This window comes from Pezoporus flaviventris, unplaced genomic scaffold, assembly GCF_033815535.1.
Source record: "Pezoporus flaviventris isolate CSIRO_AGI_PZ_B2104156 unplaced genomic scaffold, CSIRO_AGI_Pfla_v1 ptg000007l, whole genome shotgun sequence".
NCBI lineage: Eukaryota > Metazoa > Chordata > Aves > Psittaciformes > Psittacidae > Pezoporus > Pezoporus flaviventris.
The window spans coordinates 92,531,937-92,676,115 of record NW_026892555.1 but is presented as its reverse complement, the minus strand read 5'-3'; the positions used below and the strand labels follow the sequence as shown (position 1 = coordinate 92,676,115).

The 144,179-nt window shown below is 42.3% G+C and overlaps 1 protein-coding gene and 1 long non-coding RNA gene across 4 annotated transcripts; one reads left to right on the top strand and one right to left on the bottom strand.

Moving 5' to 3' along the window:
* Window positions 1-61,885: 61,885 nt before the first annotated feature.
* RNF144B (ring finger protein 144B) lies at window positions 61,886-143,384 on the bottom strand. 3 transcript variants are annotated; one of them, XM_061449567.1, is made up of 8 exons: window positions 143,122-143,384; window positions 91,567-91,734; window positions 78,201-78,305; window positions 70,664-70,724; window positions 65,415-65,616; window positions 64,102-64,246; window positions 62,331-62,420; window positions 61,886-62,133 (listed from the first exon to the last, which is right to left on the bottom strand). In XM_061449567.1, exons 2-8 carry the CDS (start codon window positions 91,729-91,731, stop codon window positions 61,993-61,995), a joined length of 909 nt encoding a protein of 302 aa, XP_061305551.1. In that variant the 5' UTR covers window positions 91,732-91,734; window positions 143,122-143,384; the 3' UTR covers window positions 61,886-61,992. The 3 variants fall into 3 exon arrangements, with proteins under 3 accessions (XP_061305551.1, XP_061305552.1, XP_061305550.1); XM_061449568.1 differs by lacking the exon at window positions 143,122-143,384 and adding an exon at window positions 128,533-128,609 and having other exon boundaries at window positions 91,567-91,749; XM_061449566.1 differs by lacking the exon at window positions 143,122-143,384 and adding an exon at window positions 108,222-108,913 and having other exon boundaries at window positions 91,567-91,755.
* Window positions 101,700-102,404, top strand: LOC133266431 (uncharacterized). The gene is made up of 2 exons (XR_009742405.1): window positions 101,700-101,893; window positions 102,265-102,404. It is a non-coding gene; the product is annotated as an uncharacterized LOC133266431 (long non-coding RNA).
* Window positions 143,385-144,179: the final 795 nt, after the last annotated feature.

The following is a 144,179-nucleotide window of genomic DNA, read 5'->3' as shown; positions in this document are numbered from 1 at the left end:
TATCATTATGCTTAGGTTTATGCCCTGTATTGAAGCACAGCTCCACAGCTAACTACAATGCCCAGCTCACAAGGACTGAGAATTGAACTCATTTCTGTTTCCGTGTATCTTCAGCTGAAGTGGTTATATAGGAATGGAGGTGCTTTCACTGAAAAAATATTTAGCATAGTCTTTTTCAGACTCAGGGACTTGCAAAGTACTTGGACTACCATACTTGGAGATTAAAAATACACAAGAGAAGCATAGGAGTCATCTACTGTGACTGTGCAAATATCTGGCCTATATAAACCCAAGTCCTTATTGCTGATTTCATTGTCTTCTTTCCAAGTGTTATTACATCTTTTCAGATTTGAACTCTAAAATAGAGAGTGGAACATTTCCTACTTTGGTATTACACAGGATCTAGTACCATGAGGCCCGAGTCCCTGTGCTACCAAAACATAAATATCGTCTTGAACACTGCTGTTGGGTACATGTTGTGTTGCTCTTCTCATTCAGGCTGACGCAGAGGACACTCAGTCTAAAACAAGATGATAGATCTAAAGACCTGAATCTCTTGATGATCCACAGATTGACACCCACCCCACCCCACACACTGCCTCACACAGCCCCATTCCCACCTAGCAGGATGCAGTGCAAGGGCTGAACCTCTCCATCCCACCACACTCTGCTGTTCATGAGCATTTCCTCTCCTCACAGGATAACATCTTCAGTATTTAGCAAAACTACATGTGTACAATGCTTGCCATGCTGTTCACACAAGAAATCAAAACTGTTTATTTTTGCAACAGGCAAATTGTGGGCTAATTTATACAGATGTATTTATTCAGTGACTCATTAACAATAAGTATCAGCAACTTCATTTACTGCAACATCAGCCCACAGATTGTGGTAAATTATGTTACACAGAGAAGACGACCCAGGTCTGTCAGAACTGACATTTAGAGCTGAGGTTTATTTTTAGCATCCATTTCACAGCCAGCTTTACATCAGCAGAATGGATTCTGTTGGTACTCTCAGCAAATGCTTACCCTCCTATCTTCAAGTCTTTTTTATTTTTTTTTTTTCTTAATTCTGATGACAGGTTTGGGGTGGTTTGGGTGTTGGGTTTTTTTATATGGCAAAACATAATGTTCTTGAGGATTAAACAGGAAAGCATGTAGGGTCTGAGTGCTTTAAAAAGCACCTTAATAAAATGATGTCAATAATCAATTCCTTGTTCCTCTCAAACCAAAGAAATATTGTTGGGATGTTATAAGAAAAGGAAATATTTAGCTTGATCTAGAACAGCTTTTAAAAATTAGATTTACTTTGCCTAGTAAACAAGTGCAAGCCAATCCTTTTCTTCAGCTCCAATTTGAAAAAGTTTGTATTTAAGGTACTTATAATGAAAGAACATAAGTAAGGAACACACAGTCTGCAAAAGGAAAGTATTCTCCTTGCCTGCAATGGTCTGGTGGCCAGACTATTCACCCTAGAGGCAAAAATGGAGCTTTTTTCTTCCCTCCATCTGATTCAAAGATATTAAGCCATGGTCTCTAACCATCAGGAGAAAGTTCTAACCATCAGGTAGGCTGCAGGGTATTCAGAGATAAAGTTTTTCTTTGAGTGTCTCCAATTATAGTTGTTCTACTTCTCAATGAATATCTATAGATACATTAAGAGTCAGGGAAAAAGAGACTACACTTAGCTGGGAAGGCTGGTTACCCAGTCCCTGTACTAGTGAATATCTTATTATCTGTATAAAGATGAACCAGGGGCAAAAGACAAGTTATAAACATTCCCCTTTCCAAGCCAGAGCATCCTATCACTTGGGAGGCAGAGAAGAAGCCTCATGTGCATGGCCACATCATGGTTGAGTGCCCTGAGAATCAGGCTATGCAGTAAAAGGCAATCCATAATAATTTAACCTGTAAAAACCTTCCCCTTCCCATCTGTAAGGGGGACAAAAGAAGCGGAAATGCAAAAGTCCCATTCTCATTTCAGAACGCACATTCACAAACTGAAAGTCCCTAAAACTAGCAGTGCCTCCCAAAAGCTTTAAGACCACAAGCCCCCTCCTTCACTACTCAGATCAACACGTGTTAGCTTGGTCAGATGCTCCGAGAGTTTTAAAATGTAAACAATGCATATATTTTGAATGCTTGGTTTTTCATCTCACCGTGCTTTTCCCAGCTTGACACGTGCAAGCTTTAGTGTAAGCACTCATTTATTGCTTGCATTTAAATTTATACACAACCCATAAATGATTAATACGTATCCATGAAGAGACTTTTATATCCGTCAGATCAAAATTAATGAAACCAGTCAAGTAAGTAGGTAGCTGTTCTACATGTTTTTATTCCAACATTATCCTATCACATGTTATATTACCCTGGAAGTGTTTTAATATATTTTGTATGTGTTGTGAAATGCTTTTGTGGTCTCTTGCCACTGCACCCTGGTGAAAACGCCCCCTGGTTAGAAGTGTTTGAATAAATTACTAAATCCAGCACAAAGAAAGGAAGCCAGTACAGAAAATGGGGAGGAGGAGAAATCAGTGCAAGAATGTATTCTTAGACACAAACTCCCTTGCATAACACTTTGTTCAATAGATCGTATTTTTCTTTAGCACTGAGGGAAAAAGGCTTTTTGCAGATTATAACATTTTGAGCATTTGATGGAAGGCGGGCTAAGTTTATCTATAAACAGAACCACAAAGGAACAATAGGCACTAACATCTGTAGTCACTTGTGAGTTATGCTTCTGAGCGTCAGCCTGAGAATATGAATAATTTCTTTGCAGACCATCCAGTTCCTCACCCAGCTCAGGTCAATGAAAGTAAGAGCCCCTGTTCTACCTTTATTTGTCTTCAAGACTAACCTCATACAAGACGATTACTCTTTTATTTTTTTTTGTAGAGCAGACTATTTCTGAAGAGCTTTTAAATCATGGGGAAAAAAAACCAAAACCAAACATTTCCTCTAACCCTTCTTTTTCTCTCCACTGAAAATACAAAGATCAGTGGTCTACCTGCTAACACTCACAGACCAATAACTTACATTTTTGGCACTTATTTATAGACTCAGTAGATCCATCCACACCTGCTTTTCCCTTAATTAGCTGGCTATCCAAAGGCTGCAGACTAGCTGCTGCCAGCTTCCTGTACTAATAGGAAGATCACTTACGGCTGATATAAAAGCACTAAATAAATAAATAAAAATATCTCATTCAGAAACACTTACAAGGAAAATATTAACACAAAAGGGAAAATATAAATGAAAACTGAGAGGGGCATGCATTGTTGGGGAGGGTTGTTTCTTGGTTTTGATGGATTTTTTTTAAGTCTGCGAAACCTAAGCCTGCAAAGGTCTATAGGTTGATACATAAGCAGTGAAGGGCCCTGATTCAGTACCATTACAGTACTTTCAGGGAGTTCCGGATCACCATGGAGGAGATGAAATCTTCAGCCTCCTCCAACTACACATCTTATAAAGAGAGCTATTGTGGTGGTAAGAGTCAAACTATTATTAGATTAGCTATTAGCCTGAGGGAGGAAAATGCTTGAGAGAGATTTACTTTTCAGAGTGCTATCAGCTGAGTCGCTAGAATAGTAGGCGGCTGAAGACTAAAATGACAGGAACATTGTAAGCACCTAAACGGTCATGGAATGGGTTGGGATATTTTTTTTAAGTAAACACTTGGGTCTTATTTTTCCAAGCTAGTAACACAGGGACAGCATTCACTACACTTAGCCAGCATACAGCCTCTCAAAAAAGTTGGTCTCTCATCCCCAGGTAGGGACCACGTCAAGGCAGCACCCTGTTGCAGCTTGCACCCAACCCATTTCAAAGGATGGGATTAGTTTCGATCAAGGGCTGCAAGTTGCACAGGAGATAATGGTTTTCTTCAGTGCTCTGCTGCTTTTAAGTTCCTGCCTGAACACATAGCAAACAGCACCCCGCACAAGGGCATCTTCATCAATCTTATATCCTCCAGACAGCGCTGTAATTACAAAGTCTGGTCCTACCACTGCTCAGACCTTTCAGAGTTTTATTTTTAGGAGAGTAGCTCCAATAAAGCACCCAAGTCTTACCGTTTCCAAGGCTCAAAGAAAAAAATTGCCTTGTGGTGCATGTTAGGACAGGAGGAAAGGAAGACTGTGCAATTAAATACCTAACTATGAAATAGAACAAGTCGGATAGTAAGAACTAATTACTCATCTGAGGGTTTGCTTTGACCTGCTATTCTGCAGTCACACCTATTTTACTATTATGTTTCAATAACCCATTTTTGTTCTGCTCCAAAGCTTAGACCTATGATATTACATTAGATGAATTTCCCACTTTGTTCTTTTCTGTTTGGGTAGTGGTATAATTATAGAGACTGATTTAGAGAGCAACAGTTTGAAAATGTTGCCTGAGGCATTCCGAAGTCCCATGACTTGTTAATAAGTCACTTCTCTCCCAGAGGCTTTTTTTTAGCTACTTCTTGAAACAACATTAGGCTTCATCGCGACATTTTCCTCATATTCGGGTATGCCAAAAAACAAGGGTAAGAGCAGCTGTTTGGGTTTATCTATTGCAGTGGAGAGCCAGCTTAGCTCTTACACAGGCTGAGAAGCCTTTCCTGTTGAAAGGTTGAGTCTCCAAAGGGGTGTGAAATCTCTGCTGACTGAAACTACCTATGAATTTGCCATGCCTCAGAAGGGTCTGTTTGCCACCCAAAGTCAGGGGCTTTTAAGAAAAGGACACAAGACACCTCTGTGAGACACACAGCCTGAAGGTTAAATATCCCAGCTCCAGCCCTACCCATTGGAGAGGGCTGTGCCAGCATCGCTGTCAGGACCTCACTCCAGCCCTCACCTGCCTAAAGGCTGCCCAGTACAGCCTTTAAGCAAAGGCATCATGAATTCTAGTGCACCCAGGACAGTCCAGACTCCTCTTGCCTGCCAGAAATGTGTATAACATGTCTTGCACCCATCTGCATGTACCCTTAGCTTGCTCCAAGCTTGAACTCCAGCAGGATAGTGGATATGTGCCGAGACCTGGAACCCTAGCTCTTCAATGTGTGCTGGAGGACTCAAAGGCCAGGACTCAAGCTGGGTCAGCTCCAGAAACTCAGTTTAGAAGAGACAATCACATGGGAGCTCAGTATACAACTTTTGAGGTATTAATATTTTAAGAGCCTGGGAAAGGGACTGGACCAAAAATGCATGTGAGGTTTTATAACTTGCCTGAAACACAGGGGAATGGAGATGCATCAGGCTGCTCTTGCAAGCTTCTAGGTGTTACAGCCATTTCTTGAGAAAACACTGAAGACTGGAGAGACAGATCACAGGTTTGTTTTCTCTTCCTCTTCTGCTAGCCCATAAGCATTTCAAAACATGACTATAACTTCAAATCCACAGTAGCAAAATTGATATTGTTACACATAAAAGAATAAAACCACTTAATCATAAGACATCCTATTTCCTCTTTAGATATATATATCAAGTAAAAACCTGTATGTTAACTTCAACTGCCTAAGTCACCACTATTTTCAACAACAACAAGAAAATTCTGTTACAATTGGTTAAGCCTAGGAAATTCACTGACAAATGTCTTTGTTACCAGAAAGTCTGGGCTGCTCAGTAATATGCACTGCTCTGAATGAGCAGCCCTTTGGAAATAAGAAAATTCACCTGTACAATTGTCGCCTGACCTCAGTTCCCTTATAAGACACTTTGTAGATGCAAGGAAAGGGAGATGACCACTGGTGACCACAGTGGGACAGTGTCCAACACTTTTTGCTAATGCCAGCTGCACTGCGTGCTGTACCAAATGCAAGCTGCACACACCTACCCCAAACCCAGCTTCGTAGCCTACAGCAGCACCCTCAACCCAGCACTAAACCTGTAAGTCAATATTATCTTATGCCTTGCTGCCATCAAATCTGCATTTCTTGATATTTGTCTCCTTGCTGCATCTCAATGCTGAAGTGGAATTCCAGAACATAGGTGCTGTTTTCCTTTATGCACGCATATACACACAGAGGTACGTGCATTCAGCTTTTCATCTCACCCTCCCTGAAATTTTTTCCTGTTATCCTCCAAGTTCTGCCAAACTCCAGCTAATCCTCCCACCATTCAGCTAATACAGTGACTGCAGCTGGAGTAGTTGCAAATAATTCCCAGTGAGCACTACCAGCTCCAGGGAGGCAGAGTTAATGTTGGCAGAGTTAATGTTGCAGAGTTAATGTTGGCATGTACCTTGATTCTGTATTTCCTGGATTTGAATTTTCCACTTGGAAAGGTCTCTGCTACAACCGGGTCATCTTAACTCCGCATTAACAGCAATTTTTTTTGTTTCTTTTTTTTCTTCATCACCCTCAGAGCTTCTTTGTGGTAAGGTAGCTGTAATTATCTTCAAAGACTTTCTGTCAGAGTTTTTAGCAAGTTATGATGCATATCATCTACAGAATTAAACAGATTTGTAAAGCAAATTACAAATCCCAAATCCAGCCGTATCCTGGGCTGCATCAAAAGGAGCGTGACCAGCAGGTCTAAGGAGGTGATCCTGCCCCTCTACTCTGCTCTTCTGAGACCTCACCTGAGTATTGTGTGCAGTTCTGGTGTCCTCAGCATAAAAAGGACATGGAACTGTTGGAACAAGTCCAGAGGAGGGCCATGAGGAGGATCAGGGGGCTGGAGCACCTCCCATATGAAGACAGGCTGAGAAAGTTGGGGCTGTTCAGCCTGGAGAAGAGAAGGCTGCGTGGAGACCTCATAGCAGCCTTCCAGGGGGCCTATAGGAATGCTGGGTAGGGGCTCTTCATCAGGGACTGTAGTGGCAGGACGAGAGGTAATGGGTTCAAACTTAAACAGGGGAAGTTTAGGCTGGATATAAGAAGGAAATTCTTTACTGTTAAGGTGGTGAGGCACTGGAATGGGTAGTCCGGGGAGGCTGTGAATGCTCCATCCCTGGCAGTGTTCAAGGCCAGGTTGGACAAGGCGATATGATTTAGCGTAACGTGTCCCTGCCCACGGCAGGGGGGGTGGAACTAGATGATCTTAAGGTCCTTTCCAACCCTAACAATTCTATGATTCTATGATTCTATGAATGCAGAAAGCTATAAATGCAATTTGACCAATGAAGACATCCATTTACAAAAGTCCACATCTCTGCAGCATCACAGAGCAAGAAATCCCTGTAGTAGGTGTGGGAGAAGGGGCTCTGCAGGTGCTGGGACAACCAGGAGCCTGTTGTTGTATACAGGCAAACATTTAAGTTCTAGGAGGCATATCCCAATCACTTAAAGAAAGGGTGATCACTGCAGCAGGTTTGAAAGCCCTGATGATTTTCAGCCAATCACCATCCCTAGGTACAAGGGATGAGCATCACCCTTATTTTCTGTCCTTGTGGCCAGCCTTACTGATGCAGTCCAGAGGGAGGAATTGGTGACCTCCCTCCTACCAACTAAGCAGCACCTTATCCCAGAGCAGCTGAGCAGGGCAGGCATCCCCAGTGCCACACACATCACTGGTCCCCAGCACCACACACATCACTGGTCCCTAGCGCCACACACATCACTGGTCCCCAGCACCACACACATCACTGGTCCCCAGCACATGGCCAACCAGAAGCCAAGCAGAGCCTGCAAGGGCTGCTCAGCATTGTACAAGCCCTATTAGGCCAGCAGTACTGGCACTTCATGCTTTCAGCCTAGGGACAAGCCAGACACCATCCAGAATAAACATCTGCAAGGCCTCCTTGACCACCCCTTTCAATCCTACATGCACCCCATGTGCCCACGGGGAGCATTCTTCAACCTGATGCCAAACTAGAGAATTATGACTTTATTCTGGTGGTTTGGCACAACTTCAGGATTCTCACTCAATCCCCCAAACCTTGTATAAATGTAAACTTCCCTCTGAGACTGAAAAGAGGGTGAACCACCCTGATGAACCACCCAGCTTTTCCTTTTCATTGTTGCTGAGCTGTAAAACATTATATGGCAAGCAAGGCAAGAAAACTTGCAGTCCTATGGTTGCCACAGAGATGAGCGGGCAGTGCCAGATCCCCTAGCTGACCCTGTAACAGGTACCTGCCCTCATAAAAGGAACAACCGTCTTAGAGGGCTTGCAGTATGCAAGGTACCAGCAGGGCAAGAGATGCAATTTCCTCCTTCAGCCTCCATGAGTACCTCTTTTCCTCCCTTTTCTGAAAATTGACCAACTCTTCAGCCATGTAGCAAATGTTTCTCCCCATGTACCCTATGCGTGTGCCCTCCCACCCAGTGTCTAGAAGGATGTCTAACCTGATATGGAAGCAACTTGAACCAGCCCAGAGCATCTCATCTCAACATATGACAGCCTCACTGGCACTATTATATATGAAACACTCCCACCCATACATGAATAGTCACTCGCAGGTGACTGCTTCTGGGATGGCTTAAAAGCAATCCTAGGTTCAAGCCAGCTATACTATATATTAAAGCTTACAGTTAGATTTTTCCTTTATCATCACTTAAGAGCATAGCAGCCTTCACTAGACCAAGCTAAGTGATGTGGACAGAGTACTTTATACTGACCTTGATCAGAGCTTGCTCATTCAGCAGTATGGGACATGTCAAAATTTGACCAAGCAGACGTTTCTCCAGAAAGACACAGTTGTTTCAACAGTGACAACCTTTGGGTAATTACCACTTTTTCCTCCCCTCCTCCAACCCCAATGCCACTAGAGAAAAAAAATCCTTTATTAAATAAACTGATTTGACTCACCCTTTTGAATAAACAGGCTTGAGCAAAGCCTATTTCTTAGGAAAATTCTCCCATGTCCTCTATGTCCTACTCTATCCTGCGGCAGTACAACTTGGATTTTAATCCCTCAGCTGAAGTGTTTGGCTTCTGCATTCCACATAAAAGTTTTTAAGTAGAGACCTCTTTTTATCTATTCCTACAGCTGCTTTCTTACAATTACTTTAGCTATCTATTTATTTTCCTGCTTGGAAAAAAAAAAAAAAAACAGTCAAACCAAGCAACTTACCATTATTTCTCAAAATATATATGCACTTTTCTATAAAGCTCTGCAAATTCTACAGAGCTTCATCCCCTTCTTCTCTTAATAAGACTCATTTTAAAGGGCAGCAATATTCCCAAGGAAATGGTGCCTCCTTCTCTTACTGCACCAGAAAACGCATTTCAAACATAAACAAGCTAGCAGCAACCATATCTTTGTTTAGCAAATGGAGTAGTCTCATCACTTAGTCCTGTTCATAGCAACACACAAAGGAGTACTCTGTAGCCAGGGGTAATAGCTGATCCCATAATCTGGCACTAACACTTAGAAAGATTAATTACCCTATTAAGATCTTAGACACTACTAAGAAAATCTTTGTATAAACCTTTTAACTCACAACAAATGCAGCATATTTGGTGCCATCAGTTTGTTGCACAATAAAGGTTCTCACCCTCCCACACTTGTTCAGTTTTGTCTCTGTCTCCCATACTATAAAAACACACACACACGTGCTCACACACACAGCACTTTTTTTCCTTTTTTTTTTCTTTTTCTTTCTCTTTTTTTTTTTTCCTGTTTTCCCAATACAAAGGAATAAAATACAAGTGTGTTTGGAGCAGATAAAGTAAAAACTCCTTCTGTCCCCAAATTGGCTGCCTCAGAGATTAAGCAGCAAGAGCAGACGCTTGCCGATTCAAAGGCTGCTGCTGTGTCAGAAACCAGAGGCACCTAAGCAGATTCAGGTTGTAATCCCCACGCAAATTATAAATCCAAAAATATGAGGAGGGTTAAATTATTAAAGCGTGTTATCAAAGACACCTTCTAAAGTACATCGTTACTGATTAGCACCATCAGATGCCAATGCAAAATAGCTCATCACCTTGGCACGGCCTCCCACTTCCAAGCTATCTCACTCTCTCACTCTGTCCTTCTCTGCCACATCGTCACCAGCAAGAAAAGCTGCAACAGTGTGAACAGACTTAGATAAAGCAAATGTGAGTCATCCAGTAATGTTTAAGATCACCATTACTGCCCCGGCTATCCGTAAGGCAATTGCATGTGATTGAAGTCTGGCGCAAGACAAAAATGTGTGCTTCAGTTGCAGCCTGCAAGCAAGTGGCTGTGGAGCTCTCCCCTGCTGGGAAGCAAGAGGGAAGAGGCAGGGAATAACGTTTTACCTGTACCCCACTTCCCTTATTCACATCTGGGGCTAAGGGCCAGATTTTCCTTTCAGGAAACACTTGGGCTGCAAGTCAAAGAGGCAGTTTAACATTTCAAAGTTCTTTTCTGAGGGAGCACTTCCAAAAAGATCATTGCAAAATCTGTGATGCTTCTTTCTTGCAAATGAAATGGTGGGAGCACCTCCTACCCTAGATCCTAAATGCAACAGGCATCAGCAGTAACTTCAGATTGCCAGCAAGCCGCCCATACTACAAAGATCACATCTGCTTTAATGCATCATCTATGAATACTTGTCCCTGAGGTTACCATTTTGATTTCAAAATATATATGAAGCTGACCTTCATGGGAACATACCAGGAATCAAAAAAAAAATAACATTCACACGCTAAAACATAGTTTTCTTATTGCTCATCACAGTTTTCTTGATAATTTCAGGGCCCAAGCTTTGTCAAGGATGATTTCATCAGTCAGCAGCTGGTGCGGGTGGGTGAGTGGCCATCATTACTGGTACACAGGGAACATCTGACACAGCTACAGTCCTTCACCAGGAGTTGCCTGAACAGCTTTTATTATTCACATCAGACATCAGCCACACAAGTAGCTGCTGCTTTGCAAATCAGACCCCAAAGCCCAAGCAGACTCGCCTTGTTGCCAACTCTTTCCCCATGAACACCCTCAGTAGTGCATAACCCAGCCTCGCTATGCAATCACGTTGCTCATATGAGCAGTTGATAACATTATTTGCACAAGCCTACACCAAGGATGACCCATTTCTTCCTCCCTGACATCTGGTAGGTTTTTTGCGACTCAGTGGCCAGGACAGAGCGCAGTAACTCTAATAATCTTCCACTGCCACATCCAGGTCCCTTTCAGTGCCTTATGGCCCACACTGCTCCTGCCGCAGCCATTATGGAGACAGCAGTTGTGCTGTAATTAGGATCCTTCTGGGCCAGCCAATCTGAATTAGCAGCGGAGGCCAGCTGCTCTGTGCCAGACAGATCTTTTTGGCACACCCTCCTCTCAGGCACTCGTCCCCTCCTGGAACCCATCCTCTCTTCCCAACCACTGGCAACACTCAGGCAGGCTTTTGATGAAGAAAATTTCCTCCTTCCCACCACTGCTGGCTCCATCCAATGCTGCAGCCAGCTGAGGCTTTCCCCCAGGAAAGACTGAGCCTGAAGCACAACATAACATCCCCATGTCCTGTGCCACAGGGATTTACTGCTACTTCAGCCCCTCCATGTTGTTTTCACTGCCAGAAGACGTTTTGCACATAGTGGATGTACCCATTTCTTTTAGCATCAAATGATAAAGGTGGAGTATGTTCAATATTGCTTTACCCTGTCCTTTTGCCCTCCTGATAAGGACCAAGGCAGTTACAAGCATAGCCACCTCTTAGTCACATATTAAGGAACTCTCAGCATGGTATGATCTCACATTTAATTTTTTCCCAGATTGAGAGTCCTGCACCTTCCTTCATGTTTCCTTTCATTAATAAAGTTTGCTTGGAGGGGGAATGAAATGTGGACATTTTTTGTTTGTTTCCTACTGCTATCACAATATATAACAGCCGATACTTAAATAAATAAATATGAAAGCCAAACACAAACCCAGGTATGTGCTTTTTCACTTCTAATCTGTTAATATCTCTGGTTTTCCACTGTTCAGTCTTGAGCAACAGTCATGATCACATTCATTCTTAGTCAGTTTTACTTCATTTTGAAATTATTATTATTTGCACATTTCAATAAATTATTTCTCTTAACTTTTTTTTCATTTTAAACCTATTTTTTGAAAAATATCAGTCTACTGCCATCCCTCAAAGGCAACAACCTCCCAAGATATGACAACACCCTTGCGTGCAGTGCTATACAGCACAGTGCTATGACCATGGCCATCACAAAATCTAGAAGAGAGATGTGCCCTTGGTTTTATTACAGAGCCAGTAGCTCATTCTGACATGCCTGCTTCTACTCTTCCACATCTTGTAGGAGAAAAAAAAACACAGCTAGTTGATGCCACTCTGGTGAAGAAAGCTGACCTTAACTACTTCTCATAATCCCAAATCTAGAGGAGACTGATAGAGCTACCAGGTTTCACGAAATAGGTTCTGAAAGTAGGGAAGTTGTCTTCTAGTACTTCCCATGGGAGCAGGTTGACTTTACAACAGTGTTCCTATTCCTAGGTTGAAACTGTCATCATCTGCCTCTTAAATGAATTTCAAAATTGCTATGCTTTCAAACGAAAAAGAAGTGTCGATGGTGCACTGCTTCAAGAATCTATCACCTAACAATGGCATTTGTTCAAAGTTGCGGGGTTTGGTTGGGTTTGGGGTTTGGTTTTTTGTTGTTGTTGTTTTTAAATTAGCTTTCTTAATACATATGTTAGATAGAGAACAGTCATCCCTTAAGCTTTTTTGAATGGTTTGATTTGTTCAGCCACACTAAACCAGCCACATCACAGCTTCAGAAGCTAGAAAATATACAAGAGCTGATAAGTTTTTTGAAGGAGAATATTTCTGGGGAGATATGCACATATTCCCCCTCAGCTAAGAAGGGTGCAAGGACACACCATATGGTGTTCAGCACATACCTTCACCTTATGGTGTGCGTTAAGTTCTCTCAGCCCTTCGCCCACCCTTTTAGTTACCACGGGTGGAATGTGACTTCTTCGCCACTGCACTGCAATTTCACTTCCCACAGAAATTACTCCAGGGAGTATGGCCAGAACTTGCTGACAGCTCTGGATATGTCTGCAGCCTGCTTTGCTCTCAGGGTCCTCCTCCTTCAGCAGGTACCCAGGGCTACACAGAGCTTCCCTGAACCCTGCTGGCAGCAACCTGGGAGGATGCACACATCCTCGGTACCCTGCTTTGGTACCATCGAAAGAAAGAGCCCACCTACCACGGTTTTACCTGTTCCTCATACAAAAAGTGCTAGAAGAGCATCTGCTGCCCTGCCTGGAGCGGTTGGACGGAGGGGGAGACCGGAGATGAGTGAGGGGGGTGATAATTCCGTGTAGTTTTTCTCCCTCTAGCGATGGAAACCGAGATTGCGGGTCACTCCTCCCGCACTGAAATGGGACGGGAGGCTACGAGGAAATCCCCCAGTCAGGCATCTCGCATTACACTGGAGGAGCGGGCTGGCTGCTCGGACCAGCTCCCAGACCCCAACGCTGGTGGGTGCCAGGAGATCACCGTGTCCCAGACTGGGGACTCGAGAGCCCAGTTGTTAAATCTCTGCCGGCAAAGAAACCCCTTCTGCCAAGCATTAGGGGAAGGATTTTCAGCTGTGAGTCAAGAGGCACCCGAGCATGCTTTTTTTACACAGATGAGAACAAAACAGGGTGGTAACTGTGAACTGCTGTGGCTCTTTCGTTGCATTTTGCCTGGGTTTAACGATTGCGGGGCTCATAAAAGAACATGTGTCTTCCCAACACCACTTGGTGAGGCTTTTCAAATATTTACAAAATGTATTTGGTATCCTTGGCTAATAATAGCCCAATAGGTCCCCAGATAGAGAGCGAGAGACTGAGGCTCTCTTGTTCTGGTTGCTATTTCGCAGCCTTGCTTCACAATGCTGAAAGACTTCTCAGTTCTTGTAAAAGGGTAAGAGACAGGGAAACAGATTGCAGAGGTTCCCGAGGCTGTTATTTTAGGAAACACTGCCTCAGTGGTGGAACTGCACACTTTCTCCAACCAGAGTTGTGTAAGGCCTCTGGTCCTTCCTTACTTTTTGTTCAACTTACTCCAACCAGAGAATAAAAACCTGTAGAAGCAAACAAGCTTGCTGGAAAGCTTTCTTGGGTTTCCCCCTTTGTAGGGAAAATTAGCAGTTTTGACCACACTGCATTTCTGATACCAGATGCCAAAACCAAAACAAATACCGTTTCAAAACCCCCTGTCTTTGGCAATGAGCTATAAAACTAAAGCCCACCTATACAATGGGCAAAGCCGGACACTTGCCGTTTGCGATACGGTCAACCCTAAACCACCAGGAGCTACTCAAACTGCAGGAAATCAAAGCTGTCTTATGCTCTGGGCTGACAAGAGAGCCAAACAGACCTTGTTGGGAGTGCTTCCCAGCAGCGACCTATAGGAGAAACCATGTTTCCCACACCCTTCCTTTGATCTCTGGTCGCACACACAGTCCCCAGGGGCCTGAAGCTCCCAGTGCACTAGGAGAAGGAAGTCAACAGCATAAATCCCCTATGAAATCTCTGTGGGAAGAGGAACAAGGAAGAAGGGTTACTTTGTATTGTCCCATCCTGCAGGAGCCCTCATGCAGTCCTTGTGCAGGGATCCCATCCCATTCTATATACTCCCCATCCAAAAACCACAGCTCTGGCCCCTCTCTGAGGGCCACTCATCATGACGTCTGAAGGTCCAGAGCCAGCCCTTCAGCTGAGTTCCAGGGACAGACCTGTGCATCTGGAATGGGAACAGTCCCTCCTGCCTGTACCACACTGGTGGCATTGGGGTGCAGGACATTCAGGATCAACAAAATTCAAACTTCTGGCCTGCCAGGGGTGGTCATCCACATTTTCATTCCTTGTACCCATGCACAGACATCAGAGAGGGATCAGGCCTGCCTCAGCTGCGGGTCTTTCTTGGTGCAGCAAGAGCTGTTACAGCCTGCAAATGAGATCCAGGTCTCAGCTGTATATTCCCTCTCTTTAAGCATCACTCAAGTCCCACTCAATCTCAGTTTAATTCCAACATGCAATTAAATGCTGTCCTAAGTGGAAACACTCCTGTGAACCGGGCTCAGAAATGCAGTTTTCCCAAAGTACATTTTAGCAGCAGCAAACTAAAGAGAGTGGCTGCTGTCAGGAATGGTGCTGAAGGCATCACCACCAAAAACAACTCCATTTGGGCAGTTGGGTGGCAAGCAGGCAGGTCCCAGATCAAGCTGGTAAGAGGAAGTTTCTCCTTCAAGGCATGTGTTTTGGGTTTTTTTTTTTCTTCTTTTCCTCCTCCCCCTCTTCTTCCCCCTTCATGGTGCAATGTAAAGGAAGAAGCAGGAGTCACCAGCTGTATTTTAGTGCCAGAAGCATTAACAGCAGTGCTCAGTGGCAGTGAGAAGGCTCTGTGGGGCACATTTGGGGCTCCAGGAAAACTGGAGTGGGGCCAGCCCTAAAGGAGTCGCGTCTCCCTCCTGTTTTCAAGAGCCCCACAGCACGCACACCAAGGACAAGCATATTTTGCATGAAAGCCTTGCATAGGATAGCAGTGCAGCACAAGCAAGGAGATTTGATGCATGTGGATACACATGTGCCTTTCTCTCATGGCTTTATGCACAGTCTTCCTATCAGGCTGTGAAATGGTATCCCAAAACCAAGATGGTTCTTTTCTACTTAGAGTGCCCCACATACCACATGCTTCAAGAACTGCACCAAAACCCTTGGCAATGCATTTGTTATCCCCTGCGTTGCGATGCTGTCCTGGGCTGAGCACAGGTTTTTGGTATGACAGGAGCATGTAAGTTGAAAGCCTCTGATGTGAAACACTCAATAGCCATGGGTTTGCACCTTTCCCTAGTGCACAGGAAGCAGCACGCATGGAAGTGGGAGAAAAATTCTTTCAAACAAGTCTAAAAACTCCCCTTAGCAGCCAAAAGACTTGTTAACATTGGCAAAAAGAAGCAAGGATGAGTCCGTCAGTTAAGGGAAGAGATATGACTGCAGTGGGATTTCTAGGAATAGCTTCACTTCTTGTCTCCCCCAAGAACTCATGTGAAGAGCTGGAAATAGAATGAAGCTAGGCACATGCAGATGTCCTGAGGATGCAATACAGCACGTGCTAGGGCAGTTTCTCCAGGCACAGTTCACTGCAGATGGGTGTTGAGTACATTCACATTTAGTCCAAGAATGTCTCTGCATACTATCTGAATTCAAAGGGATGGAGCAAGGTTGCACGAGCACAGGCTGTAAAGTGAGGCCCCAAGGCTCACCTATCCCAAATTCCTCCCATTTTTCCCACCTAGGCCAGCACTGGCAGCCCCACATGCAGTATGTAGGGTCAGGTCTGGCCATCAGCACAGTAGTACTCATGTTGACTGAGCTGGACTTTGTTGGATTTGATTCACAAGCAATGATCTGCCGTAAGGCTTATTTCACTACACCCTACAGTGACCACTATTTACATTGGGCTGCTGGTGGCTCATCCTGGCTGGCAGGTCCCTTTGCGTAACCTTTATCATCAAGTTGGTCACCTTTATCCTTAGCCATACCCTAGATCTTGGGCTCCCCAATGATTCTGCTGGCAGCCTCCACCATCTGAGAGCACTCACCCACTAGCATCCCATAGGATCTCTGAGACCTGCAGTATTAGCAGGAACAAAACAAAAAAAAACATGCAAAAGATGAGCATCTGAGTCTGAACTGCATCTGCCTCTAAACCAGCCAAATCAGGACTCCAAGGACAATACCACAAAGCAAACCTGACTGTGCCATTGCAGCTCAAAAGCCCTCCAGACCATAGTCATTTAGGTGCTGGACCCAATATTCTGGTCACTCTCATCTGAGCTGTTGACAGCCTGTACCAACATTGGGCCATGTGTTTTTGGGGGATTCAACCTTCTCCATTCCCAAATCTAAAAGAAAGCCTTGGAAGAGTGCAGGAACAGGCTTATGCTCCATTTCAGCTCAGCTTTTCTGGAGGCAACAAGCATACACGAGTGTGAAAGTGAATGCATGAGGAAGATCGAAGCTGCAAAACATACATGACTGCATGTGCAGTTTCTATATATGTGATCCACAATGGTTAAAGCATCACCCAACAACATTATCACAGCAGCGCTTGGCAAACCAAGAGCCACTCCCAGTTACTAGATACAGTAATTTTCTACACAGGTACTGTGGTTTGTCCTTCAGAAAACTTCATAGCCTTACCATGAATCTCTATGATTTACAGTACCTGCTGCTAGCTGGAGCTCACAGATGGAGCACCAGTACTCCAGACTGACAATATGCAGCCAGTAACGCTAAGCAGGGATGTGTCACCTCTATAAAGGTTGAAAATAGGACAAAAATATCAGAGAACAGAATAAACTTCTGGGAGAGGTTATTTTAGTCTTCTAATGTGAATATTCAGGCTTAATTTGGTATTTTACACCAGGCCTATTAGACACCCACAAAATGACACAACACTAGTTTGCCACTGATGAGTGTTCGGGCTTTGTAATTCTTCTGTCAGTACACTTAGTCACTTGTTATTTCATGGTCAACTTACGGGTACCTTTCCAGGGGGGTAGGGAGGTAGGGAACATAGTATTTTAAAAAGATACTGATTAAAATGCCATCAAGAGGCCATCCGTCCCCACTGACATTCCCAAATTTGCTTAACTATGTTACTTGCTATTTTCAAACACTAGAATTTCAAGTCATCTACCAAAATGAAGCAATTGTACACTAGGGAAATGGTAGGGGGAAGGGACAAAAAGGAGGAAAACAAGTACACACAGACAGACACTTCCCTGGCTTTTAGAAATCAGAAAATTTCTATCAGCATCAGATGATTTAGGGGAAAAAAATGAGTGAAAATATAGCAAGCTAGCTGTGGGATTAGCCAGCTATATTTAGCTGTTAAGCAAGGGCATAGGGTGCTCAAAAAGGAACATGCAAGTGGGTATCAGTGGAAGTCTCTGCCACAGCAGTACTGTGAGCCAATGCTTCTCCACTTGTGGCACAGTCTGGAAGGGACTGCTCTCCTGTCTATCATGAGCAGATCATTTAAAGTGATAAGAAACATTTCTAAAGGAATGATGAAAAGTGTCAAAATGTTTTAAGCGTTAAAAGCAACAAAGACTTGATTCTGTGTTTTTTCTCCTCTCCCAGCCAGAACTATTGTCATCAGGGATGCCTGAATCTTCTCAGATTTTTTTTTTTTGTCCTTATCCAACCCTCCCTCCCAACTTTCATCTACTAAATTTAAAAATAATCCTATAAATTGTAGGTCTATGACATGTTTAATGAAAGAAACTGAGCCCTCCTAGCAGCCAAACCAACTTCTAGCAGACTTGTTGATACATATTAGGAGATGGGGATGCTATGGACATTAGGTGATGGAAAGTTTTCAGCAGCCTTTCACAGACTCAAGAAGAAGGATGATGCACCAGATGACCTGTGCATGTCATGCACATGGTCACTTTACATGCTGCAAATCGCAGAAGAGGCTAAAAGAAAATCAGTCCCACCTCATCAATGTGACCAAAGCCATAGCCAAATTCTATCATTAATAAACTGAACTCTGGAGAGGACATCCTCACCTAAGTTGGTTGAGGCCATACAGGAAAGACCACGCCTGCTCAGCATGGCTCTGAGCCTGATGAGCCATGCTTTGTGGATGGGGAACTTTAGAGCTCAGTCTCTGTTGCAGCATGCACATGGGCATACGCTGGCACAGACGTGGCAACCATTCAGCCATTCTATGTTAAGAAAGACAATTTAAAAGCATAACAGATGGTCAGGTAGATAGACCTTTATCAGAAGGTATTTAATAAGCAAAACTACCAAGCCTACACCAATACTAGCCTTAACTGCATTTGACCTTCAGCTTTCTCTCAAACACTACCTTCCTAAAGGGCAGAGCTTTTCCCAGTTGAGATCACAAACAAGACAAGCTTTCCCTATGGCAAGCCTGGTGCTGGTTTGGGAGCATACTGCCAAGCTCTCACTGAAGGAACAAGTGGTGCTTGTGCCAAATTTGGCTCCTGGGGCACTCCAGTCCCAAAGGAGTTTGGAAATGCAGCAAACATCAATCACAATCTGATGGGCTGAGGAAAAGGTTCAGAGCATGAAAGGGGTCTCAGCTGGAGAGGGATCTTAGAAGAGATCTACCTCCTCCAGAGAGCATAGGAGAGCATAATTTTCCTAGGAAGAAGGCAGCTTTTTGGTGACCTATTTCCAAAAAATAAGAGCCCAAAGTAAGTTATGCAGTAAGTCACTGTTTTCTGTTACCTTTACACATTTGACTTCCCATTTTCCCCTCACAAAGCAGAAGGCAGCCTAGGAGCTAGTATCACATGTTTCCAAGACAGGCTGAAGCTTTTTTCAGGATACCAACAGACCAGTCAAACATGGGGCTAGTCATTTTTGTGACTCCCAGAAGGAACCTTCTTGCCCTGAAAAGCCTTCATTGTGCTCCCTGTGGGCAGCAGCCAATGCAGACCTCCAGCATCTGATGAATCCAAAAGGATCGGTGGCTGGAGGGGAAAGGGGACAAGAAGGATGACCCTCCTAAATAACTTTTGCAAAGTGACTCATCCTTTCACTGACAGCATTAACATCTCTGCTCCTGCCAGCTGGGCAGCTGCTGGCGGCACTCTGAGCTGTGAGGGAATGTTTTGTTCCAGAGATGAAAAAAGGGGGGATCAAGGGGGGAAAACAGCCCTTGTGCGTGCATGTGAGCATGCATGTGTAATTGCCACATGATTTCAGCTATTTTGACCTAATAAGAGTTACTGCATTAGTCACCAGCCTTGGTACAAACAGATGGATTTGCAAGAGTTTAAAACAGAAAGCGAAGAAAATAAGAGAGATGAGAGATACCACCAACCCCAGGGCAAAAGGGTGTCCTGGTCATGGGCAGTGGGGAAGCCCCACTGTGAGCAGCAGACCCACAGCACCCTGGGCTCACCCCAAGTGGTGGCTTTCCATCTCTGTGCACTAATGCACTGTGCCAGAATCCCCTACCCTTCCAAACCACTGGACTTGACTGCTCTACCTGTGCTGAAGAAGTTTCTCATGAGAGAGAAAAAACACAGCTGACACTGTGTAATGGCTTCTTTAAAAGCCTCATTATTTTTGTCACATTATAGGATCACATCTTTCAGCTATTTGTCATAAAGCTGCAGTAAGGCTCGCTTGGGGCACAGGCTGCCTGGTTTTGCTAATCAGAAAAGGCATGGCAAGGCATCAGAGCAGCATTCCTGCCCTCTGAAGCCTCTAGATTGACCTAGACATGAGCTTCAGGCCCACAGGGTTGAGCCCACCAACATTAGGAAAGAAAATCCAACGCACCAGGAGCACTGTTCCCCCAGCCAATATTTACTTTTCCAAGCTGAAGCAGGCAGGCTTTGCCATCATGCATGGAAATATGGGCAGTTCTCTACTAAAAATACTTCTTAGCCTTCCCCCTTTCCTCCTCTCTACAGGAGGTCCCACTCTCCCTCCAAAAGCATCTTTTTTGCATAGGTCTCTGCTGACTCCTCTGCCAGATGGGGAGGGGAAGGAACAAAGAGTGTTTCTCTTGTGCACATTCCTGGCTTCAGTATAACCCATCCCACCCACACATCCCCCCCCCCCGCCAAAAAAAAGTCATCTCCACCTGAGAGCTCCATCCTCCAAAGCCACTAACTATCCCCACTCTTCCTCTGTCTATATTCATTCTTTCCCTCCTTGTCTTTCATGCAGCCAGTGCCAGCAGTGCAACATCCCACATATCTGTACCACAGCATTTACCAAACTATAGATACGGCCTTTCCTGCAAGGGGCCGACTGTGGGGCAAGACAGCACAGAAGAGGACTCAGTTAAAGCACAAGCTACACACGGACCACAACGCTTACTGTTTGTAGGATGCCTGTTCCCAAAAAACGGGGGAGCTGGGAACACAGACATCAGCCCTGAATGTTGACCTGAGCCCCATCATACAGGAAAAGGGACGGAGAAGCTTCTGGCCCTAAATTACAGGTCTGAACTTCAGCAACAACAACCCCACTCAATAAAAACTTGTAAGGACCAACCCAAGCACGTACATTTTCATTTCGAAATATAAAGAACAAATTTGGGGACATAAAGGTTTTAAACTGTTGATTGGAAGATTTGCATGTAGACAGAGTATTGTTTTCTTCTCCTGGCTCCCTGGGTAGCAAAACAGAAAAATTATGTGTAATTAAAATGGAAACAGTATCAATTAGCTGTGATTCTCTGAGCTGTGGAAAGAGTAAACCAATGAGGAAAGACTGTTCTTGTCCTCTGGCAGCCTCTTCACAACAAGATTATTCTGAAGATATCTTAAATCTACTTAAGCATAAACTATGCAAACAAAATTTAAAAGGAGTTGGTGCAGGTGGAGGAGTATTTACTAGCCAGTGTAATATTTGATCAAACAAATCCTGAGGAATTAACTTGATTGCCAGTACTCGAGCTCAATTCATTAACATGGCATCCTTGTCCTCTTTGAGTTATGCCCCTGAAGTTTAACCTAGATAGGGCCAGGCTTATCTTTTTCTTCTATAGAAAGTTCCTCTTGTGTCAACACTTTTAAATACTCCTAGAAAAAGGACACACACAAGAACAGAAAAAGTTAACGAGTTACTGTACCTAGTCACACACAAAATCAGGAGCTTGAAAATCTACAAAGATGTTGCCTGTAAGTCCCGTTAAGAAGAAAACATACTATAGCGTGATGAGAATCATAATTCTGATATGAAGGAGTGTGTTACTCCTTCTAATAGAGAAAAAAAAAAAAAGATCACTTTTGGATTTGATACAGACTTATTTTCTCCTCTGAGGTATTGCCAAGTCAGAGATTGCATCAGTTAAATCTATTAATTCACTATAAAAACAACTTTCTTGTCATTCATTATTTGAGTAGTACACTGAGCACACAGATCAGCAAATATTAATGTTCCTGTTTTATATTAGTGTTTCATATGAGGAAAGAGTTGGACCTGAACGTGATATAGATAGATATTCCCGATAGTTCTCTTTTACGAGAAGAATTGCCAGCATGCTCAAAGTAAAGGAGATATGTAACACTTTGTTGTGCAAATACTGCATCTCGATTCAGCCTTCCACAAACCAGCCCTTCACTAAACCACCACCAGCATGTCGTTCTTCCATCTTCTTCATGCATATTCTTTGGGTCAGCTCCAAAGGGGCTGAAGTACATAGAGAACACATTTGAGAATAAATCAATAAATAGAAACACAGCTGTACTGAGTCACCATTTGAGGCAATTTCGTGAGCACTGTGAATAAGGACAACTTTTTCCTGCCACAGGGACAGTTTTGGTTTTCTGGTCATTTTGTCTTGATAGCTTGACATTAAAACACCTCACAAAATTATTTCTCGTGAGCAAACAGCAACTTACATTCTCTAAACCCCCAAGTCTAGCCTGTTGCTGCCAGCCTGGGGATTTCTGGTGGTATCAAAAGCACACCTTGAAAGGAAGGCCAACTGTGTGTGACCAAGAAAAGCCTCTGCTCTGCACCAAGGTTAGCCCAATACCATGCATCCTGCCCACTCTCTGCCACGGCGTGACCTTGCTGGTCTTCCTCCAGGCAGGGAACACGCCATCTCCATACCACCTGCCAGCACCCTTTCAAACTGTTTGTCAAGTAGTTGTTTGTGAATAATTGTTTTAGTGCTGACACATTTCATAAGTTGGCTTCAGATAACTGACAAATAATGAAAAACTACAATTGCATAGTAGAAAAATTCAGTGTTAATTATTCTCTTAGGTCTAAGAGAGTTGCTGACCTTCTTTTGGACATTTCTTTTAGTTAAATGAGTACAAACAGATGCTGACTTTCATTATAACAGCTCTGACATATTTCCTGAGGAAACACAAATGAGAGTGTAAAGACATGACCAAACATATCCCAGCCAGTCACACGTTAAGTCATCAGGAGCATTTTCCAAAGTGCCTACTAAGTTCTGATGCTTTATATTTTGGAGGGGCGTAAAGGGCACATCACACCTCTGACAAGTCAAGTACAATGGTCTTGGAGTTGAGCAACTGGAAAACCCAAGGACGTAAACCAAGTAGGTGTTTCAGATCATTTCAGCCATTGTTTTGCACATGTTTTCTATCAAGACAGCTTCTGGACCATCGTTACTCATCATTTCATTTGCATGAAGTTTTAAACTAAGGACAGCAAGAACTGCAGGTTTGAAATGTGACACAACACATCACAATTTAATGAGGCCTCTAGGGCTATGTGCAACACAGCCTCATTCCCCCTACACGTACAAGCACACTCACACAGTGAATCAGATCCAAGAGCATCTTGCAAAGCACCCCAGGGCTTTAAATAAAGAAAAAAATAAAGTAAAAAAGTGCGATTTGTCAAAGACACTACAGCTCTCTGGAAGGAATGAGATAGTCTTTCCTGAGTATTTGTGCTCATGGAGACTTAGAGATCCTTGTCAGCAGTGGAAAATGGAATCATTCTGGGTTTTAATCCTGAGCAGCTAGTCACTTTAACAGCAAGGTTTTTACAAAATCATTTTTCTTGACCTGAAAGGGTACATACATACAGCTTCCAACAGATGTGAAAAGCAGTTAAGTCAGCATAGATGCTCCATTCAAGGCCCTCCTGAACAGAGATGCCAGTGCTACATAAAGACGGGTATTCATAGCATCCTCTTAGAGCAATTTCAGCCATCCAACTTGGACATTATTTACAGCAGCTAAATTCAGAAATCCAAGTTTCCTCTGCAGTCCCTAGAAAGAGGAGATCAACCAAGTGAAGCTCAGACTACCTAGGCTAGGATGGGATGGGCTGGGTGAGGACCACTGCTCCCCATCAAGCACTATTTGAGGTGGAAGTTGGTGACCTCTGTGTGACAGATTTTATACAAGTAAACCAGTCTACATGCTTTATGATGGGTTTCATTTCCCAGCTACAAGGCTACAGTCAGTGTTTTAAGTAGCTTTGAAAGCACAGTAGAGGCTAGAACAACCAAAACATCACTTACCCTTTTACGAAGCTGCTGAGTTGAAGAAAGAATCTGAACTGCAGTGATAAACTTCAGCTTTTAATTTATAAAGAGAAACTGACTAAAATCATTTAGCACAAATGCAGGTCCTGGTTTCTCCTAAGCCTTATCAAACCTTCATGCATATTCTTTTCACCTACTCATTTGTACAGACTCAAAATTAAAAAGCTGAAAACATTGAGAAACTTGTTCTAGCATGAAAATTATTAATTACAGAAGACAAAATAAGCTTTCCATTTTCACAGCCCCATCTCTCTGTGGCTCTGCATGTATGATATACATACATAAAATATAGAAGCTACATGTTTTTCCAAGTACAAGCAAAGTACCAGTAGTACTCGTAGCACATTGTTATGAAAGGTAGTACCCAACTCTACATTTTATACAGAATCTGATACATGGAAATGAAGGGCTTTCGCATGAGGTTCATATTTTATATGTAACACTGGCTTAACTGCTGATAGGAAAATGTTGACAGACCACTTTATCCTACCTATACCAGGGTGTTCCACATCACCCACAAATTGCTGGTTTTGAACTTTTGAAAGGTTGGTGCAAGAGCCTACATCACTGTTGATGATGAAACAAAGAGTTGGAAGGGCTGGTGGCATTACCAAAACCCACAGCCCTGTGATGGCTGGAAATTCAATAGCTTGACCTCACACATCATTTTGACTCTGGGCAGTATGTAATCAACCCCATCTCCAGGGTACAGATCCCCCATCAGAGCTCTATGCATAGGGATGGCTCTGGTGACCAGGACATTTCACAGAAAAATAAAAAAAAGATCTAAACAATCAGAAGAACAAGTCGTACCAGTTCCACAGGCAGGGAAAATCCCTTCCTGGCAAACATGAGTGAAGCCTGAGATCTGTTCTGCAGCCTGTGTCCCAACAGTAATCACAGCACTGCTACCCTGTCAAAAGAAACCCTTCTCCCCTGAAGATCCACAAAGATGGTGATGAATGAAAGAACCCTTGCGCCAAGAAGCACTCACTGTGTCCACACACAACCTTATTGTTAAAAAAAAAAGCCCCTAGCTTGGGTTGGGTTTTTTTTGGTCTTTTTTTTCTTTTCTTTTTTTTTTTTTTACCATTCTCCCCCCACCTCCTCTTTCCTCATTGCAGAGCTACAAGTGAAGCTCTCCTCTGCTGAGCTGCTCCCTCCGTTTGCACTGTTCAAATTCACGGAACACTGTCTCTCTTATCAAGATTGAACTCACATAACCAGCAGGGACCTGCCATCAGTTCTTCCACAGAAAAAAATGTTTTGGAAAAGGTACTTATATGGAGTAATCAAGTTATCCCTCAGACTGTTTCTGATGCACTGAATGCACTAACTTCCTTAGATCTCACAAGATCTAAATAAGCAGATTTTACAACACATTCACCGTTTCTCTGGCCTTCCCTTGGACTTTCTTTGCACGCCAGCACTGATTCTACTAATAGTTCAGAGATGGACTATAGTCCTTTTAACATGAGCATGACGGTTGTATGTAGAAGGAAAAAACAAGAAGAAAAAACATCAAGAAGATAGGAAGTTAATTTCCCTGAAAGCATAGTGTTTATATGACTATTTGCCAGTTTTGACAACAAAGTCCCTCTCACAGTGTAGGTACAAACTGTCATGTACTGTTCTCCGATTATTAGCCAGCATGTGTCTGGATCAGCACATCTAGCTGGAACAGGATGCAGAAGGAATTGCAAAGACAGAGAAGAGCCTAGATCACCTGAGCATCATAAGTGAGCACAGCACAGTATATTTTGAACTCCAGCCAGTGAGACTATATTGAGTTGAGCCACAGGAGGAAAGGCTTGCATGAAATTATTAACACAAAAATCAGTGTGACTCCTACCTCAGCAAGTAAAGTACTTAAAAACCCAAGTTGAAGATAGAAAGGAAAGACACACAGAAAACAAAGTCTCCTACTGAAAGAAAAAAAATAAAAATAGTTCTTCAGAAAATTGAAGCTTCCTTTATTCTCAACTTTATAACAAGATAATAATGAAGAGGGCAATTTACTATTCTATTTCACAAACCTATGAGTAAATCAGAAAGTCCTTTAAAAACAAATACTTAACTAGGAAATTTCTCAAAGCTGTTCTGCTTTCCCTAGTTGCCGTGCAGAAAGTCACCCTACTTCATGCAGCTAGCAGCGCTGAAACCCCCCTCACAAATACCTGTCTTGCTCACTACGGCTTTTGTGACACTAAAATTAGTTTACAATTGGAAACATCTTCAGGACTAAGAGAGTGACAGAACTAACATTCCTCCACCTTCTTTTCTCCTTGATTTCATCTTAGCACTGGGAGATGCAAGCACTTGCAGTGTCCTGTATCCTGTGAGACTATTAACTTTTACTTTAAAACCATTCTTTGCTCTGTTATTTTTAATGCTCTATTTGTGTATTCCATATTGTTCACAGAGCCATCTTAAGAAGCCTTGGGAGAGAAGGCTAAATTCTACTTTTGCCTCCACATAAATGTTATGTTATCTCTGGGGAAAACAAATTCAGGTTCTCCAATAATAGCAGAGAGAAAAAAGGAGGAAAAAGTTTGGAGGACCTTTGGTCTGACCAAACCTCACTCATTAGTGAGGTCTGGGAGCGCAGGTAAGAAATAAAGTATGTGTCTATGGTGGGAGATGCAGCTAAGGAGCTGAGGATAACAAGGATTTGGGACTGGAAAGAGATCCAGGGGCTATGAGGGTCAGGCTTACCATGGGAGACAGCCTTTGTGGAAAAGTCTTTTTTTCTCCCCCCAGCTTGCCACTTCTCCAGCCTCTACAGCTACCCTCCTTCCTCCCATCCCTTTTCCTCTTATTCCCCTACTTGAGAAAAGGCAGGAAAAGATGAAGGGGTACTTTGAAGTACTAGAGGTCAGCATTTGCACATCTTTTTGTTGTCGACCCTCTCACATGTTCCCACCTCCTCCTGGTGGTGGCCAACAGCTGGGCAAGCAGAAAGCATGGATGGGTTGTTGTCTGGCAGGAGCGCTTGGAAGCACTTCATGTTGACCACGAAGACCATGTACATAGCTGGGTGCTGTGCCTGTGATGGTGAAAGCCCTGCTGAGCTGAGGAGGGAGGAGGGCAGGTAAGGTCTGCTGGGGAGCAGCATCACCTCGGCAATGCTGGATTCTGCTCTCTATTAATAGGGCAGCAGCTTCCTGCTCCTGCGAGAGTCAGAGATGCTTTGAAGTAAAATCAGCTTTTCCGGAGACCGATCAAAATAGAAATCCAAGCTGCCTAAATCTGCAATGGAAATTTCAATCAACACCAAGTTTTTAAATAAAATTTGGACTCTATTCCTGTTCAAAATGAATTGATTAAAGAACTCAGATACACAAATAAGTCTTTTGGTTGGCTTTTGCTTGGCTTTTGCTCTACATTAGCTCCAATGAAACTTCCTGTAAAGTAAGCATTAACTCTCAGAGATCCCAAGCCCTCTCACTCATGTCGAGATACTGCCAAAGACACCGGCAATCAGCCCAGATGAAATAAAGAATCACTAGAAAATTTGTACAGGTAGCAACCCTGCTCTCCAATGCTGACAAGCTCCCGGACAGCAAAATTCAGCCTCCCAAAGAGTTAACTTTCAATGGGCCAATAACGTGTGATTGATTCATTGATAACGCAGCACTGCCTTTGGGAGAGGGAAGAAGCCATCTCGAGAGACAAGCGAGGCAATTGTTTGCTTTCTGTGGTGTTCGCAGAGTGCCCTGCGGTAACCCTCGTGCTCTGCAATACTCATATTGGTTATTTCAAAGTTGGGTGCAGAGCTGTGCTTTCCCATGGCTGCCACTAATGACTTGCAGCTGTTGCTAATCTGTGCCTCTGATTTCCTTTGATTACTATGTGTATTGATGCCTGTGGTAAATAGGCATCTGCCAGGTGCCAGCACAATCAGGGGGAAAATATAAAAAGTTCCCTGTTTCAAATTCAATGTGACATTGTGCTTGTGGAGAGGCAGCCGGTTAACTATTTAAGGGGAACAGTTTCCTGGGCTCCTCACTGGCCTCCTGGCTATGGAGGAGATTCTCGTAACAGCAGTCCCCCAGCTTCTTCTTCCAGCCCCAGCTGTAGGAAATATCCCCAGGGAGAAGTTGGTGGGAAGTGTCCCAGCCATATAACAGCCCATGATACCTGAGTTTGGCTCTGATAACCTGGAGAGAGTGAAGACTCTCTGACTCAATGCATCCCAATCCCTGGGCACAGCTTCCCAGAGCTGCCTGAGGACCTCTGCTCCTGCACATGGACTTGGGCTGGCTACAGCCTGCTGCCTCTTTATCCTCTTGTGTAGAAGAAGCTCCTGCTTCAGACCACACTGAAAGGCAGCAGGGCACTTTTGCTCACAGTCCCAGGGTAAAAACAGTGGAGCAGAGGCTTCCCACGTTGCCCATTAGAAAAATATCTGTCTTGCTGACAGCCAAGGCTAATATTAGATTTTCCAGAAGGAAGCACGAGGGTCTTGCAATAAGAAACATCCCTGGAAGAATTTCCCCAGCAGGCTGCTGTAGCATGACCTCTTACTAGCACTTGCATTTTGCCCCAGCCCCAGAGCCCCTCCAAGCAATGTCTCTGGGTGTTTCTCATTCCACACACACCGCCCCCACCGCCTCCCTTGCAGCAGCCAGCTGAAGATACCACACAGCTGCTCCTCACTTCCATCCATCATGCTTCTTCCTGGTAGCAGGTAATTATTTCCAGCTGTTAATTATCCAAGACCATCACACCTGACCCATGTTGTTTGCCTTTCATTTGCACCTCATGTGCTCAAAATAACTAAATAAAGGCAAACTTCAGAGAGACACCAGCTACGTGCCAGTGCTAGAGAAAGGAGCAACTTGCCCTCTCAAAAACTGCATTTGAAGTCCATTTCCTCAGCTTGGAGGGGTCACTATTCATTTATGTGCCAGGTTGTGTTTAAGGAGCAGCAATGATTTGAAAACACAGGCCTCCTGGAGCATACCGAGGTGTCCACAGCACTGACTTAATTTCATTCGCCTCTCTGCACAGCTTGCTTCCCTGTGTGCTGTGAGCTACCCTGGACTCAGGAGGGTGGGGAGCCCACAGAGCACAGCAAAGTACACAAGCCCCTTCCTCGTGACTGCAAGGGTTATGGAGCAGAGGCGTAGCTGTATGCTGACATTTTGGACCTTCTTCCCACTAGGTAAAGGCGGCTGAAAATTTAAGTCATGTACCCAAATACGCATGCACAATTTCTGTAGCCAGAGCAGATCACCTTAGCTGCCAAAAAAAATCAAGTTGTCTGATACATATCGTTATCATATCTGACATTATCATTTAAGTTTCCTGGAAAGTGCTAGATCTAACTCCTTATGAATCATTGGAAAAGGAAAACTGAGCATACATGTCCTCCTAAAACAAGTCAGATAAGATGCCTTAAAAATTAAAGGGCTCTCAGTTAAAAGGGATAGGGCTGAGCTCTGTTTCAAAGAGCTAGGATGACAGAAGAAGCTGGAGACAAGCTGATCCAGCTGCAGGAGGAGAAAAGCTCTTCATAGGTATGCCACAGTACACAGGCCACAAGAGTGGTGGAGAGCAAGTTTTGACCTAGGGAGCAAGGTACTGGAAACTCGGACTTTTTAATAAAGATACAGACTCCTAGTTGTTTGATTGCTACCAAGTTCAGGTTAACACAACCTTGTACATGGGAGGTACAGCCGGACTTCAAAGACAAGCAAGCTCTCCATTAGCCTTTTCTCCAAAGTGGAATAACCTTAAAGACCTCAACTTTTGGCTTTAGTCATTATGTCATATTTATCTGATGTAGAAAAAGCAGACCGATTCTGGTAATTGTCACTGAAATAGAGAAAGCAAAAAGTGCTGCAATGACAATGATGCACAGCCAAAGAGTATTCTTTAGTTTAAAGACTGGCTGACTTTTTGCCTGAGGCAACACCAACCTTCAAGACCAGCCAACAAAGGCCTTGTGCTCCTCCTCTTTCAGTTAGCACTGACAATCCAGCCTTCCTCAGGACTATAAAGCAAGTCCCTCCACATCCCCACTTCAGGGAGGAAAAGATGGACATTGGCAAAGAGCAGCAGAGTGCGGTTCGTGGCACTTCCCAATTAGCATGTTTCAGCTCACTTGAGAAAGTCACATATCCTTGCTCAGATGTGGCTGGGGACTCAAGGGGTCAGGAAGGTTTTACATTTCACCACTGAGACTCCCATAGGTTTTGCCAAGTACTTACTAAGTTATTTAAAAGGAAAACAAGAACCTGGCTGGGTTTCTCCTTTGTTTCAGTCCTGCTTTGGGCTCAGGCACCTGAGCTGGCAGCTGCATCTCTCTCTCTAATGGCACAAGGGAGAAGGGACATTCATGCTGTCATCCCTGCTGGCATATCCTGTTTCTGTAAACTCACATCTTGTAACTAGCCTAAGCTAGTCAGTGCTGTGTTTTTCAAGGAAAAGAAAAACATCTGAACTTTGGCATCATAACCCCACTGGAAACCAGCCATTGCCTAGAACGTAACTGAGTCCTTCAGCTCAGTTTTCATTATAACAAGATTTCCCAGGAGAAAATGCCCAGACGACTGACAGCAAGGAGTTTTCTTAGGACTTACAGTCTCTGGGACTCAGCCTCTGCAGCACTAAAACACACACACACCACCCGTCCCACTCAGAAGCTATTCACAGCCTGCTGCCACCTCTGCTAGGAGCACACTTCTGTTCCCAGCCTCCCCCCAGGCAGCAGGGTAGGAGGGTGCCCGAGGACCAGCTGGATGCTCGAGGCAGTGAGCAGGCTCTCCCAGGCATCCCCGTCTATGCAGCAACAGTCAGCACAGAGGACAGACAGGGTTCAGGCTCCAGCTCCAAGCAACCATGCCAGTGCCAAGGGAAGGTGTGCAGGGTCACTCTCTGCAAGAGAACAAGTAGGGACCAGACCAAGATGCAGGGTCTACCCCTGCCTTCCTAAATGGATTTGCAAAGTTACACTGTATCCTCCAATCATTGAGCAGCCCCCAGGCACACTGAGCAGGATCGGATCCCAGTGACAGTAATAGCCCCTTTTACAGTTGCAGGCTCCACAAAGTAATGGAGTAGGGCGAGCGCCTAGCAGTGGACAGATGCGTTGCTTGGCTTGCCACTCTAATCTCTTCCCACCATACCTAGGAATGGTTATAATGATAAAAGAGAGGCTGGAAACTGTTATTGTATCAAAGCAGATCTGTGGTTTCCAGATTTTGTGCGGTTCTATTGTATTCTCCTGTGCTGGCTCTCTATTTTTAAAATATAAGCTAGGAAAAATAAATTACTCTCGACCTGAGCATGAAAAAGAATTTTCTTTCATACTGGCATCTTAACTTTATCTGATAATGAGACCCAAGTAATTTCCTTGAGTTTCAGCTGATGCAGGTAATGAAACAGTGAAATCTTTCTTTGCTGATTAACAATATTAGGCTTCTAGGGACCTGAAGCAATTCTCCAGTCTCAGGAACATTAGAAATCTGCAGGTAATCCTAACCTCATCTGTGTCCCCTTCTGCCTCCCCAGCTTCTGTCTCACTCAGTATGTCAGGTTGGTAGCACTGTAGCAAAACATAACTTCCCAAATTTTAAACTGATTTAAGCCTGGGAGAGGGGAAGTGACAAGAGGGAAGGGTTTTATGGGATTTGTTTTCTTGTTTTCTGGAGCTTCAAAAAGGGACACAGTTTCAAGATTTTCTTCACAACAGGAGAGGAAGCCTACTTATCCACTCTTGGTATTTCTAGCTGCATCATTCCGTCCAAGTACGTGGAAAGTCGATGAGAGGCTTTCTATTAACTTCAAAGGGCTCTTGAGCTGTAGACTTCTGGTCAAATGCCTATCATTGGTTCCATCAACACAAAAAGCTTATCTGCCTACAAGGTCATATCTGCATTTAGGCTGCATTATGAATCCACCTATTTTTTAATTGTATAAGCTCCATATATTCTCCTACAAGGTTTCAGATACATCAGCACATACTCCAAGCCTCGACATGTGTTTCACAGTGAATAGCCATCCACTCACAAAAAGTGGCTCAGCTAATCTCCAGTTTTCTTTTTGCAGCCAGGAGAGCATAGGCAGTCACAGACAAAAGTGGTCATGCCTTGAAAAGAAGTGTTGTAATAGAGAACAACTATGACAATAACCTATAGCTGTCTTACAGAAAGAATAACCTGGAGTCTTTGTAGAGAAGCTTTTTGGACAGTTGCTCTTAGTCCCAGTGTCCAACTGGATTTAAGCACCTGGTTTCCAAAGGATGCTGAATATCTGTTCTATGGCAATAAGCTACCTCTGCAAGTTTCAGAAGCTAGGCACGAAAAAGAACAGAAAAACCCCAAAATCTACCCACCAGTTGGCTGCAGGCTGCCATGAATTCATTCTTTTTCAGTCTTGAGACAATTTTGTACGGCGATGAAGCTGCAGCCAAAACTTTCAGAAGGTTTTGTTTTACTTCTAAATGCTGTATCATCTTTGCTAATGCTTGTGGAACCACTGCTCATGGTGCCTGCACAGCCTGCAGTAATAGAGGATAACATTAACTCTCAAGTCTATGGCAACCACATGCCTGCCTACAACTCAAGTCGGTTGCACACACTCATGCATAAGCCTACTACTTGGGTATTAATTGAACAAGCTTTCAAAAATAGTTTAAGCAAATTAGTTCCTGACACATTGCACATCTCGAGCTTTCCATTTGTGGCCTTTCATTCATAAGCGATCATCCACAGAGTGAAAAGAAGCACACTTCACTCTAATTAGGGAGGAGCTAATTATCCTCCATCAATTAGATCCTACAACACTTATCTGTAAACAGTTGCTGGAAAGGTACATAACAGATTAGTGTTTGAAGACCTAATTAATAAGGAATAATGAGCTCCTTCCTGCATGAGGTGGAGGAAATGTGCTCTCGCTCCTTGAAAAAGCCGGTGATAAGAGCCATGAAGCTGACCACAATTGTGTCACGAGTCATTTCATACATAAGAGCTTTCTAATTTTTACATCTGATGCACAGTGTGTGCTTTCCTGACCTCGCTGTGCAGCAATGCCGCATCATTCTGCATGCCACTGATGTAGTTGTACCTGCATGGCAAATACATCCAAAGCAGCCCCAAGTGGATGAGTTCTAAACGCTTTATGGAGCAAGGACTTGGGAAATGGAGGAGCCTCAGACTCTGTTTTCTGGGTCTTCTCTGCCACTAGCACAGTGCATTTCTTCTTGCTCTGTCTCAGGGCACACATACACCCACTGACCTTCATTGCATTTGTCATTTTCACACACACACAGGCCATCAGTAGTGTTTCCTCCTCTTCACATCTCTGGACTGAAAGGAGTTTCAGCTCTTGGACAGTTTTCTGAGCCTTACCTTGCCTTTTGAACCCCATTTTATTGCCATATTTTGCCCCTGTCTTTCTTTAAAAGTGCTTTCCAGAACTGCACTCTCCCTCACCAAGGACTTGGCACTGCAGAGCTGAAAGGAATACTTCTCTCCCACAACCTATCAAAGTGAGAAGTGCCCTTTTCTAGTGACAGCATCCACGTTACCAACAGACTTAGGCCAGAGCAGAGGAAGCCCCGTGCTACCTGAGGTCATATTATTTTTAGGCATACAATTTGTTCATATAGCAGTGAATTAGTGGCGTAACTGGATATATGGATTGAGAAGAAACATCTGGAGTCCACTAGGACACCAGCAGTGTGGCAGAGGTTACCCCTCTCTGAATAGAGATACTTACAGACTCCACAACCAGTCATTTCTCCTGTACCACGCTTGCTACCAGTTTATAAGGCGGTCCCCAGAGCCTTACTCAAACCAAGATACCCCACACTCACTGCTTTCCCCCCAGCCATGTGGATGACGACTCCCATCAGAGAAAGGGAATTGGCCTGGTTCTCCATGATTTGCTCATGACAAACCCATGTTGGTTGGGTTTTTAACAACACTGTAAATCCTTCTGATACTTACAAGGAGCGTTTGTTCAGGTATCTTTCCAGTGTCAGGCAACCTGGTTAAACATTTCCAGCCTCCCCTTTCCCTGCTTTTTTTGAGATAGGAATCATCCTCATTTATCTTCAGACCTCTGAGACCTCTGAAGTTAACTTCCTCTTCACCTTATTCTGCTGAATACACTCAGCCTCTCTAAGTTTCAACTGATTTTGACCAAATACTTTCTTCACAAAAATGAAGCAAAGAAAATGCTGAATTTTCCAGCCCCTATGCATCATCTGCTATTTCATTAAAGTATATTTTCCTCTGTCTACCTATAGGAAGGTGGTGGAATTTATTTTTTTCTTAATTGGTTTTGCATGGGATTTTTTTTCCTGATTGCACCCCAAGCATGTTTATGCTGCCTTGTTGCAGTCACTCAGTTACAAGTCCCTGTTTTGACCTATCTCTTAAGTCCCTTTGATTCTTAGGTCTTGGCTGCTGGTGCAGTTGGATGCTAGTCTCCTGCTTGGTTTCCTCTTTCTTTCACATCAGGATAGCTTACCATTCTGCTTTTGTTAATGGCAGTTTCAGTAACTGACAGTTCATTTATCTTCAGGATTATCTTCCCAGAAGACACACATTTACCTGTTTCCCAGGCTTGTTGATGTCTGTTTTTTGAAGTTCATTACCCTTTTTCTGCTCCTTTCACTCCTTTCTTTTCTCAGAACAGCGATTCTATTGTTTCATGGTTGCTTTCACCCAAATTGCCCTCTACCTTCTAATCTCCATCCATTCCAACCTTGCAGAGTCAAATCTAAACACAGACATTGCTTTGTGATTTTTCAGTTTTATAAACCCTGAGTTTGGATGAACAGGGAAGATTAATAGGCACTCACGGAAGTGATGCTGTGGTGTTTAGGCCAAGGTGCCCCTCCTACTCTCCAGCCAATGGAAGGAACACGTCAGGTTATAATAAAACCAAACCCCAGATTCCTTTAAAAATTCTTACCTGTATTTAGTTAAAAGTATGAGGAAATACATATTCTACAGAGCAATAAATCAGTCAATCAAAAATACTATAAATGTCTTATGAAATCAGTTCTAGCCTACATCAAAAGTCTAACTTTGAAACCTTTGAAAAGCTAGGAAAATAAATTATTCCTGAGGAATCATTCGCTAAGGTTACTTAGACGCAAAAGGCAACAAAACAAAAAAGAAACAGCTCAGAACATCTCAAAACCCCACACCCATTAGTATTAGTAGCTCCTCTCTCCTGTTCGTTCAGCAATGACCATGAATGATCACAACAGTACAGATGTGCAAATAGCTTCCGAGACGGACCCGAACTCAGGCTGCTTTAACATCAGGAAAAATTTCTTTACTGTGAGAGTGACAGAGCACTGGAACGGGTTGCCCAGGGGGGTTGTGGAGTCTCCTACATTGGAGATATTCAAGGCCCGCCTGGACAAGTTCCTGTGTGATGTACTCTAGGTTACCCTGCTCTTGCAGGGGGGTTGGACTAGATGATCTTTTGAGGTCCCTTCCAACCCTTGGGATTCTGTGATTCTGCTTCAGGCGCTATACCAAGCAGATTTTGTATGGGATGAGGTGCCAGAAAGCCAAGCCATGATCTGGCTGGGACTGGAGCAGCAGTGGAAGGCCCAGGCTACCCCAAACCATTTGTCCACATACAGAGTCATTATGGGCATCAAGATTGTTCCTGAAGTGTGTGTAACTGTGCACCCAGGAACATGCAGAACAGAGGGATGGACAGTGATTCAATGCATACAAAACCCAGATATTACCAAAATTTCAGGGTGGTTTTTGAGGAACAGAAGTGTGACAGAGCACTGATTGTTTTCTAGAAACACTGAAAAGACCAATTTCAGAAAGCAGCAGAGGAAATGGGAAGAAAATTTGTTGCTTCTGTACATAGCAATCTGTTCCTTCTGCTCAGCATGAATAAGGCCTCAGCTGGAGTACAGTCCCCAGTTTTGGGCATCACACTTCATGGAAGATAAGGACTAATAAGAAAGTATTTAGCAGAGATCCACAGTCAGACACCTCCAAGAGACTGATTATGAGAAAAATAGAGTTAAATGATACCAATTTTTTTCAGAGGAGAGAGAAATTAAAGAAGCAATCGAAAGAGTTTAAGAATTAAAAGATTTTTATCCAAGAAAATCTGGTTTTCATACTGAAGACACAGAACAGATGTCCTGCAGCACCACATTAGTGAGGAAAATAATCAGGTTAAACAACAGAAATGGGATTAGTCTGATTAAACACAGGTGTCTACACTGTAGGCATCTTCTGAAGTCAGCATCAGTGAAGGTTGGGGTGAGATTCACTTTGTTCTCAATAGATGACTACAGACAAACTCAGCTCCACTGAACACAGACACTAGCTAGATGTCCACAGAGCACCACGGCAGCCAAGACTGCTAGGTCAGAAGAACAAGTGAGAAATTAGCAGAAATGACTCCCAGCTTTCTAATGAGGGCAGCTAGCACAGGAGCAGACAACCAAGGCAAAACAGTGGGAGCTTCACCCCTTCTAAGGGCACTTAGGCAAACCTGCGGTAGCAAAGGTTTCAGAGAAGCTGGGCCCTTCTTTGGGGAAGCAGAGTGGAGCAGATGACCCATTGAGGTCCTTTCCAGACCTCTACTACATTGCAACCAATATCCAGGGGTGGTTGCTTAAGGTGAAAGATCTGTATTCTCTCTCCAGAATGCACAGATATGCTGCTCCTTAGACAAGTTGCTCACATTTGTTCATTGTGGGTGATCGCTGCAGCAGAATTGCTGTTCTACAGACTCACAGACCCATGCAAAATACATGTGGATTTGCCAAGGATGCAATAACCTACATTTGTTACCTTCAGTGTACCAAAAATCCCTGAACACTGCTGCAAGAAAGCAGCAACTCCCAACGCTAGCAGCAGTAGCAAAATCAAGTTGAAAGAAGGCTAAAGCCACAGCTACAGTTCTGCACCTCCACCAGCTGCTGCTGCAGCAGCCATGCAAAAATTGTAACGTTTGCTTATGTCAACCCTCACCCCAAAAAAGTGCTGGTGAGAAAACAGTAGAAGGGATGCCCAAAAGGGAGAATGGGCAAGTCTGATTTCAGGAGGTTTGATTCCACCTGGAGACCAGCATTGTGATATGTGCGAAAGGCACAGAGTGACTGGAGCTTCTTGGGACTCTCATTTAACTGTGCATCAGGGAAAAGTATAACTGGACTCAAAATACTTTTACACCAAAGAAATTCCTGTGTGTGTCAAGGTGCAGTTGAAAGCAACATTTATCAAGCAACTTAGTAATTAATATAGGCAAACTTAATTCACTATGAACATTTATATGTTTAATAAGTGTACATGCAATATTTAGCCATAATATAAAAAAGTAAAGTAAGGCTTCAATGAGAATGTTTTAAAGGGCTGTTATTAACTCTTCAAAACAGGGAAGCTTGGGATACAGACATTTTGTCAATAAACCCTGAGATGCCTGCTCAGGTGGATCCCACAGACATCAAATCAAACTCTAAGCAAGCCATCCTGAGTAGGACACAGATAAACCTGAATAAACTGATACACCAAGTCTCTGGCGGATTTGAACCAAATCCCTGTTGCAGGTCAAATCTGCAACAGTTACCTCTGCTTTTTCCCATGCTTGGTCCCCTAAGGCACAGCTGAATGACACCAAGGCTGAAAAACTACCCCTGTAGACCTAGAACCAGCATATCAATCCACCCAGGTGCTGCATGATGCCAAGACACCACCACTAAGTCCCTTTGCCATCACAGCTGCGTAAGAGCCAAGCCCACGCCCCAGGAAGTTATGAATGCTCCAAGGCCAGGCTGGATAGGGCCTTGAGCAACCTGCTCTAGTGTGAGTCGTCCCTGTCCATGGCAGGGGGGTTGGAACTAGATGAGCTTAAGGTCCTCGCCAACCCTAACCATTCTATGCCCATTGGCACACCAGATGCTACCAATGTCTCGGCCACTTCTGAGAGCATCCACACTTCGGGGGAGGTTCAAGAAACACCTGATCTCTGATTTTATGAGTTATCTGAACAAATGCTAAATTCAGAAATATTTTTAATCCACTCATGGTTAAAATTCAGGCTTGTCAAACAATTCCCCCGGGCAGGGCCAGCCCCTCTCTCAACTAGCCGACTCATCAGTTGGCCAAGGGTATCCAGAAGTATAGCTCCCTTAGGGCAGAAAGCGTGGACTCCAGCTAATGCTGCTGGGGTGGTTAGGACTGGTTGGGATTATTGTGTCAGGAATTTGTCCCTCTTTACCTGCCACAAAAACTATCAGACAAATCTGACGCAAACCACGGTGGTTTTCCACCTGAAGGGCATTGGAAGAAAAGGGGGATTTCAAGGACAAAATCATTCTCACTTATATGAAAGCGAGCATGCCTTCAGACCCATGAAGACTCAGGGAAGAGTGACAAAATATTATTGCCTAGTTAATATCTTTTATTTACCTGTACTGATATTCTTTAATTACCTGCAAGGGACCATGATCCAGTGGAGAGAGAAAAGCCAGTGCCTTGCCACCAAGCTGAACAGGAAATCAAATCTGTGTGGACGTGGCTGCCGATGCCTCCCGCTGGAAAGTAACAGATCGCAACGTTGAAAACCAACACGATCGCGTCTGCTTTCTCCCTGCACGTATCCACCGCTAGAGGTCATCACGCATCGCCTCCTCTGGAGAAGGCTGCCCTCAGTTAAGCCCTGGTGGCCCGACACGACAAAAAATTACATGCTTTTAAATCAAACTCCCTGCTTGAGGAGCTGCATCCCGAGTGACTGATAAGAGACAGCTGGCAGAAACTTTAAGCCTGTAATGTTTCCTTTCTTAGCATCCAACATTCAGCCTGCGGGCTTTAGGTTTGATACACAAACTTCAGCAATCTCGCGGAGGTTTCTTGTCCAGCTTGTATCTCCTGCCATCCCGTCAAGACAAAGCCGGGCTATTTCTTTTTAATCCATCCATTTAATTCAAGCAATGTCAGAGGATTATAGTTTACCCGTGTACTTACACACATACAACCAAAGGGTACACATGGTTTTCTGCCTGCTATGCAAGTAAAGCGAAGCATTTTCTTAGATATTTGGTTATTTTTTACATGGAGTTTTGAAGTCCTGATTTTGGTCCTCGTGCAGCTGACCATGAAGTTGATCTGAATGTTTGCTATGCACGTGGTTCCTAGCATGAGGAAAGGCTGACTTAAAGTTCACATATAAAATAACCACCTTCTTTTTCTCCTCTGCCTCAAAAGTAACTTCAATGGAGTCAGCTTCTGATTTAGCTTTTGGAATCACTGAAGCCAGTTGGTCATTTTGACATCCTCAGACATACCAGGGGAAAAGGGGGATAGAAGGCCAGAATTTGAGTATTATCTCTGCAAGAGTCTACTCCCCAGCCTTTATTCTAGCAAAAGGTAAAAAGTAGGACAGAACAGCTCTGGAAATGTAATCCTTTGCTAGTTGCAAGGAAGATATTGCAAACACTGGGGTTTGATATCACCAACATCTGAGACTTGTGAACCATCATCTAAAGTTTGGGGTATGCACTCCTGTTCTTGCTATGCCCTGAGGCCAACTACTTACAGCTTTGTTATACCATGATTTTGGCAAAGACATTGCATCTTGATTTGGCAACTCCAAATGACGAAGTCACCATGCTAGCAAGGCAAACAGTATCAAGAGTTTAACACACTCCTTCTTGCAAATTGAGTCTGGTTTCTAGTCTGGACATGCAGTGTCAATGTGCAACAGTGTAATTTTTGGATAAAGCTCCATGAGTGGTTTCTTTCACTCATAACCTGCCATTATTAAACCTGCTGTGTGGTGCATGCCAGGTGGTTTGTATTTGTGGGCTGAATTTCTCCAGACTATCTCACTTGGACAAGTCAAAGTGTAAAATCCATACTGCACAACAACTCTTGGTCTTCAAGTGTGACAAACAACAGGCCCATTGATGCTGCAGAATTAAAGCCCGGATGTGGTGTGCTCAAATATTTCAAAGCTGCACTTCTGATTGAAGCAGCAAAAGAGCAATGCACCAGGTGCATCAGGAGCCGACTGGGCCCAGCACCGATTCTACCACCCTTATATGCTGTGTCCTCCACAGCCATAAGCCCAAAAGTTTGCAGGAACATCTCTTACGCTTCCTACCGGGGCAAAGCAGGGGGTCATCAAGCCAAGATGGGCTTCATTAGTTATGTAGTGCCATGGTATGTGCCAGGAAAGGAAATGTCAGCCAATGTACATGTAGCAGGGGTGGAAATGTCACGTGTTTCACCATACAGCAGGGTGGGAAAGACATTCGTCTTGTGGAAGTGAGCTGCTTTTCAGAGAGAGCTCTGCTTTCTGTGGACTTTCCACCTCCAAGTTATTTGCACATCTCCAGGAGATGTTTGACTTTGCTCCTGTCCAATTTTATACCTCCCCAGTGTTCAAAGAGTGCAGCAGAACTATCACGGCAAAGACAGACTCACCTTCTGGGGAGGGGGGAAGGAAGGTATTACACCACTACCTCCTTACGAGGCAGCCTGACCCATGAGCATCCCCAGCTTACCATTCCCACCCCATCCAAGCACACTGTCAGCTACCCTAGGTCACACACACATCACTTTCGTGTGTCCAAATGAACCTCCAGACTCCAATGAAAAGGACAGTCATCTCCAGTTCCCTGGTAATAATCTTTAACATATTATAGGTGGAAAAAAAGTCACCACCTTTAAGAGCACTGCACATTTGTTCTCTTTAACAAGAGATCATTAACCTTGTTTTAAAAATACACAGGTTGGAGGGCAGTAGTTTGAGTATTATATTCCTGTTTTGGCTACACACACTGCCCTTGATGCCAACAGTTTACATCCTATCAAGGATTTAAGCTCTTCTGGGATCATGGCAAGGTTTTCATGATGGCTGAAAGCAAGGGTCACTCCAAGTAATTATCGTGGCTGCCCCCAAGGACACAAACAGCAGAAATGATTTATCACCGTTGGCACCACAGATCCCTGAGGTGCCAGGGAACAAAATAGACTAAATTAATGGTAATGGGATAGTATTTCTAGGTGTCCTGCTCTCAGCAGCTAAAGCCTGGGGGTCCCTGCAAAGCTACAGGCCAGAAGGAAGGCAAGTGAAAGGGGATATAAAGGAAAAGTCATCTTGCAATACTCTGTTTCCATCACTGCTCTTGCAAGCCACTGTTCAGAGGTGAAGAGGAGAAGCCCTCCAATATGATGCAAAGGCATTAGTTCTTGCCAAAGCTCTTTATAGAACGTCTTGCATACCTACGATGTATTTGTACTGGCCACAGCAGCAGCATACATAAAGAAGCTCCAATGAACTTTACAAAAATGTTTTCAAGACAAAATATTCTCTTCATCATATTATTTCAGAAGTAGTAAACAGACTCCTGACTTTTAATGTGATAGCTTGGCCTAATCAATATCTGTAGGAGCTTCTCCCATTACTTTCTGTAGAAAATCCTCATGTTTTTACCTGTAAGTCCAGTTTTAAGAGTGAAGATGAATTGCAATCTTATTAATTTCCTAGAACTGGGAAGGCCAAAAAACACCAAAAAAAAATGATCTACCAATTTTTTGCTTTGTTAAATCTTCCCTATCCTTCTCCATAAGGGGTGGTGGTAGAAGGGGGGAATCATACAGCTCACAGTCCATCATTATTAAGTGAGCCTGAAGCACTTGAAACTTCAAAAATAAAAGAGCTCTTCTCCTTTTTATTGAGAAAACTCCACTTCCCTCAGGAGAGTTTTTATCAGGGTCTTCTCCCCGTGTCTGTGCAGACATTCCAAGGGCACAGTTAAAAGGAAACCAAACCTGCCCCAGTCTGGAGCAGCAATGCTATGGGAGGGGAAAGGCAGCTCTAATTTTGCCTCTACTTTGGGAAATAACATCATTTAATGACAAATGCACACCATGAGTAATTACCCACCGAACTCTGTCTTAGAGTGCCAGAGCTTCCCACGGGTGTTTTGCGAGAGATACAGAAATCAGAGGGACCAGGATATTTCGGGATTATTTCCCCGCTGTTTAACTTCGCAAATTGAGCGGCTCCGTTCGCAGCCCGGCGCTACAACCAGGCGGCTCTTGACACTTTTAGTTACCCCTGAATGTCACTAGAGGGCAGCAAGAAACTACATATGGCCGCTGTTTCCTCCCATTGATCATTTTGGTCAGCATTCCGGGGGTGATCATACACACACACTCACTTCTCCTTCAGCTCAAAGGCCTATTTTCTTCAACCAGCTGCTCTTTTACTTTACTTTCTATTACAGCCACCTCTTTACATACCTGCACTGATCTGCACAACAGAGCCGCCTCCTGCTCCTCCAGCTCATCCTCCATCCTGACATACCTGCAGAGACGCCCTCCCCATCTGCCTGATGCAGTGGAAGGTCAGGGGAGAGACCACAGCTGGGATAACCCACTGGTTTTGTTTCACTCTGTTTTCAGTATTTGCTTACAGGTCATAGACACCTTTTGTCACTTGCCCTGCCACACATTATGCAGCATCTCCCCATATGATATCCCATGACAGCTCTTCTCAAGGGGCAGGAGGGTCACTGCAGCACAGTGGGTGGAAATAGCAACAAGTCGGCTGTTTAAAACTTATGACAATGGCCTCAACTCTCAACTCCTGTGGCACAAGCACTGGAAGCAATGAGGCTGCTCACAGGTTTGCTTTCCCAAGCTGTATTTCCTGTATACAGGCACCCAGCTGTGCAGCCTCTCAAACTATGCACTCTTTGCAGGCCTTTCAGAGCAATGACAACCACTGACTATCCTGGGAGATTATTTGAAGGGCCTCCAAGCACTGTCCAAGAGAAACTAAGGCTGAACTGGGGTACAGCATCATTAGTAATGCCCCATTTTTAAGCTTGTCTTTTAGATGACAGGCCAGGATTGAGATGAATCCTTAATCTTTCAAAACACACTCTAGGGCCTTTGATGGCTCACCCAGCCCCAGTCGGTCTGCTGCTGTCCCGCTCAGTCTGGTATTTTCAGATGACCCTGTTCCTGTTCAGAGAGGACCACGTTTCCCTCAGGGGCTGTGATTTTACCCATATGATCTCTTGCAAGTATCTAATCCAGCCTGCTGCAGCACAGAACCACTGATATTTGCACTGTGCCTGCTGGCACCAAGCAACCTTCAGCCACACCAAGCTTTCCCATCATATCCAACAAGAGCTCCAGGGAACCCTCACAGGCAGCAGCAGGGAGTCACTGACATCTCCAGATCCTTTGGAGCACGTGTCAAGCAGAAATTTCAGCTTTTAGCAGGAAAATGGCAGCTCCGTTTCCTGGTGCCCACTCAGAGATAAATAGGTATTGGTTTCTAAAAGGCAAAGCACTGGCTACCTTCATTAGCCCCGTTTAGCAGCTGCTGGGAAGGTCAGTCCCAGCCCTCACCACAGTGGCACTCTGGTTACAGAGCACTAATGCAGGTTTGACTCCAAAATGGTACTTGGCTGAAACCTCTGGCTTAGTGCTCAGCTTTATCCCAGAGGGAGGGCAGCAGCCACAGGGAGGGCACAGGGGCAAGAATATAGCAATCCCTTTACCCTACCCCGTGCCGTTGCCTTGAGTCATGCTTGCAGAAAGGGGAAAGCAGCAAAGTCCCAGAGTCCCCCTAAGTACACAAAGGAAAGTCAGGTTATTTCCAAACTCGTAAAGGCACTGTCCTTGCAAGTAATAGTGAAAGTTCCTGCACAGAGAAGTATTTGAAGTATTTCAGAGACATCCTTTGACTTCAGTTAAAAGCAAAAAACTCCACTTTACCTCCAGAGCCTCACACATCACAGCTGAAGTGCACAGCAATTCTATAAAACCCCTATCTTAGTTAATGGGAAGTTGCATCACCCCAGTAACTTAAAGCATGTTTGGATGTGTCAGATGTTACGGTACTTGAAGAACGTAACCTACTTCTACCAGTTAAATTTGTTCCTATTTGCAGAGAATCACCCACTGCATCAGAGCCAGGGAGTGGGGGTTGCACTCAGCTGTGCTAAAGATCATCACTTAACCTTCCCATCAGTGCAAAGGGGAAATCGCAGTGACTGAATCCATGTAGAGACAAACCTCACCAATTTACCCCATTTCTACTCCCACCCTGGCTAAAGGTCAGGAAAGAGAGAGCTGGACACCATGGGGCAGCTTCCATGGCCCCACAGCCTCCTGCTCCTCTCTTCCCAGATATAGGGAACCAGTTCTTGGTGACACAGAAGACATGAGGTGCCCCATTAGCCAGGCAGCAATACACAGGCATGCTTCAAATCATTCTGCAACCCACCTAAGATCCTTGTAGTCACTGTGCACAGCCTACAGACGTGGCTTGGAATGTAGCTAAGTGCGTGACTGTGGTGGAACTGCACGTAGTTCTAGAGCAGGCATGTGGCTCTGCCTCGTGTATCACCCTTCCTTGAGGCCATGCATGAGAGGTTTTGAGAAAGCAGGGGAGGCAAACAAGGAGAAACAAGAACATCAGCACAGCTTCATATGCTTAAATCAGGTGCCCAAAAGTTTTATGTGAGGAGAGGTATACAGTGGCCAGGACCCACCGCTGCAGCATCAGCTCAAGGAAGCAGCATCCACCTGAAGCCTTAATACAGGCTCTAAAAATGCCCATGAAGAGGCTGGAGAAGGGGAAAAAGATTAGACATTCATGTACAAGATGCCAGCACAGAGCTCTGTCCCAGCCCTGTGCTGGATCCACAAGGTGAAAGGCAAAGGCCCACCCAGCATGATCTCTGGGGACATCCCACAACAGCAGGGCAGAAGGGTCCCCACATGCCACCCCTCTGGGGATAGCTGTGCTGATCTTGTGCCCTGTGGAACCTCCACCAGCACCCAGCTCAGCAACACATGCAGGTCTCCATGGGGTAGTCAATGCCTTAGCGTCTATCATCTGTCAGTCCCTGAGCTATCTTTGAGAGACCCATCTCTCAGACACTCAACACCCACCTCCAAAGCCAGAATCACCTCCAATTCCTCCAGAAGCCGGAAAAGTCTGTGTCTGACAGAAAAGTCTGTCCCTGTGAAATCAGCTTGCCACAATACCTCGTTTTCTGCCTTTGGGTCAGACAATTATTATAGCCTGCTTTGTACTTATTGGCCCCTGTTTTGCCTGTCTACCCATGTAAGCCCTCCTTTACAAGTTGCTTCCATGCCATGATATAGGCAAGAGTTTTGGAGCACAGAGGACAGCCTGCAATTGATACGCCTCACTCTGCAGCATTTAACAGCTCCATGACTTCCCAGGAACAGAGATGATGTAGCACAACCTGCAATAACACTGCAACGGGGGCTATGATGGCCTAGGAGACACTTTAGAAGTACAAGACAAATCTCTGACACTCATCACTTTCACTATAGTGCCCTTTTTCCCTTCCCCACACTCAATTTCTCCTCTACACAGTAACTGGTGACGAGTCACTGATCCCTTGCTTCTGCTGTTACCCTCTCACACATCACAAACCACATGCTTCTGAGGGATGCAAGCAGGGTGGTGGTGGGTTGTTTCACCTCAGGGCTATCAGCATTTGACCATCAGTGTTAGCAAGATGAGATGCACCAAAGGATTTTCTGTGGGTACCACAACAGTAAATGGCAGAATCTTGCATCTTATGCAGTATTTGTTTTTTCTTTTTCCTCAATCTATCTCCCTCCCCACCTCCAGCCCACACCACCCCCCCCCCCCCCCCCCAGCTTGGGCTTGTTTTCCCACTGCAAAAGGACATGATGTAAATGAAACACAAAGAATACAGCATGAAATGAAAGAAATGATTTCTAGTTAAACCCTTTTTAAAAATAGATGGAATCTTTCCTTTTAGTACATTAGCATACATTTTTTAAAGCAAATCTTGGGGAGGAAGCTATAATACATATACTTCCTAATGCAGCCCCATAGGATATAAAGAAATCTCTCCTCCCTCTGTCCTGCCAACCCATGGGAATGCTACAGCCTAGCAGCAGCCCCACATTAGTGCCAGCTTTACAGGAACCTCTGGATGTTCAAAATCCAGTAACAAGAGGCAGAGAGCACAACTTCAGCCAAAACCACTCCGTCATTTCAAAGAATGAGTCCGGGCTAGGGCAGGGAGGAGCACAATTTACAAAGAACAAATTACTTCATGTTTCCTGAGGAAACGTCTTCATCGTCCCCCCAGCAAAGCACTGTCCCTCATAATCCCAGCACCTTATCATCCCCTGGCTTCTCCAGGCCTTGGATGGCTGCCATGTATTTTAGTCTCACACATACTGGAGCATAATCTTTTCTGAGAAGAAACTGGTCACCTCAGGTGTTCTAAGATCACTATGTGCATATAGATAAATAGCTAGATAATGACAATTACATAAAATGATACTCTGTGATTGTAGAATGATAACTTGAGAGCAATGGGGTTTGTAATAACACCTTCACTTCATAAGTAGACCTGGTTACAACTGGTGCTAATCCTTCCTACATGACCTCAGTTTAATGACAGATACAGGCACAAACTGACACAGAACCCTGGTCTGAGAGGGACTTGCCTTCCCAGAGGAGCAGAAGGGGGAATCACAGACTACTTTCCTGCTCATGTACAATTAATCTGAGGGAAGGAAGAGGTGAGCTGCAGACATTCCTCTCTACCAGGGTATATATGATCAGTACACACAGTTCCCTACATGGCACCACCACAGCTTGTGCTGGAGAAGCCCCTATGGACACTTACTGTTGTACCTCCCTCCCCACAGCCTGCACAGCCTCCAAGCTCAACTGGAATTACTCGGGACTGAAGATGTTTATTGTTCACATATCAAAGCCACCTTTAGCCTTTCCTTGAAACTGGAAGTCTGGGTCACACTGTGCCTCAGTAACAGTCAAAACAGATGGGCACAGGTCCAGAAGGAGATGGAAGCTGCTTAGTGGCACCACCTTCCACCCCCCTGAGTGTCATTAGCAACAAACAAGGCTGCTGGAGGGAGGTGGGCCTGAAACCTCACCAGTCTCTGTGCCCACCACCATACAGGGCTCTTCTGCAGAGCTGCTGTCCCACAAAAGCTTACCCATGAGCACAAACTGGGCATAGACCAGACTGGGTGCAGTGGGACACACAGGAACACATAACACTAAGCACAGCCACAGACCAAGGCCTGAGGCCATCCAAACCAGAACTGCAGCTGGGAAGAATTACCAGACTGCTCAGAGGGATTATGGGCACCAGAAGTTTAGAATTAGAATTTTGCTTTTAATTAACCCAAAAGCACACACTCTATTCTTTGAGTTACCCCCTGTTGTTAACATACACGCTCTCTTCTTAGAACTCCCTTTAATGATCCCATATGACTCAACTCTGGCAGCTGAACTAAGTCATCTTATGCAAATTGACATAAACATAATGTATTCTTCCACATTACTCCCATTGTTGGTTTTTCCTGCACACGCACTTGCCTTTTGTGTTTTTCTTTCTTCCCCTCTCTGCAGTCAGGTCTGGTTTGTCTCTGCAACACTCACTGCTCCAGGGCTCCCAAGAGGGGTTCAAAGGCCTTGCCCCACGAGGAGCTGCTGGGAAGCTCTCTGAGCACAGCCCTAGGAGGCAGGAGAGACAGGAGGGCAGCAGCAGCAGTCAGGTCACCCTCCTCTCCCAGTCCCCACGTGGACAATGTGAAGTACCTCCATGTGCCCTGCTCAGGTCCCCAGCTGGAGTGCAGGACACCAGGAAAAGCTGCCACAACCACATTCATGCACCTTATGTCCAAGCATTTTCCCCAAGTACCTCTGCACCCTCAGACAAAACTAACATGGCAGACAAAACTAACACCAGAGGCAACGTAGGCCCACTGATGAACGGGATGGGTGCCCTGGTGACAGAAGATACAGAGATGGCAGAGTTACTGAATGCCTTCTTTGTCTCTGTCTACTCTGCTGCGGGCAGTCCTGAAGAGCCCTGTACCCCTGAGACCTTAGATGAAGTCAGGTCGACGGAGCGGCTTGCCTTAGTCGATGAGGAATGGGTTACAGACCGGTTGAGCAATCTGGACATCCATAAATCCATGGGTCCAGATGGGATGCACCCGCGGGTGCTGAGGGAACCGGCAGAAGTCATTGCTAGACCATTCTCCATCATCTTTACCAAGTCTTGGGAAACGGGAGAGGTGCCTGAGGACTGGAGGAAAGCAAATGTCACTCCAGTCTTCAAAAAGGGCAAGAAGGAGGATCCGGGTAACTATAGACCGGTCAGCCTCACCTCCATCCCTGGGAAAGTGATGGAACACCTTATCCTTGGTGCCATCTTAAGGCATATCAAGGATAAGAGAGTTATGAGGGGCAGTCAACATGGCTTCACCAAGGGGAAATCATGCTTGACCAATCTCTTAGCCTTTTATGAGGAAATAACACGGTGGATGGATGATGGCAGAGCGGTGGATGTGGTCTACCTTGACTTCAGCAAAGCATTTGACACAGTCTCCCACAGCATCCCCACAGCTAAATTGAGGAAGTGTGGTCTGGATGATCAGGTAGTGAGGTGGACTGCGAACTGGCTGAAGGAGAGAAGCCAGAGAGTTGTAGTCTATGGGGAGGAGTCTAGTTGGAGGCCTGTAACTAGTGGAGTGCCTCAAGGGTCAGTACTGGGACCAGTATTATTTAATATATTCATCAATGATTTAGATGAGGGAATTGAGTGTACTATCAGCAAGTTTGCTGATGACACTAAGCTGGGAGGAGTGGCTGACACGCCAGGAGGCTGTGCTGCCATCCAGCGAGACCTGGACAGGCTGGAGAGTTGGGCAGGGAATAACTTGATGAAATATAACAAGGGAAAGTGTAGAGTCCTGCATCTGGTCAGGAACAACCCCAGGTTCCAGTATAGGTTGGGGAACGACCTGTTAGAGAGCAGTGTAGGGGAGAGGGACCTGGGGGTCCTAGTGGACGACAGGATGACCATGAGCCAACACTGTGCCCTTGTGGCCAAGAAGGCCAATGGCATCCTGGGGTGTATTAGAAGGGCGGTGGTTAGTAGGTCCAGAGAGGTCCTCCTTCCCCTCTACTCTGCCCTGGTGAGACCCCATCTGGAATATTGTGTCCAGTTCTGGGCCCCTCAGTTCAAGAAGGACAGGGAGCTGCTGGAGAGAGTCCAGCGCAGGGCAACTAAGATGATTAAGGGAGTGGAGCATCTCCCTTATGAGGAAAGACTGAGGGAGCTGGGTCTCTATAGTTTGGAGAAGAGGAGACTGAGGGGTGACCTTATTAGTGTCTATAAATATATAAAGGGGGAGTGTCACGAAGATGGAGCCAGGCTCTACTCAGTGGCAAACAATGATAGGACAAGGGGTAATGGGTACAAACTGGAACACAAGAGGTTCCACTTACACTTGAGAAGAAACTTCTCAGTGAGAGTGACGGAACACTGGAACAGGCTGCCCAGGGAGGTTGTGGAGTCTCCTTCCCTGGAGACATTCAAAACCCGCCTGGACGCATTCCTGTGTAACATTATCTAGGTGTTCCTGCTCCGGCAGGGGGATTGGACTAGATGATCTTTCGAGGTCCCTTCCAATCTCTAGCATACTGTGATAACTAGCAGACCCTTCCGTCCCCCTCTGCCTTCAGCAGGGTCACCTCTCCCAGCAGTCTCCCATTCCGACATGTCAGGAGAGCACTATGTGGCCCAAGAACAGCATGTACGGCACCAATATCAAAGGAAGGCAGGTGCCAGCAGCAAGGTGCTGGCTGTCCACTGACTGCTTCTTCCAGATGCTGTAGAAACTGGGTCTCATTAAGCACACTGATAATTTTACTGGTTCATGTAGCAGTGATTAGGTCTTTGCTGGAAGAAGTTGCTTCTTACATAGAGGGAGAAGTGAAAGAAGCAAATCCATAGCAAAGCTCTCCCTTCATCTAACCATGGGAGAGGCCCCTGCTCAAGCCCTATACGCGTGATGAACGGGTGCCAGCGAAGCTGCTGTACAGCAGCACAGCCCTGCGAAGGATGCACTTTTACCACCTCTCACAGCACTCAAGCAGAGCAGTCCTGGGGAACAGCTGGACCAGCCGGCAAACAACAAACAGCCCTCAAGTGCTGCAAGCACGAATCTCTTCTCCCAGCTGGCCCCTTGCCACCCCCATCCTGCTGGAGCTCAGTGCTCCCCTGCCCTTGACTGGCCTCCGCACCATGTCAGAGGACACAGCCGCAAGCACAGAGCCCACTCACTGATGGAGAGGCAGGCAGGGGGGCTCGCTTCCCTACCTCCACAGAACTAACATGCTGAACCGTAACATGAGGCTTCATTTTTATGGCTCCCGATCTGCAAACTGAACAGGTTGCTCTTGGCAGACACAAACAAGAGCACTCAACTACTCCTGCCAGGAGTGCACATCTGAAAACCTGCTCGCCCAAGCAGAGATTAGGTTTTAAGATGATGAGGAAACATAAGGGAAAACAAAAAACAGCCACCTACAACAACAACAGAAAAAAAAACAGGAAAGGTGAAACAATAGGAGAAAAGCCTAGATAAAAGTTAGGTTTGAGGTCACTAGAGCTTGGATGCCAGTTAGACACCCGTGGACTGAAGACCCCAGCACCTCATCTGTCCCACTGGGCCCAGCTCAGCACTGCTGCTGCTGCTGCACACCGACACACAGACTGTCCAGCCACAGAACAGGCAAACTTCAGCAACAGCAGCATTAACAGCTGTACCACTTGGCTGGAGACAACAGGCAGAAAAAAAAACATGCAAGCATGGAAGTCTGTGTGAGGGACCCAACATCAGTGAAGTTACTGACCCACTTGTTAAAAAAAAGAGATGATTTGTGGGATGTCACTCTTCATAAATAGTATTAGTAAGATGGACATTTCACCAGGGAAACTTATATCAGAACACCTGAAACTAACTAATTTTTCCTCCAAAAGCTACATGTGATGCAGTCTGAAACTTCAGCTTAGAGAAACCCCCTATGTTACTATAGGAAACATTATGCAGTTGCAAGGAGAGAGAAGGATAAAGTTTTCCCACAGCTACTCTGAGCCTCCACCCTGCCTGCCAGAGTCTTCCTGCAGCCAAGCTCCCCAATTCACATACCAGGGAGATGCAGGGCAATGCAAAGACAATACAGCTCAGAAGCAGGGGAGATGGGTGTAAAACCCAGCTGCTGCTGCATTCACCCAGCGTGAGGGACTCTGGCTGCTGCCCAGAGCATCCCTCTTACCACTCTGAAACTATTGCCCCAGAGAAGCCGTAGACTGCTGCCTGCCTGGTTATACCAAAACTTGTGGGTGACACAGGATGGAAGCCCCGGGGCCTGTCACATTTTAGTTGTTTGCATTCATAGCCTGAGCAAAGCTAGAAACTTACATTCCATTCCAATTATGCTTTTAAAATGGCCCTATGCCACTGTAGCGCCACTGGCACTGCAACACTGCATAACTAAGCTCACATTGGTAGCAGATGCACCGCAAGGCTTCTGCAGCTAAAGACCATCAGGAGCAACATCTCCTCCAAGCAACAGCTAAACATGCAAAGTATTAGCTCAGGAAGACTGAATACAATACACCAGCAAACAGATGCATTCCCCTCTCCAGGCACTGCTGAGAGCAGAGTGAGAGAGTTTAGTCAAGCCTCAGCCCCCCAAAGAAGCAGATATCAAATGCAAGTCTTCCCTTGGTCTTTCCTGTTGAATATCTCACTGTCCACACTATCTGGAGCTCCTAGGGAGACCAAGGGAAAAAACCTACAAATGGGAACAAATGCAGTTAAAAAAATCCCTCAAAGCTTTCTCAATAGCCAGTTGGCTGAGCTAGTCTCACAGTCCTGAACTATCTCCTCTAGTATCCAGAGCACTGCTCTGAAGCACCTTCAGTACACCCTCTGAAGTCCTGTTCCTAGGCCCTGACCCACAGACTCCATTTCAGACCCAACTAAGCAAGCAGAGGGATGTTCAGGCACGCTCACATGGGGAAATCCAACAGCTCCCAAGGCAGCTTCCCTGATAGCGTTGGTATCCAGGATGAAGAACAGCTGCTGGAGACGGCAAGAGTCTCTTGCCTTTCGCAACATGCAGCAACACAGACTGCCACAAACATATGTGCTCACCTGGGCTTAAGTTTGTTAGCCAAGATCCAGGAAAAGTCAATTACTCACTAATTGGCCAGTCCTCCCGGCTTTCTCAAAGTCTGGTGTTTTGGCACATGCACAGATCTCAAGAAGGCAAGACTGCAAAGTTATCAACTGTGCCTGCTGATGGATTGTGCTAATCCATGGTCAGCACTGGGAAAGGATTTTTCATGGGAGAAATAAGGAAAAAGACCAGGCAGTCTCTTGCTTGGAGGCATCACGCTAACCCTTTTGCAGAAACTTCCTGCAGCCTCCGTTTGAGAAGCTAGAGATCCTGCAATTTTCCCATTCTGGATAGAACATGGGCACATCTTCAGGCAGGTGTGAGCACTGGGTTGCTGCTTTCAAGTTCTGCCACCAAGCAGCTATTCCAGCATCCCTGCTGAGTTTTAAAGTATACTTACTGCTATGTGCACTTGATAGCCCCGCTAAAGCTCAGGCAAGGGAAAGGAATGACAAGAAAGGATTATGTTTATGTTGAATATCACAGCCCAGACTTGCAGCTTTGAGTTTGCCTGTCGGACAGTCATGAGGCTCAGCATGGCAGTGGCTTGAGACATCACTCTGGCATTTACAAACTGGGCTCTGGGCTGACAAGCTCAGCCTGAGAGGTCCCATGTGAGAAGTAACCCATGATGCAAGATGGAAAGTGTTTGCTCTGAAAAGTATGATTTCATGGGTGGTTTTATTTTTTTTTGCTTTTGTCATGTAATCCTGGGGTATTCCTGGAAAGGTCTGTGGAAAACCAAGACAGACGTATAATTTTCAGTGATTTCTGGTTTCCAAAATCTAAAGTTTTCAGATTGGAAGAACTGTAGAGCTTGAAATAGAAAGGAGCTGCCATGTAGGCACCAGGCTCGAAGGCCATTGGAAAATGTACTTGCAAGGGCAATCCTTCTCAGAGGCCATCAACACCTACAGGGCAGGTAGCATCCCCAGGAGGAGTCACAGGCCCTGCAGACAAGCATGACAGAGTGATGATAGGGTGGATAGCATCAGCTGCAGGGTCACCCCAGAGCAAAAATGTTAACCCACTTGCTGGGAGACCAGAGGAGGTGTTTTATGAGGGTGATACGGCTTGTGTTTGTCAACTGGAAGGATGGATCAGGCTGAGGCGAGTGTTTAAGGCAACACTTGCCCCGTGCAGAAGGGGATGTGGGCATGCAGATAGCTGTTATAAACACACAAGTTAAGGTAAACTATGTTTTGGGTAATCTCAAAAACAAGAGGAGTTTAAAATCCAGGGATTTGGTTAAAAACAACCCTGAAATAAAAGGCTGTTGAAGAAAAAAGTGGTAATGGGTTAAAACTTAAACAGTAGAGATTTAGGTTAGATATAGGGAAGAAATTCTTTACCATGAGAGTGGTGAGGCACTGGAACAGACTTGCACAACAGGAAGGTGTGGCTGCCCCATCCCTGGCAGTGTTCATCAAGGCCAGGCTAGATGGGGCTTTGAGCAACCTGGTCTAGTGGAAGGTGTCCCTGCCCATGGGTAGGGGATTTGAACTAGATGATCTTAAGGTCCTTTCCAACCCTAACCGTTCTATGATTCTATAGGAACTGGGAGAAAAAATGCACATTGAAGCTGGAATGAAATCAGATTTGAATCCATCAATTTTTTTCCCCTTCTCAGGGCTGGTCAGAAGATATTTGGGTTGGCAGGAGTAGTGGCAAGTGCCAATTCTCCATACACACGAAGAGGATGACTGAATGTGGCAATTAGTTCCTGTTTCTGGCAATTAGCTCCTGTTTCTGCTGAAGAACAAGTGAGCATGGAAGATCCGACCACCCAGGAGTCACAGGGCCTCTGGACTTCCTGCTCTGCTGAAAATTGTTCACATTCATCTGATACGGAATTTCAAAAATTGGAGAGAAATTCAGAAACATCAAACTTTGCTTGGAAAATGCTTGTAGGGGGTTTTCTTCAAAGTTGCCAGGTGAGGAGCTGGCAGTTCGCTCGTCTGCCCAGTGGAGCGCTGGGCAGTTTGCCCATCCCTGGCAGCTGGTATGCTGGCAGGGCACCAGGCATGTGGGCTGCCAGCAGCTGGTGTCCATCATGAGTTTGTCAGAACTGACACATTCCCACCGCAAAGCAAGATGCTCTGAAAGAGAAGTGCCGTGCTGGAAACCTTCTGCCTGCTGCAGTACTTCACTTGTGTTACCGTGCAGACTGATGTGTTGCCACTGCTTTGTTGCACATTCACAGAATAAGATCAGAACCTTGGCCACAGAAAACAATAAATAAAATGGCTGTATTTAAGTGGAATAACATCAGTGCTGAATTTACTCAACTCTAACCAAACTAATGGGGGGGGGGGTGTTCAAGGATGTGTCACCCAGGTGGAAAACCCTACCTTTGGGTGCTGAGTAATCGTAGATAAGCTGGAAATATTTACTAGTAAACATCACCATAACATGTGATGCTTACAAACACAGCTGTGATTGTCTCTCGTAGGCACTGCAGGATGTGGGTGTGTGAGAAAACTAAGGCGCATCTGAAGGCATGCAACCTGAAATTGCATGGCAGGGTGTAGTGTTTCATGATGTCTTTCAGAAGCACAGAGCAGGAGGCCTAATTCTGCTGCAGGGACAGGTAGGGTTGAGGGAGCAATGGAAGAGAAAGTGGGCTCTGAAGCAGCAGACTTTTCTTCATGCAGCTTTCCATGCGTGTCCCTCCCCACCCCAGCCTAGGGTGGGTCAGGCTGCTCCTGGTCATGGTCTTCACCAGTTTTCGCATGGGAACAGATTTTAGTAACCGTGCACCCCACCTGAAGAGAGCAGAAACCACCACCACTGCGGTATCTGCATGCCACTGCAGCAGCACCCAGGAGCTAACACAAAGCCTGCCCCACTCCCTTTGAAAGGATTTTAATGTCTTATACTTTTTGAGAAAATAAATAAGAGTTAAGATTCTGATCCTACCTCTTCTACACTTGTCCATTCTCAATATTCCCATTACGCACCCCAGATGCGTTTGAATTCTTCCCATAATTTTTCTATGTTCATCTTTTAAAGGCAGTAAAGGATTACAAGACGAGACAATGTTTTTACACTATATTTTTAATGTTGCACATACTGCATTTTATAACATTAGAAGAAAACACAAACCCAAAATAAACCTGACAGAAAATAAATATATTCTTTTTATGAATGTATGCAGAGAGTGCAAAAAATCGCATCTGTAAAACGTTTAAATGCTGAATCATACAACAAAAAAATTACAAAAGCACTTACTTCTTTATACATGTTAGCTTTCCTCTTATAAACACGAATATATTTTAACAAATCTTACAAAGATCAAACCCTTTTGCCCTTCACCAGGAGAGAAGTGGTGAAGAAAGTGTATTACCTGGAGGAAAAGAAAACAAACAGATAAACAAAATGTAAGCCTAAGCAGGTACCAGGGAAATGAATACCTAGATGCTGAGTAGGAATTCACCCTTGTGTGCTGCAGTGCAGGAGATGAACCCCCTGAGAAGAAGGGACAGCCCTGTGAAGAGGAGCATGATTCCTCCTGATGAGACAAAGATGCTCTTTGCTGCGCCACTCACCCTTGCAGACCAATCAAGCCTCTCTCCTGCTTCTCTCCATCCAAGGCTACATCCAAAAGCTGCACTAGTCCATCTGGGAGACCTTAAACTTGAAAAGAGGTGGGAGCACTGCAAATACCCTGGCTAAACCCAGTGCCTCTGCCTACAGCACACAAAGCCAAGCACCTGCCTCAGATGGGGCAGCGCAAGGATCCATGACCACTGCCAGTTTGCACCAGTGCTCAGAAACACACCTCAGTGTCAGAGATGGACACTTTCAGTCACACATATTTAAAATACACAGATTTCTTCAAAACTAAACAATGCTGGGGGAGCTCTCACAAGGTGACCCTCAGTGCCTGTGGTGCTAACATCAGTGTGGTACATAACAGTTCTGCTGGCTTTACATTCACAAGACTTGCTCGTTAGGCAAAGCTAATGCTTTGACCACCTGAGCTCCAAATAACCCATCTGAGCTGAGGTTTCTTTGAAACTGAAACAGGAGAGACTGGAAAATGAAAGGAACGGAGATTTGCTGTGGAATTTTTGGGTAGATGGGTAGCTATGGTAAGGGACAGCTTGAGATAGGGCCCCTGATGAAACTCTGCGATAGAGTTGTCCACATCCATCACAGCTGTAGTGCAGCACCAGCCCAGCACTATACAACTGGCGGCACTCATAAAGCTGCCTGGATGAGTCCTTTTTGCACCATGTCCACTGCATGGGCCCCAGAAAGCTGTAAAGCTCAGGCACCTTCCTAAAATTTAAGCAACTCACGGCACATGTGCTGCAGCATCACACATTCAACCTGTCTGGGATCTCCTGGCATGTGGCCACCAGAAACTGTTCCTTCTGTTAGAAATCCAGAAGGCACAAGCAAATGACTGAAGTCCTTAATTTTCAGCCAAGAAAAGAGAAAGCTTCTTGGACTGAAAGGGAAAAAATGAGGTTGTGTCCTCTAAAAAGCTGGTCAACCTTGTCAACAGTATCATCTTGTACAGCCTGAATTGTGATGGCAAATAAAAACTACTGCTAGGTAACAGCCTTTCCTAACAACAGAAATTTGCATGACTCAACTAAATTGAGGGATCATGACAAAACCTCTGATATAAATAAAAAATAGCAGTAAACGTTTACTGTGGACTGCACCAAATCATAGGAATTTACCTTGGTAGGAACACCATGACCTTCTCCACAGGAAGCAGAAGAGGAAAGGCTTCCACGATGAATACATCTAAAATAAATCTTTCATATGATAAAAGGCAATGATACTTCAAAATTAATATTTAATATTTGCTAGCTATAAATTATATATGAATTGTATAAATTATAATTATACATTATAAAAACACATTGGTTCTGAGCAACCAGACCTTTCAGCTTCCCGTTCAACAAAATCATTCAGCTCTCACTTCATTACTTTACTAACTAGAGGACAAATAAAAATTAGACTGAAGTTTTCCAGAATCTTAGCAGTAAGTTCATCTTCCAGCATGTCACAGAAGAATCAACTCTCACTACTCTAGGAGAGGTAGAATTTCACATCTTTATTGCCAGACACATAAATTAAGAGCCTGATCCTACACACTCATGTGTGAGAGATGTCTTAAAACTGTTTTATAACTAGCACACTCTGTTCAACTGTTTAGTTTTAAAATTATCTGACTGTGTAAGTATACCCAAGAAAGAGACGCTATTTTGATTTTTATAATAAAAATATGTATATAGGATGTAGGTTGTTTTCTAGCACATTTTCAAAAGTCTGCTTGTCATAGAAGCATCTTTCCTGTCAAGCTCAAAAGTTGTAGGGCTCCTTACAATCTCTAACAAAGCAGTCCTTATTTACGTTTTCCAAGACAACTTCTTAAGTGTGAATGAGTTTGTCTAAACAAGCGAAGTCCGAAATTTCTATCTTTCCTCATTTATCCCAGCATCAAATTTCTTATTAAAACCTGGGAGAAAATTGTTGGAAGATTTTTATCTTCATACACAGAAATACACTAATTTTACTCTAAGAATCTTTGGCCTGAGATAGAGGATGAAAAACACAATCATACAAGGAACTACTTTGAGAGAGATGATAGTGACTGGGAGAAGGAGATTATAGTGCAAAACAGGTTTCATATCTTTTAAGTGGTGGGCACTACAGCACAACCACTCACTGTGGTACCAGACAACACAGCAGCTAAAAGTTGATATCATTGTTCCATTATGGAAATGCAGCTGATTTCTGTCCACTTCTATATATATTCAAGCAAATACGAAGGTAATACACAATTTCTCTTAGTTCATCCAAGTAAAAATTATGTACATTTTAAACTTGCCCTTGGACTTTGTGCTGTGTTACTGGACAGTCAACAGCACACGGCATCATTAAAGCACTGCAGAAACATTAATTGTCGTTAAACCCTCATGCCCTTCTTTGGAGTATGTAACCCCATGCACCATTAATAGATCATCAAATATTGAATGGCAGCGTTGACTGTCTCCCATGATTCTAGAATAAATACTGCAGGGAAGTACTTACGCCACAGCATGACAAATACTTTCTTTCTGTTAGCAGGTGATTTGGGGAGAAGGTTATCATCATCCTCATTTTAACACAAGGATATGAGATGCTGAGTGGGGTCCTCAGCTGTATTTGACATAGCTCCAGTGACTGCTGGGAAATTATAATGAGATATGTGGCCATGGAGATCTGTGGCCAGTTGCAGCAAAAATCCAGATTCGTTGCACTGGTCTAAGATCTTCTGTTTTCTAGAGCCCAGAAGGCTAAATGCCCCTGGTTCAGAGGGAACACAACAGTTGACACTTCTGTTCTTCAAGAGAGACTTCTGTAGATCCTGTCAATATAAAGTTAATGGCCTAAAACCCCCAAGGTCTCTCTCAGTGAGAGAGATGGAGCAAATTGGTGATGGAGCTAGGGTGGGCCTTGTGCCATAGACTCCAGCTCCTGTGCAGTACCTTGCCCTGTGTCAGTCCTGAGCTCTACCCTGGATGCTACTTACACACCAGCCACCTGCCACAGGGGAAAGAGCAGTGAAGCCTGGTACTAACATGCATCAACTACACCACGCAGATAGCGTTCAAGAGGATAAATTTACAGCTACATTGATTTAGAAGAGTCATGAGTAGATGGAGTCCTGTTTTTGTTTCTTTCTCCCTGATTTCTGTTAGTATTATTTGTCATAGTTGCAATAAATTTCCTATAAAGTGACTTTGATTTTTCTTATACAGTTGAAAACCAACCAACCAACCAAAAAAGCCAAAACCCAACACTGTAAAAAGATCCCTGCTAAAATGGTTCTCTGGAAACTCTGTGAGCAATATCAGCTAGTGCAAAATAGCTGCCTTCTGGAAAACAAGGCAACAGGGCCCTACTGCTCCCAGCACATGAGCACAGGTACTGCTCTACTCAGCAGAGTTAGCACATCTTCAGACGCTGACCAAGTCTTGGTCTGCTTAAAGCACCTGCTCATGTATCCCTGTGCAATGAAAAGCCAGGACACATGGTGCACTGAACACAGCCTTTTAAAGAAAATAATCTTTGTAAGACTTCTATTTTAAGCTTTGAAGTTCTAAAGTACTTCCTGAGCTTCTATCTTGGCCAACTTGTTGCATGCACACAACCAAAGGAAGGTATGCCTGCGGCTCACACTCTCCTTACCCAGCTTTAGTGTAAAGACCTCCAACTAGGCCACTGCTACCAGTCTCTGTACAGGCTCCTTAGATGCCTGGACTGGCACTCTGGCTGTCAGGTTGTGCTAACACCTGCATACTGCTTTTGGTACCTCCACCAGGCACCTAAACTGGCACCAGAAATAAAATGTGCACACAGAAAAGGTACACCTTCCTTCTGCTCTGCAGGAATTAGCCTCTGAAAGGAGTTACCCTCCACTTTAGCTAAAGGGTTAAAAATAAACTAAATAGTGTTGCTTTCCCAGACTTTACAACTATGCAGGTGTGAAATGCTGTTACAAAATATTATCTTTCAAACCAATTAAACAAATTCTCACTTTACCAAGAGATCTGCATTAATTTTACACAGCATTTAAAGAACAAACAAAGGTTAAATTAGTATTACAATTTAAATGGTGACCTTGTGTCCCTTAGTGTATTCAGGGTAGGACAACTGCCTTCAGTTGCATGGAAGAACTTGGCAGTTTCATTAACGCAGCAGTATTAATGAAGAAAACATGACACTTTCATTCCAATAGGCATTTTAGCAAAAACAAGCCAGGGGAAACTGAGGGGACACAGAAAGAAACCAGATTTGTAGAGGGTGCATTGGACATACACAAGACCATAAAACATGAACAATCCATGAATTTAACATGCAAAGGATACTGGTACATTGCAATGCTGGTTATGGTTAAAGAGACTATAAAGCTCCTATATCTTTGTCCTTGACGCTTCATTAAAGTAAGACTCTGAACTTCAAGTTCATAAATAAAATGGAAATTACAGTAGTGCCATAAAAACATAGGTAGAAAAATAGTGCAAAGCCAAGGGCTGGACACTTCAATCTGTCACAAGTACCCGCAAGCACTACTATTAGTGCTCTTAAAGAAAACACATACAGAAAACATTCTCTATTTTTTATAAATGGCAGTTGCCTGCATTGCACTCTGTATTTAGAATGTACTGACTACCTCTCTGCTTCCCTTCGAAGCTGTGGATGGAGAATAAATATAGTCTTTCACACTGGTGAGCCCTGCCTGCCCTCCAGTCACGACTGGTAGCAAAGTCAGACAGTATTTATAAAAGAAATCAATTAAAAAGTAAACCAGACCATATCATTTAAGGCCTCTGTTCCTGCTAGTCTGCTCAACAGACCACACTTTCTTAAAATAAGAACATCTTCCACTTCTGTTACAGTAACCAGAGAGCAAAGTTACACAAAAAAGAGGTCACATATATGGCTGCCAAGAAGGCAAAGCTCCTGAGGCTCGGCCAAACGCAACAGCAAAGATGCCCTTCACAGGACTCTTCGAGAGCCTCACACTGCAGATAGAGGAAGGAGGGCAGATCAGCGGAGGGTGAGCCCAGCATGCTGCTCAGGCTGAGCACCTCATTTAAACCTTGCTGCCCTTATTGAAAGGGGGTTGGAATTACAACCGATTACATAGTGCAAACTCAGATCAGCTCCCACAGATAAAAAATGCACAGATGGGAGTCTAGAACAAAAGCCACCACCAGCCAGGGTTGTGAGGAGCACCAGCCATTAAGGAAATAAACTCCAGGGAGCAGAGTCTGACATCAGCTAGTCCTGAGTGAGCCTGGAGTAATTCCAGCTTTTCAGTGAGGATTTGGTGAACTTACACAGGTGTAACTGATACCAGAGTCTGAATCAGTCTGGTGGTGAGGCACCAAATTAAAATGAAGCATTCATTAAATGACAGCCTTTCAGATTTAGAGCAAGTAAAAATCATCGGAAACAGAGTTTGTTAACCTCGAGTGGGACAGAAGAAACAGCCACCAAGGGACAGAGCTTATATTTACACAGCATTTCTCAAGTATTCGCTTCAGCAGGTCCATAACATTTTAAAGGAGGGTTTGGCTTAGCCTGGTCTGTGTAACTTTTTAACAGGGTTCCTGCTGCTGCCTCATGTAAACTGTTGAAAAAACATATTCTATCCATGCCCATGTGGCCACTCTACACAGGCACAACCAGAATTCCAATACTGTGCACAAAATAGGAACCATATCATAGCCTTTCTTAACATATTAGCCTCACGTAAGTTTGCTGCTCGCAGGTTACTGACAAAAGGCATGCTCAATGGCAGGGAAATATGCATACTTCTGATATTTCAAGGTAGATGTCATGTTTGATCTGACAAAAATACCAGCTTTCTCAAGGTAGTCCAGACTCTCAAAAGAGAGTGTTACCTTAGTTAGAAATAGTTTTGTTGGGTTTTAGTTCTGTAATGGATTTCAATTGCATAAATCAAATTGATTGCAATGCCAAAAGAAATGCCATGGCAGCCAATTGACAGGAAGCTGTCAAAAAATATTTTCTTAAGAGTTTGCTATCTTTAATGGGACACAAGCTAACAGACAAAGGAACTTAATCAAGCTTTTCCCTCTCCCTCTTTCGAAAAATAACCCAAACTTTTTGAGAGTCTGAGCGTCACCGAGAACCAACAGAAAGCATGAAAGTAATGACTGGGTCTGCACAGGTGGAGTAATACTGCAGGATCAAGTCATGTGCAGCTGATGGAAGATAGTAAAGTTCTAGCAGTCTCAAAAGCTGTCTCATTTAAGGGTACACACTACTGAATGGTGTCCCATTTTCCTTTTAGAAAGCAAAAACCTACACCATATCTACTGCATGATAATCTAGACTTTTCCCACACTGGGACTTGTTAGTGATAGAGTAGCCTGTAAGGAATAGGCACTTATCCCAAGAATTGGCGTAGAAGAGTATTATTTGGCAGGTATGGCACCAAAATACAACCATTGTGCTTTCTCACAAAAAATAGGCTCTGCAAATGGAGGCTCAGAGAGACACAGAGTTTTAGGTTGTTGGTGGGCTGTGTTTCTTCTTTTTGCTTCGGTAAGATTTGCAAATGCAGCAGATGATGCACGGAGATGCCACAAGCAGCAAGGGAGAGGTCACCAATGCTATTATACCTAGTCCAACGAGGATCCCCACAACCTGAAAGACATGGCGGTGAATAATATGTTTTTAGCTGACATGGTACATAAAATATACATATGCATGCACAGGCACAGCAGAGATCTCAAAAAGAAAGATAAAAACATAAAAATAATCATCTTTATCCTTCACTGAAGGGTAAAATCACTTTGCTTCCTGCGTGTATGAGAGCTCGGCTCAGCTGACTAGGAACGCACCTGCGTTCTGTTCCACATCACCGAAGCCCGTGAGTGGCCCAGCTTGTTTCTGCAAGGGCCTCTGTCGTAATGTCGCAAGAAGATATCGTTCTGAAAAACAAAAGTAGAAGCTGTAAGAACAGGTTACAGTACTGCAGGGAGAGGTTCAAGACTGGACTGGAAATACAACCTTCCCGATGCTGCGTTAAAATTACCAGCTGCCAGCAGACTAGTTCATCCCACTTCCAAATAATTACCTTGAGAGACTTTTTGCAGTTTCAGAAAGTGTGGTGTGTGTAGGACCTGAGATATTTTATAGAACCTTTCACCCCCACTTTTAAAAACCACAAGTATATGTGTTGCACCTACTGCACATCTGTAATCTGGTGGTGATAAAGGGGCAAAGTAAATAGCAGATACTTCCGAAAACTAGCAACCTGAGGAATCATCTTTCTGAGTACTTCTACCTTCTGTTCTCCTGCTGTCCCTACACCTTATAGACATTTCCTTCTTAAGCTTAACAGGAAAATTAAAAAAGAGAAATCCCTGTTTCCTTGTTCTTTTTCCACTGATGCTTACGAAATGATCCATTTTTACTTTAGAAAGTGACTAATGCCCTGTGTTACCCTCCCTTAGCCAGCTGTGCTGTAACCTGCTGCTCCTTCCTCTTTCATTTTAAAGCCCTGCTCTTTGGCTCTGCAGGTAGTACCTTCACCTATGCCAGGAGCTCCTGTAACCCTGCATATTTAGAAAAACCACATTTAAATCACCCTACAGCTTCCTTCTTCTTCCTCATTTTGAACTGATGAAAACTTGATAAGGGCATGTTTGCAGAGTCTGTGAAGATCTGGCAGTCTTCCAGTTCAGCACAGTGTTAAGCAATTGTGGACTGTATGTACTCTGGGGCAAGCGGTAAGAATCATGTTGAAAAAGCATGCTCACACACAGAAACAGGATCTGACACTAAGCAAAACCTGTTTAGCATGCTGAGAAAAGGAAGGACAAAGAATGAGGAAGTCTCATTGTTTGCTGGCTGCAAAGTACAAAGAAGAAAAGATATGCAGCACCTAACATTTTATTTCAAGTGCTGGCAAAGTCCTTTTCACACTCCCACTGTTGTTTCTGACAACTGTTTCAAGAAGGGAAGCTGCAATATACATGAGCACATTACTTCCCATACTATTAATCCTGATAGGAAACTTGAAGCCACACAAGTTGAGACTAGTTGGTATCCCTTGAGAAGTAACTAGCAACCTGTACTTCATAATTCAAGTTTATAATCCAATACTTTTATAGCCAAACCTACTAACCAATCATTCTCTTTAGTAATCATGGCACTAGAGATGGACTAGTAAAGGAGACCTAGTCTATATGAGCTCACCCTACAGTTAAACAACCCCCTTCACCCACTACCATGCCATTCTTTGAACAGGCTGTGACCTGTCAGGTGTAAGACCCTTATTTCCCTGGCTCTCAAACATTTTTTAGCTACTGCACTGGAAGAGGGAATCAGAGAAAGGTAGTGCTGGAATGGACCTCCAGGAAGCAACTGGTCTGGCCCATTTCCCTCAGAAAACTAGCATGGGACCCACAGAAATGTTTATGGAAAAAAAAGATATTCATATAAATAAAAACACTGGGGGAACAAGAAGAAAGAAATGAAGTCAAGAGCTGACTTGAGCCAAGACATTCACTAGGATATCAATAAATTGATGAAGAGTTTGTACAGGGCCTCAGATTAAGCCCAGCCCCTTTACCCTTTATCTAGGTGTTTTTTTTCTGCAGCACTTACATCCAAGTTCTGTAGACAGTACCAGCAAAATGTGTGTTTGCAGTTCTTGCACATCATCTGAGCACAGCCCTCATTTCGCTCAATGTAGATCCGACAAACTGGGCACTGCTTAATTGGTGCCTCTGACTCTGTTCCAATAAGTGATCTAGAAGAGCAAGGAAACATTAAAGTTAAATGTGAATGTAATTACTGTTGATATTCAGGTCCTAATGTGTGCTGAGCTTATTTTCCAGAGCATTTAATGTTGTTGTCTTCAATGCACTCAGTGTGTGAGGCTTGTTATGCTCAGTACAGTATATTGAGGTATACTCACTACTAGGTATAAGATTATTAATATAATGTTAAACTCCATTCCCTTTGTCTTTTATGCTACATAAAACTACCACTCGGTACACCCACTAATCTATCATCTGTAGAATTAAAAATCAGCACGCTGCAAAACAGCTTGCACAATTCATTTAACAAGACTGGATTATGCAACTCGTAACAGTCCTTGCCTGGGCAAAATAACCTTAAACTCCGCTAAAGCCAGATATCAAACTCAGAGAAAAAAAAGTTAGGGCAAGAGCTCTCTGGCAACTCCTATTCAATGAAGTCTTTAGCAAGCAGAATGCTTAGATTTTAAGGAAGTCTTTCATTTTTTTGCAAAAAAAAATTTATAGAAAACTTTGAATGCATATCACTGAAAGTCATCTGATTCTAAAGACAAAGACAGATGGCCAGAGATATGATCTAATTTAAATACAAAAGTGCTCTCTTTCTGTAGATTAATGTCTTATTCAACTTTATCTGTATGAGCTTAAATCAGGTTTCTCACACAAAATGGGACATTTTACTCTGCCTAAGAGTTAAGATTTGTCTATGCAGATAAATATTAAGCAGAGGTGATTTCTTAATCACAGTATAAGCTTGACTGGATAGGATATCCTATCTAGGATATAAGTTAGAATCCTAGAATATCGTTGGTGTATTGGATTTTTTGTATGGGCGCAAGTCACAATTCTAGCATGTGAGCAAACTGTTTAGGTAGATTCAAAGCCCTGGAGGGCTTCAACTTTCAGAAGTGTCAGTGGCAACCCAAACTTTGTAAGTACACAAATAATATTAAGTATTAAAAAATAAAATTATCATTTAAAACAATAATTAAAACAGGACTTAAATTTAGGAAACACCAGGAGAGAAGGAAAGCCTTGGAGATTCACCTAAGGAGCTAGAAAGAAGGTGTTTCATTAAACTGATGAGACGCACAGAGCTAGTACCCCATGCCATAAAGAACCAAAAGACAGCGTGACCTCTGTGGGTTCCCCTCTTACCCATGCTCATTTAGCAAAGGAATTTGGTTTTCCTGGCACAGGTGCTGTGGGTGCCATGCCTCCTTGCAAAAGGAACAGAACTTCAGGTGACAAGATGGGCATTCCACCAGCATCCGTGCTCCCGACTCGCTTGGTGCCATATGGCACACCGTTTGGCAGTCGACTGCAGGGCACCATGTTCTCCGGGGGTCCAAGTGGACTTCTGAAATGTATCAGAGAGAGAAATAAAACTGTTTATTCAGTCCCCTTCCCATTCCAGTGACATTCCAGTGACAGGTACGCAAGACCCAGTTCTGAACGTGGGTGGCGAAGCCACCATGCCTGTGGGCATTTGAGCCTACTCTTCTTTAGGCAGGTCTGCAATTGTGCTCTGCTAAGGCAGTTGCACTGGAAGCATCACAAGAATGGCAATGCACTACACAGGATGTATTCTTTGCCTTTATAAGGAGGTACAAAAGATTAACCTAACTGCTGCTCCCTGAGAAGAATGTATCTTCTGTGACATTAGGCCATCCCATGTTTTTCATGCGTGCAAGCCATGCAGTATCTTTCATGTAAACAGCAGGGCTGTGATTAAATTAATGTTAGGTCACATTGCATGCCTTATTTCCTCCCCTCTACCTGCAAACTCCAATTAATATTCACTTTATTATATGATCACTATTTGTCAGATACAGTGATAGTCAACATGAGATTCAGGGTGGAGATGCTGAGTTACAGACATGGCAAAGAATGATAAATGTTGATTCTTCCTCTCACTCCCCAACATATATTCAAGGAATCTGGACCTGCAGCAGAAACCCAGCTGAAACACATTCACTGTTACAGGTGCCCACTCTGTGCGCAACTTTATGCTGCTCAAGTCCATGAAGTGCAGCCAAACACTCCCATCCTACAGAGCCTCCCTAGAAAAGGGCTGTTGTGCTTGCAGGAGCTACCTGCCTTTCCTCCTTCACTGGGAGCTCTCTGGTACCACCACTGAAAACAAGTAGATGGAGGGTATGTCTCAGAAACAGGTAGAAATCCCTGACCGTGAGATGCCAAAGCCATTACAATGTACCTCCAGCAGATAAAATGTCCCACTTGAAACAAAAAGCTGTATAAGGGCCACAGACACATGTCCTCTGGCAAATTTTGCTAAAACAGTTGAAGGCACTTCCTCCTATGCACATCTCCCTGGCCTGTACTGCTCTTCTGCAGGAGGTTGCTGGTAACCCAGAGTGAAAGGAGCTGGCGGATGGACTATCTAGCAGATGCCCCAGTCATGTCATCTGTAGGCAATGCCAGCAAAACACCTGTACCATCCACCTCCATCTGTTTCACGAACTTGTTGCATTCTTTCCTCTTATTCTCTTACATGTGCTTCCTTTGCCCCACAGGCCAAACAAACATTTTGGTTTGTACTGAATGAAAGCTGGAACAGTTTGCAGTTTCATTTGTTGAAGGAAGGGAGACACAAGGATGGGCAGTACAAGCCATATTTCATTTTTATATACTTTTAAAAAGTAGTGTCCTGACTGAGAAATCATTATTTCTGTAGCTTCCCTTGGTGTCTCTTAAAAGAAACTCTGAACTAGTCAAGACCATGGCCTAGGAGTGGCTATTGCATTTAAGTCTACACACAGTAGGTTCTGTATGCTTTCTGTTGATAAACAGCAGTTAAAACGAGATAAAATGCAGTTCCCACAGACAGCTGCCTCACATACCTCTGGAAGCCTGACTTCTCCTGTCCTGGTTTTGGATGAAAGCTAGGATGTCTGGTTTTAACATCACTGGGAGGAGGGGAGCTGGCTTGTAAATCTTTCTGATTTTTACAAATTTGTTATAGCAAGATGTAATGCATGAGATGAAACTCCCTCCTCTTCCACTTCCTCCATTTTACAAAGAACCTACAGATGGTGTTTTGCAATCCATGCTGCCTCATACTGTTTGGTTTATCATGGCTTAAAAGTGAAACCAGAAAAAAATAAAAAGGAGCACCCAAAAAAAAAAAAAGGAAAGAGGCTATCTCATTGCTGCAACAAGCTTCTCCATCTTTTGGTTAGGGGCATTTCTCTCCCAAGCCTTTCCCTTGCTTCCCCAGAGCCAGTTAAGACACACTTGCTCCACTCTCAGGAGGAAAGCCTTTCCACACAGTGACAATAGCAGGCAGGAATTGGGCCAGTTTTCACAAGACATACAAGCAAGCAGGTGGGAGACAGACAAGGGAAAGACAGCACCCTGAAGAAAGGAGAACTTCTGGCTCAGGAGAGGTACTCAGTGAAAGGATGAAGCCTATGCCTTTCACAGAGTATTAGGAACACTTCCTTTTAAAATGGACTACTTTTTGGTCAGGCATAAAATGGAGATCCTCATCATCTACCACCTGGTCTATTGGGCAACTGTCACAAAAATAGAAATATAATGCATGTGTCCTAACCACATCCTATTCCTCTACCTCATTACTTCTGATGACCACATCAACCCCTTCCTCAACAGACACAGAGCAATTCCTGTTCCTTCTGTTAAAATATGCTGCATGGAAGCTCTGTGGCTAGGTCCTGACTGAATGCAGAGAAGTTACAGATACGTAAGAGAGTTTGCTTTTAAGCCTGAAAACATTTGCATTCTAAGAACACAAAACCCACAAGACAATATTTTCAGTGCAGTCCTTACTGAACCAAGCAAATGTACAGAGATATACAACTGGATAACAGTTACTTCTCACTACTTTTTCACCCAATATTATTTGCCTTTTTTTTTTTTTTTAATAAGGAAATGGAGAAGAAATCTCTTATCAAAATAGCTAGCATGGGGGATGGGAAAAACAGCTTTTGGACGTATAAGCCCTTCTTCAGGTCTTCAAAATTTTCCTCAAAATTCATCTCACAATACAAAATGTCTGGAAGGGTGAGAAGCATTGGCTTTACCAATCACTTCAACACTGGTAAGCAAACACTACAGAGCGAGTCTTCTGACTTACCCAAGAAGCATTTCTAGTAAAGCAAAGGGAGTGCTGAAGCAAAGATCCCATATCTCAACAGAATAAAGCTGAGAGAAGAAGGGTCTAAAATAGGAAGCTATAGAGTTTGAATAAAGTGCTCTGTTGATCAGAGCAAGTCACGAAGGATACCCTAGTACCTGTCTATTTTAAGAGAGGAGAGGCCTGGGTTTTCTGTAGCCCCATGTTTGAAAAGGGCTAGGTTGCACTAAGGCTGACACAGACACAAGACACAACAGATCTCTGCTGCTGGGAGTCCCTGGGCAGATTCTGGATCAGAATTCAGCCCCAGCAGATGCCATCAGCAAGGTTTATTGCAGGTTTCAGAAAAAGACTCTCAGGCCAGTGCTGGCTGGCACTGGTCAGGGCATGCAGGCTTGCCATGCTGGGGTCAGGTATGAGGACAAGCTTCAGGCCACCAGAAGCTAATAAGCCAAGTCCAACTGATGAGTCCATAAAGGTCAGCCTTGAGAACAGGGCTAAATCCAGGACAGGTAAAAGGTCTTAGCCAGGATTTGGATTAGGCTGGTGTCCAGGTCAGAGCTTTAGTTAGCAGGAATCAGTACGCTAGATTTATTGCTGTGACCAATAGGCAAGGCAAAAAGGCTATGTATAAGCCTGCTGCTGGTACGCCAGTTTTTACTCATCATAAAGGAGAAAGGACAGATCTTAGAAAAGAGGTAACGGAGGTGGAGGAATATTTGCCAGATTTAAGCAAGAAAGAAAAGGAGGATTTTAAAAACAGACAAGTTTCAGGCTTCTGTGTGTGGGAGGCAGTAAAAAAAGGAAAAGAGATGTAACAGGGAATGGGACAAAAGATCATGAGTTCAGCTTTGCTAGTTACAGAGGAGATACCAGGAAATCCTTAGTTTCAAGACCTCAGCTAAAAAAAAGGTTTTATATAAAACAGATCAATGTATTGCAAGAATGTCTGTTTCTTAATTGCTTTAATATGGTGATTTAAAAGCTCTGATTTCCCCTGTCTAGGGCTCTAGACAAGCCACTGCTTGGCTTCTGAACTGGAGGGACTTCTTAAGGAATAAAGGATAAACAAGAAGGAGGTAAAATAGGAGAGAGAAATAAAAAATAAAGCAGGGTATGGAAATTTTTATTTTTTTTTTGGCCTGAGTGCTTGCAAATCACAGCTACAATCTGCATCTGTCCATGAACTCGGGGGCATGCTGCAGTTTCTGTGCTTCGTGATCATTCACCATGACTCATGCCAAACGAAATTCTGTAAAAACCCACTTATTCTTCCACATGACCATCTTTCCAAGTGCATTACTGTGCCTCACTTTTATGAACTCCTGCATTTTTATACAGGTGTTCCCAATCTATTTGCATCTAGGCATGCATGTAAAGCGAGAACACGAATAGTCTTTCAGGGAAAGTTTGAAAACAGGCAGAGTCACAATAGATCAGTCCAGATACACTACCCTGCAAGCCACCATGGAGTGAGCTCTTTGAAAAACACTGCAGCTTCTAGCTGAGGCTTTCAAGTCAGTGTCAGCCTTTAAAACCAGCGTGGGACCTCGTCTTTCTGACTAGCAAGTTTATTCTTCAGCCTTGGCAAGGAACCTTCTTCTGAAGCAGAAGGCCGGCCTCTGGCATAGGAAAGCTGGGCCCCAGTAACACTTTCAGTTTCAAACTTCTTTACTAATGGGCCTTACTCAGTAATGAGGGGTTCATTTATCCCTCAGGAAAAATAAAATACACTAGATGAGCACACATGAGGCTTCTACATATGAAAAGCTCCTTGCATGGAGCAAGCAGCTTTGGCAAAAACCCATATCAAACTGCAGGGTCTGTTTCCCCCAGAAGTTCTGAAGATCCCTGTGGATGTATGAAAGGACCGTGTGCATCCTGCACCAGCCTCTAGCACCTTGTCTAGTCCTAACACTACAATCACCACCTCAAAGACCCAGGATAAGCATGCTGCAGGAAGAACAATGGAGCCTCAGGCATGCAATCTGAAGGTGCTGCCCACGAGCTTCAGTAAAACTGTGGTATTTCAGTAAGACACCAGTCTGTTGATTCTGCTTCACTAAAATAATTTCAGAAAAAATTAAAATAAACTAAAAAATAGATTAAAAAATTGTCTATGGAGCACAGTCAGACCTAGTGATTGCTCTTAAACTCTTTCAGAACAAAGGTATCTTCTCTGTCTCTTCTTTAACTTGCCCAACAGGCTTTGTCTCTGCAGTATGTAATACTGCTGCCTCCACTGACATGTTAAAAAGGAAGGTAATAGAAACCGAAAGGTTCACACCTCGTTCAAAGCTCAGTCTCTTGTATAACTGAAACTGGTCAACCGGCACCAAACAGGCAATCTGAAATGAGAAACAAACACACAGGAAAAACATTAGAAACACAGACTTGAAAAGAATTAATAAGCACTCTGCTCTACACAACCTGCTCAGCTGAGCCAGCTCTCCAATCCACCACTTTTCCCTGCTTGCTTTCACCACCACATTCCTCTATACCTTGGCTTCCTTTTCCAAAATTTAAAGTAGCTCTTGATCTCTCCTGTTTCAGCAACACAGCCCAGTAGCTCAGGCCATGTCTTTTTTACTATGCATAGGAAAGTCTTCTCTGTGGATTCTCTATTTACTTCAGGCTTCTCAGTCTTATTTCATGTTGGTTTAACGTAACAAAGGGTGACAGCTTGCCAGGCTTCTAGACTGCAGTATTCTTGTTCATGCACAAGAATATAACTCAAATGAATGGTTCCTCGTTCCTCAGCCTTAATGGCAGGGGTCACTTAGCTCTTTGGTTTCCATTTTTTATTCACTTCATGGGTTTTGGGCTGAGATGGTTAATGCACTGCTGTTGGAATTTGACTTAGACATGCACCAGCCCACTGGGAACTGAAGTTAACAAATTTAGCTGACATAGACAAACAGGCTTTGCTGATACATTTTATACATTACCATAATTAAACTAGCAGCCTGAAAGACAATTAACAGTCTATGTAGGAAAACCAAGCACCCTATTTAAAGCCCTTAAACAAACCTGCATACTAGGTAAGGAGGGCTTCAAAGAAACTTTACAGACATTTCAGGAGACACATGTTTGTTGGACTCAGATCATTCTCTTTATCTGATTCATTTGTAATATTGTACCAGCACTGAAAATCTATTTCTCTTTTATTGAAAATAAACCTAGACTAATACTAATACAGCACCTCATCATCTGAGGCACTGTGGGATAGTGCAGAACTGGCAGTTTCAAAATGAAGGGCTCTCAAACCTCATATCCAGCATCCCAACACAGTCCTTCATATTACTGTAAAAGGCAAAATTTTGTCCTCAGTGAAGTGGACATTGGCCCTTGCTATCCTTCTGGGATGTGTGACACAGCACTTGTGAGAAGAAATACAAAGGCAAAAAAAAAATCCAATATATAATTCAACATCAAGCTGTGGATAATTTGCTTTTGTAGATGGAAAAAAAAGAAAATAATATATCCACATCAAATCAATTGGAATTAAAATTGCATTCTGAAGCAGATATTTGGATCATTTATCTGATGTCAAGATTTAAGTATTCAAAGACACTTAAAAGACTTGAAGAAATCACAATGGGAAACACAAACAGATCTGAACAAAGCATACTCTTAGTCAAGCAAGACAGCCCTGGGTCAAAAGTACTGTCCTTGTTCAATTTCTGAATTCAGGGTGTAAACTATTTTTAGTATGAAAGTATTTGCATGTCTAAACAATGTTACATTAGTATGATTGCAAGACATGGAGTGCTTCCTGGCAAACTCTTCACTTGTTCATCAGAAATCAGCCGTAACACCCTTGGAAAACAAGTAACAATCAAACAGGGGGAAAAGAGTCAAGCTCAGCAGCTTCAGCAAAGATGACAACCAGCAAAGCTGTATAAAATCCACAAGACACATTATTTCAGTATTGCCCACTTCTCCACAGGACAGCTGCAAATATAAATGGAGTTTGGAAAACAAAAGAAGTCACTGCTTTTCTCTAGCTGGGTGAGCATTGGCAACTACTTGAAATTTCCCTTCATTACGACTAAATTAAAACAGCGCATCTCAATGCTGTAAGAGCCACTTGAGTGAATTGTTTAGTTGTCTGGGGTCTTTCTGTGCTTGCTTTTGCTTTTAACAAACAGTTTTCCATGAGCAGCTCTATCGAGCCCAGAACTTCCCATATAAAAATCAGCCTTTTCGATTACAGTGGGAGTGGAGTTAGGAGTGTCACTGCAGATTTCAATAGGAAGCAGAGGCAGCACTGTAAGCCTTCCTTTCTCCAACTGGAAACCTGGCTTTACCATGAAAGCCTTTCCCACTGGTTTCACCAACTCCACTCTTCTTCTTATGTACCCTGTTCACAGTTCAGGTCCCCCATCCCTGCATACAGCTCTGGGTGTTGAACACACACCAGTGGCACTGACTCCCCCAGGCTTTGAAAGATCAGACCCCAGTAACACCCACACTGAGATCAACCTGAGAAGGGCTGAGCCAAAGCCTCCCACAGGTTTAACATCGTTAGGAAAGAAGACAGGAATGCACAATTTCTGCTGCTGCCTGAAATTGGGGACACACCAAAGCTGTACATGCAAATTCAATTGAAAAAAAAAAAAGAAAAATGAGTATCAGGTCCCAAAAAACACCCAGCAAATCCTTTCCTGAGTGAACTTAATCCCACTTATGCTTAATTGAGGAGGACAGCCGTAAACATGGTAAGGGGATTAGGTTTTTATCTTCTGCTTGGCATCAGAGTCTAAATGTTCATCTTCATACAACTTCTCCATACAACTTCTCCACCCCCGTGCAGGAGTCCATCCTAAACACCTCCTCTTCTGCACAATCACACACACTTCTGGGCTAGACAGAGGATGTAGATCTGGGGAAGAAGCAAACCAGCACTCCAGCAGGTGGCAAAGGGCCAAGACGGAAAGACCATAAGCGCGTCGGAAAGCAGACATTTCTTATTCTAGGCCATGAAACTATTCAATGTAGCCAGAAATGCTACAGGACAAGTTTTTGGTCTTTTTTCTCTCCCTCTCTTTTTTTTTTTTTAATACTGGGTTAAGGTTACAATAAAAGCCTATGAAGAAAATGAGAGGCAAGAACTCCTCTGAACTCTCTCCTGAGAAGATGTTGATTTGTGACTTAGCAGGCTGCTGGGACTTGAAGTAGGTTTTCTGGTTTTCTATACCCTGTTAACAACACAAGCAGTTAAAATACCCTTGTTATAGAGCACAAGAACGTGTAAGATCTCTCGTTAACAGCAGCAGCTTCCACCTGAAGTAAAAATATCAATGGAAAAAAAGCAAAATTTTGAAGGTTCGCTACCACAAAAGGCTCCAGCTGGACCCTTGCCAAGTGTCCAAAAAGGCTGCCCAATGTGGTGCGATAACCAGGGCCCTGTTACTATGCGAGACAAAGAGCAAAGGAAGGAAAATGAAAGCATTTGAAATAATCAGGTTCAGTTTACACAGGGGCAGAGTGTTCCTTGTAACCCAGGCAGTGCAGTAACCAGGAGCCAAGGAAGAACAACTCCCCTGTTTTCAAATGCTGGCTACCACAGTGGAAAGGGAAAATCACTGCTCCACCTATTCTCAGGCCTTCAAGGGAGATGCAAGGAGGCAATCAAGAAAACTGAATAGATCTTACTTCCTTTCACACCCATATGAATCAAACCTTGATAATTCCAAGGCAAGGAAGTTCACCAGTACAAGTGCTTCCCCGTTTCTCACTTTAGCAGATATACAAGGGCAGATCATGCATTGGCAGCAGCAATGGCTGTCTGCAAAGGGGTTGCATTGCCCTCCTCTGAGAAAGTCCCAGTCACATGGGCACTGCCTGGCTTTGCAAGGAGTGCAAAACAGTTTTAACTTGGGCGGTGATTTGCTTTTGAAAGGGGCATGGGAATTCAGACTCTTCATTGTTAGAAATTACACCCACACCTTTCTTCACCAGTTACCACGCTCACTAGAGTCATAATGAAATATTAAATTATTCATTTTGTCCATTAAGGAGCTCTTCTTTTACTCTGTGGCAAATAAAAACAAAATTAAGACTCTCTCATTTGCTCCGCTTGGATTTATTTAAAAACGAGTAAGTAAGAACCAAAATTGTAATTTTGACCCTGAAAAAGACAGGTTGGCTTGCAACATTTTCTCAGCTTCCTCTTCATTTTACCATTTCAATTGCCTCAAGCAAATTGTAAACCAATTTTCAAATTAAAAATAAAACTCTTATTTTAAACTGACACCCAACGGGATTTCTGTTCAGCTGTGCATGGAATAGAGCGTAATTAAGAGTTCTAAGATCTGGGTCACTGTCCCATTTCAGCATCACTTTACGAAGTGCCGACAACCCTCTGTCAGGTTAGTATTAGTGCAGATCATAGTCTACCCCGATGGAGTGACAATAAGCAGAATCTGCACTGCATGCAAAGGCGTAACTCTCAAAAGACACAAAAGGACAGCCCAAATCAGTAACTCCTTTACTGCTTGCTGCCTTGTTTTAATCCGGATCAGGTTATGTATACATGGATCATTGGCATCAATGCTATAAGCCTCAAAACAATACAGGAATCAGAAAGAGCAAAGCACAATTCCCCAGACATTATCCGAGTGAGTATTGCATTAGAAATCCCTGTTTGCAGTTGAGATTTATCCCGATTCATAGTTTACACTGGTGATTGGATTTGCACCAAACAAAACCATTTCAAACCATGATAAATTACCCCTTATTTAGATTAGGGTCCAATGAAATCAATGGAGCAAATTCCCAAGAGAGACAGGAATATTCTAGACAGAAATCTGCATGGCTAAAAAGAACTGTACTAACGTAAGATGTTCCTCCTACCTTCTGCTGCCAGGAAGGAATCCAAATCATCTTTGTTTACCATACTATTAGAGCTTAAAAGGACAAACATCTTGTTTAATGAGATTGCTTTTAAACTTCCCTTTTTTTTTGTGTAACCAGCTATTTGAAACAGAGTCTGTACCAAAACCATTGCCTTCCCACCACCAACACCCATTTATTTCTACTTGAAACCAGCTATAATACAAGCAGCTGCTATCTTGATGTAACAGGTCAAGATCTGACCTAAGACTGCACTCCAGTGGAACAGATCCTTCTGTTTGAATGTATTATTGTCAAAACAAAAAAGTACTGCTGGGAAATGTACCAGTTTTGACTGGATTTTGTTGGAAGTAAAAAACAAAACAAAACCAAAAACCAAGCCCACAACCAAACAGAGGGGTGTCAGGATACATATTTTCAAAGCACTGAAAAGTACATTTCTAGTTTAAATGACTCTTCATTTTAAGTTCTTTTGGAACATTTTCTTCTCAGGTCCAAAGAGGCACAAAGACCCAAAGTAAAGCCTGAATTCCCAACATTTTCTATACAGTATGAATAAAGACCTTGAGAGAGGGAGGCAGAGGAACCTTCATAGCTATAATGTGTTATGAATTACTTATAAGCTTTTTTATTAATTGTTCAGTTTCCTCATTGAATCGAGTTCAATCCAAAATACACCAAAGTCAATTAAAAGGCTTTCCTTCACTTCAGATTATGTCTAAATTCACCTTCACAGGCAAGGGCAAAAGGCATTTAAAAAGCAAACAAAACAACCATGTTAGCTAACAGACACAATTTAGCCCAAAGTTTAGGAACCAATTTAACACCATGTCCACGGCAAAGACAGTCTGAACTGCTATGTTTTCTCCAAACTGTAATGGTACCTGGGAAACATCAGGCACAGCAGAGTCTGAAATGGACATGACATGGAAAGTATTTTTTCAAAACCCTGATGCTAACACAAAGCTGAAAAAAAGACCAATACAGAATACAGAGTGCTCATACACACTCTGCAGTTTACATACTAAGCTTTCATATTATTAACAGAGATAATCTATACTTTCTATCATTCCTTTGGGGCTTTTCTGTGGGGGGGAGGTCCTTAAAGAAAGGGTTTTGGCAAAATACATGAGCAGTTCATTTTAATCAGGTTGGGTGCCTGTTTGCTTTTCAAGTGTAAGTCTGTTTTTCAAGCACATTGCCAAAAGGGAGCATCAGAACATTAATTTATCCATGGGATACTAATGCGCATCTGGGCTGTTTAGTCATTCTGCCTTCAGCCCAGAAAACACCCTAGGATTAAGCTAATGGTTCATTTATACCTGCCCTGGAGTTTTCTCCTGCTTTACTAAGGGGAAATATATCTCTATAATTCCTATAGCATCATAATGCTACCATTTGTTAATTTTCTTTAAAAAACACGTTTTCAAGACTAAACCCCCAACCTGGTGGGATGGGTAGAAGGAACATTGCTACGCCCTCTCAGTATCTATACAGAAGGAGGAAAGGAAACAGCTGGCTACTTTCCACAATCGCTGTATTCAGCCAAAGAAAAGTGCCACCATATCCTGGCATGCCATGACAAACATAGCTGCAACTCCCAGGCCCTGATTCAGCTAAGCATGGTGTTTCAAAGGTATGCTGGAGAGGAGATCATGATTTTCTTCCGGAACAATAGGCATTTTTGGTATTGGGAATTTCACTGCCTGTGACTGCATTTTAATAAGATTATATACTTCTACCACACCTATGTCATCTGTAGTCACAGGGCTCAAGGGAACCAAGAAGGTAAGCTGCTTTTCTTCAGTTCAGGGATGGAGACCTGATTCTCTTTAATTTTGTCTCTGCAAACAAATGCAGAGAGAATGCGCAAAACTAGCTACAATCCCTTAACCACCTTTTTTTCCTGGTTTGTCTTCTTTTCCTGCGTGGGTTCTCAGGCCCAGCAGGCACCTACCTGGTTTACAAAGCAAGAATAGCTGCAGGGCAACATCAGATTTGTCCACAGTCTTCTGTGGCCTTCTAGATGCACAGAACAGCTGGGACCTACTAGGGTTCCAGCCACGCTGCCAACAGCTTCTCCCACATCATGGGCTTGGTGCTAAACACAGTTCAGTAACTTTACACCATCCCTAAATCAGGCAGGAGGCTGTTCAAGCATTGGTGCAAAAGCCATCAGGCAGCCTGTTAGGAGCCATCTAAAAGCCCCTTGGGCCTCACTGTCCCAAGTGGTGCAAGAAGGTCTGAAGAGCACAATTTCCCCTCCAGTTTTTCCACCTCCAACTTTGAAACTGAATCTTCCAGTTACACTGGAAGATTGTGCATGTGTCTGATTGTGCATGTGTCTGATGTGCAAAAAGCCCTACCTAAACCTCATTTAGCTTCTGAGCTCTCAACCTGTCCCGTATCTGCCTTGGGAGTGAAGACACTTGAATGTCTTAAGAAATTCCACCCAGTGCTGTGCAGTTACCTTTCTTTCTATATAACTATACAGTCTTGTATGTTTATATTGGACTTCAAATTGGTTGTTGCAGACCACTAAAAACACACATGAAGAAATTCTGGCCCATCACTTTGAGTTCTTGCTCTTGAGTTACAAGAGGTGCAAGAATTACAGTGTTTGCACTCAAATCAAATCTGATTTAACTGACAACAGTAATGGAGGCTCAGCAATTCTGGGATACAGGGTATTCTGGTTAAGTCACCTGCATGGGTAATTCAGAGGTTGTCAGGATGCCAAGTAAGCCTTTCCTCAAGGCACAGATGGAGGGAAAAGTGCAAAACCCTTGAAAAACATCTGTTTGTTTCTAGTTCCTCTTGTCAGTCAGGCTTCTTGCCAAAAGCTCATTAAAGGTAATTAAAGGGAGGAAAAAGTTTATGATCATATTCGTTATGTAGATATCAAGAAGACTGGGGGGGGGGGCAGGTATGTTAAAAAAAAGAGAGAAAGAAGAAAGTATTGGTACCTCTTCTTCGTGTAGGGTCCCATGGTTCAGGCATACCATGTCTGGACATGTGATAGAAGATCCACAACCTTCTTGAATTGCCAGCTGTACGTACTGTTTTAGGCACTAAAAACAAGTAAAGAAAGAAAAAAGTTATAGCCCACATGATGGTAACACACAGATGCTATAGATGCTGCACAGCTACCACCAGCTACCACACCTCCACTGCCTTAACTGGCTGTCTTGAAGCTCCAGCACATAGAAACATCAATTATTATAAGTGTGAATGCTACAAGTCATTATACTGGAAAGAACGCAACAAAGAACAATTAATTATGCATTACTTTATCTGCTGAGCATTGCATTTACCCAAGTCAGCAAGTCAGACCTTTCAGTGCTAACAACCCCTATGCTCTGCTAAACTGGGATTGGAGGATTTAAACGGGGAGAGTATCTCTCATCCTAATTAAACAGGCTTCACTCTTTTGTCTTTCCAACTATGTTCTTAATTCAGACTCTCAGCCAGCAGTATCCATTGTAGGAAACCTCATTTACAAGAAAGAGACTACTGTTCTCAGCAGCATAAAAGGTGAAGAGAGTTTATAGCCTAGTTAGGGGGTTATAATCTGCCCTAGAAAATGTGCAGCTATCGGTTCTTCCCCCCACCTCCAACCCCCCACATAGATCAGGTAATTTCAATAGTTTACCATGATTTACCATTAGCCTCTAGTCTGTGGAGCAGGAATTCAAAGTCCACCTGCAGCATGGAGAATGCTTTATACTGTTTCCAAATTGTTCCATTACACAAAAATGGCAGGCCTACCCCCTCAAAGGAAAAATAGCCCTCCCCACATGCTGGTTTCAAATATATTTAGCTTGTCTTTTTATATACATATAATATAATACATATACATATACATATACATATACATATACATATACATATACATACACATACACATACACATATACATGCAATAGAGGCTTCATGGCATAAACCTCCTGCAATGGACCAAAGGACAGGGTTTGAATTGTACCTCCAAACTGCACAGCTAACTAAGTAAGCACACTTTTAAATCAAACAAAAAAGGGAGTCTCCTCAAAATAATGACAAATTCTAGTATCAGCTTGCCTAAGTTTATTGTAAATGAAAACCAACATAATTTACGAGCAGCAAGACTAATGAAGCTTTGTTCCCTACAGATTTGTCTTTCATGCCCACATGATAAACTTCTCCTCTCCCCCCTCAGTATTCCTGCCTTCTTCCCATATTGCCCCATTAGTTTTGAAGAAATATGTCGAGGTGTAAGGTCTTTAAGACCTTAGGCCAACTTTCAGAACAGGCACTGAGTTCAAAAGGCTATGTTACGGGGAAATCACAGCCTTTTGGAACATCTATTCATTCTATGACTCTATGATTCTATAATCAGTTCTGGTAAAGTCCCAAGAGTCTTCACAAAATGTTTTCCCAGTATTTACAGGCATTTAACATTCAATTCAGCATTAGTTTGGACTGTTCTGAGAAGGCCTTGCATATCGTGCTTTGATTAAAGACACTTCCTCATTTGTATTTTTTATTGGAAACTGGTACCCTCTTAAATGTCAGGATAATTAGGACTTTTACAAATGGAAATGAGGTTTCCTTATTATCCTGTCTGTCTCTTGACTGAAATGTCCATGTCCACATGTTTTGGTTAATTGCGATGAACTATATGGAGGTATTAGTTCAAGCAAGTAGCATCAGCTTAACTCATTATTTTAAATGAGCTTACTTCTGATCTGTAAATATTTGAAGCATATTCATTTAGAAGAATGTAGGGGTGTAACCTAAATGGTAAGCTTTAAATATCTAGCTCATTAGGCACTAATGGATTCAGATCTAGCACACACCCCTGTAAGAAAGCAGCAGAGCAGGCTGTAAGGAACTGATGGTGCAAGGAGTATGTGGGAGGTGAGGGAAATACAGGTGAAGAGCAAAAAAGAAATCATGTCAGTAACTGAACACAGTATTAGTTAGCTCCTTTGGGAATATCAGCCCAGATTTAACCAGGAGCTATTCTTCTATTATTCAAGCAGCAGCCTCAGCGCCCTGTACCCAGCCTCCATCATGAACAATGCAAACAGAAAGTCCTGCCCCCTAAGCTCCTTTCCCAAAGCCTGCACATGCTGCAGCATGTTTGGTGCACTTCTTAGAATCGTGGGTGTTGCTTCAGCAGAGCCTCCTTCCATCTCCCTACCTCTCCTCATGGAAGACCTTATCACTTTCTGGATCAAGTCTCAGGGCAGCATTTGGGGAAGGAGGACTGTTTCCCTTAATGTTTGCTTGCCTGAATTCCTCAGCAAGCATGGAAGAGCAACCTTTTACTTTCGCTAAGATCCTGGCTTCTGTCTCCTCAGTGGTGCTGCCTGACACTTAGTAATTTGTTTTGACAGCATGGTACAGTGGATTTGTATGCTGGGGGCAGCTCAGGTCAGCCGGTTACAGAGCAAGGACAAAGCCTAAGAAGTTACTACAGGCCCAGAAGCAGCCCAGAGGCTTGTTCTTAATTTAGACTTCCAGGACAGAGCTCAGAGCACTGACAATTACCCATCTGGATGGGCACGAAGCTCTTAAGGAGGTTCAACCCACAGTATGGATTTTGCAATCAGTTTCAATATGCAGTATCTTAACAATTAGGGTTACCTAGCCAGGAGAACAGAGGTGATGATTGCTAATGCATCTGGATTCTCCTTGTCTTCCAGCTCACTCTCAGTTGCAGGTAAGGACAGGTGAGCAACTGGAGACTTCTGCAATACTTTTAAATGATGCTGTTCTTTCAGAGGGTGACTTGGAGAGATTTTATAATAGATCTGTGAAGTGCCATGGGTCATCAAATATTCCACAGAAAACTTCTGTGTTAAACAGCTTTTACAGGTATTGAATTTTTGCCTTGATTTTCTGCACTTGGAAAAGGTGCTGTGGGTGTAATTCAACAAGTTCATGGAAGGACTTTAAAGGTGCTGAGAAACTCAAAGGAAGCATTTAACATTCACCACTGAAGGATTAAGCTTCTTACTAAGTCTGTACATGAACATGAACTTCTTGTTCCCTGTTTCACAAGTCAGCAGCAAAGAAGAGCCAGTGGAAAATCACTAGAATTTTAAAATAACTTTAAAATAAGACTGTTTTTAGAGGGGTTTTACTACTCTTTACAGCTCAGCTACTAATTTAGCTACTTGAGAAGCAGCAAATAGAAGTATCTGAAAAGATCTACAAAGCTGCAAATGTGATGAAAAGAGGATTCAATGTCTATATAATGAATCATGACTGACCTTCTCAGCAGCATGTCCTCCCACACTGTGGAGAATACATTATACAGACATCAAATATATACACATACAAAAGACTTTTTGTTCATTTTGTCTACAAAGATGAGCAGTATCTCAGGAAAACTATACACAGTACCTATGCTACTTAATTGCTCTACAAAGTGAAGGTAAGATCAAGATACTCAGCCTTCTCTGATATTAGCAGCTCCTTGAAAGGATCTTAATCTTGACATCCAAGAAATTACATGGTCTCAACACCCCTGGGCTACGCTCCCCATGAATTTCCCACAGTGTGGTGACTTACAAGCATGGACAGCAGTCAGTGGCCAGAGAAGCCACACAACAGGACCTGCGGCTTACAGTGATAGTGATACCATCGTCTTACTCTCCATGGCCAGAGAAAGTCACCAACAGTGACCTTTCTACCAACACAGCAAGGTTTCAACAAACGTGCCACATAGTCAAGGCAAAATGGTTGAGGAAACAGACTAAAAGTCTATTGTGGTCTTCCTGAACAGGCTTGAATCCTGCTGACCAGAACATTTGAGCTTTGGCTACATTATGTTCACCCTTAAATAAATGCTAGACATCAACATGAGGATTTTTAATTTCCATACCTGCAAGTGCAAGCTAATCAGCTATGTTCACTTTACTCAGATTTTCCCCACTGAGCAACTATACCATGTACATATCTGTGTTCTGGGATACACAAAAAAAACCCTGATGCAACCAAGCGAGAGGAATCTTTTCAAATGTGATAATGTAATTCCACCAGTAAAAGTCAGTACACCTAACAGAAGGTTCTGGTGCTGAGCTAACTTTCCCAAGCATCCTCCTGTTGTCAGTCTCAGTGGAGAGTGTACTACAAGTAATTTTAATCTGCCTGAGATTCATCACGCATAATGACAGCTTTTTAAACAATTTTCTGTCTAAGCATTTGGGGCAAGATTTTATTTTTATTCTTATGCCATTTGTGTCTTTCAGACCATTGCCTTCCTCTTATTTGATAAAGTCAATATCCATTCACCTACTTCACAAAATGATACTCATGAGTATCTAGTAAGTTAAGGCCTGTGAAGTACCTGGATCAAATTATCATGCAACATGCATGCATTTCTTTTTTTTTTATCTTGCAGGACTTGTAAGAAAGATTACAATTTAGGTAAATATTTACATATGCCCCAAGTACACATTCCTCTCCTGGAGCTCAGGCTTTGCTGAAAGTGTTTGTCGTAACATGAGGGAAGAATCTCTAAAAAAGCACCTAAAAGCCCAATGCAGGAATGCACAAACTAATAACATGAGAAATTCCTTCTTCAGTAATGAACACTTCCTCTAACCTTTGAAAGTGTTTTCTGTGGTCAGCTGTGAGCACCATGAACAGAAAATTCTGTTCAGGCTATTCATGAATTCTTCATTTCAACACTTCTCCTACATGCTGCTCTAGTTTCAACTTTTTTTTCCCCTGAAGTCTATTGTGTGGAGGGGATTTTCAATGTACTGACCAGGGAAAAAAGGAAAGAAAAAAATGTCTGGCAATGTATTTAAACTGCAAAGGGACCACAACAGTTCCTCATTTTAACATAACAATGAGTTCAAAGTATAATCTCAGTATTATGTTACTAGGTAATGATATGAGAAAGACACTATACCTCTCTTACTGTGAAATCTTATGTTTCTATTCAAAGCCATTTTCAGATAATCTCTGTACCAGAGACAAAAGATGGATCTCAATCATTCCCATATATTGCTTTTTCAAGTGCTTTGACATGTTTCATTACCTTGCTCATCTCCCATCTGCATGCAGCTCTTTAGCTCCCCAAACGCAGCCTCATTGGTTTGGATGCAAAAGCATGGAAGGAAACCACATATGTGACATGACAAAATTGAACAGGTAGTTTCATTAAGAAACATGGGAGGATGGGTAGGAAGAAGAAAGAAATGGAAAGTGCTGGCCTGTATTCCTGCCAAATGCTACAGAAATTGCTTCTAGTCACTGTAAAGCAGTTGATGCAGGATAAGTAAAGGATTAGTTAAGTCTTTAAACTGCATAAAGGATAAAAATGGATCTACAGTATTTCCTAACCAGTACTAGGGCATGACCTACCTACATTAAATATGAAAATGCAAGAAATTATTGAAGGCACCTTGTCAAAAGAGGGTTTTCCTTACTAATGTATAATTTGAAGACAAGTTCAATTTCAGAAAAATTAAGAAAACTTCAGATTTCAATCTTAAAATCCACAAGATTGTTTATGTACTTTTTATTCAGTAAGACATAACTTTCATTTCTTTCTAACCATTTACCCATTCTTCAGTGGCTACACAAGACAATGTAGTAGTCATGTTGTTTTAAATGGAATATGGAGTATTATTGACTTCTGTGAGATGCCAGAACTTGAAATTTATCCCCCTGATCGCCTCAGCATTTAATCAGTTGTGTACTCAAATAAATATACTCTGCCCCCACAACAGTACTGATAGTGTTTATGACAGATCTACATAACATTTAGTATTATGTTCATCGTTGTCCTGACATCTGCAGTTCTGCAGGTTTAATCTCTAAAATGGCCTAATCACTTTCAATGTGTAGTAATCAAACTCCTGGAATATCTCAAGAGTTTCTCAACAGGTCTTAAAACCAGATCAGTCAAGTCTATTGGCAATTAGCCTGAAGGCATCTGCACTTCACCTGGAAAACGTGAGCTTTTCCAATTGAAGATATTTTTTAAGAGTACACCACAGAAATAGCCATTTATTAATTTGTTAGAGATAAACTTATAATAGGCACAGTTTAAAGGGGAAAAAAACAGACATGCAATGAAATACACATTTCCATTTCTCAACCTGTATTTTAACTGCTAAGGACTAGATACAGTGATAAATGAAATTGCTTTCAAATGGATAGATCATCAGGCCACATTAGAGCCTTACTGAGAGAGATGCTTGAAAGAAAGTGAGAAAATGCCCCTTTAGCCTCAAATGACATATAGTCATCTTGTGGCTCAGTAAGAAGGGGAGGAATAACATCACTGACAAGCATTTCATTTTGTCATGACCAAGTGAAAACAGCAAGCAAACATGACAATGGACCAAAATATAATGGCCTCCCGCTGCTCCACAAGCCTGTTTTTTAGGGAATCTTTCAAGCGTATCTGAGAAATATATTGTTATCAGCTTTGTCTTAGAAGATGTGCTACCAATGGTGCTAGATTCTGCTCAGATATATAGTCTAATACTTACACATAACCCGCCATATCCTGGTAGCCTTTCATAAAAGTCAGGATAGTTTCCTGGTAATCATTGCCACGAAATGTTACCACCAAACAGAAAAGAACAAGAGAACAGGACCAGAGAAACTCACCCTTCCCAAAACCAAACCATCTGCGAATACCATTTCTTTCGCAAACAAATCTGTGTCAGGCCAAACCCAGTCTTAACCAACAGCTACAAAAACAGACATGAGCATGAGGCTTAAGCCACAGGCTGGCTCAGCTACCGCAGCACTCTGAGGCATTGACAACTTACTTCGCATCTGTTTCTTCATTTGTTAAATGACAATAACACCAACTTCACCAAAGTGGTGCTGTCATTAAACATGTTAGTTCCCTCTTCCTCACCTGTCTTCCCTTGGCCACCATCCAGATGCTGCCACCTCTGTTGACTTCAGAAATATGTAACCCCTCTTCCTGGACATTAGCATCCATCAAAAAGCAATGGGTACATTTGCACTCTTTTAGTACCCCTAGTAACTCTGCTTTTCATGTGACTCTGCACAGAAATGCATTTAAGAAGTTCTTAAACCACCTAAGTTACTATAGAAGTGCTATGTGTTCAGTGCCAACACAGCAGGTGTGGGAATTCCATTTTTTTATAACTTTAAAACAAAGCTATTCTGAAACATTTTAAATATCAAGCTGGGGGGAAAAAGAATCCAATATGTCAAAACTTGACAGCTTGCTACCTGTGAGTGGAAGCAGAAAACAACCTGAGGTGAGCTTTATACAAAGTAGGGCATTTTACAGCTCAAGGTCTATTTAGGAAGAGGAAAAAGTAGTGCTCTGGTGTAGCTGTGAGCACATGCAGGTGTCTCCAAGGATAGGGGAAAGAGGAGGAAGAACAGCAGACCAAATTCCTTCCTGAAAATTAGCACAAAGAAACAGAAGAGATGCTAAAACCCAGTGCTGGCTAGATTGAGGCAAATACAAATTTTCCCTGACTCAGAAGTTTAACTAAGTAGTTTTTCACTGAAGTATTCATGTGCATTTCCTTCGTTTATCAGGCAACCCACGCTCTTTGTCATCTGCCTCCTCCTTGCCTTTGATCTACTCAGTCTCCTCTGCTCTCAGGCTTTTCTGCCCATGCTTTTTGCTGATGACGCTGATCCTCCACATCAGTTTGTCTCCACTTCTGCAGTGCTCTCCTGCACAAGTGATCTGAGGCTCCACAGCACCAAGGACAAAATGTCAGTATTTAGCCACCTGAAGCTGCTTTTAAAAAGATTAAGGAAAGCAGAAGAGCCTTAAATGCAACAGAGAAACTCCTATTTCTGGAAGGGTTTCCCCTTCCCCCCTAACAAAAGTAGTGGGCAGCAGCATGCAAGCCCCCCTGTCAGAGGCTGCAGCCTCCCAAGGCCCTGACTCACCAGGCAGGCAGCTGCCCAGGGTGCCAGGCTGCCAATAGCAGCAGAAGGGCCTTTTACACCCATGTCTAGCCCTGGCCCTGCTGTCACACATAGCTACAGTGGAAAATATTGTTCTCACGAACACCTTCAAGATCACCTTCTACTTGTTGAATAGCCAAGACAACACAGAAGCTACCTGGGCTTCTGTTCAACGTTGCACACTGACTTCTTCTAAGGTTGCATGAAGTTTTATGTCATTCAGACTGCATTGTGTGCACCAAAATAACAAACAGGTGTATCATCATATTTGTTTTGCACCTTTTGTTACTCAGTTAACTCACATATTTCTCAGAAATGTAAGACCCAACAAAGAATTTGCTTGGAAAAAAAGAAGGGTGAATAACACTAGTTCTGCACAAACATGTGCTGACAACAGAAGCACACACGGGAAAATATCTTCAGGGTTTGTTATCTGTTGTCTTAGGCATATCAAACCCTGTTCCAGTAAATAACACACAGATGGATCTAAGAAGCTGTTTGATGTAAATAGCAGCAATGTTTTTATTGCTCACCTGGCTCTCATCAGGACTCTGAAATGCTAAGGAGGAAGGAGAAAAGACAAAAGACAAAACCAAACAGAATAGTCATGCAAGGAAGAAGCTGACACTGGCTTTTTTACTGACCCCCAAAACCATGTTTTCCGTAACAGCACTGCACTGATTCTCTTCTATCATCACTGCCTCCATAGCAGTCTTATCACACCTGGTAAAACCTCATCTCCATGACTGCTACAGGCTCCAGACTCGCACCAAGTCTTACACAGGGCCCTTAGTATTTCCAGTTTTACTGCTAGTCCTACACTCCTCACTACTGCTTCCACAGTGTAATTTATGCTGGGCCAGCTACCAAGGAACTACTTGCAATAGGAAGTGAGGTGCATGTGCTCACACCACTCATCTCTGGCAGCTATCTTCCCACTTTCAGCCAGGTTTTGAAAAGGCAGGAGTGTCCAAGATGTATACTTTCCAGTTAGTTTAATGAGTCCCAAAGCCTGGGTAACATCCAGTGCCCCCTCCAAAAGCAAAACTAGGTGGTCGGCCCATCCATTTCTGGTACTACCCTCTTCAAGCACTGCTGAATCTTGCCTGTGTGAGGCACCTCTGGAGCTACCAGAGGGAAGGAGAAGAGCAAAGGATACAAACATGTAGAATTGACTAGGAATGAGTCTAATATTCACAATATAATTCTATAGGTGTACCAATCAGGACACAATTAATATTAGTTCCTTTGAACCCAGATACAAGTGGACTAAAATACTGTATGTTGTAACCTTGTGATGGTGTAGCCAGACACAGCGCATAATTATTTCACGTACATGTGTGAGTGATGTAACCACCATAGGGGTAAAACCTCAGCAGTTGCACATGGGCGTATTCATGGCAGAAAAAACTGAAAGACAAGAAAAGCACAAAGGACTGAAGATAGGAAGGACATCCCACCAAATATACAAGAAGGATGAATGGCAAGACAAAAACAAGATAAGCAGTATCAGGAATAGACGACAGCCCCTCCACTTTTGGGAATGGGGCAAATAGCAGAAAGTTCCGTAACACATACATTGCTGAACATATATATATACAGAAGAATGTGGGCCACACCATGGCACTTCCACAAAGATTTTATGGGTATAGGAAATGAATTGAGTAATGCAAACTGCGAAGCCATCAGGTACTCTAGAGCCATTTTCAAATTCTTAGGATGTGTCAGTGTGTGCTTTATCTCACATTTCAGTAGAGTCTTACAAATGCAAAACACGTTGATAAATACAAGGCTGATGCCTCTTCAGACCTGACCAGGCTACCAAATAAGAGGGTGTGTTCTGCAAGCCATCTGCTTTTTCTTCTCTGAACACAGAAAGTAAAAATGTGTATAGCTATTTGAAAACTCCTGTCTTACTAGCAACATTCCACCAAAATGCAAACATACATCTTCTTAAACACAGGTTACTTACTTTGGCTAGAACACAGCTTTTACAAGGGATAATGTTTATTAAAAGAGTTTCTAAGATGAAAAATAGCTGTACACAATTCTAACTCATTTGAATTCCTTGGTTTTAAAGACTACAAGTGAAAGGAGATACAAGCTCACCCCCACAGATGCCTAAATAGTAACAATTTCCAATTATTACCACAGCCAAAAATGCTGCAGTGAAAAACAATCATAGATGTGGAATCATCATTAGTTAGCAAAAACAAAAAAAGATGTCACACATGTAATAGAACAAAAAAGAAACTAAACTGTTTCATCTTAGTAGAGCAGAACCTATTATGTCCATGTCAAGCCCTTTTCAATTTCAAATTTTAAACTACTCTTGGATCTATATAATTAACCTAGTGGTAGGAGATAAGAATAAGCTACATACGATGAAAGGCATTGCCAGCTGAAAAACTCCTATGGACTCAATCCCATAGCTCACAGTTGACATTCTTACCCCAATCTCTATCTTAAGGCTAGAATAAAAGAATCTAGAAGCACTGCCATAAGCAGGAGGAAATTTAGGGCATTGCATACTAGTGCAGCTACTGCAGGCTGTGGCCCTGAGCACTCACTCATGCAAGCCCCAGCACCAAAGCCTTCTGTGGCAAGATGCTTCTGGTTCTACTCTTCAGTGCTGCCCAAGGGGCAACATATACGGCCTCCCAGAAACTGCTCTGGATTCAAGACAGAAAGCCATATAGGCAAGTTAAAAGTTTCAAGAGCCCTCTGATACAGGATGTAAGATCTACGTGTTTCTGTTGCATCAGTCCAGACATGTCCATTGAGAGGATATTCAGACACAGGCAACAACAGCCAGACAAAGGGTAGGCATGGTACGTAAACACAACTGAGACATATTACACCCACTGAAATAAACAGAGCATGTCTAAAGCTTCTCCCAGCTGCATTCAGCAGTCACTCACAGCTGGCTCTTGGTTCAGAGGAAGTCAGCGAAGTTTGCACAAATGCCAAACAACTGTGCCTGTACTCTCCTCTTCGCTGTCATGGCATTGGAGAACCAAGCTCAGAGCAGATGCTCTTCCTGCTACAGCCAGGTAAGGGGTGTATGTATGGAGTGGCAGCTGCAGCATCAACTGGGGACAGGCAGGGACAGCAACATCCCTAGCCATCACCGACCTCTCCCTTTGGCCAGTGCCCTGGAGGAGTGGAGAGCCCAGGGCTGCCTGGCATAGTCCTCAGCAGTCCTCCCTTCCATGCCCAGCTAACACTGAGGTTAATGTGCCATTGATGATACTGAACCAGATTCACTTAATTCTTGGAGAACAGTGGGAGCACTGTAAAGGTATTAACTTTCCTTTTTTTTTTAATTTAAAGCAATATCTTCATACCTACTTGTAAGTTTTCTTAAAACTAAGATACAAAAATGTTTTCTGGAAATTGGCATGGAAAACAAAATTCATGAGGTCTGGGTTGAAAATGTATATTAATCGATCTTATCCTGCTTTCCTGAAACACAGCTGGATTCTTACCTCATTTAAGCTTTCCTGAATTCAGAATAAATGAAGATACTCTCACACAGTCTGGCTTCACGAATACCACCTTTCTTCCATGAGTTCAAACAATCAAGGGCAAAACTTAAATGTACTTGCTTGAAGCTTATCCACAATTTGTTGTTAAAAAAATAAAACCAAGTACATTTATTACAAAGTTAAAAAGAACAAAACCCTTTCACATATTATCAAAAGCAGAATGACAGATAAGTCTTTTAAATAAGGCAAGACAGACAAATAGAATCTCAGAATCAGCTAGGTTGGAAAAGACCTTCAAGATCATCAAGTCCAGCCATTACCCAGGACTGCCAATTCCACCACTAAACCATATCACCAGGGGCCTCATCTACATGGTTTGTGAACACTCTTCAGACGGTGATTTCACCACTTCCCTGGGAAGCCTGTTCTAATACCTCACCACCCTCCTGGTGAATAAATTGTTCCTAAAATCCACTCTAAATCTCCCCTGGCGCAGATTGAGGCTGTTTCCTCTTGTCCTATCACTTGTTACTTGGGAGAAGAGACAGACCCTACCTCACTACAACCTCCTTTCAGGTACTTGTAGGAGCAATATGGTCCCCACTGAGCCTTCCCTTCTCCAGACTAAACAATCCCAGTTCCCTCAGACATTCCTCATCACACTTGTGCTCCAGACCCTTCATCAGCTTTGTTGCCACTCTCTGGACCCGCTCCAGCACCTCAATGTCTTTCTTGTAGTAAGGGGCTAAGAACCGAGGTGCAGCCTCACCAGCGCCCAGTACTACAGGGGGATGATCACTTTCCTGGCCCTGCTGACCACAATATTGCTGATACAGGCCAGGATGCTCTTGGCCTTCTTGGCTGCCTGGGCACAAGCTGGCTCATGTTCAGCTCTGTCAATCAGCACCCCCAGGTCCTCTTCCCTGCGCAGCTTTTCAGCCGCTCTTCCCCAAGCCTGGAGTATTGCATGTGGTTGTTATGGCCCAAATGCAGGACCCAGCACTTTGTCTTGTTGAACCTCGTACCATTGGCCAGAGCCCATTGATCCAGCCTGTCCAGATCCCACTGCAGAGCCTCCCTATCCTCCAGTGGATCAACAGTACAGCTCAGCTTGGTGTCATCCACAAATTTACTGAGGGTACGCTCAATCCTCTCACCCAGATCATCAATGAAAATGTTAAACAACACTGGCCCTAACACCGAGCCCTGAGAGACACCACTACTGACTGCTTGACAATTAGATGTGACACCATTCACCACCACTCGTTGGGCTCAGCCATCCAGCCAGTTTCCAACCCAGTGAAGAACACACCTATCCAGACTATCAGCAGCCAGTTTCTTCAGGAGGACACTGGAGAGAGCGGGAGACAGTGTCAAATGCTTTACTATCCAAAGAGACAATGTCCACAGCCTTTCCTTCATCAACCAGGCAGGTCACCTTATCGCAGAAGATCAGGTTGGTCAAGCAGGACCCGCCCTTCATGAACCCATGGTTCATGACTGGGCCTGATCCATCCATTTTCCCACACATGCTTTATGATCTCACTTAGGACCATCTGCTCCACGTCCTTCCCCAGCACTGAGGTCAGGCTGACAGGCCTGTAGTTTCCAGGGTCTTCTTTCCTGCCTTTTTGTAGAGAGGCGTCATGTTGGCCAGTCTCCAATCCCCTGGGACTTTCCCACTAGACCAGGACTGCTGATAGATGATGGAGAGTGGATTAGCAAGCTCCTTGCCAGCTCCTTCAGCACTCTTGGGTGTAACCTATCTGGCCCCATAGATTTGTATACGCCTAAGTGGAGCAGGAGAGCATCCTCTATCAGCATAGATAACACACATTTCTTGTACAGGAGAAGCAAACCCATCTCACAGTTCTGCACATCTCCCATTACATCGCTCCTGTAATGTAAAGATAATGCTGGAACTTACCGATGTACAAAAGATGCAGCTGCATTCCTGAAGAGTAGTCATCTTATCCAGGGAATATTCACAGAGGCATAGTTTGCAAGTGAGCAGGGGCTCCAGAGCTAACTCTCCAGCTTCTGCCTTGTCAGCTGTCATGATGTGAGGACAAGCTTCCCCAGTGGAGCCCATTCACTCATTAATGGTCTGCTCAGCCTGAAAAGAGAAATCAACAGCTGAAACATCCCACAAGCCATGTAGTCACTTCTCGTTGACATCTGAATTTACATCTCAGATCCGTAGAAGCATCTGCACATCCAAATGTACGACTTCAGCATCTCAGTGCCGGTCTCACACTTCAGGTCATCAAAATTTACAGAGAAGGCGCCTGAGAGCTCACCTCCCCAAAAGGTGTTGGGAACACTGCTGGGTTCTCAGAGAACGTTCACTTTGCTGGCACAAAGCAGCTCAGTCAGGCCACTCATCAAATTAACAAACAAACAAAATTCACACAGACGAGACACTACCTATGTTATATGCCACAGTACAGTATATGCACTATATGCAACTGAAAGAGAGTAGATTTAGATTAGATATTAGGAAGAAATTCTTCCCTGTGAGGGTAGTGAGGCACTGGCACAGGTTGCCCAGTGAAGCTGTGGCTGCCCCATCCCTGGCAGTGTTCAAGGCCAGGTTGGATGGGGCTTCGAGCAACCTGGTCCAGTGGAAGGCATCCCTGCCCATGGCAGTGGGCTGGAACTAGATGAGCTTTAAGGTCCGTTCCAACCCAAACCATTCTGTGATTCTATGATTCCATGGTAGTGGTCAGAGTACTTCATCAAAGTCCCAGAAGCAGGGATCCGACCTGGGACAATAAATTGTTTATTTAAAAAATAATCTGCATTTGTATGTATATATATATATATCCCTCTGTCTTTATGAACAAGTTTCTGGCTTCACCAGAACACAAAGTGGGAGCTCTCCTGCGCAGCACAAGGTGACAGCAAGCACAGATTCCCTCTTCCTAGGCACTTCAGACATTTAGCCTGTAGTATTGGTGGTGGGTACCATGAGCTCCACCTTCTCCATGACTTGTCACTAAGATAGTGAGCTAGCAGTCCATTGCAAGAGGGGTGGTGAAGGCATCTAAACCCAGGCAAGGGTTTTGAATTGCACGTCCTACTTCATAGAGGGCTGAAGTTTAAATCCAAGTGCATGAGAGTATTTCATGTGCAGTCCTTTCTGCATTGCTTTGATGATGCCAGAGAGCTGCCTGCTCAGGTGTGTAACTTTTGTGCGTATCAACTGTTGACATGCAGCTCTTCTATCTATTTCATAGGGCTCTTGGGCATCTAACTGAGGGTTGTGAACCATGAACTAAGTGCACTAGCCCTTTGACAGGGATAATCTCAGAATAGCTGTGCTTGACCACACATTATGCCACAGCAGTACTTGGGTAACAAATTTCTATCCTTTGAGAAGCAAGAAATAGGAACATCATGCTCATGCGGAATGTTTTCTGGCCTAAGCATTTCAAAACACTGCACCATAACAACAAAAAAATAATCAAGTCCCTCATTCTTACACAGAAATTAAAGAGAATATCCCCATGCTTAACATGGAAACAATAGCAAATTTGCAGATTTCATTTGCGTCAAAATAGACAGTGGGGTTCTGTGCAGCATTTAAGGCACAGGAAAATCCACTCCCATCACCAAGAAATTTGGCCCAACTTCCATAGATCCATTTCTGAATACACTCACCCGACGGCAAGAAAATTTCATATACATTTCTTACAAGCAGAGACCTGGTGGCTGGCTGCGCACAGCTGCCTGCAGCAGCACCAAGTAAGAGTGTGGCTTTACTACATGTTCAAAGCTGCATCATGAATGGAGGCTGCATGAACATGAAAACAACCAAGACCCATCCATGTGCCTGTCACATCTGACATCTCATGGGGCAAACAGGAGACTCGAGTCCTTTGGTCCACTTCTGCCTGTCTCCCTCAGAGTCCTGAGTGTCCTCATGGCAGGGCTGTCAGGTCACATTTGGCAGCATGTCACTGCTGCCATTCTGCAGCTCCCAGAGCAACCAGGCCAGCTGCAGCCAGTCAGTGCATACGTGACGTGCTGGCTTGCAGTACCGGCTGAATTGCTCCCCAGAGGGAGAAACAATGGGGCTCATGGAGTTGGAGGGGTCAATGCACAAGAACCTTGCCCCACAGCTCCCTTGATGCGCAGCCAAACCCGATCCCTTGGCCTGCGTTGTAAGCCTCATGCCCTGTGTTCCTATGGGTCTGCCGGAAGATCCTTTCTCTTCAAAAGCCATGAAACCACAACAAATCAGTGTGGGAGCACACTTGTCTATTCTTAACTTTCACACCTTGCAGTTTCCTAGTGTAGCCTGACAGAGAAGCCACCAGATGTGCCCCCTGGAACGTCTTTTCTGCAAGCACCCAGTTTTGATACAAGAATATTTTAGAGCCGAGATTCTGGCAACCAGATTTCTGGCTAAGAATTCAAAGCAAACTTTAATGGCTTGCTACCACTGGTTCCGTGCTTGGGTTATTGTTAGTGCAGTCCTGACCTGCTACCGTGATGCCCCCACCATCTACTCCATAGTGTTGCAGAGCTGGAGCTCCAGCATGGCCAGAAGCCTTGCAAGGATGCCTCCCTCTGAGTCAGGAGCTTCAATACTCTTCTGTATTACTGCAGCGGGTGGGGAGGGGGGAGAAGTGAGTCACTGGAAATGCTATGGAAGATCAAGAACTACCTGTTATTTAAAGCTACATGCTAGACATTATCTCATTATTTAGGAGGATTATAGCACATTCACTCAGGTATGCTTTTCAACTGCAGCTGCATCTGTACAGGTAAGCTACTCACTGCATCTGTACAGCTAAGCTACTCACCCCAATTCCTCACAGACCTGGAATTTCTTCATTTACATGGTAAAAGGTGGCAACGTTAAGAGGAGGGATGTACAAAAGAATAGGTGGGAATATTTTGGGCTGGATATAAAATGGATACAGTTGTTTCTGAAGTCAGTGTTCTTTTTATAACCAAAAGGATCATGACCCTGCATGCTTTTATTAAGGCAGCAGTAGAAAGATTCAGGTGCGTGACTGAATTTTAGGGCCAGGGGCTAGCTTTAGATGGCCTAAATCTGGCACTCAGTGTGATAGCAAGAGAGTTTGCCACAGGGAAGAGTGGGCTCCTGATACACTGCCCTGTCTTAGAAGCGACCAGATGCCAGTGTGATGGTTGTGGGGACTTGTTATGATCTCCCAAGCACCCTTGTCCCTGAAGACTGCAGATTAAATTCAGCTTTGCTCCCTGTCCCTCTCACACTCCTCCTCCCCTTGCACCAGGGTTCCAGAGCAGGGCTAAGGTTCTCCATAAAACAGCCAGAGCACCTTGTGGGAATCTCCAGAAGACAACACCAAGCAAACCTGGCAGACCAGGGGATCCAGCCCCATACAGCACAGGCTGGCTCACATCACTTCACCTCACCATGGCCTCACCAACCCCAGCAGGGTTCAGCTAACAAAGCGAAAACACAATGGGAGCCATGGACACAGCTCTGTGACCCGCCAACACAGCCCCTGGAGTAGGCACCATGAATACAGAACAGAACAACAGAACTCTCTTCTATGCTCCCTAAGGGCAAGCTTGTCCACAAGCAATCCTCCAGGTGAGGCTGGCACAGGTAAAGCCATGCAGTTAGCACCTAAAACCCACCAAAGGGAGAATAGATGGATGGCCTACTTCCCTGCTCTTTTTCCTAGAGCAACCCAACCAGCTGGTTGCTGCTTCTGCCCACCAGAATTGTGACTTCTGCTACTGCTGCCCAAGGAAGCATGCAGGGGGAAGAGTTAATGGTTACGGAGAAATGTAGCCTCATCCAGTGGCAGCTGGGCCCTGAAAAGAAATAAGGCCTGTGGAGGAAGTTCATTCCCATGATCAGATCAGATGGTGGGAATGATGAGGAGAGAAACACACACAGAATCACAGAATCGTTAGGGTTGGGAAGGACCTTAAGATCATCCAGTTCCAGCTGCCCTGTCACAGGCAGGGACACCTCACACTAAACCATGTCACCCAAGGCTCTGTCCAACCTGGCCTTGAACACCACCAGGGATGGAGCATTCACAACTTCCATGGGCAACCCATTCCAGTGCCTCACCACCCTTACAGTAAAGCATTTCTTCCTTATATCCAATCTAAACTTCTCCTGTTTAAGTTTTAACCCATTACCCCTTGTCCTATCACTACAGTCCCTAATGAAAAGTCCCTCTCCAGCATCCTTATAGGCCCCCTTCAGATACTGGAAGGCTGCTATGAGGACTCCATCTTCCTCTTGTTCTTACTGTCTATTCCTTTCTCCTGTTCTTTCACATCACTTCAAGATGCACTGTCCTCTCCTACGCTCTCAAGCCACCTCCTCAAGTTTACTACCCTGGCAGAACTGACTTTTCCACTTCTCTGCAGAGAAGCCATGAAGCTCCACCTCAGCTGCATACAAACACAAATGACCCATTTAGTATTGAATCCCAAGTAAAGCAAGAAATGTATCACTGAAACTGTAACACAGCACCTAACTCCTCACAAAAACCTCCAGGGAACAGCAACACAGGCTCCATGAGATGTTGTGGAACAAGGATAAACACATCTCAAGGACACTCTAATCCAGAGGAACATGGTAGACTACATTCAGCACCAGAGCACACTCATTGCAAGGAAGGGTTAAACTGGAGCCAGCGTGTGTCAACAGTGAGGAACAGTAAAGATCCAAAGTTTTCACATACTTCTATTGGCCATGTACATGCTCATTCATGTGCAGAGCACACTCCTTTCACATTGCACAGAATTTCCAGGAAATGGGATGTATTTCCTCAAATTGTATGCTGCCCTCCTTATAAGGAAGAACTGTTGGGAGCACTCATCCTTTCATGACTCTGACACTAACGGTGTTGATGCCATAGGACAAGGCAGGACCGGAGAGTCTGAACAAATGTGAGATATATGGGGTCAGCCCTAGGAGGGCATACACTGTACCCTCACCCCAACCACAGCTTGGTGAGCATTCTGACCTGTCAACGTTTCCATTTCGTTCATCTGTGTGAGGACACTTTTGCTTTGTCTCGGGGGGGCGACAAAGATTTGTGCTTTCACATAGCACTGAAATGTCTCAACACTATCCTTAAGCAAGAAAACACTGGAGTGTGCTGAAAGCAGACAGAGAAAGGGCTTGGTGGGGTGGGAAGGACAAGTACAAGCAGAAACACTAACACAAAAGCAGTGGAGATTTTGAGCGAAATAGGAGCAAAAGCACTAAAGGAAGGAGTATAGAACTTGTCTGCCTTCAGGGCTTCCTGACACCATGGTGTCTGGTGCCTGGCTTTCAAATCTTGGTATTAGTGTTCTGAAGTGGAAACTATTAAGCCCCTGAAGTGGGACTGAGAGCAGCTGGGTGGACGTCTGACAGCCAGCCAAGGTCAAGCGACCACAGCTCCATAGAGGTCTTAAAAATTGATGCAAACTAGGGCTGAAACTTTCCCTGTGAGCATGCGTTGTAAGGTTAACATCCTTGTTACAGTCACACAAAGGGTCACTTGAGTCTCCACAATTGCCTCAAACCAAGATTACTAGGCTCAAAGTATAAAAGTTACTCTGTATATGTGATAGGGGAAACAACTGAGGCAGTCTCCTGAGCTGCAACATCAAAAGGACATTGTCTGTGTGCCTGCAATCAAGACACTGTACTTTCCCCCAAAAATGTGTCTGAATGTGACTTTCACCACTCACAAAGATCACACAAAATCATGAAAGCCTTCTGCACTGAAGCTATAACAGAATGAATGGATTGTATTCAGCACCATAAGTCGTCCTTTCATTTTTCACATGCTGCTTCCAACAGCAGCAACAGAGCTCTTGCAGAAGCTACTTCAAGCCTTGTGTTTACAAACAATTCTGCTCAAGTTAGTAGTGCTGCATGCTTTTAGCTGAGTTTGGATTCAAAGGAAGTCAAGACATGTATAAACATAAGACATATTGCTCCAGGAAACATTAATGGAATAAAAAGGGTACAGGTTTTTCCCTGTGGGATGGTGTGTGCCTCAAGCCCATCCTGTGGAGCAAGGTGCGCCCTGACAGTCCCATGCACCCCAGTACCCCCCAGGCTTGCCATAAACCAGAACCCAGGCATGGACTTGCATCAACGTGGTGGGATCATAAAGAGGTCGTGGTTACGTTTAAGGTCATGTGTGGGTCTAACACAGCACTTCCCCATTTGACATAAACCATTTCAGTATCAAAATGAACTCGTAGCACCTGTGCTAAGCTCCTATTTAGTGTACCAGGTATTCACTGAACTTTCTTGAAGAAATATTTGCAAGCACTGTAATTGTTCCTCATGCCCTGGAGACTTTTTAAGTACCCCACCCATTACAAAATTATTGCAATGCCATATAAAAACCTGTTATGACATTGTTCAGGTCAGAATTCTGTTGTTTCCTGTAACTGAGGTCTCCCCCTTAAAAAACAGGATAAAAAAGATAGTTACCTGAATCATATAAGTGTTCAAAACCAATGCTAAAAATCAGAGCCTTAGAGAAAAAGAGTAATTATAGAAAGACTTCAAAAATGTAACTGAGTGGTATTAAGATAACAGGGTCAGACCACAGAAGGTATAAACTGAACTATGAAATTAGGACATGTGAAGACAGCTGTCAAAACCCCCACACTTCTATCACCTTCAGCAAAACCCCATCATTACCAGTTTTGGCTGCAAGTCCCGAGCTGTCCCAACTCTCCTGATACTATGTCAGTCAAAATTAATTTCTTAAGCAGCTTTTTTAAACTCAAAAGCTCTGCACAAAGAATTAGTCTGAATCAAGCACACTGGAACTTCTGCGGTCTAATAGACTGACTGACCACTAAACCACAATGCACTCATTTCTCCGCCTTTTGATATGCACTGTTTAAACAGAGCTATCAATCTAGTCCATACAGCATTAGTTATCAAGCAGTGACTCAGTAAGGCTGTAAAACATATGATTAAAGCTGCAAATCAGGAAAGCCTTCATCTTCAAGAAGGACATTTAATCATACGTTTAAGTGTTCCTGTGTATCAAAGCCTGAATATTTTGCTTTACTGCAATGGGACTACTAACAAGTTAAACGAGTACTTGAGATTTTCTGAAATTGTGGTGTCAAAAAAAGGCAACCAGATCCGTGAATAGAGAGTCTAATCTTAAATACATTTTTAATATATTCAGAATTAATGTATTACATCTGCGCCTTAATACAGCAAGCAGTTGATTACATGCATGTACAAGGAAAACCCATTTCTGGATTATCATAATATGTTACCAAGACTAAGTATTAGAGAGAATAAACATATTCCAATATCTGTTCTCTTTGAGCAGGGCTTAAGAAAAGTCAGATATATAACATTTCATGTCAGTTTTCTGCACTGTAGAATTTTTATTTTAAGAAAACTTGTTTAAAAACCAAGCAGCCTAGGTAAACGTGCTGCCCGTACATGAGAACACACTGAAGGCAATTCCTCTCACCTGCTTTCATGGGAATGCCTGGAAAAAAAAGAAAGAGCCCTCCAGCTGCTGTTCAAGAAGCAGCGGTTGTATGGAGTATTTTCATACCACATTAGCAACCAAAAAAAAATACTTACAGATAAAAACACAAAGACTGAAAAAGAAATAATGCAGCCTCTTACTAAACTGAAATGCATAATCACAATACGGTCTTCATCTCCTTTCAATACTGACAGGAGCCACACAATGACTAATTTCATTGAATCCTGAAGACAGGAGTAAGCATGGTATGAGGTCAGACCATCACATCGCAAAAGCCACCACACTGGCTCAGTTCTGCTGGAACTGTACTTGAGCTAGGACACACCAAAGTTCAGGATACAGCTCTGTCAAAACTGGCAGGCTGGAAAGGCATAGCTCCCACCACTAGACCTATTGGACATGAGCCCTGGGCAGTGGGTATCAAGTTTGGGATGACCCAGATGTATCGAACTTGCTATACCTGAGCAGCGTGACAATGCCAGCCACAGGCAGTGGGCTACGTTGATGCATCTGGTCTCACAGAAGTTCAGGAGCAGGATTCCCCTGAAGATTTATATTCAGCCCAGCAAAACAGAGCTAAAGGAAGCTGATCATCACAAAATGCAGTGACACAGCAAAGTGCAGTCAGATAACAGAACTTGCATGTTTTGGCATCAAACATTTCCAAGTATTTCCAAAACACACTGAAAAAAAAAACAAGTAGTAAAATTATACCAAGGGGAATTGTTAGCATTGGTTGCCAGATCTAAGATTAAACTCTCAAGCTTATATAAATACCATCCCCTATTCTCAGTGACACTATGCAACATCTGTTAATGCTAAACTACAAGGAATTTCCCTCAAAACTAGTTTGGTGCACTTTACTTTTAACTTCCTGTTGACAAGAGGTAATATACCACTGTTAAATAAAAACATAGTCTTCATAACTTTAATGCCAAAAGCAAATGATAGTTCTTCCTTTCCAACCACATGAAGGCTTTTCATAACTGTAGCATTTACTAATTAAAAAGGCTTTAGGAGGAGCTTTCAGAAGGTCAAATGAGTTATCTTGGCTAGCTGTCTCAGCTGAAACAGGAAGTCAGATGTAAAAATTTGCCTTTGACACAGAAAAAAAAAGTTTATTTTTGTTAATCAAATAACAAAACCTTGGGATATGTTAACTCCTTGAGATGGAATGTTTATAGCTTAGACACGGGTGTGCTCAGAAGATAGTTGTGACACTGGCCTGTTCTAACATCAAGGATTTTTAGAAGACATTTGTAAACAAGCATTGTTCAAGTGAAAGCAATGGGACTTTTACAGAGGGACCAACTTCATCTGTTTGCTCATATATGTACTGTTCTTCTAACAAGAAACTAATGGGGCTGTCAGGCTCCTCTGGCTGGAGATGGCTCCTTTTTCAGAGTAGCAAAGCTGCGTCTGGAGCAAGCAGCGTCCTGACTGCAAGGGAAGCAGGTCAAGGCAAGTGGAGATATGACACAAAGCCAGGCCTTGAAAAGGACAGCAAGAAACTTCCTAGGGCCAAGAGAAGCGTGAAGAGTTTGCCAGAAACCAAAGAACAACTCAGCTGACCGAAACAGTGAAATTGATCCTCCACTGAATTCTGCAAAAGCACCATGTACCAGATAAATTTACTTACCACCTACTGAAAAAAAAAAAGTGCATATTTAGGTGTTTAGTTTTGGAAGCGATGATCTGAACACTGTTTTTTCAGTGCTTGCAATAGGATGATGCCTTTAACATTGCTTTGATTTCATCTTGTCAGGCTGAGGTAACTGCAAACTTGCAAGATTATGGTCCAACAGTCTACTCACTACAAGCATCAAAAACACGCAACTTTATATTTACATCAACAGGAATCAAAGAATAAGTTAATTTTCTTTTATAACAATTTTTGTGTGACTGCTCAGTAAGACTATTAAGTATAATTTTTTACTTTGCCCCTATCTAATCTTTCAGTCAAATATGCTGTCCATTATTACAGAATAAACATGCTGTTCAAGGCAACCAAGATAAACAGGTACTACACTGAGAAGTGCCCTTGATCCAATACAACTCAATGATTTAGAAAGTGGTCACTTTCAAGTTTTAGCTACAGTGACGTTCAGTGAATCAAACGCTGGGAATCAAACCTGAAGATTAGACCTTGGGGAAGTCTCTATCACAAACATAAGCATTTTTTATTATGAAAGCAACATAAATTTAATTTTCCATTAAGAAAACAACACTGACTATACTGGAGGTTGTTAAGAAATAATATAGTCATTAAGAAGAAGGGTTTGGACCCAGATAGGAACAGATCGTTTTGAAACTAAACACATGCACTTACTGAAGGAACTATTACTGTTTCTCACAACTAGTTACTAAACTAATCAGAGTGTAACCCTAAACCACCTCTCTGCTAGCTCCTGAATGAACCCTATCAAAGTCAGCTGCAGCTGGAGATGACAAAAGGACAGAGCACTGAACTAGTCCCAACTCTGGCCAGAACTGCAGAGGCAAAAGAGGGAAATAAACACCAGCAGCAATCTGCTGACTGAGTTTCTCTCTGCTTTCCTCTTAATATCCACATTTGCTCTCCCTCTGTTCCAGCCCTCGGATGGGAAGAGCAATGAGACCAGCATGCTGGGAGACAGCTCCTGGGAGGAGCTCTGCTGCAGGTGATTCCTTCCACATTGCCTGCTGCCCCAGTGTGAAGAAGCCCCATGGTGCCCGCCCCATCAATCAAGTGTGAATACGGAACATCTCTAACCTCTGGTAGGCTTCACATACACTCCATTTAACAGAAGTTGCAAACTATGCTAGAATAACAGTAATAGCTTCAATTACAGTTAGTTTTACACTCTTGACTAAATTTAGCAGCTACATATTTTTAAATCACCTATATATTCCCACTTTTATAAATTAACATTTTTAACAGAGCATGATATGTTTTGCTCTGCATCTTATTAACTATGTAAGACAGAAATGTAATTTTCTTAAACTTGAGAAAAAAAGCTTTGCAGCAGCTCAGACGAGGACCATCATGCATGCAATGCACGTCCATCATGCGATGCGATATTATCTCATTGCTGCCCTGCCCTCTCCCACCTAACTTTCTGTATCCATCTTCTGTCTCCATGTTTCAGGCTTTAAGCACTCACAGAAGATTTTTGCTGTACAGTGTTAAGCACAGGGAACACAGTTATTTTCTCAAAGGCTCAATGCAACAACTTAGAAATCCAGATGATACTACAAAACATATAATAAACCAGAAGTGTACATCAAATGCAGTTAGAGGTTTGCATTTATCATTCCCTCACTTGAGTTCCAAATTTCAACCTCTATTGCAGAATTAATTTCAAAGGAGAACAGCAACCTGTAAACATACAAGATTGCAGACTCAAGTGCCTTAATATCTGTTAACAACTGGCTAGTCTCTACATGATCTTACCCATGAAGTCAAAGCCCTGCCAATGGCAGTGTTTCCAATAGCTCCAATGGACCTGCTTTATGTGTGCAAAGACAAGCAACTAGGAGCAGACGAAGAAAGGTGTCCCACCTCTCAAACACTCAGTAAAATGAGTATGTAGAACACAGCACTGAAGGAACTTATAGACTTACTATACTAGAGTGAGCCAATCTTACAAAAAGCTTCTGAAGATATCTTTCTGCTAGCTGGTCTGTTAATAATGACCTTGGCAACTAATGCCCCTCAGACAGGCATTCTGTCCTCATTCTTAAGGAATTACAAAAAAGGACCTACGTCCAGAATTCTCTACTCCTTCTCTACTCCTCTCCCCACAACTGCATGTTTCCTTTGTTTGTTGGACTATGCTCCCAAAATGTGGGAAGCTAAGTCAACAACAGGTTTGAAACCAGTCAAGCCACGTACACTGCTTGGGTATTTGCAATAAAAACATTGACCAATCCAAAAAACACATGTCCTTAGAGTAGAATCAGCTTAATTATATATATATGTGGCTTTCACTCTACTCCAGGCAAAGGGCATGACTGCATTTCCCACAAATCCTCCCTAGAGGGCTGCGATAGAGATTCCCCACCACTGAACCCATTAGTGCAACTGCGAACAGGTCAGGAAGGTGCAAGGTCCTCTCCATTGTGCAAAACTTCAGCAAGCAAGTTATTGCTGGCCTTGTGGATGTTATCTTAGCCCTATAACGGGTAAACCCTATTAGGAAGAGTTCCAGGACCAGTGGTTATTGGAGTGTTTGCTGCTGTGAAAAATCTTTAAGAGCGTGCAATACTAAACAGCCCACAGGATCAGCTAGTTTTCCCCACTGACTACATAGAATCATAGAATGGCTAGGGTTGGAAGGGAAGAACATCTAGTTCCAACCCACCTTCTTTTTTTGAAGGGGGAAAAAACAGCTTGCTTTCCTTCATCATCTCACCACCTCCACCCATCAGAATGCTTCCAAAATTAAGCACAAAGCAGAACACATGAATTTTCCCATCTACAGCTCAGATATAACCAGTGTCAGCCTGCACATCACAGCTTCTACTTAATCTTGGAATTTTCTTTGCATGCAAATGATTAGCTTATATACTAGCTGTCAAGAAATGTGTTTTACCTTCTATGTATACAGGGGTTTGGAGCATGCAATTTTGAATGATTGGCAGCTATATATACATAAGCAAGGAATTCACCCCTAAGCCGCAGCAACATATAGTACATAAAAGCATAAGTAGAGGTAGTCTTGAAAGACCTGTTTCAGTCCCTGAACACAGAGATACAGCTCTTCCATTGCAATGTTTTTCCTTTCTGTAAGCATAGAGCTCATAAACGTTTTCAGATCTGCACATTTACTCCTTTACAGTCTGAAAATACAATAGCTTGTATAACCAAACATGAATATCAAAGCTTCAGTCAGACACCCAGACAGCGTCCACTCTGAGCAATGACTCATGTCTTATACTTTCCCTCCTCTCCTCATCATTACAACAAAGTGAAAGGTAGAAAAACAACAGTCACAAACACTGACATTCTCAATTAAAGGGGAAGAAACATGAGAATGACAGTAAAAGTATAAAGTAATTCTGTACTCTGTCTCCTAGTCAGCATCTCTGATCTCTCTTTCAGACCAAAAGCATGTAGAGAAACTCTCCACGACTCTTGTGTCTACAAAAAGCTCCAGCATACAGGTAGCTCCAAGCAGGGGATGTGTTCTAGCATGCACAAACGCACACACACACGCTGGACTTTTCCACAGTAACATCCTGGTTATAGTTTTCATGAACAGCATATCTTGGCTTCACTATCATCACTGGTAACAGTTCCAGACTAACACCAAAAAAAATACACCTTATTAAGTCCCAGTTCTGGTAGTCCCACCCTGACTCAGCCAATTGCCCTTATTTACAGTCTCTGAAGTCTGTCAGGCAGGTACTGAACTTCTCATTAGGTTTTATATAAACTTAATTTAAACAAGGAGTCCCTTCACTACAGAATGTCCAGGACTGCCTTACTTCAGAAAGGCTATCCATTCCGTAGCAGGAGCCAGATTCACATATCCCAAATCTCTGTGCCTGGTGCTGGTGGGCTTTGGGACTCCAGAGATTCCAACTCACTAAGAAACACAAGGCCCAAGGATACCCACAGGTCCCGTAGTCTAGTAGCCCAAACACCACTGAAGTTAAAACCATACCTGCAGTCACCAAGGACTTTCAAAGAATCAGGCAAACTGATGTCATTTCCAATTACAGATTATGGATTTTCCCTTGGAGGCTGATCAGATTCCCCTAGAAATACAGTGGAAAACCACCCAGGTTTTGGGCAACCCACAACATTTTTTCTTTATTGTAATAGAGTAAGAGGAACCAGAAATGGGGAACACATATGTCATTGTGTGCAAGTATCAACACATCCAAAGAGACCTATGAAACTGCATCAACAAAATGGTTTTTATATACCTACATTTTTAAACTGAAAGTATGTTTTCAATGCAGTTACCCTAGTCATGCCCTCAAGAAATCTCTACTTGGCACTTCTGCTCCTTCCTGGAAGCCTAGGAGTTGGAAAAGTCCCTCTTTTGTAGGAAGTGAAGGATGAGGTCTTTTGTAATTTGAGATACTTTTTTTTTTTTATGAGTGTTTTAGTATCTGCTGGCACTTTATGAGTGTAATGCCCACTCAGTTCCCACTAAGCCGAAACCAGTTACGAGAGACACAGAGGAAGATTACTGAACACTATTTTCTTACTGATCAGCACAAAGTTATTTGGCTCAAGCATCTCTGTAAATATTTGTCCAAGACTAAGTAAATTTGCAGTGTACAATGGCCCTCCAACCTGTACTTCTATCAAGTGAGAAGTCTCATAGTCCAGCACTGGATTCCAGCTGTGCTTCTGCAGAAATACGGAATGCTAGGGGCTGAGCTTAGTAACACTGCTATCCTTCTCTCTGGATCTGTTCTTTTTCATTTTGTTCAGTATTCCATTTCACAAACAAAAAGAAGATTAATTCTGAGATGGAATGAATGTAAGGTTATTCCTGGCTGTTGGGTAATGAAGAGAATTTGTGAAGTGCATTACAAAGGGCTAGGTTTTGGCATGGGGAAGCCACAGGGAGAGGAGGGAATTGTACCCACCTCCCAAACAGCATGCAGAGGAAGATCTAGATCCAGAACAGATCCAGAACCATTTTCAGCCTCCTGAAGCTGAAGGCAATGTCTGCTTTGGCATGTGCAAAGAGGTTCAATGGACTCAGTTCACAGCAACACTGGCAGCCTGCCACAGTATTCTGTTCATGTATGCCTGTGACATCCATGGACCCAGAGCTGTAATTATGGTCTCAGATGTCACAGTACTACTAGCCCAAGAGATATTTATGGATCCAATACATACAATCTATAGGCACTGTATAGTTTCAGACACATCCAAGAAAACTCCCCACTCAAGAATAGGGACAGCAAGTCTGTAGCAGGTTTTTTGAGCTACTTATCAAAGAAGTACACTCCACCGGGTCTCACCACTAAAAGTCACTGAAAGGTCTGGACAGGGTGGATTGCAAGCACAGGGCTCAGACTCATACCACAGATACTATCAGAGGCATACTAATGAACTGGGAACCACAGTAAGTATTAGTGCTGCTTGTTTTCCTGTGAAGCGACTTGCTGCTTCTCACAGTTCCATTTTAAATTTAAGATGATAATAAGGACAAATACATACTTTCCTTCTCCACCAGAAGGGAAAGGCCAAATAACCACATGCACTATTTATTTCTACAAAGCTTATGAAGCATCTAGAGAACATAGTGTAATCCAAGAACCTAGCTAGAGAGAAACAACTCCATATTGTTTGCTATTTATGTTATTAACTTTTGCTCCAACATATACCTCCACACACATAAAACCACCAAAATGTCACCATTTGTGGGAAATACCATGACTATGCAGGAGTTCAGCATGGGGAACAGAAACTATACCAGGTTGCCAAATGCTATTCCTACATGAAGTGTTCGGAGGTTTCCATGTCCTTGCATAAGCAGACAGCACTTTTGTATTAAATACCCCCCCCCCGGACAGTAAGACACGTGGGAGAAAAGGAGTCTGATTCTCATCATAACTGGCTTGGCTCTGGAATAGCTCTAGTTTATTTTGAAGGAGTACCTCCCACCTCACCACAGCTTTAGGCACTCTGCAAACACATGCTTCTCCATCCATAATCTAAAGCATTACTTTTGGCATCATAACTGCAGCCATCCCTTTATCAATGTGCTGTAGTTTTTTCAAACCTAGCTTATGTTCACTGAGGGAAGAGCTTAAGCCACTTTCATGCTATCACAAGAACCCCTACACCCACTGAAGTTCAGGCATAGGCAAATCCCAAACAGGACCAGAATCAGGTCAATATATACATTTTGGAAAATATTTAAGGACAGGATTCTGAAACTTCCACTTCTATAACTATTGGTACTCCAAACCCAGTGCTTGCCCTTAACCAAGAACACTTGCCCTTCAGTCTGAGGGTAGCCAAACATATCATATTGCTGTGCCTGCACACAGTCAGGGGAAAGCTGCATGAGGGTATTTCAGTCACGGCCTGTATCTCTGCTGAAATTTACTTCTTAAAAGCATTCAGTGTCTATTTACCAAGAGGATGGGAAGTCACCTTGCAATGCTTTCTTAACTACACTCATCCTAAGTAATTTACTGCTTACTTATAATAAAAGTTACAATAAAACTGAAAAAGACAAGGCATTAGATATGACACTCATAAATATTTTTCTCTGAATTAAAATATATTGCTGTAAACAGTTAGGAAGCAGGGTGCCCTTGTATTACAGAAAATACAGAGCTTTATGATAAAACATCTTCGTTACTGAACCAGCGTTGTATTGAGACAGCCTTACTCTGAGAGAGCAGTGCAAACATGCCAGTAAATGCAGTTTTCTGTTCTTAGGGTAAAAAAGTGTAAATATGTAAACTAGAAAAGAAATGTACTATATATTTAGTATGTGCTTACATAACCACGTAACCCTCAACCCTGAGCAGATTAGACCTGCACATTAACACTAATATTACAGATCAGCATATTTTTCCTTCCTGATAGCAGCTGTACAAGATCGTGGCAGAAGAAATGCCTTTAAACCAGGAGTAAATCTCTGCATTTCAAACTAGGGCTCTCTCCAGCTTAATCAGATGTGTTTTCAGTGTGAACAGAGTTCTTGTATTCAAACTAAAACAGCTATAGTACTGACAGTATGCCATCTTAGCAACTGCTTTCCACAAAGATATGTCCTAATACTGCAACATTTCCAAACACTTTACACAGATATTTCTTTACAAGTTACACTGACAAAAGTAACCTCATCCTTTTGGGAAGTACCTGATGTCTATTTCATTTTCTGTGCCTTTAACAGTCAAGCCTCCAAGATTTCCTTTTGCCTCAGCTCTAAGCACCACACAGTTCAATTTTAGCCAAATGAAAAATAACATTTATTTTAGCTCTTTAATCACTCTACTTCTTACCTTTTTTTCTAACTAAGCCTTTCCTTCCATTAGAAGCAAAAGCTGGCTTCCTGTTGTATGCAGGGTAACCTTTGCTTTTAAGGAAAAAAAATCAGGACGCTGTATTCCGACTTACCTTGAAAGGAGAGTGGCATTCACTGCCAGCTGTGTGACTTTTCAGTAGCTGCACTCAGACTCCAGCGTTCCAAAGAACCACGATGTCACAAACCCCTAAAGCTCGCAACCAGGAGCAGAGGCAGATTGCTCTCGCACGCCCTTCCTCTTCACCCGGTATCTGACAGCTGTACACTTTTTAGGACTGCAGCAGGACTTGTCTCCCAGCCCCTTTGCCACTCCTGATAAATCATTCCCTCCCTGCTACTAAAAGCATGCTGCTATTATATCTTAAAAGCACGTCACAGCTTGTATGCAGTAGCTGTGGGAAAGCTGCATTTATTTATACAGGAAGCTTGAGTACAGCACTTCCTACTTCCCATCCGAGTCTCAATTCAACTGCAGGTGATTACTTAAACCCTGTCAGCTTCCAGCCAATGCATACCCTACGTTCTTATTTGGGTATCTGTAATGCTTTTAATCGGAACTGCCACCTGAGCCCTGACGTGATAAAACTGAAAGAGACAAGGCATTAGATGCCACACTCACAAAAACCCTCCCAATTGCCATTTAACCTGTTTTAGGATAGCAGTTTGTATAGCTGCTGCCCTGTCAGCAGATGATGTCTGAAACATTGCTGGCTTCTGCTTATCCACACATGTGAAAAATGTTATCTAAAAGAACACCAACTTCTTCACATTGGAGGGGAAGGCAGCAAAAATCCTAAACTGACAAGTGAAGCACCGGTGTAATTTCAAATGTGAGTGCTTAATGATGATGGTGCTCACCTTATTCTGCCAATAGGTAGGCTTCTGTGCAAGTGGGGCTGGAAATGCTGCAGTTCTGCACCCCAACCCTATGGGTGTGATCCACACCAGCCAAGCAGCCCAAGAAGGTACTACTGTGCCACGTGACACACGAGTCCTCAAGAACTTTTCCTGCTGTAGGAAATGTACCACACCCACAGATAAGAAGTGCAGACACATCGGAGTGCAGGGGGTGCAGAAAAACAGAGGCAGAAACAAGTATAGATGCTAATCCGCAATTTTCTCTCCATGATGAAATAAGTTTACTTTGTGCAATTATGGCTGGCATTTTGCCTTCAGGACTTTTCTGTGAAGACCGACGTACAGGCATTTCTTCCAACGTACAGAAGCTCACAGCTGAGCTTTTAGTTATTTTCAGACAATTATACTGCACCAGATTAATTTAAGGAAGAAAGCTCATGCAACTTTAATTCAGCCTCCTTGCAACTATGCATTACAGCTTTGCTTCAGTTATCATCACATACTCTCTTTCCCCTCAGAGTACGTAAAAACTTTTATCAATCTATTTGGCATTGGGTGTTATATTTAATTTTCTATCTGGAGAGGGAGGGAGTAATCACCAGAAAAAATACAGCCATTCCAACATGTGGAATTATATTGATCCCAACAGTGTTCATCAATAGGATTAGGCAACCTAGAGCCATGTCACAGATATTGCCTCTTGAGCTAGTAGAGCATTTCCCAGTAGGAGCAGACTTTCTTTCATCCTCAGCAGTGACCAATCCTAGACAGTACTCAAGAAACACATGGGGCTCAGAGCTATTTTTTAGGCCTCAGAGCAGTAGTGAAAATGTTGAATTCTGTCTCAAACTTGACAATTAGAAAAGCAGTCTCCTTCAGTGGTCAGATTTTTACCCTCCATCTTCTGTTCTAGTATGAAATACCTTAAGCCTCTCTCATGGTCTTTTCGCCACCTCTCCTCTCTTCTCCCTCCCTCTGTTCCAGTTACTATATTTTCTTCCTGCAGCTGCTACCTTTGCTACCCTGCCTCCATCACACAGGTACTTGGTAGGCCACAGATGAAGCATTGCAAGAAAAATCTTCCTGCTCTCAGCTCCTGTGCTCAACACCACAGCACTTGAACAGCAAAAGGACAACTAACTCAAGGATGAGATTGGTGAGACAGGAACGATACAGGAAATCAAGTCATTCTTGCAGATGTAGGGAAAATGGCAGTGCAGTAGGTCCAGAAGCAGAGCAGGGCAGCTGCCAGTAGTAAAGTAGCAAAAGTAGCATCTGGTTTGGTATTTACTCCTTGCTGGCACAATAAAACAAAAACAAGCCTCACTGCAGTAGCCTCCACCAGTCAAGAGAAATAACTGCAAATAAAGGCTAATCATCTTTCCTTCAGATAAATGATGAGGCCAGCTTGTATCTAAGGGAGCTGTTCTTTTGAACTAAGGAAACTAGATTAGACCATTAAAATGCAGATAAATTACGGAAACTTCAGCTGCAAACATCACAAGATATTTTTATTCCGTTTTCTACTATGTATCTCTATGCATAGAAGTTACAATGTCAGTGCACAAATGTGGAAAACTGCTTACAGCAAAATATCCCTTAAACATCACAAAATCGGTGAGAAACATTGTGAATGTTTCTCAAGACATCTAATTTTCTGCAAAATGTTAGTATGTGCTTATTCCAAACACTCCACTTCTAGGGTATCAAGCTGCAGTCCCCAGATTTACATGCAGAAGAAGCACTTACTGATGCTCCGTGGACAGCTGGCTATTCCCCTTCTTCCGTTTTCACTTCTGTATTTGCCCCTGCTTCTGTGCTTATCCAGGATCTCTGCAGCAAAGATGAGCTGAAGGTGATGTGGCACTATGCAAGAGCTCAGGCTATAAGGACTTGAGATGATCAATACTGATGACTTTTTCCACTGCCATTACCAAAGGTGTGAGCTGGACTCTTATGAGCTCTTCTGTCAAAACTGATTTCTCTTCCAGCCCAGGTACTGCATAGTTTCACAGAAGCACATCTTCTTCTTAGCAAGCTAATTTAGTGAAGTGTTATGAGTCATGCGAAAATTGCTACCCAGCTCAAATCCCTGAATCTCTTAACAGAGATTGATTGATTTCCTCTTTCAGCCAACAAAGAAATAAAACACAAGTTCACAAAGTCATACAGTGCCAGTCAAGGCACAAGCTAAGCCCTCCCCATTTGCTTTCTTCTTCAGTAACAATGATACAAAGCACAAAACTGAGAAGGTCCAATTAAATTTTTGGACACTCTTAACTGATGCTTTTATAACTCCAAGGCTGGCAGTATGGACGTGCCTCTGAGCTGACAGATGCCAAAATACAGTACCAGTGTGAATTTTTAGTGGAGCTACTAGCCAGTAGAAGAATAAAGGTTATCATAGTTAATAACTAACATGGCTGTGTCATCCTTGCAGCTACTTGAAATACTTACAAAATGACTAAGCCAATTTGGCATTAACTAAAATTACTAATTAATTTATGATGTAGGTGGTTAAAAAAGTAATACCATGACCAGTGAAAAGCCCTCTCATATCCCACAAACAGAATACCATTAACAGCAAGTGAAAACACTGAGTTAGTGTATAACTAGCAAGCAGTTTCACTGTAATTCTACCGAAAGAAGTAGGATTAACTTGTGAGGAAAACCAAGGAAATTTTCACTACCTCGATTCACCATTTTCAACTCATAAAAAGCAAATATCTTTAAAAATAACTGCTACCCATAGGCATAAAATAAAATCAGGTTTTGTAACAAGCTTTCTAAAACCAGAGCCTAACTAAGAAAATCATGGTTTTATCCACTTCACATGCAAATTATCCATTTTCCTATGGGCAAAAATGGAGTGTATATGTAGAAAGATGGTTTCACAAGAAAAGTAGATACTAATGTGTAACATAACCAATGCTGAAAACAAAACAGGAAGGGGTTTTGCACAGTGGATATACATGTATTATCCGAAGTTGCAAGCATGACACCCCTGATGTCAGGGCTAAGAATAGTTTTCTTTAATGGGAACTATTTTAAAGGGGGATTACACCATCAAAAGTCATTTGTGCTACCTTCGTAAATCTAATGTTTTAAAAAAGGAATCTCTACTAATGTATGTATTTATATAATCAGGCAACACAAGAAATCAGATGTCAGTGCAAAAAATATAGACCTATGTAATATTTACATGCAGCAAGCTTTACTCAAAACAGCTACAAGAAAATCAGGATGACATCTTTTCCTGTTTAAATAACGCTACTGTTCTACAATTCTGACTTGATATGCAAGTCATTCACTGACAAACCAGGCCTGAAATCTTCATTATTCCCTTCAGATAAAACATAGTAAAACTTTATTATAAGGTGTTTTGCACTGGAGTGAAATAAATCAAGTTAAATGATTTTGAAAGAATAGTAGGTGCAAATCCAAGAGTTTTTTACTTTACAGTAAAAAAGTGAGTGGGATGGCACACTGTCTACTGAACATTTATAATCATTATGATCTCAAAACACATGGATTTGTCTCAGACACAAAGAGAAATGGTAGGTGACTTACACTTATCCTGCTCTATGAAAAGGCAAAATGCAATACTCATTAAAATTTGTTAGCAGTCCGTCTCCAAACAAAACATGATCATATGGCTTCCATAAAGCCCTCTTTCTTTTCTATAGATACTTTTTCCTGTGTTTATACTTTGAAGCACTTCCTGACATACTGGAAACTAGCTTTTGGTATTTGATCCATATGGAACAGTGCTAGAGGAAAAATCCATACAGCTTCACCAGAAAACAATGAGAAGACAGCCTGCTACTCGAGTGGGTAAGTTTGAGGTGCTCAGAAATCTCAGCTTAAAGATCAAGGCTAGTGGCTTTTACTGTACATTACTGGAGTTCCAGTGCAGCTTGTTTGCTGGTGGCAGAGATCCTGTTGCCACCCTGTGCAAGCGGGTCCAGCTCCCCAGCTGGATAGCACACAGAGTTTCACCCTGACCAGCACCACCTCATGAAATGCTGGAAAAAAATAAAACCAGCTTTCCTAGTTCTCACATTCCTGTGTAACACATACAGATGTGGAGTTGCTTAGGTCTTCTGAGGATCAGCTAACAAGTGAGAATTTCTAGCTGCAAAAAGATTACTTTCTAGAGTAGTATCTAGGGTACCATATTACATACATATGAAATAAGGGACACTGAAGATGTCCTCTTCTCCAGCTCTCTTTTAAATTAGGCATACATTTTTAACAAGAGTATAGAAAAATTGCAAAAGAAAAACTTAAGTTTGGCTACATGAATTTCTTTTCTTTTAACTGCTTACAACCAGCTTCAGCATATGGCACAGGCTTTCAATTATGCACAGATTATTTTTTTTCCTGTTTGCCCAAAGTGACACCATCTGTTGACTTTTAACCAGTGTTTTGGTAACGTACCTAGAATTGCAGTAATTCCAGACATCAGAATCACCATCAGTTGAGAAAGTGAGAGGGCAAAACCATCCTGGCAGCCAACACAGGAAGCTTCCTCTGTAAGAGAGGAGGTCACCAACCTGTCTTCATCATGAGGAAAAAATGTGCACACTGTTTTCACTTCTCCATTTCTACCACTCCTTCTGTCCTGTCCCAAGCTCTTAACAGCCCTTTTCTGGAAATACTAAGAGACAGCTTTATTCCTTCTGACCCAAGCCAGTCTCTTTAAGTCACAGTTTTGCCTTAGCTTCATGAGACTCTATCTAGCTTGTAAGACAGAAGGAGGGGAGGGGGATGTTATAAAACACACTTCAGCCCAGGCTTTTTTGGTTTAACTATACCTCTGGAGTCAGTGATGCACAGATCAGAGATGAGACAGAGCTGAGGCACCTAATTTTATGGCTATAAAAGCCAACAACAGGACTTCCAGAGACATGTGACAGGCAGGATCAAGGTGTGGAGCTAAAGCATAACCTCCATTCATCTCTTTTCTTTAGTATTCAGGTGTGACACAGACTTATGCTTTGACTAATTTAGTGTGAGGAATTGTTTCCAAGTTGAGAGGGGTTACTCCAGTGGTTATGCATGGAAATGCTGGAACTTAAACACACCCATGTAAGAAAGCCAAGAACCTGTCCCTCTCTCCCAGCATCCCTCTCTTACTCCATTCCCCTCCTCTTTATAATCTCCTTTCTCTATCTTGGTTTACATTTCATGCACTTTTGGTGAGACCAGACGTTAAAAGGTTTGTCCAGATCTACTTTTCCCCCTACAGAATTTAATTATGCTGTTAGATAATCCCAGATAGTAAGAGTTTTTAAGGATTTCAGCCTCTCAGTGCACCATAGTAGGACTGTTTGAGCGAGCCTATCCCTGCCGTTTCAAGCTGGCCACCTTTGCAGTGACAGCATCCAATAAGGACACAGTACGGCTTCCCAGATGAGAAGCAGCAACATCTTAAACTCATGCAACTGTTTGCTGGCAGCCATGGTGTTACAGCTGTATAAACAAAATCCAGGATCACTCCAGATGTGGGTCCCTTGTTAGGACAGAACTTTTTTACCCTCCTTTGCTTAGAGCAAAAAAAAAACCAGCAATTACAATAACCCCCTTGGAACAACATCACCGCCACCTAGCAAGTGGTTGCTAAATTCAACAATTCCAAAATTAGCATACTGAGAGCTCAAAAACAAACAGATTGATTGCTTGCTGCAAGTGATGTAAGGATTCATTCAGTCACACTGAAATAATTTGGCTGGTTTTATCTTCGTGTTGTTTATTTTTGTGTCTGTTAACATTCAAGTGCCAGGTATGTTTATCAAAAAGATGCTTTTTACCTAGTAACTTTTCAAAAGTCTCTTGTAAAACTAGTTAGACTCATTTGGACAGAGACAATCTCTAGGAATAGAAACATGAGTTTTACGAAACTGGACAGGGGCAGAAGGGCAAAAGGCATACCAGAACCTTTGCTTTTCCAAACACAGATAAAATCCAAGCAAATAGTGTTTTCTGCTTCACTGCCATCTGCGGTCATTGAAGAAATGGTAAGTGAACTCATCTTTTTGTTAAGCAGGACTTAATCTGTAAGAATCCATGGGCTTCACTTAACTCCCCTATACTTGTCAGGAAGAAATATAAACATTCGAGCATATCCTCCAACCTTTTATTTTAAACATACATATGTATTTCCTGGGGTATGACAAAGCAAACTAGTTAGGAGCAAAATCTATCATAAATTTATTCCCACAGAGAATCACTTTGGATGATATAAACAAAGTTTTGAAGCGTGAACTCAGAATCTGTATAGATTCCACAAGTTCTATTTTTCTCTGACCACAGTATATGAATGCAACGTGAAAAAAAAACACGCTCAATGAACTCTATCAGTAAATAACAAAATTTCTCCTATATGATTGCAATTTACAGATCTGGAGAAAAAGCAATTTCCCAGCTCACAGGGACTGGAAGTGCTGCTTTGTAGAAGAAGAAAAAGAGGCTTTAGTAAAGAGTAGAAACAAATGGCCTGTTTGCATGGATAAAGCAATAAAGTCTTGACATCTCCCTTACTTCCCATATGACCAAACTTGTCAGCTCCCGCCTGCAAAAGGCAGATGGGAAGAAACTTCCAGAATCTTGAAGTCTACCAAGGAGGTATAAGAGAACATAAAGTTTAAGGAAGAATAGGGGCCAAAGGCAGGAAAAACATTTGACTCTCTTGAATGTCAAATTAACAGCATGAAGAGACTGAGCATTACACTCTCCTGTCTCTCTCCCTGCTTTTTGTTCATGTATGGAGTACATCTGCTATAATGAAAAAAAGGCAAGTGAAAGGGAGGAAAAATCACGCACACAGAATATTTCTAACATTTCATGAAAAACATACAAAAAAGGGAAAGTTATTTCAATTTTGCTAATTTAGTGCTTCCTTTCTAAAACCAGCTTTTAAAATAAGCTTTTAGCTTTGCATAACTTCAAGGCTTTCTGAGAAACATAACAGAGAAGGTGAGAAACAGCATTTCCCAGTAGCCTCACAGAGATCAAACTCAGCGACAGAAGCAGACATGTAGCATCTCCAGCATCCCTTCTGGTGACCACAAATGTCTCTCCAGTCTCTGAGTGTCCCAAGGAGCAAGCTGCCACAGGCTTCAGCTGTGAAAGCAACAGGAAGCACCTTTCTGGGCCGATGAAACTGGAACAAATATGCTGCTTCCTACTGAGCAAAGCTCAGAGAGATTATCCAGCACAACTTGGTAAGAACCACGTTCTTCACCTAAGATTCTTTTGAAATACAGTCATCATCAAAATATGCCACAGAAACTTGCTTACAATAATGGCTTCTTGGGTTTGGGTTAAAATAATTATCAGATTGTGATATATGTAGCACCCAAACTTTGTACATGGAACAGAATTTGGACAGGGGAAAATGATAACTTATTTCCACCATGGTTTTGCTCCTGATCATACTGGTTTACGGATTTGAAGGGTTTCTGGCAGTTCTGTTTAACTGGTATTTTTAGGAATAGTCATTTCTTCCCCTCCCCCACCCCAAAGAAAAATGACAGGAAGCATGAATCAAGACTGTTTAAAAACTAAAATAACAACTTCCTTTGTCCTTATTGATAACATTTTTGGGCTTGTGACCTGAGTGGATATTTGTGTGTGTGTTGACTGTTGGAAATCTTTTCCAGTGACTCACTATTTTGATGCAATTTTTTACATAAAGCCAACAGTTGATCTTTTGTGTCACTTATTCTGTTCTTGATTAGGAGGGAGAGGAGGGATGTGAAAAACATAGGAAGAGTAAGTAAAATGAATGTTTTACAGGAAATTATATGGATGTTCTGCTGCAGTTAATTTCCAGTAAACACAGCAGAGTATGGCATGAATGGAAATAATAGTGATAAAGGAAAAATTCCAAGAATCAGCTTTAGCAATTTGATTGTCTGTCCATGAAACATGGAAGTTACTTTAGCTTCCTTCAACTGACAACAAATGCACAATGCATCTTTTGTCATTTAGTGATAACCCAAATGTACAACACTCCATGTACCATGATGTTTTCAGTATGGATACCATTATGAGCCAAGAGGTCCATCCACTGCTCTGTCCCGACCACCCAAGGTAGGCTACTGGCACTGTATCAGTGATTAAGATTCCCTCACATTAGAGTGTCCCCAGACTGATGACCAAGATCTCTGCTCTGTACCATCAATTGCCAAACATTATTTTTTCAATTATAAATTGTATAGGAAGAGTACAAAATGCTGATGAATTTAAAGCAATGAAGGGTTTGATTGTTGTGTGTTTATAGGCATGTTGCTGAGAAAGTCAGTAAGAAAAGTACTTTCCTCATTCAGAAGGTATTGTAAACTATGGTTTTTCTCAGGAATGAAGATTTATTAAAAAGGCAGATTTATGCTCCAAACATGTACATGAAGAAACGGGTGAGTAACAAAGCTGACGAAGCCTCGTTTCTAAGGATTTATGTGCCTTAACACTACTAAAACAATAACCCCCAACACCCTGATACTGTGTACGATGTGCCTCTGGGCAAGGCTCAATGCAGGTTACGACTTGCATTGATCCACATGAGAGTGGTGAGGCACTGGAACAGTAAAATGCCCCATCCCTGAAAGTGTTTTGACCCTGGAAAAAGTGCACTAATTTTATCAGCTGGAACACCACAAAGAAAAAACAACCCTTACTCATTTGTGCCCCAGGTGTCTTGTATACTTTTTCATACACTGTAATGTGTCTTGCACTTTCAGGCTAGAGGGATTCAAGAGTAAAGCAGAGAAACATACATGCTCAACAGGGAAATGCAAAGTGAATTACTAGAATGAAAAGTTAGTCAATATTAAAAAAAAAATAGTTTTCTAGTGACCATCACTAATCTGATGAACTGGATTGTATTTGTTTGGAAGATAATACTATTGACCATTCAAACAATACAAACTGTTGCACATACACATGGCATATGTCGATCTTGCCTTAGCTAAGGTAGAATAGACAAATACCATACACACTCTAACCACCTGAAAACTAGATGTGAATACAAAATAAATACTCACTCATTGCCTTCAGAGGTGGGATGGGATCATGAGGTGCCACTGATACCTCTCATTTCTGAATCTCTCCCCAAGGTCTTCCTTCCAACTTCTCACCTTCTTCTCTTTAACTTTTCAATGTATGCCGTGTATGTCTTGTAATCTCAGCCACACAAAGACTTTGGTAGGCAGTTCTTAAAACCTCCTGATCAGTCATCCCTGTGCTACGTGTCTGAAACTGGCTAAATCTACTCTAAATTTCTAAATCTTTTCACCTTTTCTTCCAAATAGTCTCACTCAGCAAAACCCCAAATATCCCACTGTGAATATGACAGTAGTTTATGACTTTTACTATATATAGAAACATAAAACATGCTCCAGTGTGTTTGATCTTGGTTTTGCCTTAAAGGCTTTTGTGTGAAATGTGTTGAACCGACATTTTTGTTAGTATATATAACTTAGTTCCTGTTTTACTGGAAATTCAATATGCATGACCATGGTATTTTTATGCTTGTCATTAATGTGGGCATAGGATTATCATAAGGCAAATCCTTTAGGAAATACCTACTTTATAATTCTTAACTGCTAAAATTTCTAGTATTAGAATGAAAGTAATTGTAAGAGGCTGTATTTTGTGGGACTGTGAGCTGAATTAATTAACTAGCCAGGTATCAATTACATTTTATCTTACAGATTTTCTGCATCCTACTTCAAACTGTAGTCCTCCTGCAGGGCATCACCCAAAACCACAGAAAGCTGCACTGTCAAAAAGAATTCATAGCCTCAGCTGCAATCAGAGGGAACAAGGAACAGTTATTGAAACAACAAAAGAAGAAAAGGCAGGAAAAGTGTGACTGGAAGAAGCTACCTTTTTATACAACTAAATTATTTAGAAAATTTGACATTTCTTCTTCAGTCTCCTTTCTTCCTCATCAAGAAAATAAATAACTGCAATTCTTGACCAATATTAACTAGTCATCACTGTTGGCTAGCCACAGGTGTAAGTCACAGAGGAAGTGAAGAAGCTGAAGGAAGAGATGTTTCCCTTATGAATAATAAGGCAAGGTGCTTTTTTTTTTTTTTGGGGGGGGGGCACATAAAGGATCATTAACAACATGAGCAAGGCAGACATCATTGACAGAAGACAAGGGAGCAGCAATGTGCTCTGGAGAACCTGAAATGTAGAGAGAAGAAGCAGCAATCCTCCCTGCTGGCGGGCTCTGGGAGACAGGGCACTTGGCATGAGCTACAGGCCAGTGTAGGAAATGGAACAGCCACAGCTGAAGAGCCACAGTCACCATCACAGGTTGGCCAATGGTAATACCTAATGCCTGAGAAACACTAACAACCAAACCACACATTTCCTTTCACAATTTCCAGAACTGCCCATTTCATCACAAAAAAAAAAAAAAAAAAACTTTTCAAGCACATTTTATGAATTCAGCAGAATGCTTTTCCAGACCCAAAAGCCATCAGTTGAATTCAAGTGTTTTTCAGTCACCTTATTTTATTACAAAGCTTTTGTCTGCCACTGGGGTTGGCAGTGGCAAGAAAGAGAGGCTGCTGATCCCAACTCAGCCCCCTTGCAGAGTCACACAGAGCTGCACCTTTCCTCCAATACAAAGTCCCAAACCCTGCTAACACAATCCGCAAGGGATAAACAACCTGTCTTTGGCTAGACACATTTCTCCTTTTCAAAGTCCATTTAATCCTCATGAATGTTACCTCTATCAAGCCTGCCTTGAGCCAAGTGGCAGAGCACTACCTGGCAGAGCAGCTGAAACCTAACATGTGGAAAAGGGCTATCCACTCTCCTGAAGCTCAGATCTCCTCTTGAGCATTGCCTTGCCATGTTTTAGACTCTGGGAAAGCTTTTTGCCTTTGAGAAGTGTCACAGACTCCAGACCTCCTCCTTCATTTCCACCCCCTCTTTTGAAGTGAGAACAATTTCTCTATTTCCCAGCTCACCCAAACCAAACAAGCTGTCCTCTTACTTCTTTTTTTCAGCCCTTTCCCCCCCTACTGACACCATCTACAAGAACACTGGTGCAGTCCATCTGCGTTCTCTGCAGATCTTCAACCTTTTCTGGGACATGCAACATTTGTAGACTGCTTCACAGGAAAACTGCCCCACATTGGATAAAACTACCGTAAAACTAGCAACAGCTGAGAGCAGGATCTAGCCTGAAAGTTAAAAGGCTCACACAGTATGCTATCAACATTTGAAGTATTAGACAACCTTTAGTCCAGTACATATGCTATGTACTGTGACCATACAATTACGTTTTTTGTCTTAGTATCGTTCACAAAACTGATCTGATGGTTGCTAATCAGCTTTTCAACTTCTGTAAAGGCAAAATCAGTAATGCACACTAACAATGCATGGGAATTTCCAATAGGCTTTCCAAGCGGACAAAAAAAGTGATGAAGAGCCCTCTGCTCCTGTACCTCATCGCTTTCAAAAAGCTACTGAGCTAAATGAACATGCTAAGGTCACCTAAAAACCAGGTCTGACCAGTTATTCAGTGGCCCTTCAAGAACAAAATAAATACTTTAAAACACTGTTCATATTTAATATTTCCTCTAACTTCAAAAGGGAAAAGTCAGTAAAATAGAAGAGAGACTACCTAGTCAGAACTACCACAATAAAGAACCAAAAAACACTGATGAGAGAGTGCAAATTAAGAGCTGTTGTGAAAACTGGATAGTGTCTGGCAGCAAGAGATTGAAGAAAAACACACTGCCATGTAAAAGAGGTATAATGTCTGAAAAGATGTGCAATTATTATTATTACCCAGCTATCACAGGGTTTAACATTATCTCTTCAGACTCCATCAAACAATTTCATAAGGATCTTCATTAACTAAATCAAATAGACACTGCTGGAGAAAGAAGTTACTGGTGTTCCCAACTGCTCACTTGTGGGATAAATACCTTTGAGATCCAGAGGACAAAACAGTGCACCAAAATAGAGTTTACCTTTGGGGGGGGGGGGGGGGGGGGGGGGGGGCAGGTTGCCAGAATGATTGTAGCTTGCTTACTAAACTTCAGTCACTCCTTCTGCCTTCCTTTTATTTTGCTTCCCATCTTCCCTTATATTACAATGTGCTGCATAATGTTGTTAAACACATACGTTTACGAATGTTAGAGAAAAGTAACCTTTTGAATTCATTCAGCAGGAACCAGAGAAGTTGCAGATGAGGACCAAAGACGATTCTCTCCATCCCCTCTGAAACGGTGGCTCTTCCCAGGGGTACATCAGGCTTGATTATTAAGTTCTCTCTCTGATGCAAGTACATACCAGTCTTGATTTTAAAGTTCCCTTTCAGTAAAACTACTGCCTGTGCTTTCTTTCATGCTACTGTGAAGAAATATGAACACAGAAAGCTGTATTTTTCTATCAATATTCTACAGACATGTAAAAGGGAATCTAGCTTTGCCCTCATGACTTATATTGTCAACAGAAAGCTTTAACTAAGTTACAGTAATATTATTCAGTTGAATTTAGTTTGCTGGATAGTAAACATATGTGAGCTATAAATCTCGAGAAACAAAAAATCTATTTAGCTGTAGGCACTTTTATATCACCAGTGGGTTTAGGTATGCTTTCAGCATTTTGTCTGTTCAATGCTAATGCCAATGGATTAGGCAGATTTGACAGGCCTACTGGTGCAGCTCCCCGATAAATTATAGGCTTTCTATCCACAGCAGGCCCTCAATAATTCCATTTTCTGTGAAAATGAAAATGTATCTTTGGAACAAAAGAAAGTACTCGGTCATCGAACCATTCACTGAAAGTTTAGTTAGTATACAGCCATACATCAAAGCATGCCTAGCATTCTGTAAGTCACCCTGGGAGCAGCAGGAAAAATGAAGCCTGGTTTCCTATGGAATTATGTCCTACATTTAGCACTTACAGTATAATACAGTCCCTGAGCCCTCCAGTGTAGCACATCTGTATTCCCTAAACTCCCTCACAGCAGTCATTACTCACACAATACCTGAGCTTCTCCATCACACATACAGCTCTCCTTCTCAGTGTCCTCCCTCCATCACCTCTTCTCTACACCTTCTCTCTTCCTACAGTTACCACCCTCGCCCTCCCTCTTCCATCCAGCTCCTGCCAGCATAGTGCTACAACCATGACCAGCAGCAGTTGAACAGAATGAATTAGACCTAAGCTCTGTCTCCTCCAGTCTGGCAAAAACCACTCTAAATTGGGCAGCGAGTCCCAACATCACTTGGAGAGAAGATGGACAAACAAATAGGGTCATTGCATACACTGTGTTCTCTTCAGAAGCTAACAATCAAGTCTCTTCCAAAGGCTACTGGGATGGTGCTTGGCACTCCTTTTCAGGAAACACATCAGCATGCCAGAGGTATCAGAAAATTCACCTTTCAAAAATGTCCTGGTACAATTATTTTTCATTGCGCAACTTCCATTTCTGTAAGCTTATTTACAAAGTTAACTCAAAAGAGAAAAAACAGCCAGTTGCTGTGTTCTATGCATTTTATAAAAGCCTTTAAGAAACCATCTCAAAATATTAGTACTGCTGCCTCAAGACTGAGGTCCTCAGTCTCATCTTCCACCTACAGAAAGGCTTTGCTATGACAGAACAGGATGCACTATGCAATTCCTAAAAAACAAAAAACATGGGCTTGTGGCAAGTTTTTCAGTTTCCTCTACCTCTGAGAAATCAGTGATATCAGCAAGAGATTTAACATGGATTTGGCTGTTGTGTTATGAGAGGGATCTCAATAGCAGTCAAATAGCTTTTGCGGTTTTATTTTTAAACTGTGTCATTGAGCCTAAAGCAAAATTTCCTCTGTGGTGGAAACACGCAATCTGAAAAAGTATGGGCTCGGCAAAACCAATATGGATACTTGGGGGTGAGCTTACAGCTCCATCCAGCCTGTCTTTGGGACTCTTTTGCACAGGCTGTCCTTTGAAAATGAAATCAAAGGCAGGAGTGGAAAAATGGGGACCCAGTTGTGGCTATGCTGGGTTTAGACAGCATGGCTGTATGCTTCGTATTGAGTAAAGGTTAGTTTTTACCGTCACCCACATAAAATTTTCCACTTCCAGCTGAACTACTTGGATGAAATCTGGGAGACATCAACTTCAGATAATGGATAGAGAGAAACATATCTATGTATCTATCATAGAAAGTATTTAGCTGTGATTATAGTGACCAACACCCATTTTCTTAGATTGTCAATAAGTTGCATTGCTAAGAAAAGGGATTGGCACTATTTACTGTTGCTTAGTAGAGAACCTGCAGATTTCATAAACTTTATCAAAACCATAGAGCATCAGACCTCTGCAGTATTTCCACCCTTACCAGTACACAAAGAAACAGGAATTGGTTTTGGACTGGTACTACCAGTTTCTACTGGCAGAAGTCAGGGCCTAATATGATGACCTAATACGATGCCTATATGCGCTTTCTTCTCTTCCTCTTCCTTCATCCCCTCTTTACAACCCAGGAACACATTACCTATCCCTCTAGAAAAAGCCATGCCTTTGAAGGACAGTATTAATATAAATGGTTTTAAATTACAAGAGGCATTGAGGCAAATAATACTACACATGAAAGAGGATTCCCCACATTTGTTAAGGCCCCTAGTTGAATTTCTTTCATCAGAAAGACAGAGCTCTGAATGTGCTTTTAATTTCTGGCTTGTTGTTGATGATTAAACTTTGTGTAAATTTTTTATGATTTACCAAATGTCAAAATGATACATCTAATTATTTTTAAAAATGTTTTTAACAGAAATGTTGTCAAATGTTCCTTGTCTACAACCAACTTTTGTTTCAGAATTTATGTAATGCAGAACAAATATACTCTCCTTGAAAGAGTCTTGTATCAATTTTAATAACTAATGGTACTAGTTCATTATTTATCCTCAGACAAGTTAAGCTTTTTAGAATTATGTGACTTTTCTAAACATAAGCCTTTATCTTCTAATAATGTGAAATACATTCATCTTTCCTGACTCTGCTTGGCACAATTTAGCTTCCTCCTGAAATGCTGCAATTCTTGGCAATTATCTGAATCTTGCTCTGAAACCTAGAACTGCCAAAGCTAAAAATATAAAAATACATTATTTCAAGTAGGAACTGTATCTATTTATTCACACTAGCAAGAACTGAGTAGAGTTAACAAATGAGCTCAAGCTTTCCAAAATGACAATACTGTGTACTCAAACAAAGCCTAGTCAGATAGAACTAACCATGACACCGGAGACTGAAAAAATTTTGAAATGTCTTATGTTCTTTTCACTGAGCATTCGGTCTGCTCAGCTTAGTGCCAGCACAGGTCCTCCTTAAATCCTAGACTGTATTCAGGGGATAACCTTCTGATTATATCAAAGAAACCTTCTCCTTGCCAAAATATTTGCTACCTGACTGGCATTTTCACTAGCCAAGTGTGTTTTGTAAGCTTTATGAACTGTGCTGCAGCCCATGCTATTTTGGTTCTATGATAGCTAGAAGCAGCAGCTGAGACATCCAAGCCTGTCATTTTCTAATCTAAGTCACCACATGCATCGTGCTTCATCAGTGAGGAAAAGTAGAAATATAGCAGCTGGACGTGCCCTAGTCTGAATAGCTGAATAGCACCTTTGGCCATATAGTGTCCAGAAGACATTTTAATGAAGTCTGATGTCCATAGCTCTAATTTGTATGTACGCAGAAAACTAAACCACACATACATATGCAATGCATTCATCCTCAAAGAAAACTGAAATTACTTTGATTCTGCTAATTGTCAGGTATAACATCAGCAGTGTTCAGGAAGAGCTATGCTGTCCTCCATGGAATCCCTTCAAAGCTCCTCAGCAAGACGGGCAAAACTACTGTTACTGCCCCAAGTATGGGAAGAAACTAAGTAATTTTGTCCTCATCCCTGAGCCAGCAATATGAACTTGGGAACAGCTGCAGAGCAGGGGTATAGGTGGGGTAGAGATGCTGGGAGGGTGGTTATGGTAAATGGCGAAGTTATTGGACTGTAGGGGGGAGTAAGGGTGAGGACCTGAAAGAGGTCTGGAGAAGGTTTAGCAGCAGTCAGGCATGCTTTGGGCCTGTAGTAGGTTTTCTCCTTCCCCTCTAAACCTCCCACCCTCCTTCTCCCAGTCTGACCTTGTACAGCAAACCCCTCTGCCTACTGCTTTTCAGCACTGTATGCTCTTTCCTCATCTCTCTCCCTGGCAGGCAAAGCACACTAATTCCCCTCCCATCGCCCTTACATACATTTCTCCATGCATTGCTTTCCCCCCACTTCCCTCAGGAGCTTCTGGCATGCAAGAACAATAATGTGATCTTGATGGGACTTGGAGGAGAGACAGTTAAAAATTGGACCACCAGTGTTCTTTCCCTGCTCTCTTTGCAGGCTGTTCTGGTCAGTTAACACTTCACTCACCATCAGCCAGGATCTTCCCTGACCAGTTTAATTCTTCCTTGTAAATCCATATCCTCCTTTTGGATAATGTATATTTTGAGTCATGAAGTCTCAGGAATCTGAAAGAAAAAGTCAAATGGAAATGTCTCCTCCCAGTCTTGAAACAGCTGAAACAGAGTTCCTGCTCTTGCGACCACTACACCATTACTTCCACTACAATCCTCCTTCAAAAAATTCCACTTGGAGGCTGAATGTTTTGTCCAGAACAACCACACCATGGGCTAAAAATAAGCTGCATGTACCTGTGACTGGAAACAGTACAGCAGGCCAGGAAAATCCAAGAAAATGGGGAGTATTTGACAGCCAAAGAAAGTCCCTCAAGTAAAATTACTCAGCTGCTGCCAATATTATTTAACACTGAAAAATCACCGCCGGTTTCTAGGACACTGGTCCCATGAAACAACTACTTCTCAACCTCTCTTTCAAGTCTCATTTGCTTCTTCAATGATTGACTTGCTGTAGAGAAAAAAAGTGCCCTTCATTTTTCAAAACAAGCAACCTACGCATTGTCCTCCACAAACTCTTCCTGAAACAAGTGTCTACGTTTGTGTGTATGCAAAAGCTTTACATTTCAATGCACAGTAGTATTAATTTTGGTGCCTAATTTCAGGCTTCCCTCTGACAATATAAAATTATGCTGCCTAGAGTGATGTAAATTGGGTACCATAATAACTAATTCAATTTGAAATGTCTCTTCCTTTCTCTAATATCAATTATCTTCTACAACACCACAGTGTCATTGAAAACGCTAGAACAAATTATGCACAAGAACAACTTTACAAGGAAAAAACAAGAGGATGCACGAAAAAAAAATATATCTGATTACAAACACTGTGGAAACTGAGACCATGAAGATCACTGTTCCCCTACAGCTTATAGAGTGGTCCTATTTTACAGTTTTTCCCATCAATATAGAGCAGGTTTTGCAGCTCCCTTCTTCCCCCGCCACCTCCTGCCAATGGTATCAGTTAACACTGGTATAAACACACACACAGAGTCTGAATTTCAGTCAGTGTAAGATGACAAAGCCTTTCTCAGCTGCACTAGAAATTCACACCAGCTAAGAATCATTCTTGACATCCACAAAATAAAAGTTTGACCCTTTTTTTAAAAGCAGGTATGAAGTGATTGAGAAACATTTTCAAACAAGCAGAGTGACATTTTACATTCACCTCGGCATACAATAATCATGTATGCAGCATGATACAATGTTACTATAAATTAAATACCAAGTAAGGAAAGAAATTTAAAGGTGGACATACAAGCAGAAAGAAATATAAACCATGCAGTTACCTTAAAATAAACCACTTGGAATGGGAACATGAAAAAAAATCTTACCTGCTAATCGAAAAATGTATAAAAAATTTAAGCCTGCTAGGTTTAAAGGCCCCACTTCTCAAAATCTCAAATACTTGCTACATAACAAAAGGTTATACTTCACTTCTTTCAAAGATACTGATTCATTGCTCCTTTAAAAGGAGTGTGTTACACTATTCTAATAAAAAGCATGGCTTTGACTATTTAACTCAAGATAAGGAAATGCCTCAGACTCAGCCTCAATTATTAACATGACATTGTATTATTTTGCATTAGTCTAAAGAGCCCTCTAGTGTTCACTTACCACACACATAATAAACTATTTCAAATGACTAAGAAACTTCCTTGCAAATCTCTACCTAGTAGCTCTGTCAAACGCCTCTAGCTAGTTAGGCACTGGGTGATACATCTGCATGAAGAAAATAACTTAAATCCCATAGTTGAAATTGTTTATCAGGAGACTATTTCTATATTACTCTCTGTATAATTTTAAAGGACTTGTGGGTTTAAACAGTTCAGCCAACCATTAATAATATTCATTGATATATATTCATTTATATACAGAAAAAGAGGCTGCAGTCGTCAAAATGAACCATCTCTCTCACTGAGCCACCACTACTGAAAGTCAGTGACTAATAAATCAAACTGCAATAATCTCCAAAGAGGTATTCTACTACAGAGAGAAAAGAGGTTCTGTTCAGTTCTTGATGGACCACCTTGTTCCAATTTAAGTAATGAACTGCAAAAAAAATCTTTAGGCCATGATGTCGGGAAAAGGCAACATTAGCTAAAGATTTCTTACTCATTAACACGCCCCGCTCCCTAATCCCCTAATCTGGGTCAACAAAACTGCCTGTGGAGATAAACTACAAACCACAATATGCCACAGTGCTACCATGGGCTACATGCCTTTGAGTTCCCTACCCACTAATAAAAGATTGAGGAGGTGAATCAGTTTTTCAGAAGCATTCCATCTTCACAGTTGTTTTGGATGAACTGATGGGTCCAGGGAAACACCTTACTTACATGGGCACCTAAGAATGAACCAAGTCTTCAGAAAATCTTGACCTAAAGCTTTTAGCCTTCTGAACAATTCCTGCCCCTTAAACTCTACACTTACTTTCTTCTCTGGATTGGCCTTGCATCTTGTGATGGAAGACTACATCCAGGCCTTGTCTGAGCTAAAGAAAGGTGCCTATCTGAGCATGAATCAGTCCACAACCCTACACAGTCTCCATGATTCAAATGTAAAATGTCTCTTCATTACCTTTGCATGGATTAACAATCCTTCCTTTAAATGGGCTCCCAAGAATTAGACAATGCAGGGTGAGTATAGTTTTCCACAGATAGAATCATAAAGCAGTCTGATTTGATCTACTCTGTAATCTCCAACACCTTGAGTTCATGTTCCTTAAAATGTTTACCAGTACACTTGCTATTTAATCTTCCAGCCCACACCACTAACAAGCACTACAGATTACCCAGTAAATGGTGGTTGCCAGGTATCACAGAATTAGCGGTCCCTTTTTTTTAAGGGGAAACTGGTTTTTATCCAAGTACCTGTAATATCAGAATTAAGTCAGTATAAGATTGTAACTAACTTCCTTTCCTCATCATAATGTCAGGAAGCTATCGTTGGTTATGCCTTAGAAAGTATTTCGTCAACTGCAGTCATGATCCAGACAAGAAAGAAGAGTATATTCTCTGCATTTAGCATTTAAGAAATTACTTGTGTACTTACAAACACATGTCAGAGAGTTATTCCTTACATTGTCCAAGCAGCATCATGTGAAACTCCACACCCAGGCTCTTCAGCACCTTTCAAAACAAAAAAAAAACCAAAAACAAAAAAACAAACCAAAACAAAAACCCCAATGTTGTCCCCCTCCAAACAAACCCCCAAACCAAGAAAAAAACTGAATAAACTACACACACATATAATTTATCTGAAAATCTATCTAGTGTTTACAGAAGCAGAGAAGACTTTGGCCTTGGCAGAGTTGGATATAACACTGCCACTACTGGAGAAAAAACTTTCTCAGTAGATTATGAGTTTACTTCAGCTCGTACAATTCTTCTAGACTCTGCTATGCATTCAAAATTGTCTAGGACATGGTACCTCTAACACCTGTGCCGGGAGTATGGAGTGTAGCCTAGAGGATAATGTGACAGCAAAGACAAAACTTGGAATGTTCTTTAAACTATAAATGCATAACTTGTATGGACCAAGTGGTTACACTGGTACTTCCACATCAGTTCAATTAGCTTTGATGCAGCTCTTAAAGGTGAATTTAACCAAGATTCTCAACCATTTTTTCCTGTAGAATTCTTGCTCTCAGCAAGAGGCAACTCTTCAGCTACATCAAAGCTTTTTCTTTTGGGAGATAATGCAATAAATACCAAAGTATTCTGACATTTTATTTCTGCTTCTTTCATAATTCATAGTAGTTTTTTATATCCACTGCATGGCTGCAATTGAGAAAGAACAAGACATGAAACCCTTCAGTGAAATAAAAGCAAATATATTAAATACTTGAACAAATAATATTAACTTCTGTAACCTGATTTCTAGAAAGCCTGTGCAAAAGTCTTGAGAATAAAGTTTGATAGCAAAAAAATCCCCTCCTTCAAGACTGATACTCATCCTCAAGATGTGCAAGATTGTCATTCCAGTGTCCCTTTATATTTGCTATAGCCTAATGACATATTATGTACAATCAGAAACACTACTAAAATAATGGGATTATGAGGCATAACATTAGCTTTTGTCTGAGCTCTATTAAGCAAGTTAGGCATATAAAATGCCATTTAGTAACTACCTGCTCACTTTTCCATTAGGAAGAACATAGACTATGTGACACAGTCTTAACTTTCACAGGTTTACTTAACAGGATTCTTACTTTGGGGATTGGAAAGACTATTTTTGTGTGAATTATTTTAAGTATGGAATGAAAACGTCAATTTGCTGACCTCAGTTATAGAGCACTGGTATAAAAGCTTTAGAATTGTTTGTAACTTCCTAGCATTAGCACAAGTTGCTTATCTAAATGTAAATGAAATTTATGTTTTCCATCAATATCAATAAAATTGTCAAGGAATAATAAGCAAAAGGAAAATACATAAAAACCTGCAGTAATTTTAAGTCTACAAAATTACTCTGCTGAGGTCATTAACCACAAGGCCAAAGCACATATGATTTTATGAGGAACAATGGTACCAAAGAAGAAAACCTTGTTTTCCCAAAGGAAATTCACTGTTACTTTACTATTATGTAACATATACATGTAACATGTAACTTCTCCATGTAACATTCTCACTGTTCAGTTATGAGGTCCCTCTTCATGTAACCTCTATTAGAAAATGAAAAAGCAGCATGAAAGAAAGTAGACTGACACCAAAACAAATTAACTATGATGCTCTGACACAGGGGATTGGATTGTTTTATTATATTAATGATAATACAGATTAATTTTCAAGAACCCTACTGGTCCTACTTTACAGAGACTATAGATGCCAGAGGAATATTCTGTTAAAACAAGCACTGATTTCCAAGGTCAGGAATGAACTGAGCATGCCATTATTTGACAGGAACATTTTCAAATACTTCCTATGACTTGAAATCATGTTTGACAGCTGCTATTAAGTCAATTGTCACAAACACGAAGTTTCATTTTCACCCTGACATAGACCAAAACTGTCAACTATTCTATCCCCTAAGACAGACACAATATTATAAACCAAATTTATTCAATAGGCTTGCCTCTCCTCCTTAAAAAAAAAAAAAAAAAGTCAAAGTAAGGAAAATACATGTACTACAGATGCCTGTTGAGAGGTGGCTCTGCAGAAGTCAACTTAAGCATGCACGTTTTCTCCATCCGAAAACTGAAAACCACGAATATGCATCTTCTACATATGCTTTAAAGAGAACTGTAATTCTGTATTTACAGAAGTTATTTCTGCCTTTGTCTTTCAAAAGTACCTTCAACAGGAACCATTTGCAAGATGTAACTTCATACTTTCTATTACATACATCAATCTTTGATTAGTAATCAATTTTTCTTTTCCACTTCTCAAGAGAGATGTCAGAAATCAACACATTTTTGTTCTCCAATCAAAAAGGTTTACAGATCTCACAAGATTTTACACTGATCTCTTAAAATATCCCTAAACCTTACGTGCCGAAAGAGGAGCAGATTTAAATACTTACCCAAGATTCTTTCAACCCATTTCAGGTGAAATAAAAGTCAGACAATAAAAATTTTATGACTGTTTCATATAAAGTCAAGTTTTTTTATAACAGCAGGTGTGAACTGAACTCCCAGTTGAAATTGAAGCTACTTCAAATTCTGTGCAACCCAGACCAAGACCAAAGCAGGGACCTGCTGCACAATGGCAGCATAGGCTACTGCCACCATCCTCCCTGGCAAAACCAGCTTGTAGCCCTGGTACAAAATGTTCACTTTCAGTTGTGGAGCCACTAGTCCTTCACAGACCTCACACAGGAAACTGGCAGGATGATACAGAATTAGAGTGTTATAAGAGACATTAAAATTCAGCACTTTAGAGCAGATAATAGTAAACCACCAAAAAACTGGCAGCCAAAATCTTAGACCTTCAGAGGCAGATGGAGTGCCCACCTCTAACCAGCGGTGGTCCCCCTGGTCCAGTAACGCTGTTCTGAGCATACATCCAGGGGCTCCTGCAGCTCTTCATGGACCAGACAAGGGCAGTTTTATTTTCTGGCACTTAGAGCATTGTCCCTCATGGCAATACAGAATTTTAAAAACAACTTATACACTTGCATTTTAAAATATCTTGGACTCTTTCAAAAGTTTGTGAAAATGCAAATTGTCATAAACAAATATATACACACTTACATATTACACAACAGTTGCCAGAATATAATGCAACACAGAAGGGCAAAATGGGCCAATTCTCAGCTCTGCAAAGGTAGAGAGTGGCAGTAGGGAAAAAAACCTGCATTAACAAAAAAAAAAAAGTTTTTAAAATCATAATATACTGTGAAATGAAAAAGAGACAAAATATAAATGATTACAAGTCTATGAACAATACTTATACTAGCCTTGACAGAAGAACCCCAGGCACAAACCTAGGTATCCTCAGCAGAAAGGAAAAACCAACACATAGTAACACTTCCAAAAAACCTGATTTAATTCATTTTCAGGACTGTTTTTCTGAGGTCAGGAGCAGAGCCCAGGCCAAAGAATGTGATCTGTTTCACCAGTCAAAAGGCAGTATTTTATTTAAGGGGGCGTATTCTGGGGCTTTTTGCTGGTTACTACCAGCCAAATTCCAGATTGTTGGGACTAAGTTACAAGAGAAAAAGCGATGTGTAACTACTTAAATGTTATAAAGGAGTTTAACATGCATTACTACACACAATGTTTGAAAAGGAGTCAGTGTTCCTACCTAGAACCACATAAACGAGAAAGATTCCATATGCTCATCTAAATCAATCTGTACCAAATTTAATCATAATTCCAGAAAAGGAAGAGCACCTTATCCCACCACTAACTGCATTCAAAGTTTCCTCTTGCACACAGTTTCTGCAGTATGGCCTCACTGCATGAGTATCTCTGGCATCAGGGACGGCCACAACATGAGAAGCATACTTTTGTACTGCTGGAAGAGTGTGGAAAAATATTCAAGGATACATGGCCTTGTGTCACAGTAAAAGGACTCTTACAGCTTATCTACACAAAGGAGCTACTCTGTATTATTTGAGGGTATGAATTTACAGAATAAATTCAAATGCTCAATAACACTTTCCATGTGCAATGAGTTGAACGCTCCAGGATAATGAAGTACTTCACATTCAACAAGAATATTCAATTATAGCCAAAACAGGAGCAAAAGATGTTGTGCACATCCTGCCTTACTCCATGGCAACTTCTCTTTGAAGACACACCTTCAGTGTCAGGAAAACAGAAACTATATATATATGCATGTGTATATATATATATATATATATATATATATACACACACAAACAGTTTAACTTAATGCCTTCATGTTTTGCAGATTTCCAGAAAATCCTGCAATTGATGTTATGGATCACTGAAGACATCACCACTTTTTGCTGCCTGCCTCACTTTCTGCCAAAGACGGCCATTGCTGCAGCACAGTAAGCAATCTGTCTGTGCTTTATGACTCCCCAGTTTGCAGTCCACTGTGCTTGCTTTCTCTGAACATAAGTTTGCATCAAGTGCCATTTGTGAACCACCCTGCCTGCACAGCAAGTCTACATGCTGTTCTGCTACTCTGTCCAGCACCCTAAGAGGAGCAGAACAGAGAACTAGGCAACATAACCTCATCAATCACCCTTAACAAAACTTAGCAGGCTTTATTAGCCAGAACCTTCAGGAAGATTAATCTGAATAAGCTTTTAAAATGTATTAGTTAACCATAAATAGAGTTTAAAAGTGACAATGAAATGTTTTTGTTTAATTTACTTCAGAAGTCAGCTAAACAAACAAACGTCACTTCCAAATAAATGTATCCGTAAGAGATTTGAATGTGATCTAATTAATACACTTTGGAAGTTGGCTCAAATTAATATTCCAGAGTGCCCATGCAGTTAATGTGGAATATTTTTTACTGAATGTTCCTATGTATGCAAGCCCAGAAACATCTATTCATATTTTCTGAAGCACAAAACGCAGTCAAGACAGAGGGCTGAGTTTAGCATTGGGCAGAAAGGTAGCTGTGAAGAAGTGTTAAGTGAAAGCATTTCAAGCAAGTATTTTTGTAAGGCACTCACAAAAATGGCTATGTTGCTTAGCTCACTTTTAAACTGAATTACTTAACCAGATGGAAAGCCAAGATATGTGACCTTCTATGCCAAGTAAGGTCACACATCTTTTTTTATTTTTAAGAGAGTTTAAAAGTATAAACTACTCTGAAGAGACAAGCAAAACTTTTTGGTCAAAACTCGAGGTGAATGTATTTTCTAAAGGATAATTGCATAGGCAGTTACCCATACAAAAACAGATGTAATCTAAGAGCACTCAGATTTCTGTGAAAGAAACATGTATTATACCTCCCTCTGCAATAACGATCATTCTGATGCATACTGCAGGCCACATTCTTCCTTGGCAAGTCACCTCTTAAGCACAGAAAATAAGAAAATGACATACCTATCCATTTTAGCCATGACCTAACTAAATTCCTACTCTGGTGAGCACCATGGCATTTGTTTTAATAAGTCTTAACTTCTATAGTTAATGCTAGATCCTGCTTTACTTTTAGTATCTGCAAAGCCCAGAGCAGATTAGACAGAGGCTTAAAGTTACAAACTGAATTGATATTTACATGTCAGCAGTGACACGCAGAAATTCTGCAACTGTATCACTCAGCCTGCATACTCCTGCAGCTGGCTTCAGTGGTGGGATACATGAGGTGGCAATTTACTGTGGGCAAAAAAGACTTTTCTCAGAGCAGCTTCATTCAGAACTCCTTTACAACAGTGGAACAACTTTGAGTAGTCAAATCAAAATTAAGTAAATTTTTAATGCTTAGGAAATGCTTACTTTTCAAGACCAAAATAGGGAGTTTTATAGAACAAGCATATCTAATAATATTACAATTTTTTATAAAGCTTACAACTTCTCACAGATATATCAGCTATGTCACATTATTAAAGTCTATAACCCTGCACGTAACTGTAGAAACCTTTAGGTATGTGAATATGCCATCTTTATTTGAGTAGGCAAATCAGGTAACCACTCTCATAGGTATTTATAGCATTAGGGTTTCAGGACCTATTTCTGAGAGGTGAGAGTCAACTGCTTCCAGCTTACCAGAGTGTTCAGGTTACAAAGCTCAAGTGTGATCAAGGATCTTGTAATTAATGCTGCAAATCCACCACCCAAAAGTCTAATTCTCATGAATAATAAAAGCTGCATTACATAGTGGGTATAAGTATTTCCCTTAAGGCCTAACTAAGCATCCAGGGAAGCCTCATCCCACGAAAGGCAGTGGCAAATATATCATGTTAATCCATGTCGATCTATGGCAGTTTAAAAGTACAGCAGGACAAGCCTCACCACATGGCAGCAACCAGGGTACAAGTCTTTCAAAAAACAAACAGCATAAAGCAACCAAGAAGAAACTAGGAACAGACACAAGATTTTTTAAATATTTGTTCAATCTTTTATTTCCAATGTAATTAAACAGTGAGAAATGGCCAAGCTGAAACTCTCAAATTGTATAGCTGTGTTTCTGTAACAGCAGACTCGTTCCCCAGCTACATTTCAAATGGGAAAAGTACATAATTTTTTATATGTATGTTTGTTGTTGATTTTTATTTTTTTTTTAAATCAAAACCAGGCAGAGGATTTTTCCATGAGCTTTCCAAGAAAGTTAACCTCTGGACTAAAACCTGATCAGGAAAGAAGAATATTTCATTGAGTTACGATGATGCAAAGACAACACTCAGAGACAAGATGCTGGTGAAAATTCTTACATAACTTCTAATTTAGCAGGCTTCTACAGGCTACCACCTACTGTAATAAGACCATAATAACTTATTTAAAAAAAAACAAACAACTCTCAACTGAATCCAAGGCACCAGCATTATATTGTGTGAGCTCTACTTCTGTCTAATTTTCATTTACTAACCTGCCGTATCAGGAACAAATGCTTAAAAAACATGTATCCTGTTCCACAGGGACACTTCCATCCACCATACATGTTCTGTTCTAAAAAGCAGCAAACAATTTCATAGAATCATAGGATTCTGCCAAGTTTGACAGTTCACATTTTTGCCAAAATTAAAGAGATTCAGTTTATTTACACAATAATTACTCAGAGAAGGTAGGATATTTCTCTTGAAATTTCCTATGCTGTATCATCTTCTTGCAAACTGAAGAAGTACAACAAATGCTTGCAACAACAAAGGTTCTGTAACCAGAAATAAAGTTTGAAGTGTTTTGTGAAACTATTTTTATAAGAGCTGGAAAGAGTAATATCTGAGGCACCCCAGAAACTTTTGTAGAGTATGAACAAGCCCAAGATCTATTTTACCAATTTTAAATCCTTTTAAATTATTGGAGTTACACACCTCTCTGTGTATACTGGATCATTAATAAGAGTAAAGTGAGACATTTATTCAACACAGGCCTAAAAAAAGCATGATCTTAATCAACACATTGTAAGAATAACAGTTTTCAAGTTAGTTTTGCATTTCAAGATCTTCCTTAAAATCAACTTACAATGTGCCTAAAAGTGCGGAGCAAGGATACAGGAGACATCAGACCTCTGTATATATTACTCTCACTAACACCCCTTTGCCCTGATAACAGGTTATCTACAGTAACAGTTGTTTGGTTGGTTTTTGCTGAAATCCCAAAAAGCACTAACAACGTAAGTCACAAAGTTATTCTCAGAAATTGAAGCAAATAATTTTGTCATATTTTTCATGCCAGCAAATATGCATAATAAAGTACATACATGTTCACAGAGTACTTCAAAGTGAAATCAGGGAGATAGCTTATACTAGATGTATGTTTGTACACTATATGTTTGGTTTTCTGTCCCATAGCTCTCTGCCACAAATCACAACATGGTGTTCCACCTTAACAGGTCAAGCTATAAAGCACAGTGAGGCTGACGCTCCATAGACAACAAAACCGCTGAAGGAGACAAAATGGATATCATAACCATTTCCAGATAAGCTATCCCTGTTAGCGATTAAAGGTCCTGTGGGACTGTACAATTCGATCATTTTACGCTGCTCTTTTCTACTGACTTTTAGGAAAGCTGTTGTAAATTTCCAGTTTTTTCAATTATCCAGGCAGTACAGATAGGCATCAGCAGACTTGTAGCCTGTTTCCATTTCTGCTATTAAATGATACTCATGCTATGCTATTCCTCAGTTATAAAATGGAGAGCGGAAGAAAAAGTCAAAAAACAACAACTGATTTCACATGAGCAGCTAGCCCAGATTTGGCATCTTAGAGGTTGTTTCACTTAGAGAGACTGATCAGTAATGTCCAGAATTCCAGTAACAGAAATTTATTTATTTACAACAGAAGTATAGGGAACAGAAGAGGATGGGATAGCAGAAAAGGCAAAACAAAGAAATAAAAAGTTTCCAGCTAGTTCCAACTAGTTCCTGAGCTCTTTTATCACCAAGTATTTACACTGTTATATATGTAATCAGGGGATGAATATGACCTAACTAGCCTGTGAATTTTGTGAAAAAGCTCACCCATCTACCCACAGATGCATGTGGGTAGCAATATGATGCTATTCCTGGAAAGTCTATGTGTAATGTCCACATTTCAGAAGTGGTATCGCTCATCCTCAGGCAGCTGAGTACTCAAATTCTGCCTTCTGTGACACCCTCGCAATAATTTTGACTTGTATTTGGATTGCTGTGACTAAAGCGTTTTACAAAACAATCTAATTTTTAGACTTACATCAAGTAAAACAGTGTCTTGATACTGTCTGCAAAATAAACAGGATAACTAAGGTACTGATTTCCATGTAAATGGATACTCTCGTGTTTGGTTATTTTGACCAGGAAGGCTTAGCCCAACATTAGGAATTACTTTAAAATAAAACTTCTATACAATTCCAAGCATTGTGAGAACTTACATAGCTTTCATTCACTAGGCCCCACGCAGTGTTTCATCTTTTTGAGCAAGCTTCAGAATATTCCTGTATTTTCTCTGTATGACATCTACAAAACCCAGGTACAGAAACCTTCACTAGCTTGTCTCTGATGACACAGGAGGTGACTATTAGATTCACACACACTGGACCAGAAACTTATTTTCTAGCTCCATACTCAAAAATTCTTCCCACTTTTTCAAATATGAAAAGTTAATATTTGGTAAAACACACATCTTGAGCAAATGTTTTCTAAAATCCACCAACACATGTAAATACACTACTCTGTACTGGGAAGATTTCAGAATCTACTCTGTTGTGGTCATCAGAAAATGACTGAAATATGAAAAAAAAAGTATTTCTGTTTAAAGAAGCAATAAAATCTACAACTACAAGCTTCTCTTCTACAGAAGGAACTGAAAAAAAAAAAAAAAGTGGAGCAGCCTGTGTCTGAAAATCAGGGTCTTCCTCCATAAAGAATGTGGAGGCAGCCCTAGAAGTAAAATTAGGAAGAACTCAAGTTGCAAGAATACGCTATAACATTCCCCAGTAAGTATCCAGCCACATTGTCTTTTGCATGGCAACATCAATAATCACTCCTATGCCAGCATCTTCATTCCTTTATATTATTCTAAAGTAATAAATGCCCTTGAATTACACTCCTGCTTGTTGCAAGCAAAATCATCCACCTGACGTTTTAACAGAAGGAATTTACCTATTACAATTCCTGCAAACTGGATTGCTTTATCTGGTAATTACCAACGTACAGTCTTTACTTTAGCCTCTTGTAAGTAAGAAACTTTTATCACCATATCCACATCTGCTAGTCAGGAATGATTAGTTTCACAGCTTTCAAACCTTTCCACATCATTTGACTGCACTATACAATGGCACGTTCCAAAATGATGGGCTTCTTCAGCCAGCTACATCCACTGGAAGAAGGGGTGAGTGATTCAGTCCTCTCAGTCTCAATGCACTCTTCCTTGTATAGTTTTTCTTAATCATTATTGCATATGGATACCTCTTGGAATTATGTAATGCATTCATGTCAGTGCAAATCTCTCATACTCCAAACTTTAAATGAGAGACATCAATGAAATTTATGGAAAACAGCTCTCCATTTCTAGTTTTTTTCTGATTTTTCTCCATTTCCTAGTTTTCTAGGCATGAAAAATGATAAAAGAAAAATGATAAATGCAAAAGCATGTTATGAAGAAATGTAGAGACAGAATCCACAATTACAGACTTTTTACTCTTTTATAACGTTTAGATTAGGATGCAGCTCAGCAGAGACTCCCGAATATTTATCTTAATTTTTCCCCTTATATGACAGCTCTTTGAGTCTCACATTCAAAAATGGCCTTTAGCTATGTTTTCTCCAAAATAAGGATCCTGCTATCAAAGGTGATTCTTCAAATAAGCATTATCAAATATGTTTCTACTTTAAAGTATTGATAATAAACAAGTTTTTTTCCATCCATTTCTACTTGCTCAAATAAAAATCTTCTGTATTTAAAAAAAAAAAGAAAAGGAAAAAAAAATATGAGGCATTTTCCCTTTACAGACTTTGAGAATTTAAAATATGTCCTTCTAAGTTCTTACACTGCAAAAAAACTTTATCGAAGTGCCCCCTACAGATGCATTAACATACAGCAAGACCAAACCAAGAACCTGACTTAAATCTTCTATTCCATGCCAAACCCCTTCAGCTCTTCACAGGCCTCCTGTAACTCTCCTTGGGGTTCAAGACTGTGGTGGAACCCTCCTCCTCACACTAAGAGGAAGCTAGATGCAGAAATCTCTGAAGCCTCTGAGGTCCAGCCACCAGAAAGGAAAATAGGAGCTTCCTATATTTAAGTTGTCTCTATTTCAGAATGTCATTACTGGAATTCTTAAATACTTTTTTTAACTTTAAAAGTCTTTCTCATCTGGACTTTGCAAGTCTATTTATGTGTGTTCACATAAAATAGTTTCCCTGAGGCTTTTAGCTCTGTCATACCAGAATTTCCACTAAAAAGGTCATTGAACTGAATGGTTGTAGCTTTTGGGCACATAAAACAGCATTGTGGTTTCTTGCCTCTACTAAAAACATGTGTTACATTTATATTTCCAATTCTGCAAGTGCTATTGAAGAGGAGAATCAGTTAAATTGTGCATTATCCAATTTACATACAAATCCTGTATTAAAAGCCTGGCTTGATCTGACAAAAGTCACAAAATATGACAGAAGCTATTGAACATATTTAGTATCCAGTTACAGTCAGGTAAATCTAGAGTAACAGCTCCAAGAGAAATAGAGTTACCATGGAGTAAAGTCTGAAGTAATTGGGAACAGAGCTTGGCCACCTGGCATTAACACACTTCACTAAACCTAAAGCCCTGTAAGGGTCAAACAATGAATAACTACATAATTTCTGAGAAGAAATGCCTAGAAAACCAGGACACAGAGGTGAAATGAAGATAAATGCTTTGCTTTCATGCAGAATTTCTGGATTTTGTTAGTCTGTGCTAGACCATGGATACTGCTTTAATATGCCATGAATATTTTAAGTGTGAAATTCCATTCATTTTAAAATAAGACACGATTCATACAGAATTCACGTGGCAGGCCCTAGAATTTTAAAGTAGCTTGAATATAGCAAGCAGATGTATAAACCTTTAAAAAAATGTAGTTGAGATTTCTTTTTCTATATAACATATGTAATTATTTCAACTACGGATTGTTCAATATTTGTTTCTATGTCTAGTTTATGTATTTCAGAATAAATACTAAGGGCTGAAATCTGAAAAGAAGACGACTTTCTTCACAGTAGTAGCCTCTTAAGGTTTAGAAGTTTTTGCATGGTTGCACTTACACCTCATAGGAAACAAAGCATACCTAGAGAAAAGGTATAGGGAAAATACGCTAAACCACTGTTAAATTGCAGAGTACATGCTTAAATGAATATATATATCAGCCTTTACTAGGCTTCAGAATATTACTTGTATGTAAAATGAAGCCCCTCACTGAATACCACTGCCACTGTTAGCTCTGGAGCAAACGGAGGAGCAAGCCTACATTCACAAACTCCCAGAGTCCAAAGGAACCGCACACAATTCCCAAAGGTGAGGAAAGTTCACCTCTTTTGCAGAGAACAAAGCAATTAACACACATGCCCAGAGCCGGCAATCACCTCCTGTGCACCTGAAAGGTAGGGGCGCCGAAGCCTGCTTGGCTTCGGGCAGGGAGAGAAGCACGCTCAGCTCACTACCTCGCTGCTGCAGGTGCCCGTTGGTGCCGTGGGGCAACCTCGGACAGCCCGGGAAACAAACTGGAGGCGACGGCCCTGGAAGCGCATCCTCGCCGGCACGGACAGCGTCACCTCCCGCTGCCGGGGCGACCGGCGATTGCTCGGCACGCGAGTGCGGGACAGCCGCTACAGACTCCACCGGCCCTACTGCCGCCCGCCGAGTTTCAGCGCCGGCCGTTCCCTACCTTTACCCCTGGCCTGGCGGCGGCTCCCTCCGCAGGCGGCGCGGGTGGGACAGCGGCGACGGACGGACGGGCGGGAGGGGGAGCAGCCAGGAGAGCTGCCGTGAACTTCAGTCCGCCTTCCCTCGCTCTCCCCTCTTCTTCCCTCACGCATCTGCCTTTGGCGGAGGCGGCTGCCGACGAGCGGAGCGCTGGGGCCAATGCCCCCGGCACACCCGCCCCGCCGCTGCGGGCAGAGGTAACTGGAGGTAACCGGCGGCCCCGGGCCGAGCCGGGGGCGGTGGTGCCCCGGCCACTGAGGCCGCTGCAGGCGGCGCGCCCGGGGGGGAAATGCAGGCGGCGCTGGCGGCGCCTCGGACAAAGGGCAAATTCATGTTGCCTTTCCTCAGCGCGGCGGCGGAAGGGCTCGGTGCCGGGCGAGTACCGCTGCTACCGGGCGGCAAGGCGAGGGCTGGGGGAGCTCGCTATGAAAAGAAAAGCCTCTTGTGTTCTGGAAAATGTCAAATTATGTCAGGTCATGTCCACTAATCATTACCAAGATCACCTTAAATTATTAGAAAGCTACTAGTTTTCCTTTTTCTCGTTTCTGGGGTTTTGGTGTGGTGTTTCTTGAAACAGAGGTTTGCACTAACGACAGGCAATGCATGTGGAAAACCACCAGTGTATCTATGTAGCCCAACTTTTAATGAAGAGCCAAATGCAAACTTGTCCTAGTGCAAAGTAGTAATACCCCTGGAAATGTTTTCCATTTATGAGTTTTAAAATATGTAATTGTAAATTGCCAACTGTACCAAAGCCTAGAACTGTCAAGTAGAAATTTACAGACTCAAACCTTAAAGCACAAATGAATTGACAGAGTTTCTTTTTCCAAAGTGTGAGTTGCAAAGCATGTACACAGTTCACTGGCATGTAGGCATGCTATTCATTGCAAAACTCTCTCCGAAGTAGCGGGAGGCCAGTAACGGAGCAAGTATTCACTGTGGGCCAGAGCCTGTCCTTGTGGAACCTCACTAAGAAACCCTAACAGTTCTGCCAGCACTTACTGACCAGTGAGCAGTGTGTGAGACACTGGTGAAAGCCCTTCTGCCACGTTTAACCTCAGTATTGCAGAGCAACATGGCAGAGTTTACAGAGCCATTGCCCTGGTAACCGGACTGTTAACAGAAATCCCAATACGGAGCTCAGTCTGACAGAGTACAGCCTTGTCCTTCACACACAAACAGAAAATGTTACTTGGTTTTGATTGTCTATCTCTGATGTTTCTTATTACTTTACAACTTTTTTGAATTTTGCATAGACTTAACAGGAAACATGGCCCACAGATTTACAAAATACAGTGAAGCGGCTTAGATCAAGTCACAGCAGCTACTCCATGTTTGTGAGAATTTGTATTTACAAGGGCAACTCTTTAAGCTTCTTAAGGGTAAGAAATGGGTAAGACCTGTGGATGACATAACAGCATGCTAATCCTGACACATTCAGGTGAGGACTGAAAGGGTGGGAAGGCAGGATGTCAGAAGTGAGCAGGACACCCTTAGGAAACACTCTGCAAAACAGGTATTATCATAGAATCATCATAGAATGGTTTGGGTTGGAAGGGACCTTAAAAAGATCACTTAGTTCCAACTCCCCTGCCATGGGCACGAACAGCTTCCACTAGACCACTTTGCTCAAAGCCCTGACAGCCACAAGTTCACTTTCAGCCTGGTCCAGTGTCTCACCAACCTCACAGTGAAAAAATTATAAAGGATTTAGCAGTCAACAAATGTAAAATATCTGGCATAAATTTGCAGTGAACACTTGGCAATGCTCATCATGTTATTATTCCCACCATAACTTAACTACATATTGCTCAGATAGTTTTCAGAAGTTTGTCTTGTAAATTATGTTACTTCACTCAATTATCTGTTCATATTTAGATTCTTGCTTTCAGTAGCAATTCTATAACCTTTAGATTCAAAAGCCATATAATGCTTTTAACTTTAATGAAGACTGTTCTTGGCATTTACAGAGGACTTTTCTCAGTATTCCATTGACAAGCCACCTTAACATTTCCAGGAAATATGCAGTCACATGACTGTTACAGAGAAGCTGAAGGGTCTACATATATTTATATAATTCAGACAAGAACACAAAGCATCAGTACCTGCATTGTTTAAAAGTAGCATCCCATAATTTGTTGCTGTGGTATTTTTACTCCATGGATGTAATTCCTAGCGAGAGCTACCAAGTACTTACTTTGATGCAGGGCACTTTCTCTGCAAACTTCAGGAGATCTCTTCTGTAACGTTGCCCACAGCAGATCTCCTGGATTCTGTGTTGATGGCAAGATACTGCAGTAACCAGCCACTTTGGAAACAAAATAAACACAATCCTGTCAGACTTTGTACACCCTGTGAATCCCACACTTCCATGCCTGAAAGCTCCTCAGAAACTGCTCTGTGCTCTACGCTGAAAACTAGTAAGTATTGCTTGCTGATACAAGCTGCTCTGAACTAACTGAAAAGCACTGTTTATATTCATCAACAAAGGCTGGTAACCATGTTTGAAATTACACTGCCCAGCACACTCCAACATACAACACAAGCTTGAAATTTATCTTCAAAACCACCAGGAGCTCTTTACAGAGCCTTCAAACCATTATTCAGCTTTTAATTCTACTGAGTTACAATACCTAAGAAACATACCCTTTGGTTATCTAAAAAGTGAGCCCAAGGTACCTCTGGGATAACTATGTTTTACAGAACTGGTGTTTGTCAGTGGAGCTAGCACTCAAAACTAGAGACAGCTAGAGAGAGTGTCCTTAACATTTGGGCTATAGCAGTAGAAGAGCAGCCTCTCTGTGACAGAGTAAGAAGAGCAGGCTATAGTAAGCAGCTCATGCATTAACTCCTAGAACCTCTTGGAATCACTTATCCCTTTCCAATTTAGCCTTCTTCCAGAACCAAGGTTTTAAAGTCGTGTTTAGTAGTTTTCACTACATTGTCTAAACACCTAAGATAACACTAACATCTTATACCAATATAATTGTCTTATCCAGGTCTTTCAACTGTCAGCTGACACTGTATCATTCCACTAATTACATCAGGTTGGGCAGAGAAAAGGTAGCAATATAAAAGTTGATACAGTGATGCATCCCAAAGCAGTGTGTTGACAACAAGCATTCTTCCGCAGTAAAAATGAGATGAACCAGTTTCAATCTCTTTTATTGAATTAGCAATTCCCCTTTAACATTTATCTGATATTTTTGCAAATTTTCCCCTCCTTCTCCTAAATTCTAGCTTT

Bases quoted from the DNA above. Each gene is read 5' to 3' on its own strand.
- RNF144B (XM_061449567.1), bottom strand. From the start codon at position 91,731: ATGGGCTCCACTGGGGAAGCTTGTCCTCACATCATGACAGCTGACAAG. The intron at 78,306-91,566 runs GTAAGTTCCAGC...ACTTGTTTTTAG, and splicing joins GCTGCATCTTTTGTACATCG to TGCCTAAAACAGTACGTACA. The intron at 70,725-78,200 runs GTACCAATACTT...TTCTCATTTCAG, and splicing joins GGACCCTACACGAAGAAGAG to ATTGCCTGTTTGGTGCCGGT.